This window comes from Dasypus novemcinctus, chromosome 20, assembly GCF_030445035.2.
Source record: "Dasypus novemcinctus isolate mDasNov1 chromosome 20, mDasNov1.1.hap2, whole genome shotgun sequence".
Lineage (NCBI taxonomy): Eukaryota > Metazoa > Chordata > Mammalia > Cingulata > Dasypodidae > Dasypus > Dasypus novemcinctus.
In genome coordinates this window covers 31,330,917-31,469,766 of record NC_080692.1, presented here as the reverse complement: position 1 = coordinate 31,469,766, position 138,850 = coordinate 31,330,917, and the positions used below count along the sequence as shown (strand labels likewise).

Here is a 138,850-nt window from a genome sequence, read left to right as displayed (position 1 = left end):
AAGATACAAAGAGAACACAAATTGATGACTACTAATTTTGAGTCTTGTCGGCATGTATTGTAGTCAATCTATATTTCATCTATACCCTTAATATACTACTTATATTGTAATTACTTTAAACTTGTGTGCATAACTCTCAATAAAATGTAAAATCCTAGAATTAAAAAAAAATCACAAGTACCTGTCACATTCCTGACATTAAAAGAAAAGTTTTGCAATAATATTGAATAACTTCCAGATCCCATTTCTGAGTAAGTTTGAGTCAATTTCCAGGTGGCTGATGCATTGTCAAAATAAATAGTCTGGTTCTGTTCTTTGGTTTCCATAGATTTTAGTGGGGATCTTTTTATTGGGGATTGGGATGGAATATTATTTGGCTCTTGTTTAGTATCCCAGGTGTTTGTTCTCCTAAAACAACAGTGAGCCAACCTTACTCACCAGAAACATACACTAGAGGGCCAGATCTTAGCCCAGTGGCAGGTGGAAGAAGCTTCCCAGATGTCACAGAAGGAACTCAAGGAAATGAGAGAAATCCTTGTCCAGAAATTGGAGGTGAACTCCGAGAAGCTAATGGAGCTTCATCACCAGAAAATGAATCTCCAAGAAACTCTAAAGAAAGTAGCAAACTTTACAGGTACAGCAGGAAAGTAGTAGAAATGTCAAATGTTCAAAGGTCAAAACTGGCCTATTGCTATCCATAGTACTATTCATTCAACACATTCTACACAGGAAGGGTTCAATCTCTGCCTTCCCCACTCCACCCCACCCTACTCCAAATATGTTTTAATTAAGTACACTTTTTGGTGGATGTTATTAGAGTTTCTTTTTCAACTAGCATCTTTCTTTTCCAAATTCTAGTTTTAAGATTTCCTTGAAGAACTGTCCTACCCCACCTTTGATCACAGGCCCTTATCTCTTTCTGGTCTAATATTTCTTTTTTTTTCAATTTTAATATTTATTTTTTTAAATTTCTCCCCTACTCATTTGCATTTGCTGTCTGCTCTCTGTGTCGGTTCATTGTTCGCTGTCTCTGTCTCCTTGTTTTCTTTTTAGAAGGGACCAGGAACCAAACCCAGGACCCCTCATGTGGGAGGGAGGCATCCAATCACTTGAACCATCTCTGCTCCCCACTTGTTGTGTCCCTTGTGATTCTTCATTGTGTCTCCTTGTTGCATCGTCTTGTATTGTCAGTTTGCCACACCAGTCCATTACATCAACTCACTGCCTTTCTTGTATTCCCTAGGAGGCACCAGGAACCAAACCCAAACCTCCCACATGGTAGGTGGGCACTCAACTCCTCGAGCCACATCCACTTCCCTGGTCCAATATACCTTAATCCTTGGATTTATTGTCCTAAGGATTCTCTTATGTCTTTGGGACTATACCTCTACTGCAGCCTTTTTGCTTTTTTCTATGAAACTATTTCCTATAGTGTGATCCTATATCAATTTAAATCAAGTCAATGGAAATTGGCTGGCTTGAACAATAGGATGGTCCAGGGCATCAGTTTATATGAGAAGAAATGAGTTGATCTCAGCTGTGCAAGTGGACCCAGAATCTAAGAGGCAGAATATATAAGAAGGAGATGATAATGGAAACTCTGATATTATAACAAAATCTTTGTTATTTGGTCTTATTTAAAGTGAGTATTTGATTCAGGTATATGCTTTTAGCCCTAGGCAGGGCTAGAGGATGTGAAACAGAGCTACATCCCACAATTCACTTTCAGAGGAAGCTTGCGTTCCTTGGAAGTGCATGGGTGAATGTCCAGCTCTCAGCATTAGTCACTGCCATTAAAAAACAGAAGTTTCTCTGGCTTCTTGCTTGTACGGTTCACTTAATCTCAACCATTTAATCTCTTTCAATAAAGATAATACTACACAGATCCCCATCCCTTCATTTTTCATTTTATAGATGAAAAACTTGAGACCATGTTATATCAAATAGTGATATTAACTATAAGTGGTTTTGTATAAAGTTTTACAGTTTATAAACCTTCAATATTTATAGTTATTTAAATTTACAAAATAATCAGAACATTTTAGACAAATTGATTTTAGCAACAGTCAAACATATATTTAATCTCTTTAAGGATGGCTCTAGAAAGGAACTAAAAGAATACACTAATTTGAAGAAGGCTTAAAGGAAGGAGATTTACATTCCCAAGATCAGGAATGTTTGTATAAGCAGACACGGCTACATATCCAACAGTAGTTTATTTCACAGGCAGAGCTGTAAAACAATTTTGTCCTTATTGATTGTATGGGATTAAATGTACATCATGACCAATTCAGAGCTATCTTCTAGAGATGCCAGGTGTAGACAACTCATCAAAAATCATAAAAAATGTGTGTTGCTGACACATGTACTAGGCAACCCTGACAGTATCAGATAGAGTCCAATTGGCAGAGATAATAAGTAACGTGCTGTTTTTCACCTAGCATGTTTGAGAAGAGTCTCAAAAAAAATCCAATAATACTAAAATGGCATACAGACAATATATGCCAGTTTTCTTAAGTTTGAGACTAATTTTGTTTTTCTTTCTGCTGTCCTCGACATATAGACAAGGAGGAAGGGTTTGCTGAGCTCCTTGGATCTGTTGGTTTATAGTTTTAATAAACTGGAAATTTGGGGTACATTATATTATTTTTCTACCCCTCCCCCCAGCACTTTTCAGGGGCTTCAATTACACGCATATTAAGCCACTTAAAGTTATCTTAAAATCCCAGATGCTCCTTCCTTCCTTCCTTCCTTCCTTCCTTCCTTCCTTCCTTCCTTCCTTCCTTCCTTCCTTCCTTCCTTCCTTCCTTCCTTCCTTCCTTCCTTCCTTCCTTCCTTTTTTCTCTTCTCCTCCCTCCTTCTCTCCTTCCCAACCACCCTCCCTCCCTCCCTCTCTTTCTTTCTCTCTTTCTCTCTTTCTCTCTCTCTCTCTCTCTCTCTCTTTCTTTCTTTCTTTCTTTCTTTCTTTCTTCCTCTTTCTCTACTAGTCTCATTCTCTCTCTAATCCCTCCTTCCCTCCCTCTCTCCTTTAAGCAAATTCCAAGAGAAGTGTTTTGTAATTATGTTCTCAAGTCTCTTTTTCTTTGGAACTACTGATATCAGTGAACAGAGAAATGGTAAGCTAAAAGGATTATTGGAAAAAATCCTGTCCAAGACTGAAAGTTGAATTTCTTGCCTCTTTGTCTGGCATTCCATTAATTTCAAGGCTGCGGACGGAACTACTTCTTTAGCCTGCTAGCAGTGCTTGTCAGTTTCTGGTTTCCTTTCCAATCCTTACAGACTTTGGTGTGTATTTTCTAAACCTTAAATGTAGTGACTATTACCCTATTCAGGTCTCTCCTTGGTAAATATTTATTTGTTCACATACGCTGCTAGTGCTCCCAACCACATAAATCCTCCTGTACTTGTCATAATTTAAATCAGGGATTTAACTACAGTTCTTGGCTTACAGTCTGCTCTGCTTTCCTTTCCCCTACAAAACAGTTTTATACATTTACAACAGGTTATTAAAAAATACGTGCTGCAGAGACCATATGTATCCTGCAAAGTGTAAAATATTTACTCACTTGTCCTTTACCAAAAATTTTACTGACTCCTCATGTAAATAATTCACTGTTTCAACACACATTTCTTTAATGAGAAATAAGCGTGGTTTAGCTCGAGTAAATGGATGATGTGAGCGAATTCCATTCTGCCATTGAGTATCTCTGCTATCTAAGGCGAATTACTCAACTTCTCCATGTCTTGATTCCTTTAGGTGTAATAAAGGAATAGCAGATATTTGATAGTTTATATAGTACTTCACATAGTACTTTAAACTTTGGTACGAGTTCAGTAAATGTTAACTATCAATAATAGATCATTTTTCTATCTTTATAATGCCCTAGAAGTGTCTCTGTTTTAGAGAGTAAGTTTATAAGTTCTTCCAGCATATTGATCAAATGACCTAAAGATTTTCTTAACTAAGTTCAACTGTGCTTGCAAACACGGCTTAAAATTCTTTCTACATTGAAGTAGTGTGCTAAAGAACATATCCTGGCCTGCTCCTGATTGACCTATCTATAAAATGTAAAGCATTCAACATTTTTTTTCCAATTCTTCTTTAACCTAAGGGCCTTCTAACTAAACTTAGGTTTAATTGTGTTTGCAAACCTGCTGAGAATTCTTTTACTATTGAAATAGTCTCGTGTGGAACATACCCTAAACTGGCCTTTATTTCTCTAACCATAAAAAGCAACCATTTCAGCATTTCTTCGGCTTGCTCTGTGTAAACATATTTTGAAGTTTACCAGGGCTTCGCAAGACTTTTAGGTCAGTGTGGTGTATGAGTGAATGTTACTTAAAATATTTGATTACCTTAGAATGTTTTATACCTCAGGCTGTTCTGGTTTGGCAACTGAGCAAAATGTTTATGTTTTTCTGAATCTATTATTCAAGTTTCTAAAGTTTAACAAGTAAATTGAGAAAATTTATGATATCCAATTTTTATATATGCATATCTCCGAATATTCTACCTTTGCACCTGCAACTGCTGCCCAAATCCTCTCTTCTCTGCCCCTCTGCAGTCTCCTCATCCTGTGGTAGGCAGGGTATTAACCTGAAACAGATACCATGAACCAGAAAATTGATGACTTCTTGTTTCTTGGGAGCACATGAAAAATGAAGGAGTAAGTAGTTCTGAGTTTATACACAGTTGCATGCCAGAGTCTAAGCAAGAGTGTTATCCATCTAACTTGTACCTGGACTACAAGAAAATCTGAGGGCTCTGAAAATCATTAAATTGGCCTTGGTTAGGATCCATTTAAACTTACCAGTCTGTGACCAGCAAATGGTCACATGCCTCAGCTTTTCCTCAGTTCTTTTACCAGGTTTGACTAGAATTCATAATTCAACCCTCAGAGAATTAAGTGTTTTAATAGGAACATAAATACCTGGGGTAAAAATATATAAGACTGACAGTAGTAATCCACTTCAATAAATTTGTAAAGATGTCAAATCATTTGCTTTTGCTGGTTTCTGAGCTATGCTTACATGGTACTAAGTTTTTATTCATTTGCAAAAAAAAATTTCTACAATTGTTAAAAAAAGAAATATTAAAATGACAAACTATTAAAATGTTGTAAACTCATTTTATTAAGCATGCATGTTATAATTTGAAAATAATATAATATTCCTAATATGTAACTAAAAAGTCTGGTTGCATACTTTAGCAACTTAGTTGCCCAAATAATAGTCTTGGATATTTTTTCTCCAAAGAAATACATCAGAAATTTTTTCTAATTACTTTTTTGGTCCATTCATTCATTCATATTCATTCATTCATCTAACACCATCTGGTCAATGCTTTCTGCCTTTATTGCTAGCAGGGTAGACAGTAATAACTATACAGAGAGGCAGTTCTCATGGTGCTTACTATATGTTGTGGAGGAAGAAAATAAAAATAAACACTTAAAATAGCTACATCTAAATAATTTTATTCATTCATTTAACACAGTAAACGCACTAGACTAGGTGCTGGGAATTAGTAGTGAAAAAGATGATGAAATTCCCTGCTTTCCTGGAACTTAAGTTCTGGGGGCAGAAATGAAAACTGAAACGCAGATGGTGATTAGATTGTTTTAAGTATTATGAAGGAAGAACAAATGCTCATATAAGAGAATAACTCCTAATAAGTGTCATTACTTAAGAATGAAGAAATAAAAATGCCTTAAAGAAGGGAGAGAAGTCACGTTTTTAATATCAGTCAGGTGCAGCCTGCAGAAATTCTTCAACCTGACTCCTGGGTGTAAGAAATAGATCGACTTCCTGAAACATCCTCAAACTTGCTCAAATTCCTCAACTTCCTCAAACTTGTGTTGAAATTCCTAAAACAAAGCAGCAGATGGCAGCAGCTTCTCATTCACTCCGCCCAATTTTGCCAAACTGTTTAGATTAATGCAAACCAGTTTAGCTCAGATCCCACACTGCGGGGAGTTATTTTCATTTATCTTCATCCTGCACCACCCTTATTTACCATAAAAGGATCCCAACAGAGATTTTACTGATAAGGACACAAGCACAGAATATGTGTGCTCTTTTCATAGTTACTCCATGAAGAATTTCTTCCTATTTTTTTTTTTCAAATGAGGCAATTGAGTCTCTGAAAGTTTAAATTATTTTCTGAGGTCACAAGGCAAAGTGACAAAGTGGTCCATTCACCCAATTGTCTCTGACACACCAAAACTAATGATTTGTTTGTTTTCGTTTTCCATAATACAACAAAGGTGAATATCAAGCAGAGAGAGCTCCTTCACCATCTTGGAAGGTTTTGTGGAGCTAATGGAATTTCAGAAGCTGTTGTTCATGAAATTCATTCCAAATGTTTGTGTTTTAAGTCAGACTTTTCCTTTATCTATTGAAAAGGTGATTATTGAGTCATTCATAGGCACTTCAAACTCCACATAGTCAAAGCTGAATTTTGCTTCTTACGTCAATATTTTCTTGACAGCTCCCCTAGATTGTACAAGTCCTTCCGAGGCAGTGAGTGGGACTCTAACGATTTTGAATTTAAGCTTTTGTACTATTTTTCCTAAGAAGACTCCAAAATTACATATGTTTCAGACCTTCCAAATTATGTGAGCTTCCAGACCTCCCGAATCTGGGACTGTTCTATTGCAACACTGTGTAAACATCCCATTTTTGACACCTGTCTCGCTGTATTTCATTATTTGTTAATGTGTCCTTCACAGAAAGACAACCTTCTCAAAGACCCACACCCTATTTATACTTGTATACTTTAAGGAAGACTTACTGAATTTCATCTGCTGAGCCCCTTCTCCATGTGAAATGTGAGGGCCAAGGTCAAATCTGTAGGAAATGGAAAACATTGCCTTTTCTCTGATGAACTAAAACTGTAGTCTAACTTTGTTTACATGGAAACACCTTCCAGTTATCACCAAGCCTCAAAGGTCCATCAGGTAAGGAAATAACATATGTTGGGATTTTACCAAAATCCCAGGTTCTGATTTCCAGGTTAGCAAACTTTTCTCTCTTTCTCCATTCCTTGTGATCCCAGAGACTCTGTCTGATTTTTGCTTCACCATCAAGCAGCCATGCACCTTCAGCCTTTTCTCTTTCTAATTTCCAAGGGTCATTAACACAGTAAACAAATGTTGATGGAGTACCTATAATTGTTTCAGAAACTGTGATCGTGCAGACAACTGTTTACCCCATATTTTCCTTCTTTGCTTCTGTGGGCTTCTTGCTTTTAAAGGTTTTATTTCTACTCACTATAGAAACCTCCGTTCTGGCTGCATGTCAGCACACCATCAATTGTTAATCTGAGTCAACTACCCACATTTTAAAAAGACCCAATTTTTTTTCACCCACAATGTAATCATTAAACAGCTGAGGTACGATCAGTGGAGTCCTTAGATGAATAAAACACTCTCATTCTTTCTTTCATTTAACACCTGTTTATTAATGAGCTACTCTGTTTCAGTCAACATGTTAAATGAGTCGAGTACAGTAATGAATAAGACAGAGTCCATGCTGTTAAGGACAGTGGCCCAAATGAGGCAGCAAGAAATAAAGAGAATTGTCTGTAGAGAATTTAAAAAAAAAAAAAAAACTGACTAAAAATCAGTCTGGGGGGGGGGCTTCCAGGAAGATGAAGGATTAGAGAGGATGAGGGATCACTTCTCTCCCAGAAAAAAATAGCTGGAGGATAGGTAGAGACTGTCTGGAGGGCTGCTCTGGGGCTCAGGACACCAGGGGAATGCCAGACACCACCCAGAAGAGAGAGGGGTGAAGAAAGGAGTCTCAGCTGACTGAAAAATCCAAATGAGTAGAGCTGCAAAAGCAGCAGCAGGCATCCTTTGTCCACCTGAGGAGCAAATAGCCTTCTGCCCCTCAGTGGCTGTGGACTGTAGTGACTACGCCTTAGGGGGCCCAGGGCTCCTCTTCTCCAAGAAAGGGAGAGGGAGGGTCACAGTCTACAGCAAATTCAGATTTTGGCCAGTGAACCTGGTCTGCTGCATTGGAGGGGTCCCACAATTTCAGGCTGAGTGCATCCCAACATCCTTTGCCCTGAGAGCCATCAGGGAGCTAAAGATAATTTGTCTTCTTAAACACCCTCCCTGCTGGCCCAGGCTGGTTGCTGAAGAAGCAGAGGGAAGGAGGGTGTGGCCAGCCAATGGTGGAGAACAGACTGAGAAAGTTTGTTGGTGAGGCTTGGCCATCTCTGAGGACATTGCTTCTGCTCTGCCCACCTGCCTGAGGAGTCACATTGAATGATTCCTCCGTATCACTTGGGGCCTGAGCTGAGAGGTGTACCAAAGAGTGCCATCTGCTGGTGAGATCAAAAAAGTGCATGAAAAAGGAAAAATAAATAAAAGAGGCAAGCAGGTACCTTTATTGCCACCATCTGCAAGGCCCTTGGAAACTGGCCTTCACCTCATTACTGGGTTCTTAGCCCTGGTTTGAGCTGTTTAACAAAGACAATCCTTAATATCCAGAACAAGTTGAACCAAGAGTCAAAGAAAAATGGTAACACACAGCTACTTAACAGTAAATCCCTAGGCAAGAGAAAGAAACTGAACATCAGAGTAAGCTCAGATTCAGAATCAAACATCTAGACATCAGCAAAAAAAAAAAAAAATTACAAGCCATTCAAAAGAAAAGGAAGATATGGCTCAGGCAATGGAACAAATCAAACTCCAGATGAGACACAGGATTTGAAACAACTAATCAATGAGGTCCATACAAATCTCCTAAATCAAATCATAGAGTTGAAAGACAACATGGCTAAAGAAATAAAAGACATTAAGATGACACTGAGTGAACAGACAGAAAAATTTGAAATCTTGCATAGAAAAATAACAAAGCTCATGGGAACAAAAGTCCCAATAAGTGTGATTAAAAATACAATAGAGGGAAACGGACTTGGCCCAGTGGTTAGGGAGTTCATCTACCACATGGGAAGTCCATGGTTCAAACCCCGGGCCTCCTTGACCCGTGTGCAGCTGTCCCAAGCACAGTGCTGATGCACGCAAGGAGTGCCATGCCACGCAGGGGTGTTGCCTATGTAGGGGAGCCCCATACACAAGAAATGTGCCCTATAAGGAGAGCTGCCCAGCATGAAAAAAAGTGCAGCCTGCCCAGGAATGGTACCGCCAACACAGAGAGCTGACACAACAAAATGATGCAACAAAAAGAGACACAGATTCCCGTGCTGCTGACAACAACAGAAGCAAACAAAGAAACAAGACGCAGCAAATGGACACAGAGAACAGACAACTGGGGTGGGGGGAGGAGAGAAATAAATAAATCTTAAAAAAATACAATAGAGGCACACAATAGTGTGTTTGAAATCATGAAAGAAAGAATCAGTGATGTACAGGAAATAACAACTGAAATTGAAGAGAAAGAGGAATGGAGAGAAAAAAGAATGGAAAAAAATTGAACAGGGGCTCAGGGAGTTGAGTGATAACACAAAGTGCACTAACATATTCCTAGGGGCATTCCAGAAAAAAGACAAGAAAGGAAAAGGGGCAGAAAGAGTATTTGAGGAAATAAGGGCTGAAAATGCCACAACTCTCATGAAAGACATGAGTATATGTCCAGGAAGCACAGCTTGCTTCATTTAGAATAAATTCACATAGGACAAATTGAGACACATAATATGCAGAATGCCAAATGCCAAAGATAAAGAGAAAATTCTGAAAGCAGCAAGGGAAAAGTGAAACATTACATAAAAGGGATATCCAACAAGGTTTAGTGTGTATTTCTCCTCAGAAACCGTGGAGGCAGAAGGCAATGGTATAATATAGTCAAAGCACTGAAAGAAAATAACTGCCAGCCAAGAATTCATTATCTGGCAATACTGTCCTTCAGATATGATGGTGAGCTTAATATCTTCACAGATATGCAGAAACTAAATGAGTTTATAAATAAGAATATAGCTCTGCAGGAAACACTAAAGGAAGTTCTGAAGCCAGAAAAGAAAAGACAAAAGAGAGAGGCTAGGAGGAGAGTGTAGAAGTGAAGACAATCAGAAAGGGTAACAAAAAAGATAAAAAGATGGACAAAAAAAGGGTATGCCATATGAAAACCAAAGGATAAAATGGCTGAAGTAAGTAATGCCTTCGCAGTATTAACATTGAATGCTAATGCATTAAGGTCCCCAATCAAAAGACATAGCCTGGGGAGCAAATGTGGCTCTAGGAGCTGAGTGCCTGCCTCCCACATGGGAAGTCCTGGGTTCAGTTCTCAGTGCCTCCTAAAGTAGACAAGCTGACACAATGAGCTGACAAATGAGTAGATAAAACAAGCATACACAACAAGGAGGAAGCAGATGTGGCTCAAGCAGTTGGGCACCTGCCTCTCACATGGGAGGTCCCAGGTTCAGTTCCTGGTGCTTCCTAAAGAAGATGAATGGACACAACAAACAGAGGCAATGAGCAGAGACAACAAGCAGACACAATGAGCAGAGATTGTGAGCAAACAGTGAGCAGACAGACAAGGGAACCATCTGGGGAAGACATGGGCTGACAGAATGGAAAAAAAAAATATGAGCCATTCATATGTTGTCTGCAGGAGACTCACCTTATACCAAAGGATGCAAATAGACTGAAAGTGAAAGGTTGGAAAAAGATATTTCATGCAAATAGTAGCCAAAAGAGAGCAGGGGTATTTATCCTGGTGTTAGACAAAACAGATTTTAAATGGAAAAAAGTTATAAGAGATGCAGAAGGTCATTATATATTATTAGGAGAAACAACCCACCAGGAAGGAGTAACATTTATATGCACCTAATCAGTGTGCCCCAAAGTATATGATGCAAACTCTGGCAAAACTTAAAGGAGAAATGGATGTTTCCATGATAATAGTTGGAGACTTCAACATGCCACTCACATGAATAGAAAGACTAGACAAAAAATTTACAGGGAAACAGAGAACTTGAACAGTATGATAAATGAACTGAACCTGACAGACATATACAGAACATGCACCTCAAATCAGCAGGTCATACATTCTTCTCAAGTCCTTATGGATCTTTCTTGAGGATAGACCACATGTTGGACCACAATAAATTCAAGAAGATTGAAATTATGCAAAGCAACTTCTCTGATCCGAATGGAATGAGCTTCTTTCAATAATAGGCAGGGGAGGGGAAAATTTGCAAATACATAGAGGCTGAACAACACACTCAAACAATGGGTCAAAGAAGAAATTACAAGAGAAATTAGTAGATATCTTGAGATGAATGAAAACAAGAACACAATATATTGAAACATATGGGATACAGTTCAGGTAGTGCTGAGAGGTAAATTTATAGCCTTAAATGCCTATAATGAAAAAGAAGAAAAAGCTAAAATCAAAGAACAAACTGAACAACTGGAGAAACTAGAAAAAGAACAGCAAACCAATCTCAAAGCAAACAGAAAGAAATAACAAATATTAGAGCAGAAATACATGAAATTGAGAATAAACATACAATAGAGAAAAATTTTAAAAAGGTGGTTCTTTGAGAAAATCAATAAAATTGACAAACCCCTAGCTAGACTAACAAAGAGTAAAAGAGGAAAAAAAAGCAAATAAATACAGTCAGAAATGAAAGAAGGAATGCTACAACTGACTCCACAGAAATAAAAAAGATCATAAAAGGATATTGTGAGAAACTATAGGCCAACAAATTAGATAACCTAGATGAAATGGCCAAATTCCTAGAAATGCACAAACAACCTACATTGGCTATAAAAGAAATATAGAAACTCAACAACCCAATGACAAGGAAAGAGATTGAATAAGCCCTCAAAAATCTTCCAACAAAGAAAAGTCCATGACCAGATGGTTTCAGTGGTGAAATCTACCAAACATTTCAAGAATTAGTAGTAATCATGTTTAACTCTTACAAAAATTGAAAGGAGGGTAAGTTTCCAACACATTTTATGAAGCCAACATCCTTAGAAAAGCCAGACAAAGATACTACAAGAAAAGAAAATTACAGACCAATCTCCCTAAGGTACAGAGATGTAAAAATTCTCAACAAAATACTTGCAAATCAAATCCAACAATGTATAAAACAATTATACATCATGTTCAACTGTGTCTGATTCTTGGTACTCAAGGGTGGTTCAATATAAGAAAATCAATTAATATAATACACCACATTAACAAATCATAGGAAAAAAATAAAATGATCACGTAGATTGATACAGAAAAGTCATTTGACAAAATCCTGCATTCTTTCTTAATAAAAATGTTTCAAAAGACAGGAGTAGTATTTGTCTTTCAGTGCCTGGCTTACTTTATTCATCATAAGTTTATGCACACCAATGTTCAAAATGGCATTATCCTCTATTGCCAAAAGTTGGGAGGAACCCACATGTCCATCAACAGAAGAATGGATAGGCAAATTGTGGTATATACATACAATGGAATATTACTCATGTCAGTATTGACATGTGGGATAACATACATGAATCTTGAAGACCTTATGTTGAGTAAAGTAAGAGTCACTGAAAGACAAATATTATGTGACCTCACTGATATGGATTAAGCAAATTGGGCATACTCACAGAGCTAGAGTCTGGAAGATAGGTTTATAGGAGATAGAAAGGGAGTACAGGGTTGTGAGCCAATGCCCACATGGGCAAAATCTATAGTAAGGTGGAAGGGTACAGTTGTGCAGTGGAGGGACATGACACTTGTCACAGTGTGTTATATTAGTGGGTGGAGACCCAAAAATAAACAGGAAAGTATTGAGCTCCCATCCTAGGGAGTCATGCTATGTTCTCAAATAGAGGGTCAAAAGTCTCTTGAGAATATAGGCAGTGCCTAATAAAGGAAAACAGATCAATATGTCAAACCCTCAATATTATTGCAAGAAACTATGAATCTTATTCCTCAAAAAGTGAAACATAATGGTTACCATAGTTCCCGAGGGGAGGGGAAGGGAAGAAGAGAATAGATGGAACATAAGGCACTTTTGGGGTATTGGATTTGTCTGCATGATCTTGCAATAATAGATACAGACTATTTTAAATTTTGTCAAAATTCAAAAAAGTGTATGGTCCAAAATGTAAATCATAATGTAAACCATTGACCATGGTTAGTAGCAATGCATCAGTATTTGTACATCAGTTGTAACAAATGTACCATCTGCATGTAAAATGTTATTAATAGGGGAGAAGGGAATAGGAATATTGAGTATATGGGACTCCCCTATATTCTCTACATGGCTTTTCTGTAACCTAAAGCTTCTTTGAAGATAAAAAGAAAAAAAAATAAGATACTGGGGGAATATATAGAAGAAAATATCACTGTAAATACAAGACAACAGATCTTACAGAGATAAAAGACATAGCATTTAAAAATTGTTTATTAGTTAAATGTTTAAAATTTATTTGGTATTTTATATGTTATTTTTTAAATGCTCACTATTATTTTATTTTTTTATTATTTTTATTTGGCTATTTTCTTGGCTTCATCTTTGGAGAGGTTTTCGATGACAGAAGGGTCACAATTGTGTCAGGGGAGGAACATTGGTGTGGGGTGTTGTTGATGGGGAGATGCATGGTAGGAGGTTCATCTGGGACATACCTATAAAGCATATGAAAGAGTTCAAGTATTCATGGGCCATTGCCACAGTGGGTGGAGACTCACACAATAACCAAAAGAATATTGAATTCTCATCCTGAGGAGTCCTGCTACATTCTCTAATGGAATAGCAAGAATCCCCTAAGTACAGAGGTGGTGCCTAGTGAAGGAGGATGGACCATTGTGATGGGTCCTTGACATTGATACTTGTACTTATGAACCTTTACTTATGAAATTGAAACTTAGCCTAGTATTATAAGTTGCCTAAGAGTTACCTCCTCAGTGCCTCCTTGTTGCTCAAATATGGCCTTTCTATAAGCCAAACTTAGCATATAAATACTCTACCTTTCCTCCAGCATGGAACATGCATCCCAGGAATGAGCCTCCCTGGCACTGAGAGTTATTACTAAGCACTAACTAACAATGCATCTGGCAAAAGACCTTGACCATAAGGGGTAAATGATAAATACAAATGAGTTTTTATGGCTAAGAGATTTCAATGTGAGTTGGGAGGTCATTCCAGAGGTTACACTTAGGCATGTCTCAGAAGAATCTCACTGACTGCCATAGTAAACAGTGCCTCTAATAGTGGTGCTCCTGAGAGCTCTAGAGACATCCAGAAATTATAAGCAAAGCAGACAGCTCAGGAGTTTCGTACCCTGTCAGAGGGTCTTATCTTGGAATTTATGTTCCTCAGTGTGATACTGTTGGATTGATTTGTGGTTTCCTTACACGACTCTTCTGATCCTTCTGTTTGAACCTATAGTTAGTACTAGTACTATACTCAATAGGTTTATGTCCAAGAGATTTAAATCTTTGGTCTATCCATATGTCCATTAGGCCCTGAATCTCAGCAGAATTGCAACACCTACTCTGTAGTTCATTAGACTCACCCAGGATAACTAACAAGGTGAAGATGATGGACAGTGCTCATCCCAAGGAATAGAGGCATTCTGCACTGCAAGCAAGATAGTTCAATCCAACTGCCCCACAGGATATAAGCCGCCTCTCAATTAGAGCTTGAGTTGGCTCCACCATCCCCAAATTCTCAGGATTGTAGAATGAACAATGGACTAAAGTAGATTTACTGCTATTCTACTATAGACTTATTGTTTTTCTAGCAATGGAAGAACTTTTATGATTGATGTGGAGGCAGTGGCCACTGGAAGTTCTGATGGCAGGGAGAGAGAAAAGTAGGTGTAATAGGGGGTGCATTTTCAGGACATTGGAATTGTCCTGTATGACATTGTAATGATGGATACAGACCATTATATATTTTGTCATAACTTACAAAACTACTTGGGACAGAGTATAAGCTATAATATAAACTATAATCCATGGTTAGAAGCAATGTTTCAATATGTGTTCATCAATTGTAACAAATGTACCACACTAATGAAGGATGTTGTTAATATGGGAAAGTGTGGGAAGAGGATGGAGTGGGGCATGTGGTAATCCCCTATCATTTTTTTTAAAGGTTTCATTTTATTTACTTTCTCCCTACCCCCTTGATGTTTGCATTTGCTGTGTCTGTGTGTGCTTGTCTTCTTTTTTTAGGAGACACCGGGAACCAAACCTGTGACCTCCCATGTGGGAGAGTTGCCTAATCACTTGAGCCACCTCAGGTCCCTGTTTTGTTGTGTCTCTTATTATGTTTTTCCTCCATGTGTCTCTTGTTGTGCCATCTGGTTGTATCAGCTCACCATGCCAGTCCGTAGCATCAGCCCACTGTCCCACTCATTCCCCACAGGAGGCACTGGGAGCCATTCCTGGACCTCCCATGTGATAGGTAGGAGCTCAGTTGCTTGAGCCACATCTACTTCCCATCTCCTATATTTTTTATGTAATATTTGTATAATCTAAAGTTTCTTTAAAATAAATAAATAAATTTTTAAAAAAGATAGGTGTAGAAAGAAAGTTCTATGTAATAAAGGGCATATATGAAAATCCCACAGCCAACGTCATATTCAATGGGGAGGGGTTGAAAGCTTTCCCTCTAAGGTCAGTAATAAGAAAAGGATGCTCACTCTCACCACTGTTATTCAACATTGTGCTAGAAGTTCTAGCTAGAGCAATTAGGCAAGAAAAAGAAATAAAAGACATCCATATTGGAAAAAAGAAAGTAAAACTCTCATTATTCACAGATGACATGATCCTATATTTAGAAAATCCAGAGACTTCTACAACAAAGCTACTTGAGCTAATTAAGCTTGGTAAAATGGCAGGATACAAGATCAACAGCAAAAAATCAATGTTTCTATACACTAGTAAGCTGAGTAGGAAATCAAGAAAAAATTCTATTTACCATAACAACAGAAAGACTCAGATATTTAGGAATTTGTTTAACAAGGAATGTAAAGAATCTGTATTCAGAAAACTATAGAACACTGCTAAAAGAAATCAAAGAAGACCTAAACAAATGGAAGGACATTCCATGTTCAAAGACTGGAAGACTAAACTTTGTAAAGATGTCAATTCTACTTAAATTGATTTATAAATACAATGCAATATCAATCAAAATTCCAACAGCCTACTTTATAGAAATAGAAAAGTCATTTTTCAAATTTATTTGGAATGGAAAGGGCCCAAATAGCCAAATACATCCTAAAAAAGAAGAATGGATTTAGAGGACTCATGCTCCCTGAACTTGAAGTGTATTATAAAGCTACAGTGGTCAAAACAGCATGGTATTTTCATACAGATAATTTGGTCAAATGGTCAACTTTTTTTTCACTAAACCTACCAAGTCCACTTTTCTGGGACAGAACAGTCTATTCAATAAATGGTGCTGGGAGAACTGCATATCCATAATGTTGGATAACTGTTGTATCTTGTAACTCCCTGTACAAGGATTAATGCAAAATGGATCAAAGACCTAAACATAAAAGCCAGGATCATAAAACTCTTAGAAGATAACATAGGGAAACATCTAAAAGTCCTTGTACTAATAAGGGGTCTCTTAAACCTTATACCTAAAGCACAAGCAACAACAACAAAATAGATAAGTGGGGCCTCTTCAAAATTACCATAGATTTGCCATATGACCCAACAATTCCACTGCTGGGTATATACCCAGCAGAACTGAAAACAAGGACACAAACCGATATATGCACACCAATGTTCATAGCAGCATTGTTCACTATCAAAAGTTGGAATCAACCCAAATGTCCATCAACAGATGAGTGGATCAATAAAATGTGGTATATACATACAATGGAATACTACTCAGCTTTAAGAACAAATACACTACAAACACACGTGATAACATGGATGAATCTTGAGAACCTTATGTTGAGTGAAGCAACCCAGGCATTGAAGGACAAATACTACATGACCTCAATGATATAAAATAAGTAAACCAAGCTGCCTCAGAGAGCTAGAGACTGGATGATAGGCTTACAGGAAATTGGGGGGTAGAGGAAGGATATAAGCTGACATCTACATGGGTGAAATCTGTGATAAGCTGGAGGTAAGTATGTGTACAAGGAAGGGATAAAATGGGGGCATAGGGTTACCTTTGGGTGGGTCTCTGCGGGATTGAGGGGGGCTAGGGATGGGAGGATGGGTAATATTGCCAAAGAAACTGGGGGGAGGGTGGGGCAACATATGAACATAGGAGATTGTCAGGTATTTCATTGAGAGTACAATGCTGAGAAAACCTTTTCAAAAATATAATAAGGAAAGTTACCTGTTTAAGACACTTAAAGGGGATAATCTGATGCAGGACAGACTCCTAGGGAATATGTGAATGCTCATTTTGCCAGAGTGGGTTATATCATTGGGTAGAGACCCATATAATGAGAGTGAAGGTATACCCACATCCTGGAGAAGACTGAGGCCATCAAATAGAGGGAACTGTATCTCTCAAGAGAAATGGTGGCTCCCACTGCATTAGGGCAGTTGAGCAAGTCAAGCCCTCAACACTGTTGCAAGTATCTCTGAACATGGCTCTTCAAGAAATGAAGATTGACTGTCACTGTGGGCCCTAAGGGGAGGGGGAAATAGGTATTGAATAGATGGAACCAATGTAACTATGTGGGCAGTAGAAGTGTTTCACAAGAGTACGCAAGGATGGATATAAGACATGTAAAATTACACCAAAAATATATAGGGGCCGATAGGCTAAAATGTAAATCATAATGTAAAACATAAGATAACTAAAAATTTAGAAAATTGTATAGTCTAAAATACAAACCACAATGTAAACACAAATGTTACCTTGTTTGAAAGCTATTGCCTCAATATCTGTACATCAGTTTCAGTAAATATGGTATTAATATGTTAAAAGATTATTGCTGTGGAAGGGAAAAGGTTTTATGTCGGATATGTGGGAGTACTGTATAGTGTATATATGAATTACTGTGATCTAAAACTCTTGTGAAGATAAGCTTAATAATTCAAAAAAAGAAAATGATAAGATGTAGAATTTTTCCAAATTAATATGTATTCTATATCTAACCTTTAAACTCATTGCTACATTCCATTTTACTATTAAGGGAACCTGGCAATATATTGGGCTTCACTTTTCAGGAAGTTTTGGATCACAGAGTGGTTCAACAATGGCAGCAGAGGAATACTGGTGTAGGATGTTATTGACAGGGGATACATGGTTGGTAGGGATTTCTACAGGGCATATATCCAGGGTACATAAAAATGTTTGAATATTTTCACAATGGAAATAATTAAAAACAACAACTGAGGGAGTGCTGAGTTCCTAGCCAGGGGAGCTCTATCACAGTCCCTAAAGGAACAGCCACAATCCCCAAGAACAACGGCAAAGACCAAAAAAGAATGAAGATCCAACAATGAGCCCCTGATACAGGCTTGTGAGCCTGTGCACCTGAAATAAGAACATGGCCTAGAGCAGCAGTGTGCCTAAGAGCCTCCATGTTGCTCAAATGTGACCAGTCTCGAAGCCAAACTCAGCATGTAAATTCGTTGCCTTCCCCCCAGCGTGGGACATGACTCCCGGGGATGAGCCTCCCTGGTGCCGAGGGATCACTACCAAGTACCAGCTGATGACATAACTAGAAAATGACCTTGAATAAAAGGTTCAACTCAGACCAGCAGAATATCTCTGTCTACATATAATAACAGGAGTTAAAAATGCTTTTTGACTTAAATCAAGGGGGAAATGGAAAGGACAAATGAGTTTATATGGCTATGAGTCTCTAAAAAAGAGCCAGGAGTTTATCAGAGGGGTTGTCCTTATGCACACCTGAGCAGAGTCCCAGAGACAGATAAAGTAGATACAACCCCAGGTATTGGTTCTTCTGAGGGCTACAGAGACCCACAGGTTTTATGGTCATGGCAGATGGAGTTCACTGCCATGTCAGTTGGCCCTTCTTTGGAGTTGGTGTTTCTGTGTGATGGAGCTGGACTCAGATGTGATCTCTTTTCACAAGCCTTTCCTGTTACTTTACCAGAATTGTAGTTGGTGCTGGGGTTTAATATATACCCAGGTGATCTGAATCTCTGGACTGACCATATGATAGCCAGGCCCTGAGCCTCAACAGAGTTCAGCTCCTACACTCTGGTTTAATGGACTTACCCCACTCAGCTAACATGGAGTTGAAGAAGGTCAACCACCACACCAGGGAGCCAAGAGTGCCTACAACTGAAAGCAGGAGGATTGCATCCAGCATCCATGTGGAATCTAAGCCCCCTCTTGACATAGGTGTGGAGTGGACACAACCAATCCAAGGTCCACAGGATGGAGGAATAGAATATGGACTAGAGTGGACTTACTGATATTCTATTCATGAACTATTGTGATTAGTAATCGAAGAAAATGTGCATTGGTGTGGAGAAAGTGGCCATGGTGGTTCCTGGGTGTGGGGAATGGAAGGAAGAGATGAGATGTGGAGGCGTTTTCAGGACTTGGAGTTGTCCTGGGTGGTGCTGCAAGGACAATTACTGGACATTGTAGGTCCTCCCATGGCCCACTGGATGGAACGTGGGAGAGTGTGGGCTATGATGTGGATCATTCACCATGAGGTACAGCGATGCTCAGAGATGTATTCACCAAATGCAATGAATGTCTCATGATGACGGAGGAGAATGTTGCTATAGGGGGAGTAATGGGGTGAGGGGAGTGGGGGGTATATGGGGACCTCATATTTTTTTAATGTAAAATTAAAAAATGAATAAAGACAAAAATAAAAAAAAATAAAAAAACACTTCTCTAACTGAAAGGACTTTTTGAAGACGGTAAAAAAGCTGTCTACTCAATGGGAGAAAATATTTGGAGATCACACATCTGACAAGTGTCAAATACCCATGATATATAGAGATACTACAACTCAACCATAAAAAGGCAAATGACCCAATTAATAAATGGACGAAAGGCCTGAACAGACATTTGTCTAAAGAAGAAATACAAATAGTGTTAAAACACATGAAATAATACTCAGCATCACTGGTTGTTAGGGGAATACAAATCTAAGCTACAATGAGATATCATTTCACACGTACTAGAAAAGCCACTGTAACAAAACAGAAAACCGTTAAGTGTTGGAGAGGATGTGGAGAGATAGGAACGCTTATTCACTGTTGGTGGGAATGTAGAATGGTACAGCTACTCTGGAAGTCTGTTTGGAGGTTCTTAAGGAAATTAGATATAGATCTACCCTGTGACCTGGAAGCACAGCTAATAGTATATACCCAGAAGAACTGAGGGCAGTGACATGAACAGACATCTGCACACCAATGCTCCTAGCAACATTATTTGCAACCACCAAAAGATGGAAACAACCCAGGTGTACTTCATCTGATGAATGGATAAGCAAATGTGATATATAAACATGATGGAATATTATGACAATGTGGAAGAACCTGGAGGACATTATGTTAAGTAAAGCAAACCAGGCACAAAAGGACAAATATTGTATAACTTCCCTATTATGAACTGTATATAATAAGCAAACACATGGAGTTAATAGCTAAAATATCAGTCACCACAGAAAAGAATGTGGTTAGAGGAAGGAAAGCTGAGGTTTAATCTATGCAGAATTGGTATAAAGTTGTTTGTAAATGAATAGAAACTGTGAAAGCACAACATAGGATTTGCAATTAGTAGCACTAACATATGGGTGTGATAGGTTTTTTTTTGAGTAATGAAAATGCTCTAATATCGATTGAAGTGCTGAATGATTTGATTACCCAAAAAGCCACTGATTGTATACTTTAGATAAAAATGTATGGTTTATGAACAACAAAAATAATGTGGGACATTGGGGGAAAATACATCCAATGTAAGAAATGTACTATAGTCCATAGTAGTAATACTTTGATAATGCTCTTTCCTAATTTGTTACAAATGTTTCACACTTGTGCAAGGTATTTGTGGTGGGGTGATGTATGTGAGCCCTGTATGATGTTATTTTGTTTTGTTAGTTTACAACGTTTACTATACATGTATTGTTTACACATGTTCACGTATGAATATTTCAATATATTGTGTTTTTCTCAAAGGAGCTACAGGCATTTGAATCCAGGACCTCATACATGGGAAGCACATGCTAAAGCACTGAGCTCCACCTGCTCCACAATGAACTGTTTTAAAATGAAAAAAAAATCAGTCTTTCTTTTTTTTGTTATAACCATGTACCAACAGTTTTAAATAATGTCAGTGATAAAATAATAGCATTTGTTGTCCAAATTCCTAAGCAATAATTGCAGTTACTGTTGAGTCATAATATAACAACATAGTATAATGATGATATGTTTCAAATAAGCACAGTTATGTTACTTATCCATTAGCAAATATTGTATTTTACATGGAAGTTAATTAACAGAAACACCTAGTTACACAAACAGGTGTGAATCCACCTACATGTGCTCTTTTGGAATCAATTCCAATGGATTAGAATTGCTCAGGTTCACTCAGAGGACCTCTTACTCCATTTGCATAATTTGTAACTATCTCTTAAGGAGCTATGTATTTAGGTGTTTAGACGGTAGCTTTGAAATAAACAACCATAGCAAGGCAAAGTGATCTTATAAAGACAAAGAAAACATGGGCTACTTCAATTGTCATCCTATGTGACTACTTGGAATTTGTATTTGTGTTGTATAAAGTTTTTCAACTTGTAGAGATATGCGAAACACTGTAGAATTGATAGTAAGGAAACAAAACCATTGTAATATCACAATGGAATATCTGTGAATTTGGATTTTTATAAATCAATATCACATGTATACTTATGTATCTTTTTCATATATTTATAACTGTTGCATTAGTGAAAAAACTTTTCAAAATTAGAATTAATACAAAATGTTCTTGGTCAGTTATGAGTAATCATAAATGCATATAGATATGTTTCTATACTGCCTACTCAACATGAATATGTGAAAAAATTTATTTTGATGAAATCTGACAAATTAAGATGATAAGCGTCCAAAACAGAATTGATAGTGTTACTGTATATTGCTGTGATGTACCAATATATAGGCATAAATGATTTCTCCTTTTCCAAAAGTACATCAATATAATTCAAAAGATTTTATCCATGTAATTAAAAGTATTTTTTGCAATAATATTTATTTTAATATTGCTATTGATATGTACTTATTTGTTTTTGCTGTCATGATTTTATATACAATTTAGACATTTTCACTGTCTACATTGTTTTCTGGCCATTATTATTCATTCCAGTTTATGAGTATTACTGAAAATAAATAATTTTGCTATAAAAAGGAAATGAGATGCTGCAGATGTTAAATATAACAGTAATTCCAGGACCAGTGACAAAGGAGAGTTCCAAGCAGCTAAGAAAAAGAAAATGCCACACAAGCACCATCTCTTCCTGGAGAGCATGGGAAGGTTCAACACAAGTGCTGTTTGAGTGAGCTGTACATTAACTACCACGATGTAAATGGAAGAAAAGGGGCTGAAGGCAGGAAGGGTCTTCCAGAGTGTGAGAAAAATGTACCAAACTGAAATAAATGGAACTGTTGGGTGACAGAAACATAAACAGTCAGAAAGAGGAGGTGAATGAGATAGATGGTGAAGAGCACATTTCAACTATGAGGGTTTATTGATTTTTTATAGACTTTACTTATTAATTTTCTTATTAGAGAATTTTAGATTTACAGAAAAATCACACATAAAGTACAGAATGCCTACACCCCTTTCACTCTCATTTTTCCCAGTTATTAATGCTTTGCATTATAGTGGTACTTAGTTACAATTCTTGAAACAGAATTATAATAGTTATACTGTTAACTCTAGTCCATTGTTTACAGTGGGGTTCACTGTGTTGCACAGTTCTATGATTTTTGAAATTTTTATACTGGTACATCCTAAAATTTTCCATATTAACCACTTTTCAATTATATAATTCAGTGGTGTTAACTATATTCACAATGATGTCATACTGTCCACTACCAACCTTTTTCCATCACCTCAAACAGAAGCGCTGAACCAAATAAGCCTTACCTCCCCATTCCCTACCTTCACCCCAGCACCTTGTAACCTGTACTCTAATTTCTGCCAGTAGATTTTGTTTTTCAGAGTACCTTTAGTCTTATGGAAAAACTTGCCAAAATTACAGTTAATTCCAATAGACTTATTGATTTTATTATAAAAATAGCTTTTGATTTTTATCTTTTAGGCACTCTAAGAAAGGGTCCCATGCCAATTACTTCATTTGTAAAATTAAACATTGGCAACACTGATGTGAATAAAGCTAAGAAAATTTTGTGATCTGCACAAACCAGGTGTTATTTAAGTAATTTAAGTAATTTTCACATGTCTTTCTCTGCCTACTGTGATATGAGCCCAATTGCAATGGGGATTATGCCTCATCCTTCTTTGTACCTAGGCTTTTGAGAATACTATATATGTTCAATAGATGTTTAATTGCTTGATGGATAAATGGAGGGAGGAATGAAGGAAAGAAGAAACAAAGGAAGAAAGAAATGAAGAAAGGAAGGAATGAGACCCTAATGTTAGCTTTCTAATTTGAGGTGATGTTTGATTAGTTCTGGAAATTTGTGAGCATGTGTGGGGAAGGTAATTTTGAATATTGCTATTTTTTAAGGACCCCCCCCCCCGCCCCTTTTCTTTTCAGACAGTGGTCAAGTGAATGCTTAGTTTGTTTGCTTCCGATTTTTTTGTTTCCTATTTAATCCATCGAACTGTTTATTTCTGTCTATTAAGATATTCATTTATTTCTATTTTACATGTTTTAATAAAAAATTTCCAAAAAGTCACATTGAACTCAGGCTTACTTATGATGCCTTTTCCTGACATAACACTCATTTTAGTAAACCTACAAATCAATATTTGTTTACTTTGATATTAGTTTTGAGATTTATTTCTGGGAGCAACACAACTGTTCATAGCACCTTGACATACATAGAAGAGAGTGAGGGACCAGGCAGATTCTGGATGCAATTGGCTCAGTTCTTCTGTTGATGTGATATTCATTTTCATTCTAAATTCAGTTAACTGTATTTTCAGTCTATAAAATGTGTTATATACCTCTAAGTACTCATTTCTCTCCTCTGATGGCTCCTTCATTTGGACAATCATTCTTGCTTAAAGGATGCAATTTTTAAGTGAATTCCACTGTGGGGATGAATTAGGTAATGCTTTTCCTTATTTGGTTTGTTTGTTTTTCCTCTTCTTTCTTATATTCATGTTTTACCAGGTAATGCAGAGGGATTTTTCCTCCCATGTTTTCGAGTTGGTAGTCATAATCAATTTTCATTTGTTTTATTTATTTTGGTCCCAGGCAAAAGAAGACTAAAGCTTTTTTATTATTCTTTTAAATGTTCTTCTTTTTTTATTTTTAAAAGCAATTTTATTAAGACATATTCACATACCATACAATCCATCTCAAGTGTGCACTCAATGGATTTATTATAATCAGTTATGCATTCATTACCACAATCAATAATAGAGCATTTTCATTCTCCAAAAAGAAGAGAGCATTACCCCTTAGCAGTCACCAGGCAGAGTTAATGCTCTCACAAAAAAAACTAAAGTGTCGAAAGCTCTCTGAGGCACCTGCTTTGGGAGTCAGCAGACCAGGACAGTGCTACACAACTTCCAGGAGGATGAGGGACAGAGAGACAAAGAAGCAGAAAGGACAAATGTGAGTTTGGGCAGGAAATGTTCCCCTCCCCCACCCCTAAGTTATTAAGCTGGAGTAAAACTCCTGGCTCACTGCAGCTCACTGTGAGGGGAACAGACACCTTCCTCCCTGTCAGCTATTTCAAGGGAAAAGGGAGAGGAGGTCTGGGTGCTTTTCTTCAGTGAATTTGGCCATTAGAGACCACTTTGAATCTCTGATCTGAAGATTCAACACAGGAACCCAGGAAAGCCGAGACTGAAACATTTCCCTGGAAAGGTGTGCTGACTAGAGTCATCTGCTGGTTGGTCTTGAAATTGCATGGACAAAAATTGTCCCCACTCTGTACCCAACCCTTGGAGAAAATCTGCAACCCACTAGTAAGCTCCTATCCTAATTTTGAAAACTTAAGCAGGGCAATTTTAAAGACTGTGAATAAGTGGAACCAAATATCAAAGAAAAGCTGTGGAAAAAAAATAGTCAAGAGAGTAAAATTAGCCATCAGAGCAAATTCATCTACATATTTAGATGTCTAGACAACAGCAAAAAAATTACAAGCCATACTAGGAACCAGTAAGAGTTGGCCCATCTAAAAGGAAAAATCAAATATCCTGAAGAGCTACAGGATTTAATATAATTAATCAGTGATAATCACACAACTCTCCTAAATCTCTTTAAAGAATTTAAAGAAAATATGACTAAAGAAATAAAGAATATTATGAAGAAACTGAGGAGAGCATAAATAACAATTTGAAAGACTGAAAAGAAAAGTAACAGACCTTATGGGAATGAAAGACATGATAGATGAAATTAAAAATATATTAAAGGCACATAAGAGTAGAGCTGAATTGCTTGAAGACAGAATTAATGATTTCAAAGGCAGAATATCTGAACTGGAAAAGACAGGAGAACAGACAGAGAAGAGAATGGAAAAAATGGAATAGACTATCAGGAAACTGAATGCCAAAATGAAACACAAATGTTCATATTCTTGGTGTCCCAGAAGTAGAAGATAATTAAAAAGGGGCAGAAAGAATATTTGAGGCAGTAATGAAAGAAAACTTCCCAATCTTAATGTAGGGCATAAATATCTATTTCCAAGAAGGACAATACACCCCCAATAGAATACATGTTCTTTTTTTAAAATATTTATTGAAGACTTATTTACACCTTAGCCAATAATTTTTGTGAAATTGTGATGAAACAGAAGAAGAGAGTCATAGAGAACAAAAGTCATTACATACACAAAGACTCTTCCATTGGGTGTCTGAATTGAAAATATAAAGTCGTCTTTACCAATTTATTTTCCTGGGAGGTGTGCATTGCTCTCTGTCTCTATTTAGTAAGTTGTTTCTTCTTCCTTGAGCCAATTTAATTACTCTGTGAAATATACTATGGTATTCCCTGTTTTCCAAGAGCTTTATCATAGAACTGGTAAGATGAAAAATATTGAGATAAGTTCTGTACTAACAATATGCAACATATCTACAAAATGTTAGCACCACTTTTGTGGCAGAGTAAGGAGGAGCAAGCCACATATAAACTCTCCAGTGAACTCTCTTCCATTTTGATTTGTGTTAGTCAAATGTTTCTGCAGTCTGTTCTCTTCAAAGTTTGGCAAATGGGTTGAGCACCACTCTAGTTTCCAGCAGCGACAAATGTTTTCCATGTATCATTGATTTGGTCATTACTATGAAAACTTGAAGAGAGGAAAAAAGTCACATATTTAGTATAATAAACTCTCCATCAGCTGTTAATTGCAACATAAATGAACAGACTGGTAAAGGAGGCAGTATGGAAATACAGAAAAGAGCATGAGTTTTGCAGGAAAAGTAAACCTTGGTTTGATTCCTTATTCCACTTATTTTCTTTTCTTTTGTTAAGGTACTGGGGCTGGGGAATGATCCGGGGGAATTCTATGTGGGAAGCCAGTGCACAACAACTGAACTACATTGGCTTCCCTGGGCTGGGTTCCTTTGTTTGTTTGCTTTCTTGTTGTTTGTTTTTGTTTTTAGGAGGCATGGGGAACCAAACCCAGTACCTCCCATGTGAGAAACAGACACTTAACCCTTTGAACCACATCTCCCCATTTGCTATACTTTTTAATTAGATTTTAAACCTGAGCAAGAGATTAAAATTTCTATGCCTCATTTTCTGCAGTTGAAAATAAGAATAATATCTATGCACATGGGCTTATTGGAAAACTGAAATTAAATGAGAAAATATGTGCAATGTGCAGTATGTTGGACATACTGATTGTTCAATAAATAATAACTACTTTGAATTTATTATTTCCTGACAAACCCTGATGATATTTGATTCCCATCTATTGTTGCAACAGTAAATTTCCTTATGAGATCCTTCCCATACCTACCTGTGGGTTTCCCCGATTAGGCAATGAGTTGCTTTACAAGTATCATTTATTCTTTTATTCCCAACACCAACCATTTGAAAAGGTGACTATTCAATAAATGTTTACTGAACGAATGAATACCCAAATAAATGAATGAATTTATAGTTATAAAGAAGCAATGGGGAACTCAAGGTACCAAATTTGCTTAATAGTTGACATATACCAAGTATTTAATTATGTCAAATTCAACTGTGAAGTCATGGGAAAAGCATAGGGCATTAAACTATATATTTTTCTTAAAATTGGTCTGAAAAAAGTTCTAACTACTATGCTGCCTTATAATTTTCTTAGAGTTAAAAGTCTCAGAAACGGGATCTCAAAATACAAATGGGAAATTACCACAGCATAGTTTTCATTTCCTGCTTTTGGGTATCTTGTTGGACTACATACACTCAACAGGTTGAACCTCAGCCAATGGCTATGCCACATGATTCGACTCATAAATCCTCTCTTGTCCACAGACTGTAGTCTTAGAAGATCAGAAGGAGAAAGGAAAGAACTGTCACATGCTGTGTCTGTCCAAGGACTCAGCAGAACAATGGAATACCATCCTGGTTTAGGAAATTTGGATGAAGATGGATATACACAATTAGATTTCAACTCTAGAGGCATCACCAGGAAACCTGTGGCCTCAGAGAAAGGTAATTTTCTTTATGCCTTGAACACTCTTATTGTCATCATCTAAATTACTTAATAGGAGAAAATTTTAGAAATTCATGATTCATCAGGCTTTTATTAAGATATATTTAAAGGTCAGATTTTCAAGTGACTGAAGGCAATTTGGATGTGCACTAAGACTTCTTAGCAATGAGTGGCTAATTGTTATTTTTTAAATTAACTGTGTATGATGACAGAAATGCTTCAGCAGTAAAGAAATGGTACTAAGTGAGATCATAGGCAAAGATGAAGGAGTTTCTATAAGAGTGACTAGTAGCTTGTTTATTAGAAAGGTACAGGTTGTAAAATGTGTATAATATTGTAGATGAACAATATCAGGAGATAAGAAAGAAAAGAATGAAAAGATGGAAAATAGGTGAGGGAAGGAACTGAAGGCAAAAGAACTTGTAATTTATGGCTGAAAGCCACAGATGAGTCAGAAGTCATAGGTTTTAGAATCCTTAGTTTGATATAATTATTGTCATGAGAAGATGATTTGGTTATCTACCTCTCCATCCATCTGTTCATCCATCCATCCATCCATCCATCCATCCATCCATCCATCCATCCGTCTGTCCACCCACCCACTCACCCACCCTTCCATCCATCCATCCATCCTGGAGCCCACTAGATTAAATGCAATCCTCTCATACCTACTACTCCTTCTGACCCTATCCTTCTCTTTGGTCCCAGCCCAGCTCTAATTAGCTGAGTCCCTAGGAATGGGCTGTCCCTCAACCAGAAGGGGGTAGAAGAACCGCAGGTAAAGACAGGCCTCCCACCCCAAACCCTGCTGTAAAAACAGGAAAAATAAAATCTCTCTCTCTCTCTCTCTCTCTCTCTCTCTCTATCTATCTATCTATCTATATTTAATAAAAAGGAGTTCTTGGGATACCAGTGAAAATACAGAAAATGATCCCTGTCCCAATTGCAGGTCATGGGTCTTAAAAAAAGTCTATGGAGAAGGACATTAATAAAAATCTGTCACTTCATAGAAAGAGTGATTCGGTCCTCTCAATGAGCCTCCTATTTGACAATTCTTTGAAATGTTCTTACTACACATTCTCAGTAAAAGGCAGAGATGTGTTCTTGTTGTGGTGATATTAATACAAAATTGGTTCCCTGTTATCACCTAGAGAGAGTATTCACAGGTTTGACTTCAGAATTTTCTCTCTTCTGCTTTCTGCTTATTCACATTGCATAATTATTTCCCTCTCACCACTTGTGCAATTCTTTTCTTGGGTAACTGGTGGTGAAGAGTGGAAAACTGGGTGAGGCAAGAGGGAGGGAGGCCTGCGTGTTTATGCTTATGTGTGGACAACCCTGAAGTATTTAAAATGTGTGAGTAGTCCCTGAAGTAGATGCTTTTACATACTCACCTTTAAGGTGAGTATCATTATTCAGTTTTAAGCACAGAAAAATGACAAAATAGAGGAAGTACATTACTCAAAATCATACAACAAATACATGAAAAGGGAATACTCCATATTTTAATTTTGCCTCCCTTAGTTGCCAGTGCTCTTTCCTCTCCATTAAGCTGCATCCTCCAAGAATGACTAGGTTTTAGGGTTCCTGGAAGTGTCAGGACCTCAAGACATCAAATGTGGGAATTGAAATTTAGAGTGTATAGAGATCATGACACTGCTCAAATTAAAGTTCCAGGAAAAAACTCAAACTAATCCTCCTTGTGTGAGTTTTTTTGGCAGCAGCAATTAATGATGAAATATAGAATTAAAGAATACCATGATGCATCCTGTTTCTTATTAATTTCTGCCCCCTCTGGCTCCTCAGGAATTTGTTCTTTATCGCCTTGTTGGCATGCTATTGCTGTGACCTTGGGAATCCTATGCTTGGTGATACTGGGAATAGCTGTGGTCCTTGGCACTTTGGGTGAGTGTCTGTGGGAATGCTTAACAACAAACAACATTTAATGAGTGTTTATTATGTGTCAGGTGCTCTTTTAAGGGTTTTACATGCATAATCCCATTTGATCCTTACAATCTTTTAATCTTTACTTTAATGCTATTGAAGTGGTGCTCATAATTTCCATTTTACTTAGAAGTTAGAGATAGGGACGTTATTTTACTTTTCCAGGGTCATAAGCTAGTTATTGGTGTAGGCATGAATAAAAAATTAAGCAGACTGTCTAAAACACTAATTTGTATCCATATTCCTCTCTCATCTCCCTTGAACTGTTTGTTTCAAAGGTGTGGAAATCCCAGGATAGTTTAATAGAAGGAAACCAGTGGAATTGAATAAGGAAGTACAAGGTAGTACTATTTCCATAATGATAGAAATTCATTAAAAGGACTACAAGATATTTTTATAAGTCTTATGATTTAAGAAAATTGTTTTACACCTTATTTTAGCCTAAAATTCTCTAAATATACCAGCAAGTGCCTGCAGCATTTACGAAGATCTAAGATATTTTGTGATGGATGAAAATTCCCTAAGATTTTATGTCTCATGCATTCTGTTGTTAATAAAGGACTATTGTGCCTTCACAGAGTTTTCCCTAGATTCCTTAATAAGTCAAACATTTACTGAGTACATTCTATGTTATAGGCCCTGGGTAGGTTTTCCAGGAGCTTGCACTTCTAGCAAGCAAAAGGCAGACAGAATTGATACTCTTTCACATCTATCATGGTTCCCATTGACTTATTTCATTTGCCTGCTGTTGCCTCCATGATTATTCCCCTCCCTCCTCCTCCTTCTTTTCCTCTTCCTCCTTTTTTCTTGCTTCATTTTTTCTCCCTTCTCACTATACCTTATTTATGGACATTATTTAGCCTTTCCATCTATTGAATAGAATCTGTCATTTATCCATCAATCAATAATATCTATCTATCTACCTATCTATCTATTTATCTATCATGTTTACCTTTCCACCATCTCTTCATCATTAATCACTCTTGAATCCCTTTATATCTCAGCAAAAATGTGCATGTGGGGATTTTAATTTTCAGAGTGGAATGTCTTTTTTTCCCCCTGTCACTATTATTGCTGATGGTATGAAGTTACTTGGAGATCTAATTCAGAGAGTAAATCATTGGGAAAGGGCAACTTTACATCAAGAAATAAAGGGAAGCATAGCGCAACCACATAATCATCTTTAGAAGAGAGTCTGACTCCTACCAAGTCTCCAACAACCCCAGATAAGAGCAGAGTTAAGGAATTATGGAATCCTTGATTCCAGGAGGTTCATTTTTGGCACTAATGTCTTGGGGGTGGGGGCAGGGGAGAACATGAGGAGAGTTCACTTACATCCTATGACTGTACATTTGATTAAGGCATAATTCCAGCATTATCTCTGTATTATGTGGTCCTGTCATAACTACCATTAAGTGATATCATATATACCCCATGAACTTGTCTGAACAGTTCTAACTAAATTAGATTTCACTGGATACATGCATAGACTTATAGGAGATTTATAATTTGATGCAAAGGAAAGGGAGATGCCTTCCTTCCTTGGGGAACTGATGTCTTAATATGGTACCAGTAGAAATGTTGGGAATGATGAAAGGGAGGGAAGGAGGAAAGAAGGGAAACTATGGCATAAAAATAAGAGGTTAAATTAAAAACAAATAAAACAGTGAAACCTAATAGATACATTCCTGAAAGCATGGGTTAAATTTTTTACAGAGTCATACAGTTTCATAGATTTGCCTTATAATTTTCTATACACTTGACCTTTATTTCTAATTGCTTCATAATTGATTGTGACAACATTTTAACTTTATTTCCATCCTAGGATCCATACCTCCACACTATTTTTATCAAGTAGATAATAATGCCTAATGGGTTTACTCTGTAATGTGAATTATTGTCCTTATACTTTTATAATTTAGAAAGTGATGTTCTAAAATGGGTCTTACACCTGTAAAATACATTAGGTAACATAAAAGTGCTTTGTTTGCCTCAATGACTGAATTCAAGCAGATTGATTTGAGGGAGTTATATAGACAGAGAATTCTGGGCTGAATTTGATAGAGTGGAAGACAAGGTAAGGCGAAGAGCAGGGCTGACTGTCTAAAACACTGTAGTTTCTCAATTCGTATTTACACTTTCACTTTAATATTTGGGAAGTGATTGAATGTGGTATTTCTTTAAAAATAGTATCCTTATAGTCTGAAGTAAAAAAGGAAACACATTAATAGCAATCTGGTGATGGTTTATTAAGCGTTCTCAGGATGAATAGTGCTTACGCTGAAAGTGAATTAGTATGAAATGAACCTCACGGCACTATCTTTTATCTCCAGGAGTTTTTTCCAGCCCTTGTCCCTCTAACTGGATCATGCATAAGAAGAGCTGTTATCTATTTGGGACATCAGAACAGTCCTGGAACAACAGTAAGACACAGTGCTCTCAAGAGGGTTCTACTCTCCTGAAGATAGACAGCTCAAAAGAACTGGTAAATGTGACTTCAATTATATTTATCCATGGTCCACACTGAGCAAAAAATAGAGGGAAAATGCAGGTAAAGATCATTTTTCCTAAGACAAAGTCATTTTTAGCATTTCCCATAATTATAATAATAGCATGCATTAAGTATGCAAAGTGTGAAATACATGACTGTTTTTAGTTAATTAATTTTAAGAACAAGCACACTTCACCTTAAAACATTGTTTTTAAAACAATCCACATTTACATGTCTAGAATAATTAGGCAACTACTCATTTTTGTGGGTTTGAATTTCAATTTTTAAGTTTGGTGGAGTAAAACAGAAAATTTTTCTCCTTTATAAAGACAAATAGCAAGAATGACAACACACATTTATATATCATTTATTCATTGAAAGTTAAGCTTGCTATTGCAATGCTTATATAATTTGTAAGAGAAATAGAACTATCCAACAGATGTCCAGAGCTAAGTATATGGTACTGGCTAAAATTGCTTCAGGAGTTCAAAGACAGGTCCTTGTGGACGTAAGAGATTTTACAGAATTGCAAAGGATGGATAGAACTTTGATGAGACCTGGAAGGGGCTAATAGGAAACATTCCACACAATAAATCCAAACTAATCTATAACCTCTAATTTTATCACCCTTATGTTTTGTTTGTTTCTGGCTTATTTTACCCAACAGTTGTAGTTCATATTACAGTGAATGAAAGGAGATATTTGGCAAAGAGAGAACATTGGACAAGAATTCTGTTGCACTTTTAGACCAATCTGTAATTGCCGTTATATCATCCAAGATTTGTCAATAATTCAAATATCATAATTTAACCCAATGTTACTTATTCGTAAAACAGGAAATGGGGCTAAACTATTTTTAAGTTGTCATACAACTCAGAGAAAAGTATCTTAACTAAGGTAGTAGAAATTTATATTTTCAATTTGAGGGCGAAATAATGGTCTGTCATCCATGAAAATTGCCTAGAGGGTTTGTTATCTTTGGATTTTGCCAGTAAGGTTGAATGGAGGCAGCACAATATTGACAGCCTGCATTTATTCTTTCTTGGAAAATTCAACTATAATGAATTTGATGAAATGAAACATGCTTTTGAGATACTCAATGATGTTCAAGAATTGACACCTCTCAAGGCTGATCCCAGTTTACAATGTTTATGAGAGTTTCTCTCTTTCTCTGTCTCTCTCTCTGTCTCTTTCTCTCTGTCTTTCTCCTTTACGGTTTGTGTTTGTGTTTCCCTGCAGGAATTCATAGAAAGGCAAATGTCTTCCCAGCCTCATAATTCATTTTGGATAGGGCTTTCTCGGGCTTCGGCTGAAGGTCCATGGCTCTGGGAGGATGGCTCCACATTCTCTTCTAACTTGTAAGTATCTGGAAAGATAAAGCTTCGTCCCTTTTCTTAGAGCAGTGAAAGCCTGTCAAACAGTTAAGAACCTGATTTGTTGGCCACATATGAGAAAAGAAAGAAAGAGGGGTTGAGAGAGAGAAAAACTAGTGCAGTAGTAATGAGGTGGAGGTGGGCTTCACAGTCAAAAGGAGCTGAGGTGTCTAGTGCTATCAGCACAGGTGTTCCCTCAGCTGCGTCACCAGCAGGGCATCTGGCCTCTGGTTGAAGTTATCTGGTCAAGAAGCAATCATTATTGCTCAATGTAGCACTGTGGTTCAGAGCATGGGCTTTGAAGACAAGGCCTAAATTTGAGAGAAGGATTGGCCCATTCAGGAATTGGGTGGCTCTGGTTAAATCACTTAACTTCTCTGTGCCTCATTTGAAAAGGAGCTATAAAGAATACCCACTATAGAAATGTGAGATATGGGAGATAAAAGTAAAACCACTTAGCACAGTTCCTTGCACATAAGTGCCTGATACATGCTAGAATCATTAATTTTACAAGCAGCAGCATCTCACCTGTTATAAAGCTCTTTTAAACATATTTCACATTTGCGTGATGATAAATTTTTCCTTATAGCATGCCCACGTATGGCAAGGAACTGTGTAAAGCAACAGCTTTCTGCCGAACTGATAGAAACAAAAAAGACTCATGGATTTCAGACTTTTTAAAAATTAAAGTATATAAGGCTCACGTTTAGTGTATTTTCATTGCTGTCCGTTTCAAAATACTTTCTAATTTCCATTGTAACTTGTTCTTTGGCCCATGGATTGCTTAGAAATGTATTTCTCTGTGTACAAACATATGGATATTCTAATTTCTTTTAGTTTTTAGACGTAATTCCATTGTTGTCAAGAGCATAATTTGTATGATTGCAATTCTTTTATTTTTGCCTGCTTTTTTCTTCCTTTCCCTAGAAAATTGTATTAAAATCTGTCACTTTGTGTATGGATTTTTCTATTTCTCCCTATAGTTCTGTAAATGTTTTTTCTAAATATTTTGAAGGCATGTTATTAGGCCTATATAGAAGTAGAATTGTCATACCTTTTTGGTATATGACCCCTTAAATATTACTTTCTTCCCCCTTCCTTTTCTTCTTTTGGACTGATTTAGCACTTCTTATTATTCCATATTTTCTTCTGCTTGGAACTGACTTTTACTATTTTTTAGGTAGTCAGTCTTGAGGTTACAACAAGTATTCATCACTCATCAAAGTCTAATATTAATTGGCATGTTTATCTTTTTCCAGGAAAATATAAAACCTTATAACACTTTTGTACCGTTTACAGTCCCCTCATGCTTTAGTGTTATAATTGTTGTGTATTTTAAATATAAGACACCAGATTTTTCATTTTAATATCTCCAAAACCAAGATATGCCTTCCAATTGATGGCCTGTTAAAATCACTGTAGTTGAGTTCTGTCAAGAAGGATAAGTATTTGTTTCTACCAGTCAACTAGGAGCATGGCCAACCAGAGACTACTTGGAATTAGGTATTCCACTGGAGGGTCTTTGGACTGCACGGTTCATATGAATTAAGTATCAGAACTGCATGTATACTGCTTGTGGTTCAAATTCTCATGGACACGTATATATTTTTTCCTCTTTCCCTCCACCTGGTGGCAAGATTGAGTCATGAACATTTCTTGTTATTTTCTTTTTGGCACCTTTATCCTCCATTTACTCTTACAACAAAATAGCCCTTCATCTTACTTGGTTCCCTGTTAAATTCTTCATCTTGGGTGAATTTGTTTCATAGGACAAATAAACTAAATAATAGTATGTCTTACAATTAATGGTATCTTGGCTTCAATAAAAATATATGACTAGAAGAAATTAGATTTATGGCTTTGTACAGTCAGTATTCATCTAGAATTACCCATGTATTTAGGTTTTTTTTTGTTTCCTATTCTATTATGTCTCTCCACCCTTTAATTTGGATCAATTGCCTTTTGTCTGAAAAATACTGATTTGTATTTCTTTTATATTGGTTCTACTGGGCTTGAATTCCCACAGTATTTGTCTAAAATGAGTGTGCATTATAACTTTTCTGAATGCCATTTTTACTGAGTATAGAATTAAAGATTTGTAGTTCTTTTTCTCTTACCCTTCAGTGATATGATTCTACTGTTTTCCCTTTTTTATTGTTGTTGAGAAATGAGCTGTTTGAGGCAATTTGTCTTCTTTTTCTTCAGTTTTGAGAACTTAGCCACGATTGCTTCAATCATTGCTTCTTTCCTTTCTTTCTTCTTTTCTCCTTGGATTCCTGGTGCATGCATGATAGGCTTTTTCATATTATGCTATGTGTCTCTTATGATCTCTGTATTTTTATTCTTTTTTCTCTCCTTGATTTATACTAGATATTTACTTCTCACACATTTTCCAGCTCACCATTTTTTTCCTCCTCTGTGGCTTATCTGCTCTCTTTTAAAAAAAAAGATACATATATTTTTTTATTTATCCCCCCTTCCCTGTTGTGTTTTTGCACTTGCTGTCTGCTCTGTGTCCATTTGCCATACAGTCTCTGTGTCTACTTCTCTTCTCTTCTCATCTTCTCTTTAGGACACACTGGGAACTGATCTTGGGACTTTTGATGTGGGAGAGGCACCTAATCACTTGAGCTATCTCAGCTCCCCTGGTTAGGGGCATCTCCCATTGTCCCTCCTCTATGTCTCCTTTGTTCCTTATCTTGTTACTCCAGCTCTCTGTCCTTAAAATCCGTCCACTAAGTTCCTGATTTGGAATATTGCAGTTTTCAGTGATATTTTTATTTGTTTTTTTTTTTCTTTCAAATCTACCATGTCAGTTTTTATGATTTCTCTGTTTTCCAAAATTGTTAATATTGTCTTTTAATTAGAACACACTAAGCAGAGATGTTTTAACATCTTTGTTTGATCATTTCAATGTCTTGTACTCATACATATCTGTTTCTATTTCATTCTTGCTGATTGTTTTCCATCATATGTCCTGTTCTTTTTGATAGTGTACTTGGCATTGTGCATAAAAATGTTTGTAAAATTAATTTGAACTTTAGAGATCTGCTTTTTATTTGCTTTTGGCAGGCATCATTGAGTGTGAGTACATAAACTGCTGAGTATAATTACATTTTGATTTTAACATCACTTAGTTATTTTACTTCCATTGGCGCAAAGGTCATGAATTTATTAATAAACAAACTTGAAAAAATATCCTCCTTTTCTATAGCACTTGTTTTGTCTTAAATTTTATTTTACTATTACTACTTTAAACATTCTGCTAGGAGACTCTAAACTCACAAGTTGCTACTCCTTGATTTGCTAGCTGGTACAAACAATCTGCCTCTATCCATACTCACAAAACACTTGACTGTAAAGGAAAATTGGGGGAAAAAGTGCCTTCTATAGTTTTGGTCTGGATCAAAAGTAGTTTCATGTAGTAAGCACACGGGAGAAGAACACAGAGAAATAGAGATGGCTCCTTAGACATGGCAGAAGCCCTGGGGAGAGAGACAGAGCTGTTTGCCTGATAGTCTATAGCTAGCCTTGTGGAGAGAGCACAGAACCTGAGCCTGAAGAGAAACAGAACTCCAGGAAGAGAGGAACCCAAGAAGCCTGAATTCTTGGCAGACATCCGCAGTCATCTTGCGCCAACACATGGCAATAGACTTTGATGAGGGAAGTAACTTATGCTTTATGGCCTGGTAATTGTAAGCTTCTACCCCAAATAAATGCCCTTTATTAAAAAAAAGTAGTTTCATGTAATTAGCCTAGGTATATCTACAGCAGAATTCTCTCAATTCTCTGAGATCAAAATCAGGAAGAAGAGACAGCTATCCAATACAAAAAATAGCAGAGGAAACCCTCTGTACTGAAGATCACAGATGTCATTTAGTACTGCTCCTTCAGGGGTATAAAATGAAGAATGAATAGAAGAGAGCCCAGCCTCCACTTGTCCAAGATAATTATCATTACCTTCAATCATCATGTTCTCTAATTCTGCCTTCAGTATGTGTTACAATATATAGAATTGCTTGCTCTTCCTTTAAGTGGCTTTGGCATAAATGATTCTTCATTTAGTTCTGGAGTCCATTTTAGTATTTAACTCCTACCACTTGGTCAAGTCATTAAATAAATACAAATTTTGCTAGTTTTTGCTTGTTTTTATTAATAAACATTAAGGCTAGAGGTTATAAAATAAATAAACTTCTATTGAAGTGCCAATGGTTTTTCTTCTTTGTCAGAGCATTATTTACTTCATCTAACTAGTAGTATTTCTTTAAAAATATTAATTATTTCTTCTGCTTTATTATTGGAGACTATTCTCTTAGCACTAGAGAACCAATACAACATAAATTCAAGGTTCCTTTTCAATAACGTTGACACTTCGTAAGTTCTTTTCTGAGGTCAAGCTCCTTACCTACTATTACTTATATTTGTTCCAGTTACCCTGTTGTATTTTATTTTAACAGATTTCAGATCAGAAGCACAGATACCCAAGGAAGGTCATCTCACAATTGTGTGTGGATTCATGTGTCAATCATTTACGATCAACTCTGTAGTGTGCCATCATACAGTATTTGTGAGAAGCAGTTGTCAATATAACAAGAATGTAGGAGGGCTGGGAGATGTGTGAGGAAGAAGGGAAGGCAGAAAACTGAAAACTGTGATATTTGAAGTAGAAAAAGGCTGAAAATGTTAATAGACACCAACAAATTGATCTTTCCTGAGAAACAGAATGATGAGGCTGTGATTTCTGTACTTAACAGCACAATAGACAGATCAGTTTTATGTTTGAGCTAACAGAGCCCTCAATGGGATTTGGGGAATCTAAGTCAGAATTTTCACCGTACCATTGTTTTGGTATTTTCCTGGAATAAGCTACGATTTCTTTGCCTTTCAAGAGGATCTTAATTTCTAACTCTACCAGAGTAAAATCCTATGTTTTCATCAATTCTTGTCCTCAAAAACTATTACTGGAGTAAACATTATGTGTTTACATGATTTGTTCCTCAACTTCTAGCAGTATCTCATGTATAGGTGGCATGCAAAATGTATTTCTGAATGCTAAATGAAGAAATGTGAAAAAATCTTCACTAAAGTAAGAGGAGTTTTATCATTTTTTTTCATCATTATGATCATCATCCAAAAGCAGCATCCTTATCTGATTTTTCTCGAATTAAATATCCCAAAGAGCATGTGTGCCACATCTTTGACTAATAGGATTCTATGTAATATGAAATTGTAGGGCAACTGCCCTTCTAGGACAGCATTTTCCTTTTAAAAGTATGACATTAAAAATAAATTTAATGGTAATGAATAAGTAACTATTCCTCCTAACATTTTGCATTAACAATTTAGAATTCCAAACACTTTTAACCAATAATTTTTATATGGTAACAATTTTTTAACTTTTCTCCAGTTCCCCAGTAGTTACTTTAGAAATGTATTATTGCACTATAATTATATTTCCTCATGTGATGATTTGCCTCTGTCATTTAAAAAAATTTCTTGCTGTTACTATTCGTATTTCCATTGGGGATTTCCATAAATTTTAGGGTGGTATTTGCATCCTTCCCATGTTGATTAATATGCGTCCAAAAATTGTGTCCATTAAAGATACTTTTCAAAGAAAACTTTGACAATCAAATTATGTGCCTGTGTGTAATAATATCACAAATTGCCCTCTCTACAAATGTGATGATAAATTTGGTACTGGACAATTGTATGTTGAAAAATAAATTTGGGATCTTAAACACTTAAAAAAATCTAATAAGAGGACAAAGATTTTTGGTAAAGTTTACTGTATTAGTCTTCCAAGGGGTGCTGATGCAAAGTACTAAAAATGTGTTGGCTTTTATGAAGGGTATTTATTTGGGGTAAAAGCTTACACTTAAAAGACCCTACAGAGTCCAGCTCAAGGTTGCTTTCTCAACAAAGGCAGTTGGTACTTGTTGAAGCAAGAAGGTTGCCAGTTTCTGTGAGGGTTCAGCCTTCCTCTGTCTCTGCTATCAGCTGGCATAGGCTTGTCTCTCAGAGCTTCCTCTCCTGTTCCTGGCATAGGGCTCATTTCTTTCTGGGTATTCTATATTGTCTCCTCCCAAGGTTAGCTGTCAGCTATCAGGCAAATGGCTCATCTTTCCCCGGATCTTTAGCAGTTTGAGCCTTTTCTTTTCTGTCACATGGTAGGATCAAAAATGAAAAGTTCTTTCTCTTTCCATGTGTCTTCCTGAGTGAGTGTCCCTTAATATTGTCCCACCAAGGGGTGGGTGCTCAACCTGAGTCACACCTTACTGATGTGGTTGAATCAAAGCCCTAATCTTAATAGGTAATTTAATCAAGGACCCTTCAACTGAATCCAATATAGTCAAAGGGAATCACACCCAGATTAGATTAGTTTATATATATAATCTTTCTTTTTTGGGATTCGTAAGTAATCTCAAACTGCCACATTTACTATTGCCTCTTACTATATAAACTTGTGTTGTGGCTATCTGAAAAAAATGTGAAAAGGGCAGAGAATTCAGACTAGGATTAAAAGTATGCTTAACTAGTTTAAGTAGTTAATTTAAGACACAGTGTGAGATTTTGAAGAGATGAGAGTTGTTGTGTATTTTAATTTTGTTATTAGTTTGGTGAATTCCTTCTGGGTGTCCAGAATTGGGAGATGAGTCCAAGAAATGATATCCAGGGAAAATAATTATGGATACTGAATAGCAATGCTGTATTAAACAAGGTCTGGCAACAATAATCTATGGGTTAAAGGTAAAGTCATGACTAGGACAAAGGTGATGGGATAAATAAAGCAAGATTGCTCTAGGTTGTCCCAGGCATATTACATCCGAAAACATGCTGACACATGTTTTTACCACAGGTTACCTGGAAATGCACATGGGAACAAAGAGGAAAATTCATACTTTTCCAAGAGACAGAAGTGAATATATAGCTGCTAGCTTGAAACACTAATGTCTAAAGGGTGAATTCAAGATGAGTAATGACCCTAGGAGACAAAACACGTATCCATTCATGGACCATCATCTTCTTTTGACTGGGTGATTGAAATAATTTTCAAAATCATCTCCCAGCTTCCACCTTTTTCCTTCTATTATCCATTTTCAAACATAAGAATCAGAGTGATTCTGTCAAAACTTCAATCAAGTCACTCTCTTCCAACTCCCAATTTATTTCAGAGCAAATATATGTGCATTTATTTACAGTGGTCTATAAAACCAACAAGCTCTTACCTTCTTTACATTTTTGAGCTCATCTATGTCTCTCCTTGCTCATTCCACTCAGAACCTATATTCTCTATTGTACCTCAACCATACCAGGTATCGTACCTCAGGGCCTTTGTGCTTCCTGTTTCCTCTACCTGGAAAAACCTTATCCTGGGTACTTACAAGGTCAACTCTCTCACCTTCTTCAAGTCTTTGCACAAATGTAACCTTTTTCATGAGGCCTACTCTGACTACCTTATTTAAAATTACCAGTCCTCCTTCCCAACATTCTCAGTCTTTCCTATCCTGCTCTATTTTTGTCATAGCATTTGCTAGAGTATAATATACTCTACTATTCACTTTCTTATTTTTTTTCTTGCATGTCACCTGCCTTCTTCCATAGAATGTAGGCTCTAAAATCTCAAATTTACATCTTACACTAATGTATCCCACAATCTGAGAACAGTATCTGCCACAGTAGGTGCTCAAAAAAAAAAAAAAAGGTTTTTGTTGGAGAGGTGAGGAATTTTCTTGTTTTTGTTTGTTTTTTGCTTATTACTGTTATTGAAATAATGAAAATGCTGTAATAAGGATTTAAGAGCTGAATGCACAACTATGTGATTATACCAAATACCACTGATTGTAGATTTTGGATAAATTATATGCTTTATTAATATGTATTAATAAAATTGATTTGTTTAAAAATGTTTTGTTGTTAAGAGTATTTAAGAATAAATCATGTAAATGTTAATGTAGATTGTTGGACAAAAATTATTGAGGATCTACTTGAATAACTGAAGTTGGGTATATTGTTTTGATTGCTATTTCACTGGAATCCTACTTAGCAAATCCTCCCAGAGGCATTTCTTTGGGCCTCAGTAGTGACCATTTCTAATATTCTATCTTTCTGCTTCATCCACATATGTGCTTCACTTATCTCCAGCTTCAAAATTTTTGCTGTTCTCTCTCCAATAACAGTCTCTATTATCTCAACCCAATTTGAATGACCAAACAGTTTTGATTTCCTACTTTTACAGGGTGTTATGGAAGAGGAATGTCTCTTTATGTTTATTTTATTCAGAATCTGCTGATGAACAAAACATGGTTTGGTACACCAAATGAATGCACAATATATACTTCTTGATAGATCCTCATGGGATTTGGCTGCCCAACCCAAGCATCTTCCACACTTCTTAAAATTTAGAATGATTTCTTTTTATTTATTATCTTTTTTTTTTTTGTCTTTATTAGCATGATTTCTTAATCCCAACTGTCACCACACATCCAGAAAAGTGTTAGGAGAGAAATATAGTTCTCTTGTGCTGATTCAGGAAGGGTTTTTGGAAATTATCTAAAATAAGCATCTCATTTCCTTTTGAGTTTAGGATATTTAGATACAAAAAAGTAACTGATTCACCCAAAGAATCAGTTAGTCTATCTATTTTTAATAAAAATTTAAATCAAGTCCAGATAGTGTCAGAAGAAAGATCATTGAATTGACAACAGGAGAGACTTGGAAAACTAATTCTGTACTTAACCGACTATGTGCTTTGGTCCAATCATTTCACTTAGCTGGTCATGCATCTCTCTGTTTTATAAAATGAAAGAGTAGAATCAGTTAAATACCCTCAAAGGGCTCTTTTGTGCTTTTTTACATGTCTATGATGCTTTACACTTGGCCTTTGGAGGAAGGGAGAGGCTAGGTCCTATGGTCTCCTCTTTTCTCAAAGGCACAAAGAGGTTAACCTTAATCTAAGTGATTCCGTCGCTGTGATGCTAAGCACCTGGGTGATATGTGTCCCTCATGTGAATTGCCACTCCTCAGTCTGGAACCACTTTGTTTTTGTAAAATCTTGTCTTCTTTACCCTGTAGTTAGACAGGAAGAACAAACAGAAGAACTCTGAGAAGTGCAACCCCTTCAGTAATTGTTCAGGCAGAGAACGCCCAAACAGAAAACGCTTGCTACTTCCCCTCAGCCTGACCGATCTGGCATTCAGAAAACACACGCACGGGGAGGGGCTGGGCCTCTCCAGGCAGGAATTGGAGCCAGATGTTTCCCAGCTACTTGAACATTGGCAATGCCTTGCAGAGCCTCGGTTCCTGGACTGTCTGAGGGTATCCAGGGGGCTCGGGGCAATCCCAGCACCCTGCTGCCTCACACCTACAGGCATGTGGCTTCACGCCAAGGACAGCAGCACCAGGGACATGCTGGATGAGGATGAGGACACCAGGATGAGCCTGCGTTCTCTAGCCTCTATTACAACTGGGCGGCCAGAGCCCCAGCGCGCAGGTACTCTGTCCAAGTCCAAGGAGACCAGAGGCCTGAGCAAGGAAGGGAGGGCGGGCTGTCCTTCTAGGAATGATCACTTTAGAAGGGAATGGGGAAGGTTTTCATGATTTACAGTGCCTATCTAACTGTGCACTCTCCATAACCTGTGGGCCACATATATTGAGATTTATTGGGGCATTTTTGGGCTGTGGCGTTTTCCTGAATGATATTGCAGGGACAGATGCAAGACATTATATATCCTGCCATAATCCAATGAATGGACTGGGAGAGAGTGTAAACTACAACATAAACTATAATCCATGCTGTGTAGCAGTGCTCCACAATGTACTCATCAAATGCAATGAATGTACTACACTAAGGAAAGAAATTGTTGATGTGGGAGGAGTGGGGTTGTGGGGATTGGGGCATATGGGAACCTCTTATATTTTTTATTGTAACACTATGTGTGATTTATGTATCTTTAAAAAAATAATTTAAAAAAAAGGTAAACTCAGTAGCTACACAGACATTTGCCTTTTTGAGATTCTATTGTTGGTGTAGTGGTTTATAGTTGGTGGTGTGTTGCTTTTTCCATGTAGGAAGAGCTTATGGAGTTGAGAGTGCACTCTTAAAGCAGAGTATGCCCCTTTCCACCTTCCAATTAAGACCAAATCCAAGCTTGTTTGTATTTATCATTTATGATCTGATCTGAAAATTGAGATTTCCAAAAGCAACCTTTTGGGAACTTATGGTTTTAGAAGGAAACTTCCAAATAGACACCATAACACTGATACTTTGTTTTAACAGATCTGTGTCTGGAAGTTGCAAGATTTTGGGAAATTCATGTCAGCAATGGGTATTCAGTTTTATCATCTGTGAAATGAGGAAGGATTAAAGTAAATGTTTTCTCAAGTCCTCTCAGCTCTGGAATTCTGTGATTTCATAACCTAATAGTGGCCTTAGATACAATTACAGTCTGTCTTCACACCCTTTGCCCTGTTGGCCCCTAGAATACTATCGAGATGTGGCATCAGTTATGAAAATATTTAATTTTAGTTACATTTAAGTGTCATATTATAATTTTATTTCCAATTATATACCCTATGACATAATAATGAAAAAAATATTCAGATCCATAAAAGAGATAATTGGCACACAAAGAGAAGGATTTTCATTCCCAGGTAACTCAGTTCGTATAAGGTAGAAGGTGACTTGACCTGGTGAAAAAATCTTTTACTATAATGCAGAAAGGACTAAGTTTCAATAAGAGGCATGCCACTTACCAACTGTATGATATTGGGTTAGTTATTTAAAACTTCTGGGGTCTCAGTTTCTTTGTTTATAAAATATTAATGATAGCAAATATCTCTATAGTACTTAATGTGTGCCTGGAATTGTTTTGAGCACTTTATACATATTAATTCATATTGTCTTTAATATACAATAGAAGTAACAAACCCTCCCTGATAAGGAGCTATAAGACCTAAGGGTATAAGCTATGTAAAGCATTCGCACATAATAGACCTTCTTAAATGACAGTTTCCTTTTATAGTATTCCATTCCTCAAGAGTTCTAGTTTTTCATTCAAAATTATTCTGTCAGCCAACATCAGAGAGATACTCATTCAGTGTCTGTATCTTGACATGTTCTTTCCCTTTCCACCACCTTTAGGTTTCCTTCACCTCTGTAAATTTAGACCCATACTTTTTTACTGTTTTCCTCTTATTTTCTTTTGTCCAATAATGTTTATTTTTTCTTCCTTTCCTCTACTAAGCCTTTCCACCCCACTTGCTATTTATTTTATGACATTCCTCAGGAGGCCAACGGACATGCTTTCTCTTAGTAAGCTACCCATTAAGCTGTTAGGGGACCCTTGGGATTTCCAGCTGCCTTGAAGGGAAGCCGAGGGACAAATGCAGGGATGGCAGTTTCTGTGACCACAGGCTATGTGCAGTAGGATGCGGTATGTTTTTCTTGAATAAATATTACCCAGAGTCAGCTCTTAGGGGTGTGGTTTTCAGTGGCTTGTGTATTACTTCACTTTTCACCTCGACAGGAGTCAAGAATTCTCACAAGGATTGGCGACCAGCATATTCAGGGAACAGCGTGTACGAGTACAGTCTGCTGAGGCTGAGGGTGGGCAGGGAGGTGAAGCAAGGCAGCACCCTCTCATCTGGCAACCTCTTCATAAGCAACGGAAACTAAAATGGTAGGAGTGGAGGTTACAAAAAATGTCTTGGGAGCAAACATCTGGAAATAGTTACCTTTCTTTATACGGAAAGGATATTTCATCTTCTTGTGCTAATAAAACTATTTAGGGAAATGACTTCACAGAAGTGTAATTATTTGTTAGGTAAATAGATTTGATATAACTCTGCTGCTAAAAATAATGGAGGTATAGATATGATCTGGGATTTCTTTGGCAATGTGGAGAATTCAGAATCAATATGTGACACAGTGATGACTGTAATATTTTAATTTTTACTTCAGAATTAATAAAAATAAATCATATATCTTCATTTATTTATTTTCTAGATTTTAAATGTTAATATAATAGTTATTCCCACGTTAAAAAATGCCAAACAATTCAGAAGATAGAAAGTAAAATTGAAAGACAAGACCCTGAAACCTTTATCCATAAACTTGGGTTCATGTTATGTTATGCCAGACATGTTGCAAAGTACTGAAGATTGAATGCCAAGCTTGATATGATAATGTTTAAGAGGAAAGTTCAAATCAAACATAATTCTCAACTAAGCAACAAGTCTCCTAAGGTGCTGTGAGAGCAGCATGAGCCTGGCACCATGGACAGCTTGGTGGCCTCTCCCTGGTTGGGTACAGGTGGTTAAGAAAGGTGTTGCAGAGGGAAAGCTACCTGAATTGAGTAGATTTTAAGGTGCTCCTCAGAATATGGAAGCAGGAATCTAAGGGATTGAGGGGGATAGGGGCACTATAGGCCTAAGGAGACTAGAGAAGCAATCCTTTGAGGTTTTTAGTAACTTGCGCTTTTGGAGAACAACTAGTACCTCACTATAGTGTGTGTGTGTGTGTGTGTGTGTGTGTGGATGGGTGTTGTGAGGTTTGGCAAGAGATAATTCTGGAAAGATAAGGAATGTCTTTAATACCTTATGGAGGTATTTTGATTCTATCTGGAAGATAAAATAAAGTCATGGGGAGATTTAAACAGGCATCAATCCATTTTGTGTTTTTGGAAGACCATCTAGGCTGCAACAAGGGGGATGGATTGAAGGATTATGAAGCAGGATGTGTGGATACACAGTTTTTCTGCACTAGTTAAGGCATGCAATTAGAAGAACCTGGACTGAGGTAGCATGGTGGAGAGGAGGAGAAACTGATATGTAAGCTATGGGGGTGGCCAAGTCTAAAGTGCAATTAGTTACACATGGGAAGACAAGGTAAGGGAGACCACAGGCTGACCAGGTTCTGTCTGGAGGTATGTTGAAGCTGCTACATTAACTGAGATAGAAACTACAGGTGGAACAGCAGAAGCACTCTGACTGTGTTTGAGGGGTCTACTGGAGGAGAGACATGAGAGGGAGCTGTCCAAAGACTTGTGAATATACTACAGTCTGTGAGCTACATATATGTGTGAATTATCACCATCTAGGTAGTGATTACAATTTATGGGATTCAGTGAGATCACCAAGGGGGAGAATGTAAAATGAAAAGACAAAAAAATCTTTTGTAAGTGAAAGAGTCAGAAAAGAAGAATGCAAATCTTGGCAAACCCCAACAACTGAAGAGCTGTTAAGAGGAAACAGCAGAGGGTAGTAGAATGAGGAACAGGAGCAAAAGGCGTCTAGAAAGTCAGGCAATAATAATTTCAAGAATAATGGAGAAGTCAATGAGAATGGCTAATGCAACTTAAAATTAATAAATAATAGATATTGCAGAGAGTTTAAGTAAGAGAAATATTAAAAATAATGTATTATTTGGCAATAAGGAGGAAAGTAGATTATTGGTGATTTTTAAAAAAAATTTCTCTCCCTCTGCCGCCCCCCCACAGTTGTCTGCGCTCTGTGTCCATTCACTGTGTTTTCTTCTGTGACCGCTTCTATCCTTATCAGTGGGACTGGGAATTTGTGTTTCTTTTTGTTGCGTCATCTTGTTGTGTCAGCTCTCTGTGTGTGCGGCGCCATTCTTGGGCAGGCTGCACTTTCTTTCGCATTGGGCGGTTCTCCTTACGGGGTGCACTCCTTGTGCGTGGGGCTCCCCTACACGGGGGACACCCTTGCATGGCAGGCCATTCCTTATGTGCATCAGCACTGCTCATGGGCCAGGTCCACACAGGTCAGGAGACCTGGGGTTTGAACCGCAGACCTCCCATGTGGTAGGCGGTCTCCCTATCCATTGGGCCAAGTCCGCTTCCCTATTGGTGATTTTTTAAAGCAGCAGTTTGAAAAAGGAACTAATGACTAAGTAGTAAAATAGGCAATTTAAATCACATTATTTATTATTTCTCTTTGAGGAGCTTGATTATAAAGAAAAGAGATAAGGAGTTATTGCTGAGGCATTACAGGGTTGAGTGAGGGCTCTTTATTAAGTTGTGGGAGATTCACATTCAATTGTAGCTTGACAAAGTGTACAGGCAGAGCACTTCACATTAAAAATATAATGGAGAGAAGGAAAATGAATCAACAAATGGACCAGAATTTCTGTCGGAGACTAGTTGTGATCCTATTAAAAGATCATGAACTTATTATGGTTAAAAATACTTTTATGAGTGATTTTCCTTCACTCATATTAAGTACCAATATTTTCAAGTCTTTCCAGATATCTAGCTTCACTTACTCAACTAGAATATTAACCCCCTCACTGCAGAGTCATGGCATAGCATGTCTATTTGATTCAAGAAATCTTTAGAATTTACCCACTAAGTACCAAGCATATGGTAAACACTGGGGGAGACCCTGTTTTTGAGGTGCTTACAGAAGTGGAAGGAATAATATAAAAGGTTATAATAAAATGTTATTTTCTTTAGTGCTATTGAAGATATGTAGGGGAGCCATTAGCCTAGGAAAGAGTCAGTTACTGACTGTGGCTAGTCATGTGGAGGTGACATTTGATCCGGATCTTCAAGGCTAAGTTCAAGTTGTCTAGACAGAAATATAAGGATGTCTGGGTTTCCTTTCTAGAGTGAGGATGACATGTGTGAAGATAAAAGCAAATGATGCACATGGAAAGGGGGCAGTGTTTTAAGGGGTAAAATGAAGTAAAAGAGTTAAGAGGGAAAGAATGAAATACTAATTTTGTATTGAATTTTAGATCTGCCTAAGATGATTTTGGGTATCATCTGCTGGGAGCGCCTTTGGACTGAGGAATGGAATTCATCAATGAGAGGATGTCTGAATTGGTATTTAGGCAGATGAGGCTAAAAATGTAGGATGTGCAGGGCCTTACACAGCACCCTAAAAAGCTTTAGCTTAACCCTGAAGGGACTTGGAAGCTCTTTTCTTAAAGAAAATGAAGGAATGACTAAATTTATACTTCTGAAATTTGACCTGGTGGTGGAATAGAGAATGGCTTAAGGTGGCTCTTACTGAGATGTTTCACTATGGAGGAGCTAAAACACTAGATCTTTCTAAAATTTATTTTAGAGGTTTCCAACTGAGACCGCAATAAAGGGGCAAAAAATCATGTGAGATTTGTTGGGAGGATAATCAAATGATTAGGAACTTTAGCTCTGGGAACAGAGTACTTATGGCATTTCTGGCTCCATCACTTACTATCTGTGCAAGTCTAAGCAAGATAATTACTACTTGATACTTTGGTTTTCTTATCCAAATAAAGATTAAAATTAGTTCCCCACTTGAGTGATTTTTAGGAGATTCAGATGGAAAAAAACCCCCACAACTATTAAAAGTACAGTGATCTAAAGGACCAAATAAACATTTTTAAAAATTTATGCCTTACAACAAGTTTAGCTGCCATTTTTCTGTGAATTCCTGGCATAAGGAAATTTACAAATTGAGGTGTTAAATGCAAAAATAGAAGCATGACCATCTAATCCTGGCTCTAGTTTGTGACATGGCAGTGTGCACACACTTAAATTTTTCTGTGCCTTTTGCGGCTTTTAAGAGCTTTTTAATTTCAGAGGCACACTGACAGACTCTATTTTGTAGCATCTGTTTCATTTGTTGTAGACCCTGGGCATGGAAGAGGGCAAACCATTCCCTCACTGGTGCCTGATGTAGTGTAACTGGTCAAGCATGAGAACTCTCTTCTGCACAAAGTTTCATATAACTACAAAAGTATGTTCAAAATTGGACCATGGCACTGTAGCCTTTTATGGTATGGTTACAATAAGCAATACAGGAAGAGGAGGTGTTTCCCTGTAGATATCTTATTGTTTCTAAGGATGTTCATAACACTCACCTCTTTGCTAAACATGCCTTGGGCAACTGCAGATGGGCTCTCTCCCAACAAACCAAACCATGATAAAGCCAAGCCAAACTAGCACCTCCCAGGCTATTTATTTTGTGAAATATCTTTTTTCTTCTTGGGTGGGAGTGGTCTCTCTCGAGAGACTCCTTATGACTTGGGGAACTTTGGAAAAAAACTCAGAAACATTAGACCCACTGTTAGAAAACAAAACCAAACAAAACACCTAGAGGGAAAAAAGCGTCAAGGAAAAAAAAGGGGAACTCTCAGCATCATAGTCCTTCTTCTCACAGATGTCTGCCATAGAAACTACTTGGAGTAATTTTCTCAGGTCTTTAGGTGAAACAAAGTGGGAGGAGGTAATCATGATTATTATGGAGAGTGGTGACAGAGAGAGACAGAGACAGAGAAGGGGAGAGAGGGAGAGAGAGAGGGAGGGAGAGAGAGAGAGAGAGAGAGATTTATGAGCCAGGGTAGAAAAATCTCTAAATGTAAAATTTAGTTCAGGGAAAAATGACTCCTTGCAAAGGAATTTGAAAACACTTGATCCCTTTGTTGTGGCAGAGAGAAGTCGGGTTATCACAGTATTGAAGGCCAGGACGCGAGAATCTGAGAAGGAAGATTTATTAACAGCTGACCAGGTTCAGCAGAGTTATGTCTTAATAAAAAACGAGCCCTGAATAGGATTTCTGGGCCCCTTTTATATAGAGGATGTAGGAGTGGGGAGTCAAATGGTGCTTTTATGCACAAGGACTATCTTTGTTAGTTTCTTAGAGTTTTAAGTGTTTGTCTGAATATCAGACAGGTCTTGAATTGACACATATCCCCCACATCCTAGGTAAGCTTGAATTAACACATTTAGTCTGCATCCTCCCTGAATATGCAAAGCCTATAGAGCCTCTATCACTTAATTGGCTTTCCAGGAACTAGGCATACTTGGATATAGAATAGGTTTGAATTCATGCACAGGCCATATTACTTTAGCGGAAGACTCAGTACACTTGTTTATTTTTCTATACTAGTAGCAACCTGAGGAAGGCCCATATATTGATTCTTTTTATAGATAAAATTATTATTGAATAATAGTTTAATTCTTCATAGTTCAGGTCCTCACTTCACAGTAAGGATTTAAGTTTACTTATTTTGATATTTTAGACAAAAATCAGCACCTCTTCTGATTATGCTAGGGAAAGCAGATTTTTTTTAGGGATAAATCATTTGTTTGAATTCCATGGTTCTTCTCTTTTACCTTATTATATCAAATTTTGGTCAGGAATATATTAATAATAAAAAGGGATAGAATTCATTTTATTTTGCTATTGAGATATGTATTAATGTAAATAGGCATGTGGAAGGATAGACATATAACACAGATATATGATCAACAGGCTCATTCACTCATTTAACATTGATTGGACTCCTATCATGTTTCAACTGAAGTTCTAGGTACTGGACTACAGTAGTGATGAAAAAGACAATCTTTTCTGTGAAGGAGCTTACTTTTATCGGGGAAAGACAATAACAAACCAAAAATAATAAGTAAGATTTAGAATATATTTAATGGTAATAAAAGCTATGGAGGAAAGTAAAGCCACTGATTAATAAAAGCACTTGTACCTCTAGAATCCAGAGATTTCCAGGTGGTTAAATTTCGAGGGCTATAAAGAAGTTTAAAAGTATTAGGGTTTTGAAGAAGATGCTTATCCTAAGTTACATTATGCCTCTGATCTTGTTTTTTTAAGTTCTCCTGACTCAAGAAACACTTAGGGGCAATGCCATGAGTCATAATCCATTTCCAGGAATATTTAGACCAAACTATATAATTAATTGAAGGACACAGGAAAAAACAAATCTCTCTCAGATTAGTTCCTGGTACAAATTGCACACAAGTAAGTGTATAGAAACCAGTAATTCTAGGAGATATATTTCACTGGGGCTGACAGAAATGTTGCTGAAAAGTCAAAAGATTTTTTTTAAATCAACCTGTAAGATTTCATTTTATGTAATCTTCAGTGTATCATTAAAACTTTCATAGTTTAGGTAATATTAATCTTTCATAATCCCATTATGCATTCTTTTGCTCACTCAAATATTTATTCAGTCCTATGCGTCAGGCACTATTTTCAGTCCAGGAAATGCACAAGTAAGCAACACTGACAAAGTCACTGCATTAATGGAATGTATATTCAAGGGCGAGAAGGTAGAAAAAAAAACAAAAAAAGAAACAAAAAAACCCTCCCCAAACCCCCAACCCTGCGAACACAACAACCAAACAAACAAAAGCTAAGAAAATGTCACCTAATAATCTTATTTAAAAGCACATTGATGACAGGGTGAGGTGCTAGAGATGACTTGAGCCTCTTGTAATGACATGTCATTTAAGCTGAGTAACAGAAGTAGCCTGCCAATAATCTAAGAATCAATTGACAAAGAGACAGATGCAAAGTCAATTCAAAGGTAACTAGACAGTGTCCCGGGCTAGTAAGATAGGGAAATAGACGGATCTGGAACCTGGCAGAGAGTCCATGCGGACCTCAGTATCCCCCAAGATGGCTACTGGAACCCCCACCCCCAAGATTCTGCCATCCAGAACTAAGACTTTTTCTGGATGCAAAGAAAAGCCCCAGATGTTCCCTAGGGACTTTTATCATTGGGTCCTCACTGGGGAATTGATGGGTAGGGTAATCAATCAAAACAGCAACAGCTGGAACCCCGCCCCTGCCGTAAGCAAAGGGGTGAAATAGTTAATAGTCTATAAAGCAGATCGCGAGGCCTGAGAGCACTCTTGTCCCGCTCTCTTGCCTCTGGACTTGTTCCTGCCCTCTCTGCACTGCTCTCACTATTTTTCCTCTGCCATGTGGCCAGGCAAGTAAACCTGGACATTTATAATCTACACTGGGGAATTGGAGCTTGTAAATCAGCCCTCTTTATCCCTTTTCACCCTCTTCCTCTCTACCTGGGACCCCTGATCTGTTCTTTTCTCCCATTTCTCATCCCTCCCTACCTGAATAAATTACTGACCTAACTCCCCAGGAGTGCCCTTGAAATTCATTTCTGCAGCATAGCCAAGAACCTAGATAAAATCCAGTAACAACAGGAAGAAGCTTATTTAGGACAATGATAAAACAGAGGGCCACAGTGAGGAGAGCCTTTGTGTGAGGGGGAAATGGTTCAGAAAGGGATAACAGCTAGTCAAGGTTGGCATAAAGAAAGAGTGCTGTAGGATTTTATTCTCAGTGCAATAAAGCTAGTGGAGGTTTTGTAAATGGGAAGGGCCATGATAAAGTTTCCAGTTTTTAAAATGAGCACTTGGGGTTTTTGCGATAAGAGGATTTGAATTGTATTTTAAATGTAGTAGAAGGCATTGGGAGTTTTTATGAAGGAGATGGTTATGAAGAGATCACGAGAGTCACATTTTACAACATATTAATAATAGAGCTACTCTGCAATTTTTACTTATTTTCTCTACTAGATTATAAATCCCAGAGTACAGTGATTTTATTTTATATTTAATATTACCCTTGCTACTTGTTCTCCATTTAGAAGTAATATTTCATCAAAATCTCTGTAACCAGACTGCACTGAGGAGAGGTAGACAATTCATCTCTTGACTCTGTTTTGGAAACTGATTTGAAACCTGACTTCAGGTCATTGAAGTGAACTCACAGGTGACCCAGGGAACAGAATTGGTTGAAGGTTGTTTCCTTTTAATCACAGTTCTAGATGGTCCCTGTGCCCGATTGGCAGAAGTTCACTTGAATCTCAGTGGAATCTCTGCAAGCACCACCATGATACCCCGTAGGGATGTGGGAGAAGAAAGAATGCAGCTTTTTTAGTATATGATTATGCAAATATTGGGATAGCTTAAATACATCTTTGAAAAATTGATGACCACATTTCTTTATAGTCTGTTTTTGGATATATATAAATCAAATGAATAAAGAAAACCCTTACAAAAGAAGGGCTTTTAACAATGAAACCTCAAAGAGAAGAGTAACATGATCTTTTCCCATTACTCAAGGGCAGTTTTCCTTTGAAAAGAAACGGATATAAATCTTAGGAGGTTTTCACGAAACCAACTGCACTCGCACATTTATTCTCTCTTCTCCGAAAATATGAAAAATTGTTCCTGTGGTTGGGTTCAGGGAATCTTAGGGCAGGTTCTGGGCATTTCAGTGAGAGCCTTTAATATGCTAATTTTGACAAAAGGGAGGTTATGTGAAGAATTCTATAAAGTTCATGGTAATGCATAACTTGATTACTGCAATGTAGGACTTGGGGAGCACTGAGAAGGGATGGGGCTCATGAAAGAATCTAGCTCTAATAAGTGGGGCTTGGCGTTCTGCCTTGGACAGAAGGAAAGTCAGCTTTCCCTTGCTCACCATCCTCCCGCACAATCATTTCCTGTCCAGAACCAACACATCTGACTTGCTTCCTGTTCAGAGTAGGGAAGAAAAAGCCAAACCCTGATTTCTCTTTTGTTCCCTGCAGCCCACCGTGCTCCTTGCTCAGCCTGGCGCCCAGTGGCCCTGGCCCTGCTGACATTGTGCCTGATACTGCTGACCGGCCTGGCAGCCCTGGGGCTTGTGTGTAAGTGTGCACTCTTCCTTGGGGGAGGAGCCTGGCCCCAAAGTTTGTCTAGGATAAGAAACCCTTGCTGTGGACTCTCTTACTTTAATTCTGGGGTCTGTGGATAATTCAGTGTACCATATTCTAAGGACATCTATTTGAAGGATTAGTCATGGAAGATGCATTAAACGACTGCAGTCGCTCGTCAAATGGAATTATGAATTGTGTTTCAATATAAGAAGGTTTTTGTTTATTTTTAAGCGAACATTTAAAATCAGCGATTTTCAGAATGAAGTCATGTTTCAGCCTTCTTGCATTCCACAAAAAAAGGAGAGAAATAGTGGCTTTTACGTTCAATATGAATGGCTCAGAAGGCTAGTGCAGAGGGAAGATATTTCATTTATATCGTTTTTTTCTCTTTTTTATTATTTAAATTTTTAATTCATTTTTTAAAAATATTACATTAAAAAAATATGAGGTCTTATTCAACCCCACTGCTCCCACCCCACCACTCCCCCCACAGCAACACTCTCTCCCATCATCATGTCATATCCATTGCATTTGGTAAGTATATCTCTGGGCATTGTTGCACCTCATGGTCAATGGTCCACATCATAGCCCACACAATATAAAAAGAATTAGACCAGATCCTTAATCACTAAGACATTTTTTCAAGAAGTTCAGGAAGTTAAGGAGTTATTTTGGAGACATTCGTGAATTTCAAATAGGAAAGAATATAAGAGTTAAAGTAATTGAATTTCTCTAAATTTCAAACTAGTAAGGACAAGTTCAAAAATTTAAAATGGAAGTTGATTATCTGTCTTGTTAGAAAGAGACCCTAGAGCAAATTTTCTTGAACAATCAAATAAAGAGATTCAAGGATAAAGATCGCAAGGATAAAGAGCAAGTTTTAATGTCAAAAATAGATTTTTATAGGAAAAATTAGAATTATTGTTGGTAATCTTAAATTGTAAAATTAGAAATATATAAATATATATACATACACACAGACATATGTACATATACTTATGCATATATCATTCATATATGTATTTCTTATTGTTTTTCCCTGACCCTAAATTTTTTACTTAATTTGATATAACTTCTCTTTTGCAGTCACCATCCTTACTAGGGATGTAAAGAAAGTATCATGCTTCAAGAGAGATTTCTAAATCTAAGTAGAGATTCTGAGGTTCAAAACTGTGTTGAAATTTTCTAGTCAAGTGTTATTAAGAAAGTTACTTGTTCTCACTGAACCTAATTACAAACCTTTAAACATAGAGAAATGATTTTAATGACTAATTAAGGACCACATGATGTAACAATATCTGGTACATCCTCAGTGCTCAATATAATGATCAATGGATGCAAGGATTTTTTGGTTTTAGGCTAAGCAATGGTTTGAGAATGCACACGAATATATTTATTGAGCAGTAAATATGGTCTGGGAATTTATTCTTAAAGATACTGTTACAGCACCACATTTACAGATGAAGAAACAGTTTTAGAGAAATTAATTTGCCCAAGGCCATACAATTTATCATGTACTAGAGCCCAAATCTGAATATAGGTATTATGAGACCTCAGAGTCTAAGATCATAAACAATACGCTGTATAGTATTCCCTTTATGTAGAAAGCAAAAATAGAAAAGAAGAAACAAGCTGTTCATTCTGACTTGGTGACTCGGGATAGTTTTTCAGTTCTACCAGCTCTCCAATGCTCAACAAGACAGCATCTCTGAAAAGGAAGAAAGACTGGGGAACCTTTCCAGGGAGCTGCACTCTCTCCAGGTCCAGAAGGGGAAGCTTGAAGACACTCTGCAGCTGGTGGCTGAAAAACTCTGTCGTGAACTCTATGACAAAACTGGAGGTAGGTCCTGATCACTGAAGTCCCCTCAGCTTCAGGATATCTGTCCAGGGAGGAGGGCTGAAATCCCACACCTGGGAACCCCAGGGTATTTAACCAGTTGCCTGGCAAACTCAATAAAGAGCTTGGGCATCAGTAACATTTATAGATAATAATTATTGAGGGCTTACTAAGTGCTGGGTATCGCTGTGTACTCTACATATATGTTCTTATAAACTTTAAATTCTACCTCAGAACATAATCAGTCAATACATGCAAAGAGTTCAGAAGAAGCCTGCACATGGGAAGCATTTAATGCAAGACAAAGGGTTGACCAGAGAGAAGGGAGGTAGCTTGGCCAATTAGGCAGACTTTCTTATTATCTATGCTGTTTGGAGTTGTTACAGTGAGATGTATTAATATCGTCTTTATGCATTAAAATACATTTGAGCATTTTAAAAAAGAGTTTGGGCAACACAACCATCACCAGGTACAGGGCTCATGTAGATCAGATTTCTCTGTGTTATAATATGGAAAGAGATTCTTCAAATTCGGGCATTTGAAAGAGCAAAAACAATGAACTAAGAAGAACCAGAAGAACAGTTCAAGTAAATAAAATACAGGATTATTTTTCATTAAACCTGGTCACACAGAGCTCTAAAAATAGTACACATTTCATAATGTGGTTACAAATCCTTCTCTACAAGAAAGCTAATGAACTCATAGCTATCATTCTCAAATTTTAGGATTCAGATGTAACAAGCACACAACATTAATGTATGGTGTTAAAAATAGGAGGTGTATATGTGACCTCTATTTTCTGCATAACTTTTCTGCAAACTTATTATAATTTCACTGTTGGCTCATAACTTATTTTTTTCTAAAATTATTATTTGCATTTAGATAGGAAAATGGACCCTAATATATTGTTCTATATTGAATTTTTTAAAAATGTTTTGCTATTCTATAAGAAGGTTTTAAGGGAAGCAAAAAACTGAACCTTCACTTGTTTCTTAACTGCCATGCATAATCTCCAAATATATATCTTGCATGTTCATACTGAGCTTATGAACATGCAAAAGCTTTTATTGGAATGGAATATCATCTGTGCTGAATTACCTAAGCCAGGAACAAATAAATTCCTGTTATTCATTATTGAACCCCAAACTCCATGTAAGCAGGTGGTATCGGTTTTACCTTCTGCTTTGTACTCAGCACCAATTACAAATCCAGGCATATAGTGGGTACTCAGTAAATATTTATAGTTAATATTGTCTGGGCAATTAAATGCTAAAAAGAAAAGGGTATCAGTTATTTCTTGGGTCATCACATACTATTTAATTTCAAGAAAAGAGGAATTCCAGACTCAGGTAGAGAAAAACTTATTAAATGTGGTTTCTTTCAAAGAACACAGGTGCAGCCCTTGCCCAGAAAAATGGAAGTGGCATGGGGACAAATGCTACCAGTTCTACAGAGAGAGCAAAAGTTGGCAGGATTGTGGATATTTCTGCATTGCTGAGAACTCTACCATGCTGAAAATAAACACACAAGAAGTGCTGGTAAGGTTCTGAGGCTCTGCCAATATTTGATGAATTCTCATTTGTAAAACCCTTATAAGAGCTGGATAAGAGACTCTAAGGTGACTTGGATATTAATCTTCAGATCCCCCCACTTACTATTGTTAAGGCCTAAATCTTATTCTCATCATTTCAAAGTATCCCCTGAAGCATCTTGAGAAAACTTCTCTTCTTCATAAATACCCTTAGATCCATGAGGAATAGCTCTTGAATCTCCCCATTAGTCAGGGATCACATGAAATATGTCTTAATTTCTTATCTCTTGATTTATGTAAGAAGGGAACTATAATGATATCAAGCCAGAAAGATGAAAAAGCACTTCATGCTCTTCTGTTATAAAAATGACAGAGCATTTAATTGAAATGTTATATTAACTGAACCATTACTATAATCTCCAAATATATATTTTGATTTCTAAAATTTTAACCAAAGTAGATGAGTCAAGGCAGATATGAGAATGAAATATTGAGTAAGTGAATGCATGTATATGTCATACTAGATTTTATAACTATTACAATCATATTCATTATTGCTTTTAGATTTAATTCCACAAACAGTATGACCATTACGTATTTATCACTGTATCCCTAAACTTAACAGAGAGCCTAGCATAGCATAGATCATCAGTGAAGGTTATATAATTTAATTAAATGTCTATCTCACTACAAAAGCTCTAAATATTCTTTTATTTTTTTCTTAAAGATTTATTTTTATTTATTTCTCTCCCTCCCTCCCCCCGTTGTCTGCTCTCTGTGTCCTTTTGCTGTGTGTTCTTCTGTGTCTGCTTACATTCTTGTTAGCAGCACCGGGAATCTGTGTCTCTTTTTTGTTGAATCATTTTGCTGTGTCAGCTCTCCATGTGTGCAGCACCACTCCTGGGCAGATGGCGCCTTTTTTTTTTGTGCAGGGTGGCTCTCCTTGTGGGGCGCACTCCTTGCGTGTGGGGTTTCCCTATGCTGGGGACACCCCTGTGTGGCACGGCACTCCTTACATGCATCAGCACTGTATGTGCGCCAGCTCACCACATGGGTCAGGAGGCCCTGGGCTTGAACCCTGGACCTCCCATGTGGTAGGTGGATGCTCTATCAGTTGAGCCAATTCTGCTTCCCTAAACATTCTTTTATTTACAGTTTAATTTCTATCTACTTCTTGGAATCTGTGATGAATGAATCTCTGTAGCCTGTCTCATCTACTAAAATAATCTATTTCCTTCTTTCTTGATGGCTTAATTTATGCATAAAAGGAGGCAATTTCTTTGCTTACAACAATATGCCCTGGCACAAGTGCTCTTAATTTTTCTTATACTCTTTGTTTCATCTGCTTCCATCACATACTGAGGACTCAGCTCTATAAATGAATTTACTACACACAGTAGTAAGAAATTTGATTTTGAAAGCCAAAGGGTTATTTTTTCTCATGTACATCATATCTTTGCCTATATTTAAATAATCACTTTCATATGATATTTCTATGCTTTTAATTTGAAGGAGCATCCATTCAATTGGAAACAATATTTTCAACTACCATTCTTTGGCTATTCCTACTCTATTAGAATTGTTTAGTAATAGTTTCGTATATAATCCAATAACCTCATTGAATTAATGTGTCATTTGTTATCTGGCAGACTGAGGATACAAAAATAAATAAAATTAAGTGCATGTCCTTAAAGAACTCACTGTATGGTATAACGAGTAGACAAAGGGATAATTAAAATAAAGTTGGGTAACTTTATGTTAGTGATATTAGGTGATTAGAATGAAGCTACACGGAAGGGAGTAACTGTAAAAATTTTGATATATATATTAGAAAAGGAATCATCCTTTATATGACTGTATAAATAACACATGTATATATATTCACATATAAAGAAATATTTTCACAGTTCTTTTATTCCTCTCCTAGTCTGAAATATAAATCATCCTACCAAATCCCTTTTTTTCTTTTCTCAGGTATAAAGGTTACCTCCCTATTCCTGCATTTTCCCTGCCATATTCTTTCATTTTTAAGAATCATTCCAATTCTACTTGTAAATCTTCCTCCCTCATTTAAAAAAAAAAAATTCTTAGTGTTTAGTCTTGAGCCTTGAATGTGTACAATGTGTAAACTCTGGTTTATGTGATGCCTGGTTGCAGAATATAAATATATATTCCATGCTTACTAAGACAAAAAATTTTTTTCTTTAACTTGGACACATGTCTAACTGACCTTAGCACAGATGCTTTTTCTCTGAAATGTATGCAAGTGAACTTGACATTTGAGGCAGGGTCCATCTATTTATTCTCATATAAAAAGAGCTGTCTAGCCTCTCACATCTTTGTATAGCTATGTCATAACATCTCTAGAGCTAAAGATTTTCTTGTGTGCTTTTCACAGGAGTTTGCCATGCCTCAGAGCTACTCTGAGTTTTTCTACTCTTATTGGACAGGGCTCTCTCGCAATGGCAGTACCATGGCCTGGCTGTGGATGGATGGGACCCCTTACTCCTCTGAACTGTAAGCCATCAGAACAATCTATGGGACAGAAATTTAGTAGGGAGATTTGCTTGAATGATGGTAGTGTCAACAGTTTGGTTCAGCAAGTGTTAATCAAATATCTGCTTTGCCTTAGATACTGTGCTTGTGGGAGAATGTTCAAAGATGTATGAAACATGCTGTTTACTCTTGAGTGTTTTATAAACCAGTGAGGGAGACAGATACAAAATGTTAGTAAAATAGCAGGGATGATTGATTCCCTGGCTGTTTTCAGAGCTGTGCATATCAGGACGTTAAGTCAAGAAGAACATACTGAGGAGAGTGGGATTCCCCTTGAATGGGAGATATCTAATAAATAGAGGAGAGAGAGAGAGAATTGGGGGCGAGGGGGGATGGAGGTAAGGGAGCAAAAAAGAATTCTTTTACAGATGAGAAAACTGAAGACGAGTTTTAAAACTGTCTTATCTAATTCATGCAACCTGTCAATATCAGAGATAATATTTGACCTTGGATTTCTTGCTTTTCTGTGCAAAGGGAAACTATTATTTGTACATGCAATCTCTGAGAATAGATATACCGACAATATAAAGAGTATTAAAATTAAAATTAGTTTTATTTAGGAAGTTAGCATTAAATAGGAATGTGCATGGGTATCCTTTTAAATGGATAAAAGTAATTTCTTACTAAAATAGGCTACAATTTAAGGCCATGTTAAAACAGGTACCTTTCTTTCCTCTGAACCACACAGCATTTGTTCTGGCAGGACACAGGAAATATTTAATCTAATAATTCTTATTTTAAACTTGAGCAAACTGAAATCCAGAGATGTTAGATAACCTTCCAAATGCCAGTAAAATCATATGATGAGTTACAACTTATACCTTAGTTTTAGTTAGAAACCGTCTTTGTTTCTTTAGGTGACCTGCTGTTTTAAGAAAGGGAATGGAAGTTGAGGGGTTGAAAAGTTTTGAGATTCTCTATTTACAGTAAACTCCTTCTGGGTATCTAGTCTATAATAGTATTAGCCTTGGAAGACTCCCCAAGTATGTTCTGGGTATTCAGTATTTCATTTCCTTTTTTAAGGTTTGAGATTGTGATAGACTTCACCAGCCTCAGGAGCAGGGACTGTGTGACCATCCTCAACGGGAAGGCTCTCTCCAAGGACTGCAAAGAGCTGAGGCGGTGCGCGTGCCAAAGCCCCGCGGCGAGGGTGAGGCCAGAGTGCCTCCGTTAGCGCCCTTCGGCCAAGACAAGGAAGCGATCAAATCTACAGCTACCCACAAAAGAGTTGACCAAGCAACAAGAGGATGGAACAAGAGATATTTGAGACGTTGGGAATGGAAAGCAAACAGGAATGACCAGTCTCTCTGACTAGGGTTGGTTGCCCAGAAACCTCTTCAGGATTCCCGACTCTCTGAGCTTGGGTTCCTGCATATTTATTTACCAGTCCTGAAGAAGTTCTGTTTCTGTACTTCCAGACATACCCAGAAACCAATAAGATGCAATATATCGTCTTGACTTAGAGCCATCTTTTTATTTTTCTTCTTTCTCAGCATCTAAATCATCTCCCTCTTCCCATGTCTTCCTTAATAGAGAAAGGAGAAACTTCCTGAAGTGAAGGAAACAACCTGAAGTAACATCCTTTGCCCCAAAAGTCAATGAGAAATCAGCAGTCATTCCTCAGTCTGTTCTTTCAAATACACATCTAATGCTTTTTGTTTGTTTCAGTCCATACTTTGCCCTTCACCTTCACTCATAAAACCTCGTCTGCTTTGTCTATGGCTTGCTTCCCAGCTGGGATACCTCTACTTAACTTCTTACCACCTCCCCTTGTCCATTTAAGTCTCCAATAAGCATCTCCTTTATCTTGGAAGATCCCCCAGGAAACACATATTCTCCATTTCATTCCATATCAGAAGAACTGCTTCCTATGCTTCTCTCAGAAACTTTGAAGAGCAGAACAAACAAAAGGCAACCTGTTATGTGAACCTGTAATGGTTTACTTTCAGGTTCCTCCTTTCTTCCATTTGATATATGTTTATGCCTTTCAGGTACTGGACGTTTAAAAATAATAAAAAATTCATATTATGCAAAGTGTGTGCGATTGGAGAATGGTTTGTGATTTGATAGAAAATTCAGTTTATGAATAGTCTTCAGAATATGATAGCAACTAGTGTTTTTCTTCTGTGTGCCTTCCTGAGGGTTTGTGGGGACTCCACAGGAATATTGATTTCTTGGATTATATGGGTGAAAAAAGAAGTTCTTACATGAAGACAGTCTTCAAGAGAATGGTTTTAACACTGTCCTGAAAATGAAATTCTTTGAGTCAAGCTCATGGCTTCAATGCAAGGCTCAAGAAAAGAAAATTGACCTGCAATAAGGAAAATTACTTCCCATCAAGCTCAAGCATAGTGAATGAGAGACTTTGACTTCTGAATAGCCATCTTCTTGACCAGGCATTTCTTCTTCAAGAAGACAACAATCACATTCATGACGGGTCATTGCAAGTGGCTCTATCAAAAGTACTGTGTTTGGTGATTTATAGGTAAATCAATTTTAGTTTAGTACTAGAAAGGATTATCTATCACAAATCTTTATTTTTCAAGGTGGGAATTGGGGAGCTTCAGGTTTACTTTCAGTAAACATCTTTCTCATGGTGATATGACATAAGAACCACTAATGATAAAGAGAATACTTTTGGGTTCATATTTGTAAGCCTGAATCTTGTATCAGAAACTACTTGCAGGGTTCACCCTTGAGATCTTTCCTTTCAATTTTCTATTGATTAACTCAGAAATTTCTTCATTGTTGAACAAATCTTTTGCTGATTATGCGGTGGAAAGAGAAATGCATTTGTCACTGAAAATGAGAGTTTTCAAACTCTATTTCTGATTTACCTACTGGGCAAATACTTTTATTAATGCTTCACTGAGCTTATTTCATTGCACATAAATTGTAAATGTTTCTAATTTCTTTACAGTGTTACTATTAGCTGAAATGAGGCAAATGTAAAATTATTTTCATAATTTATAATGTAATATAGAATGTAAGGGATATTAAGACAGTGATTCGTTTTTAAATGTAGGGGAGTACTAACACATGCAGAAACCACCCTCTTTTGAGACCTGTGCTCAGAAGCAAACCATGGAATGGCACCTCTATTGGGGAACTGTGGATGCTACCAGATATTTTCTATGAGTGTAGCTATTCAATGTATGCAATGAGAATGTATGTATTCTCATGAGAATGTATTTAATGTATGTAATGAGAAATGAGGATTAAATCTTTAATAAAAGAGCAAGTATTATTGAAGCCTTGTAGCATGCAGAAAGAAACTATGGTTAATATGGGAAAGCCAAATGGCTTGGGGAATAGGCTATATAATAGGAATATAGCACTCGTTTAAGTGTGACCACCAGCATGCTATGGGAGTGCAGGCTAGTTCAGGGATGGATGATAAAGTGTTCCTTTACATGCTAACTGCTTTGAAGAATCAGCTGCTTGGAGAATGGCTATTGAATAGTGTTCTGTCTCCAGCTCCATCAATTAAGAGTAAGTGCCACTTTAAATGAAGAAAAAGGAAAAAAATCTCATTCATTTGACATATTGCTCATTCTTGAGCTTATTCTTCCCCATCTTTGCCTTCAGTTTCCTCATCTGTATATCCAAACTCAGAATATTGATTACAATATGAGCACATTTATCAGAAGAGCTGAAAGGGAGTACTGCCCTACCTTCTTTCCTCAGACATTTTATTATTGTTATTATAAGAACAGTAAATAATCATAGAAAGAACTTGGAAATATAAATTGTTGAGTACAATTTTCAATTGACTCTCAGAAAGAGCAACATCACATGAAATGGTTTTATAGGATGGGAAGAGTTTTTCTTTTCTAGGCTTATGTGTATAGTAGGTAATTCTGAAGAACTGGCAGGAATAGTCAAAGGAGTAGCTCAGCCTTTCCTGGTAGGGCTGAGTTCCCCAGGCGACGCAGTGAGCTATTTCTTTTCCTGAGGAAATTGAACCAACTCTCAGGACTTATCGTCAGGAAGCAGATCATGGGCCCAGCAATGGCAGGAAATGTGAGAAGGGTGATGGAGAGCTTTTACTCTGGGAATAGAAGCAGATACTGAACTGAGGAGAGAAGTCAGGTTGATTGTCTCAGGGTGGCCTCGATGTTTGGGAGTCAAATGCTCTGTAGAGGAATCCTTGTCGTTTTGGTAGAATGCACAGGAATGCAATATGATTTAAGGTGAACACAACTCATTTCACAAAGTTCAATGTGTGAACAGGTGTTTAGAATCTGAAAATATTTACTACGAGTACTCTATTTAATCTAATGTTTTTTCTTTTACACATTTCAAGCACTTTAACCCTACCATGTAACACAATTTACCACTACCTTGAAAAAGGCCTTGGTGTGCAGGGCCAAAAGCAATATGCAGGGAAAAATCTCCCATCCAGAACATCTGTTTGAAAAGCAGCATTTCCACTGAGGAAATTTGTAGGAGCTTATGCCAGCTGGGCTGTAGATAAAATTCTGATTTGTAAATACTGCATCACATTCAGGGGGCATGACATCAGCTGAAGGATGTTTGCCTTTTGCTTCATTGTACTTTTTCTAAGAAGAATTATAAACACTTCCTATCCTTTTTCTAAACATAGCTCCATGACGACATAAAGAATCTTGAAGACAAATGTTCTTTACTACCCAAATGGCCATTGTTTCTCTTTTATCCCAGGTTATTATATTCAGCTGCCAGCTGCCAGCTGTGGGAACTGAGCACAGGAGACAACTTATACTCTATTTTCTTTACTCTTCTCCTTTTCCATCTTCAGCAAAAGCTGGACAAAGTCCCTTTTATTTTAGCTCCCACTGTTTAAACTCCAGGTGATGATTAAATAAGAAACAGACACAAAATCCACCTTTTCTTGTCCTTAAAGGACCCTACAGAGGAATAGATGACTTTTTACAAAAGACTTTTCAGTTCATTTAAGTGATTCCCACCACCTTTATGCATTAGGTATTATTTTGCTTTATTTATTTAAGTGGTGACGTTATTGCAGGGAAGGAACATGAGAATCTAAGGAACATTTGCTGTTGAACAAACTCTGTGAAGTCAGCTAGGCTATATGTAAGGCTTTAATTCTTTTAGAGCTGGATTAACCATTGGTGAAGTAGCTTTTCATTTCAGTTCACCTCTTTGTTGTATCTGACAACCAAAGTTTCCCCTATATCTGCCAATTGAGCTTAATTATCTTGCAGTGAGCAGGAATTGTGCATATGATTTAATGCATTAAATTATTTGTTGTTTAAATCTTGTAAACACTTCAATTTGTAGCATTTTACATCCATCTATCTTTGATTATGGTATTATCAGGGGAAGGTACAGTAATTTATCTCTGTTCACTAGGACTAACAGGGTGCTTGAGACAGAGAGGGTATTCAGTAAATGACTGTTGGATGATGGCTGCTCCTAATTTAATCTACTTGTGGTTAAAAGTTCTAGAGTGGTAAGCCTATGTTTTGTGTTATAAAAAAGTTGCCAAATAGTGGCGGACTTGACCCAGTGCTTAGGGAGTCTGTCTACAACATGGGAGGTCCGCGGTTCAAACCTCCTTGACCCGGGCCTCCTTGACCCGTGTGGAGCTGGCCCACGCACAGTGCTGATGAGCGCAAGGAGTGCCCTGCCACGCAGGGGTGTCCCCCGTGTAGGGGAGCCCCACGCACAAGTAGTGCGCCCCATAAGGAGAGGGTGAAAGAAAGTGCAGCCTGCCCAGGAATGGTGCCCCACACATGGAAAGCTGACACAGCAAGATGACTCAACAAAGAGAAACACAGATTCCCGTGCCGCTGACAACAACAGAAGCAGACAAAAGAAGATGCAGCAAATAGACACAGAGAACAAGACAACTGGGGTGGGGGGGAAGGGAAGAGAAATAAATAAATAAATAAAATCTTAAAAAAAAATAGTTGCCAAATTGTCTTCCAAAGTGGCTGCACCATTTTACATTCCTATGAGCATCCTGTTGCTCCGCATCCTCACCAGCATTTGGCATTGTTGGTGTTTGGAACTTTAGCCATTCCAATACGTGTGCAATGGTATCTCATTGTTTTAATTTGCAATTCTTTAATAAATATGATTTTGAGCATTTTTAGAATGCCTGTTTACCATGTGTGTATCTTTTTTGGTGAGGTACATGTTCACTTTTTTTTTTTTAAATTGGGTCTTTTGTTTTCTTATCATTAAGTTCGGGTTCTTTTTATGTGCATCCCAAATATGTCTTTCTCCAGTTACATGTTTCGTAACATTTTGCAAATGTTTTCTCCAAGTCTGTGGCTTGCGTTTTAATTCTGTTAACTGTGTCCCTTGCAGAGGAGACTTTTTTTTTTTTTAATGATGTCCAACTTGTCAATTTTTTCTTACATGTTTTTGGGACATTATATCTAACACATCAATGCCAAACCTAAGGTAACCTGGATTTTCTATTATGTTGTCTTCTACAAGATTTACGGTTTTACTTTTCATATTTAGCTCTATGTTCCATTTTGAGTTGATTTTTTTGAGAGCTGTAAAGTCTAAGTTGAAGGGTATAGGATCCAGCAATTGTGCTCCTAGGCACTTACATAAAGGAGTTGAAAAGTTATGTCCACACAAACTTGCATATGATGTTTGTAGCAGCTTTATTCATAATTACTTCAAATTGGAAGCAACCAAAATCCCCTCCCACAGCAGAATGAATAAACAAACTGTGACATACCCATGAAAATGGAATATTATTTAGTGATAAAAAGAAGTGAGTTATCAAGGTGCAAAAAGACATGGATGGCACATTGCTAAATGAAAGAAGCCAGTCTGAAAAGGGCATGCACTGTATGATTCCAGCTTTATAACATTGTGTAAAAGACAAAACTATAGAGACAGTAAAAAGATGAGGGTTTCCAGGGGGAAAAGGGAAGGGAAAGGTTTTGAGTTCCGGGTGGCTAATTTTCTAGTCCATGCAGTTTACTTCTACAGTCGCTCTTCGGCTTTTTGTGGCAGGTTTATCCATCAATGACCTCTTCCAAATACTAATGTAATAGAGAAGTCATTTTGAGCATAATTTCTTTTTTAGACAAGAGATCTTAAAGCATACTTCTCACAGATAAAGTATTTCCAGTTACTGCAGTTAGCTTGAAAAAGCTCCTTGTCTTTGAGGTATCCACAGACGTTGTTAGTTGACTGGGTCTTCTGAAATGACCACCTGTAGAAGTCAGTGTTAATCAGCGGTTAGATATGGGGCTTACATGATGTCACCATGGGTAACTTGTAAGAGGTGCATAGTTTTATGTTTTGGTTTGTTTTGTTTTAATCTGGCACCTTCCTGTGGTGGTTTCATGCTCCTCCTTCAACAATGTGGCTCCTTTCTCTTAAAGAGAATGTGAATGTATTTTCAAGGAAAAGCATAAACAAAACACAGACATGCAATGATAGGAACTAATTTAGTCTCTTTCCTGACTCTTAATCCTCAAAATATGAAGACACCTGACTCTGTTCACCAATCCCTGTGTTCCCTTCTGAAGAGCTTTGTATGGCGATTGCTTAAAAATTACTTCAGTCTCTTTCCCTTAGAGCTCACTCCCTAGCGATAAAGTGAAATAAAGGGAATCTACTTACTTTTATTAATTCAGTGTTCAGTCACATTTACATTTTGGTGTGAATTTGCTAGAAGATGATGATTAGATGTGGGGCTAAGAAGGGACAAAATTTAGAAACCATGAAGCTACAGTTAAGCAACTTGATTTTGATTCAGTTAGGAGACTGTGGAATTATCATAGGTTATCTTGGAGGAATCCTAAGGTATAAAATAAAATAAGCCATTTGAATTCCCTCGTTTTCCATTCTCTTATAACATTTAACCAAAGACTTACAGGTCAGGAGAAGGAGAAGAGCCATCTTGCCAAAGCCAAGGTCCATTGAGTCCATTCTGAGATAGTCCCACCCAATAGCTATTGTCCCTTTTGATCTTCTTCAATGTGCCAGTGATAAAATCCTATAAGAAACAAGGCCAGATCCATGTCCTAAGAAAACATATCTACAGTTAAATATGAAATGTGACATTTTGCCTAGACAGAAATTAACGGGAACTTGAGAGCTGGAGAGAGGCTTGAAAACTTTCTCCCTGAAGACTCAACCCTTAATGGAAGGGATGCATTTTGCAGACTCTTGTCTGCAGATGGCAGTAAGGACTAGGAAAAAATAGGCAACTGGTGTAAAAATAGGTTTTTCCAATGCAGAATCCTGCAGACAGTATATGTCAATAAAGGTAAATGTTTTATTGAACCCTCATTATGAGGAGAAGTAAAGATGTCTTTGATATCATAAACCACATGGATTGTCTTCCCCAATACACATCAGTGTGAGAAGTAGTTTAGGAGAGTCTATAAGCAACTTAACTATAAGTATATTTTGCTGAAAGAAATCTTTCTAACACCTACGTGTACTTATTAGTTAATACCACTTTGCCACCAAATTTGCAGAGAACAATGAGCAAGAACTCATAATTATAATTAAGTTTGTTCAAGTTGCCTTGGTTTACTACATATTCTTAATGAACTTTTCCCTCGCTATTCTTTCAGACATTAACTTAATCCAATTACTGAAAATAGCAGTTATTCAGTCATACATTTCTTATAAGGTCGTAAATGTGTATCTGTGCTTTCTTTCTATTTCACACGTATTTATGGATAGAATAATGATTTCAGGTAGACATCTTTTGTTTGCTTGTTAAGTGATAGTAAATGCAGTGGATTTAATGTCAAATGAACATTTTATTTAGCAAATGCTTATTTTTATAGACCTAGCCATTTCATGACATTATCTCACTTTTTATGCCCCTGTTTTTTTCTGATAATTACAAGGTTAATATAGATTATTATTCTTCCTTAAAGTGTGGAAAGGACTAAATTATAAATAGTTACATTTAGAATGTATGTAGATTGTGGAGTAGATTAGCATGATACAAGATGTTATTCTATCCTCCTGACTCCCATTTTTTTTTAACTAGCAAAGTACAGGGAAATAATATATTCTTCTTTCTTTCTATACAAGTACCCTACTTTTTTGTTTCTCCATTTAAAAGGAAACATCATACTAATTCCAACTTCTTCACATTGAAATCTTTAAAAATAGAATACTGATATAGAATATTAATAAAACTTTTTCTTATGAGAATCACTGCTTTCTTTAAAAACATGCAACATAGTTTCAGAATGATGAGACTGAACGGGGTTTACCATTTCTTCTTTGCTGTCTATTTGTAAAAGCCTGGAGCTCTCTTTCCAACAATCCTCTTTACTGGAGTTCCAAATTTTCCAGTTTTCAAAAACACGGTAGCAACTTCCTCTATGCTGAATCCAGTTTGTTGGACAAGGGCTGCAGTTATGGGCTTTGAATATAAACAATTTACTTTGTTATTGTTATTATTATAAAATAGTAGTAGCATACCTCCTCAAAATGACCCCTTGCATCACCCCAATGCATCTGCACACTCCAAATGAATTGTTCACCTGAATCACCACTTACCAATTCCAGCTTCTCTGAAGCTGAATCCAGTAAAATTTGTGCACTTGTTTTCAATTTCAACAAGTCTCTAAGAATTAGTTTTATAAAATTAATTTGGAATTAACTTTTATTAATGTATAATGGCCTTCTGTATCTTCTACAAATTTTTTTGCATTTGAAGTCTGTTCCGTCCACTATTAGTATAGGTTAGCCTGCTTGTTTTTGGTTGTTATATGCATGGAGTATCTTTTTCCAAACTTTCAATTTCAGCCAGTTTGTATACCTGGGTCTAAGGTGAGAGTCTCTTGTAAGCCAGGTATGGATGGCTCATGTTTTTTTTTTTTTTTAATCCATTCTGTAAGCTTATATCTTTTGATTGGGGAGTTTAATCCATTCACATTTAATGATATTACTGTAAAGGCATTATTCCACCATTTTATCCTTTGGTTTTCATATGCATATCTAGTTTTCATATGTCTTTTCACTCTTTTTGTTATCTTTCTGCTATTCTTTCTTCTATCCTCCCCTCCAAGCCTCTCTCTCCTGTTCTTTTCTTTCAGGCTCTAAGGCTCCCTTTAATATTTCCTGCAAAGTTGTATTCTTTTTTATGAACTCTCTTAGTTTCTGTTTATTTGTGAATACTTTATACTCACCTTCATATTTGAAGGACAGTTTTGCTGGATAAAGAATTCTTGGCAGGCATGTTTCTCTTTTAGTATCCTATAGTATCATACCACTGTCTTCTTACATCCATGGTTTCTAATGAGAAATCTAAGTCATACTGGGCAGCCCTTATATGTGATGGCTTGCTTTTCCCTTGCTGCTCTTGGAATTTTCTCTTTATCTTTGATATTTGGCATTCTGAGTAGTATGTGTCTTGGAGTGGGTCTCTTCAGATTTATTCTGACTGGGGTGCCCTGCTGTTCTCAAACATGTAAGTTCATTTCTTTTGCGAGAATTGACACATTTTCAGCTATTATTTCCTCAAATATTCTTTCTGCCCCTTTTCCCTTCTCTTTTTCTTCAGGAATCCCATGACACATATGTTGTTGTGTTTCATGTTGTCATTCAACTTCCTGAGCTCCCATTCAATTTTTTCCTTTCTTTTCTTTCTTCAATTTCAGCTGTTCTGTCTTCAGTATCACTTATTCTTTTCAACTGTCATTTCAAGTCTACTGTTGTATGCCTCTTATGTATTTTTTATCTCACCTGTCATGCATCTTAGTCCCATGAGCTTGGTTACTTTTCTATTCAGGTTTTCAAATTCTTATTTGTGCTTGCTTAATGTCTTCTTGATACCATTTATCTCTTTTGCTATATTGTCTTTAACTCATTAATTTGATTTTGGAAATTTGTGTGTTTATCATTATATAGTTGTTTCAAATCCTGCATCTCTTCTGGGGCTTTGATATATATTTCTCTTCTTGGGCCATGTCTTCCATTTTCTTAGTATGGCCTGTTACTTTTTGCTGAAGTCTAGGAACATCTGATTAGGATGGTGAGTTTACTCAGATGTTCAATTTCTCTCTCATAGGGATTTAGTGGTGAGAGGCTGTGTGTTACCACTGTTCTTTGAATCTTGGTTCAACCTGGGTCTTTAGATTTGTCCTTGTTAGTTGCTCAAAACTGGGTTCTGGACCCAGTAATGGGTTGCAGACCCACTTCCTAGGGCTTTGGGGAGGGAAGGTATAAAGGCCAGAAAAAAAGCCTCTTATTTATTTATTTTTAATTTCCTCACATGCCCTTCCTTGTTCCACCAGCAGATGATGTGCTTTCACAGCCCTCTCAGTTCAAGGCCTGGTGGAAGTGTGTTTGCTGCGACATGGACCAGATCAACATGATAGAGGTTCCTGTCTGGAGGCTAAGAGCCTTGTAATTCAAACTTTCTCAGAGACTGTTTTCCAATCTTTGCTGGTGGCCTCCTCCCTTTTCCTGGGTAGGAAATAATTCCACTCCCTTCTGCATCCTCAACAATCAGTCCTGGTTGGTAGAGGAGATTGAGTGGGTAGAATTTCTTTAGTCCTGGATCTCCATAGTCTCAAGCTGGCTTCCAAGGCAAATAATGGCACAGCCCTACCCAGACTGGAAGGGCTCCTGGGCCACAGCAGACCAAATTTGTGGGTCAAAATTTGAGTCAGCCTTAGGTTGTGTCCTACTCTCTCCCCTTTCCTGAGGAGGTGCATCCTCAACAATCAGTCCCAGTTAGTAGAGAGGGAGATTGAGAAGGTCAGATCTTTTTAGATGGGTGCTAGCTCCTAGGGCACATGATGGCATGGCCCCACCAAGCCTGGAAGGGATGGTAGGACACAGCAGACCGAATTTGTGGGTCAAAAGCAGAGTCAGCTTTAGGCTTTGTCCCTCCCTTTCCCCTTTCCTGAGGTGGGGGGAGGTGTGGATCCCTGGGGTTTCCTTTTTCTGTAGTTGTTGGCCCAGAGGCCTGATTATTCAAAAGAGTCTTTAGTGTGGAGGAGGGTGCTGGCAGTAGCAGCTGCCGCCTTTAACTCAGTTTTGTGGACTCAGTTCTTTTCCTTTGTCCCTCTCTCTTCTAGGTGCTGTCCAGCTTTCCCCTGGTGTCCTAAACCCTAGAAGATTTTTTTTTTCCCCAGGCCATTTCTGCTGTCCTCTAGCTATTTTTCTGGGAGAGAAGAAAATCCCATGTCTTTCTAGTCTGCCAACTTCTTGGGAGACCTCCAATTTGGGAGAGCCTTAACCCAAATCTTTTCTTTCTGTATAAAATGATCTGATTATCTCAGTTTTATCAATCATTTCTTTCTTTGAGTTTACCTCATTTAGAGTTTTCATTTTCTTACTCATTTTTCAGATCTGTGAATCTTACTGTACAATTTAGCTGGAAATTTATTAGACTAATAAATGGGTTGAGAAAGAAGCCTCAAATTGATGCTTAAATTCTTTTAAACAGGCTAAGATTTCCATATGCAGTAGAGGGCGCATACAATAAACATTAAGAAGTGATGTGAAAATATGTGGGTGAGAAATAAAATATAACTAAGAAGTAAGCTGTAATGTTTAATCAGTTTTTGTGAAACCTATCTTAGGAAAGAAGGTATTCACAAAAGAATGTTCACAAAGTGTATAAAAGAGGGACAAATAGCAAGAATTTCACCATCAGTGTCTGGCATATTCTTACAGAAGGAAAGACACTGCAACATTTGGAAATCTGATTTCTAGAAGCCCTCTTTTAGGGTCAGAAATAATTCATTCACAGTTTCCATGGCCCAGATGTCATTTGTTAAGCCTCTTTAGTGTCTCTGGTATGGAATCTATGCTGACTAGTCAGTATCCTGAACGTTGTTAAAGTTGTAGCATATATAGGATTGGCAATGACAGGTTGACAGATTGGATGTGTATGTCTACAAAATAAAATATTGTCACTGTATTCATGGCTAATGACTTGATGTTAGGCCTAACTCATCCTTTCAATAGCCCTTTCTCTCTATATATTCACTGTGCCTCTAATGATTAACAATTTTTTTGACTAAATTTCAGTAAGAAGGAGCTATGGTGGTTTTTGATCTCTGTAATTGAAGATAACTTAAATGGAATACACTATAGGAAAGTTCATTCTCTAAACTGTATCTATAAGAATTATTTGATGTTAACTAAGTAATCATACCATACTTTGACAAACCATAGAATAAGTAAAATATTTTGGATTGAAAATGCTCATAAGGGATTAGAGATAAAACTAAATTAACTTTATATGATTTTTTAAAAATATCTGAATTTTGCATTTCATTATAATGGAAAATATTTTAATTTTCAAAATGAATTTTCTGCTCAAAGATCTATCTAAATTTGAATCTAAAGCAATGTCTAAACTAGACATACTGAGAAATTTGGAGCCAGAATTAAAGATACACTTATAAACTGGGATGATTGGATTAAAACACAGAATGTTGTTTTTTAACATTTTAACTTACTAATCACACCTATTTCAGTTTGGCATTTGATGGTATATTTTCTTCCTCCATTTCTTGGTACCTCAGCATTTTCAACATGGTTATTAGGAGATATGAATTGAGGAGTGCATCCAAATTATCACTCTCCTGCTAGAAAATCCTGAGTTTGCAAAGAGTAAAAGACTTGAGTCACTGTTTCTTGTAAGGAATTGTTGCATTACTTTGCATCTGCACAATGGAAACTGATTTTACATCAATTACCTGAAACAGAGTTTTGCATCAAGGTCTGAAGCTCTTTCTCCTGAAGGTCATGGCCCCTCCTGCATTGTGTAAAGTTTAACAATGCTGTGTCCTGTTGGATGAGTTTTTCTTGCTGCTGCTTTACAATAGCAGATACCTGGAACACTTCCAATAGTAACAATCATTCCTAATAAAATACTGATGTATAGGGGAGAAAAAAGCACCAAATCTTTCAACACAGACAAAAGACAACTACAAATTACTGATTATTCTTGTCACTTGAGTTTGCATTAGTTTACGTTTTTTTCAAAAATCAAAAGCTATAAAGAATATACAGCAGAAAGCCTCCATGACCTCCAAACTCTTGTTTCCTTATTCACCCTATTGTACTGTTGAGGGAATCCCCTGCACCTCCCGTCTATCCCGCTATGCAATGCTGGTACAGGCTGCCTTCTGATAATGCAGCCCTTGTGTGTGTGTGTGTGCTGTGAGCTGCAGGGTGCACACCTGTAAGAGCTTGATTGTTTGAGCCAGCAGCCTAATCTGGACTAGAGCTGTTGCCTCAGACTGTGTCCATTTATTGCAAGATAACCAGCAAAATTTGCTTCTGTACTCCCGCCAACTTCCCACCAGCCTCCCTATATAAACCTCTGAAAACTGTAGCGGGGGGCCCCAGAATTTGGAGATTGAACTCTCCTCTGGGTCCACGCACACAGTAAAACTTCATTTCTCCATCTCTCCGAATGTCGCTGGGGTTTCTCGGCAAAACCTGAACCCCTTTTGCAACACTACTCCCTCAAAGTAGCGAGGTTTATCAATTTCTTTTCTGTCCTTTCAGAGGTATTTTGAATTTTACAAACAAATTAATATAAAATATCTTCCATCCCACTTATACAAATGGTAATAATCTATAAACATTTCTGTTTTATTTTATCACTAAAATGTATTTTGGATATAGTTCCAATTCAGCACATAAAGAATTTTCTCTTGCTTTTACATTGAGTCATGTGATTCTATTGTATGGCTGGATCATGCTTTATCTTATCAGTCCTCCATTGACATTTGGACTATTTCCAATCTTTTAGTATTATAAAAATAAATGCTCTAATAAAGAACTTAGATCACACAATTTCACACATGTGTAAGTATGTTTGTAAGACAAGTTGCTAGGTCAAAGTTTATGTGTACTTAAACTGTGTTAGATTATCCCAAATTACCCTCTCTATAATGCTGTTGCAAATGGTATGTTGATATAATTTTCATTTGCATTTCTCTTTCTATGATTGAAGTTGAATATCTTTATATACATATAAATAATTGTTCTACTTCCTTTTCTATGACGTATATGATTATATTCTTTGTAATTTTCTAGTTAGGTATCTAGTTTTTCCTTATTGATTTAAAGGAGTTCCTTATTGTGCTATAAGCATTAATTCCAACAGACCTGGAATTAGCCTGAGAAGTTTTGCTAATGTTCCAGCTGGTGCTGACCCCAGGTTGAAGCTTGAAACATACTAATTACAAATGAAGCTTTGTAATCATGGGTCTGAGGATTTTCAGAGCAGATTGTACCAGCCAGTCAATATTGTTTGTTGATAGCAGTGGGACTGATGATTTGTTCCTAGCTAGGATATGCTTGTGTGACCAGTAAAATGAAATCCCCAGCCAAGACTCCATTTTGTGGCTCCCAGATCCAAGGTATTGTTTGTCCATGTCAGTGGTTCTGATTCAAGACAAAAATTTGTCCTGATAGGGCACTTACAGAGGAAGGAAAGGGTGCCTGGACTCTGCCTTTCCAGACTCCTTTCTGAGAGACAGGCTTTAGCTATGATGCCTATCCTTAGAGGTGTAGTTAAAATATATCCTTTTTCTGTAATAAATGGTAGGTTTGTAAGCATCATCTTTTGGGTCCACTGAGAGTCTTTAGCTACCAGCTCTGTTTATTAGACACTGACATATTGGTAAAGAAAGTTCTTTGTATCATATGAGTTACAGTGCTTTTTTTCAGTTTGTCTTTTGACTTTGTTTAATGGTAGTTTATCCCACACCAATCGGATATTTACTTAGAGTCATTTTTAGTAAAAGAGTTTTATACTTGAGATTATAGAAAAGTTTTTCCATGGTTTCTTCCAATACTCTTTAAGATAGATATTTACAATATATAATTTGATGTAGCTGGCATTTATTTTGCTTTTTATGTAGCTGAATTTATTTTGTTGTAAATGATGAGACATGACTTCAACATTTTCCCAGCCCATGAGCAAATAAATTCCCATTGTTTAGCCTGTTCATTTCATGGTATTTGCTTAAGCAGCCTAGGAAAATAAAATCAGATTTTGAACCAAGAGTGAGGTGCTGTTATTACAAATACCAAAAATATGGAAGCAGCTTTGAAATTAGCTAGAGGAATTGTGAGGGGCTTGATAGAAAATGCATAGAGTGCTTTGAAATTGTTGGTAGAAATATGATGCTAGTGGTATTTCCAATGAGGCTTTAAAAGGAAATGATGAATGTGTTTCTGGAAACTGGAGGAAAGGCAACCCTTGTTTTAAAGGGGCAGAGAACTTGGCAAAATTGAGGTCTGATGTTATATGGAAGGCAGAACTTGAGAGTGATGAGCTTGGATATTTAGCTGAGGAGATTTCTAAGCTAAGTATAAAAGGTATAGACTGGTTTCTCTTTGCAGCTTATAGTAAACTGTGAAAGGAAAGGGATAAACTGAGAATCGAACTCCTGGGTACAATGAAACCAGAAACTGATGGTTTGGGAAATTCTGAGCTTCTGGAAAGAGAGTCCCAGAGAACAATGCTCCATGTGAGGGTTTAACTAAGCATGGGAACAGCCAGTCATTTCAGTGGAACTCAGGACTGGACGTGTGGCAATCCAGGAAGGAACTGTGTAAGGTACTCCTGCCTGATGGTTTGGACCCCTGTGTACTACATGTAAAACCAACAAGGTTCTTGCATAATTTGTATGAACAGAACCACTGCCAACCCGTACTACAAGGGACAGAGAAAGGACAAATTGAAAGAAAAATCGTTTCAAGTGCAGAACCATGGAAGCTGAGGTCTGGACCAAAGATATCTTCTTGGGCCAAGAGAGAAGGCCCACCCATGTGTGTGGAAAGCATGAATCTCCCCTGGCCTTCTGCCTCATTGTTCAAGAAGAGTGGTGTGACCCCTATGCTCAGAGAGGGTGGGGCCTGAGCCCTGGGGACTGCAAGGAGTCCAGCCAACACTTCAGTGCTCTGAGAGGGTGGAGACTCTGCCCAAGCATGTGTGGAAAGCTTTGCCACTATCTGGATGCTTGGAGAGGGTGGAACCTTCACCCCAGTGTTCCAGGAGAGCATGGCTGCTGGGCAAGCACTTGGAATGGGTGGGATTGCTGCTTTATCAGGCCTGAAGGATTGAACATTATTCCATAGATGACTCTCAGACCATGAAACTTAATGGAGCATACACTGCTGGGTTTTGGAATTGTTTGGAACTGTAACACTTGTTTTCCTTCCAATTTCTTCCTATGGGATTGGGAATGTTTATCCTGTGCCTGTCCCTCCATTGCATATATGAAGTAGATAACTTGTTCTCTAGGTTTCACAGTTCCACAGACAGATGAGAATTGTGCCCCAGGACAGATCATACCTTAATGGATTTTGGTGAGACTTGAACTAAACATTGTTTCTGAAATGACTTAAGGGTTTGGGGATATTGTGATGGAATGAATGTATTTTGCATGTAGAAAGAACATGTCTCTTTGGGGTGGAGTGCGGTGGATTGAACCAGTATGTACCCCAGAAAAGCATGTTCTTAAATTCAATCCATCTATATGGGTGTGAACCCATTGTAAACAGAACCTTTTGATGAGATTACTTAAGTTAAGGTATTACCTGTCTCAAGTAGGATAGGTCTTAATCCTATTACTAGAATCCTATAAAGCAGAATGAAATTCAGACTGAAGGAGAGAAAGCCACAGGAAGCAAGAAGGTGAAACAGAATCCAGGAGAGAAGGAAGAGACCAAGAAATACTGCTATGTTCTTTGCCATGTGATCAGAGAACCAAGGATCCTGGGAGCCAGCCCCAGAATGCTACAGTTTTATAGTTTTACATTTAAATCTGTAATCCCTTTGTGGTTAATTTTTTAAATAAGATGGGAGATTTAGGAATTTTTTCTATGATTGGCCAATTTCTCTAGCACAATTTGTTGAAAACACTATCCTCTATTGACCTGATTATGTACCTATGTCATTTGTATGGGTCTATTTCTGCATACTCTATTCTGTTATTGATGTATATGTCCATTCTTTCACCAAAACCACACAGTTTTGGTTAATGCAGGCATATAATAAGTTTTGAAATCATGCACATTTGATTAATTTTTGCATGATATATAATTTTTTCCAAACTTTTACTTTCAACATTCCTATAATATCTTTTAAGTAAGTTTCTTGTAGGCAGCATGTAGTTTGGTCAGGCTTTTAAATGACTCTGCCAATCTCTGTTTTTAAATTCATGCACTTAGTCCATTAACATTTCACTTCATTTATGATAGGTTAGGGCTTAAGTCTGCTCTTTTAATTTTTTTGTTTCATTTGTTCAATTTTCCACATCTCTGTTTTCTTCTCCCTGCCTTCTAGTGTTTACTTGAACATTTTTTAGAATTCCATTTTGATTTAATGATGGTATTTTTTGAGTGTATCTTTTTATATTGCTTTTTTAGTGGTTACTATAGATAACAGTAACGTAATTGGGCCTTGGATATAGGTGATTTATATGCAAGAACTTTCAAAGATGATCATACGATTTTTAAAAACAGCATGGGTTGGAATAGAAAAATCCTATGTTATTTTAAATCTAAGGGATAAAGGGGGAGGGGTGTGTGTGCCAAGATAATGCTTGCTTTTCTGTTCCTTTCTTGTCTTAAGCAAAGAAGAGAGATATATTTAAGGGAAAAGATTTGAATGCCTTATGGCACACAATGAAGGCTAAGGGACTATGCCAACTGCATTTACAGTGCAGAAGGAGTTTAATAGAGAGCTACATACTTGGATAAAATCAAGTTTATGGTGTATTAATAATCAGTAGGTTGCAGTTATTAAATAGACATGTTGTCATAAAAGAGGAGATAAAGGCACCAAGGAACTCAATTAGTGATTTAAAAAGAAAAAAAAATAAAAACTGCTTATGTCAACCAGATGTTAAGGAATAAGAGCAGACCTTTTAGAAAAAAGTAGAAAATAGAGAATAAAAAGACAGAACTGTAAAATGATTTTCATTTTTAACCACAAGAGGGCAGTAACCAAGATCACAAAAGATGTGTTAACTTCCTTTATAATAACTGCACTAGTCAAAATCCACTCCTTGCACGTTGTCACTTCAAAGTATAGATTATTTTAAAAGTGCAAATGAGCATATTAACCAAGGTTGTTCTCCATGACATTGAGTTAGCGCTCCCTCAAAGAGAGCATTGGGTACAATCTGGTTCTGCTCCCAATGAAGAATATTGCCATGAAGGGGAGGAATGTAATTTTATGTAAAAAGAACAGTATGTATCTGCCTGTTGTTTGTCTTCCTGTTAACTGGACGTGTCAATTTACATGATAAAACATTTAATTACTTATCTACATATTCTGACCTACTTTATTCATCAACAATGCCAGAAATCAAAAGATATGGACTGCAAAGAGCTAATGTTCATGCTCTGTTCCTCTCTCTATGGTTCAAGCAACCTAGGCTGCCAGCTGTTTATATATTTCCCTCTTCTTAGCTAGGTTGAAGCTACCCAGAGTGGTGATGTGTGATTTTATCCTATTAAGGATCTGGAATATTTAGAAGCTGAAAAATTAGAATTTTATTTTACCAATTTGAAGTAGAACTCTGAAATTTCAAAGTTTGATGAATTTTTTCTATATTAGATATGTTTTAGAGTACATTGTTTCTTTGTTTATATGCTATCTAAAGAAGTAAAATTAAACTGGAGAAAGTGAAATGAGACTTGCTGTTAGAGTTTCTTCCTAAATAGGAAAAAAAAAGTGCTGCATTTTTATTGTCTTATGTTGCAATCAATGTGTAAAATGGGGAATACAGATTTAAAAATGTAATTACCTGGAGAATTTAAGGCAGAACATTTTAAAGCCCAAGAAAATACAAGTATTTAGTATAGATGCTATACCTAATTGATGAATTAGCAAGATTAAAAAGAACAATAAATAAAAAAGAAGTAAATCTGATTTCTTAAAAAAAGATTTTGCAACCTTAAAGTTGTTTTTAATAGAAAAGCAGTTAGCATAAGAAATCTGGTTAAAAAATAAGCACAGCACCACAAATTACTTCTGCTTACATTTAAAACCATCACTCAAGTAACTATTGTTAACATTTTTGTACATATCTATTGAGACTTTATATAGAGAAATAAATAAATATATGTTTGCATAGCTTATATATTTTAAATAAAATATAAATGTTATAAAACTGGGTTTTTCTATAAATGACAGATCTTAATTTGCTTCTTTCATAGGAAAATATTATATAACCATATTTCTATGTCAATAACAATAATTCTAAAAGACTCCTCTAAATTACTACATTGCATTATTTTATAAAAATGTAGTGTGATTAATTTTATCAGTTCTGTTGTCAGATATGCATATTAAACTTACTTTTAGTGATCTATAAGAATAATTTATAAGTAGCACATTTGTAAGTTTCGTGTAATGATACTTTTAAATATGAAGATATTGTTTTACATTAACTGCTGTTTGTCAGAAATAGGTCCCTGTTCTTAAAAATAAAAGGCATTTGAAGTGTAAACATTGACATTTCTCTTACAAAGTTTTCACGAAGAGAATTGGATTTTCATTATTGATTAAAATAGATCATTTTTAAAAATCAAACATGTTAAAAATCAAACATGATTTTTATGACTCAGATCTTATTGACTACTAGGTGATCTGGAACTAATGATCAGTTTTTTAGTATAAAGTTTAAAGGGAGAAGCCGCTTCCTATTCAACAAAACTTTGGACTTTGTTAAAAAAGCAATAAGTGATAAGAATGTGTTTTCACTGGGCATCTAGTTATTCTCAAAAGATTACTCTAAGAACTATCAGGAAAATAAAACTCATAGCATTACATGAACAAGATCAAGCATTCTGTATTTGGTGGAAGCAAATTTGAACACTTCTCTTCCTCATTCTCAGACCTCATAAGTTTTTTCCAACCTCCTAAATAGAAAAGTGATTTTCCAAGGCATAAAAAAAAGGGAAATCACCTGGACAATAACCTTCCTCTCTATCTTTCTAAGTGTACTGCTTCATGCTAGCATGTGTAATAATAGAGGTTCAACGTCCTTTTCCTGGAACCTGTAGCTTTGTAATGGTTATTTTCATATAAAATTTTCATTTGTCAGATATGGAAACATGTCTCCATTTTGAACTTAAGGTAATAAAGAAATAGAGTTAAATATGGTCCAAATAAAGTTCTCAGGCTTTCATTAAGTATTTTAAATTGTACTTTGTGTAATATTAAAAGAAACACTCATTAAATAATCTGCATAAATCAAATTCAGAATAAAATATATTAATAATTTGTTTCTAGGGAAACGGACTTTGGCCCAGTGGTTAGGGCGTCCGTCTACCACATGGGAGGTCCGCGGTTCAAGCCCCGGGCCTCCTTGACCCGTGTGGAGCTGGCCCAAGCGCAGTGCTGATGCGCAAGGAGTGCCATGCTACATAGGGGTGTCCCCCGCGTAAGGGAGCCCCACGCGCAAGGAGTGCACCCATAAGGAGAGCCGCCCAGCGCAAAGGAGGGAGCAGCCTGCCGAGGAATGGCGCCGCCCACACTTCCCATGCCGCTGAAGACAACAGAAGTGGACAAAGAAACAAGACGCAGCAAAAAGACACAGAAAACAGACAACCGGGGGAGGGGAGGGGAATTAAATAAAATAAAAAATAAATCTTTAAAATAATAATAATAATAATAATAATAATAATAATAATTTGTTTCTAATATATATTTCTAATTGTGTTTCTAACATATTAGAAATGAAAGACCATATTCTGAAATATTTCAAAATGCTTGCTTTGGCATGCTATCATGACCCATACATTGAATTAGAATGTAAGTAATTATCTGCATTGTTTCTCCCAAACAGACTTGCGGTATTGGACATGATTTCTATTATACAACACGCATTGAGAGGTATCAGCAGCATTGACATTTAAATCAAATAAGTGTCCTATAATTTAAATTAGGAGGCCATTATTTTATATCATTTATAGGCATCCAGATATTTCTTAGTTGATTTATTCATCCATTTTTAAATAACAAAACTTTATCTATAATGACACAGGCATATATTCAATTACATATGAAGTTATGCATAGTATATAATACATAATGTATGTATATATTTTTCACAGTATCTTGCTGTACTTACACTTGATGCCCAAGAAAATGGAGGATGCAAATGAGCCAATGCAGAATATACATGAAATCACCACCACAAGACACCACGTTCCTACACATGGAACAGGGACAATGAAGTTGAGTTAGAGAAAGTAGGTGGAAGGGATAGAGAGAGTAAGATAAGACTGAGTAAAAGAAGGAATGCAATATTAAGCACTTCTAATCAGAGAATTGTTGAGGCCTGAAATTTGTAACTGCAAGAGGGAAAATGGGAACCTTTGTTTAAAGTCTTTGAATTTCAAATTATATCTTGTAATACCTTTGATTTGGAAAAATGCCAGAATGAACATGTTTAATTACGCTACTCTTCTTATCTCATCTTTACATATGATGCCAAATTCTAACTAATTAGTTACATGTGTTCTTTCCCAAAATTTCTTTTAGGTACTATTACAAGCCAAGTAACAAGCTTTCATATTTGAGAGCAAGAACGCTAACTTTTACAAAAATAAGGATGTGTGATTATTATATTCTTAACACTAATCAGAGATAGACTGGATTTATCCTTGGATATTATAGTAAGTTGAATAATGCCTACCCCAAATGTGATGTCCTAATATCCAGAACCTGTAAATATTACCTCATGTGTCAAAGGGACTTTTCAAATGTAACTGAGTTAAGGATTTTGGAATGAGGGATTATCCGACCCTGATAAGACAGAGGCAGAAGATGAGAGGGACAGAAGGTGATGTGAGGCTAGAAGCAGAGAGAAATCTGAAGATGCTGCACTGTTGGCTTTGAAAACTGAGAAAGGGACATGAGCCAAGGAAAGCAAGGAATTCAGCTGTAAAATGTGGAAAAGACAAGGAAAGTGTTTCTCTTCTAGAGGCTTCCGAGTGAATGCAGCTTTGCCAAAACATTGTTTTCAGCCTAGTGAAGTCAGTTTTGACTTCTGACCTCCAGTTTGTAAAATAATAAATTTGTGTTATTTGTAGACCCTAAATTTATGGTAATTTGTTACATCAGCAATGGGAAACTAATTTAAATATTAAATAATAAAGATAGAACTGATCAGTACAGCAGGCAGCTCCAGGCCAATGAGATTTTGCTAGTTTTTCAGCTTTCTATCTCTGTTTATTTCTTAGGGTTTATCAGAACTCTCTAAGGTCTTTTATGCAAGTACTGTATTTGAGTTAAACAATTTTTAAAATAGTAAAAATACATGATTTTGTTCTCTTTTTCTGAAAACTCAGGAATTCATTGTCTTTTCCAGAAAACAGAAATAAGTAGTATCAAATATTTTTCAAGTCCATTGCTCTTTCCCTTTTTCCTCTCCATGGATTCCTCTTCTCATTCTTCTATACACTACCATGCATTATTATAATACCCTTAATGGATTATCCCACAATAGAAAAACCATCTTGGGCCCATCATTGAATCGGGAAACAAAACATAACCTGCAATGTCTTAGACTAAATCATCAGAATTGATTACCTGAACATTTGGTGGAAGGCAGGATTTTCTCATAATGATTTGGTGTTGGGTTATCCCACTGCAAAGAGGTATATGTTTCTTCCTCCTGCATGTCTGAGATGCTGTAATATATAAGGCCAACAGCAGAGATTGAAGCAAATAATTTCTCTTGAGGTTGGGAGTAAGTTGGTGGAAGAACTGAAATTGGCTACTTTTTCACACTAGTGGGAAAATGTGTTTTGATTTAAGGAGTATAGATGCCTCTTCATCCAGAAAGTGGAAGTTTATAAAGTTTAAGCTAAATCACAGTTTGGTAAAGGAGGAAATGAGAAAAAAAGTGATGTCAAAACGATCAATAATAAAACATGCTATTGCTCTATTTTTCAAAATGTAGCAGGTGTTGAAGGTAATAGTACTGGATTTCAGTTAAGAATAAAGGGATAGAAACACAAAGAGTGACCTTGTGGTTGGTATAGACATGCAACATGAGGTTAAACTAGATAATGAAGTGGTGAGGATAGGGCACGTTGGGCAACCAGTGTGTAACGACTTGGAAATCACTGTAGTCTTAAACAAGAAAGCAAGAGGGAATGCATCCCTTAAATAAATTTATATATTCTTTGTTAGTTAGGGTACCGCTAGTTCCTGTGACAAGTAAGCCTCAAAATAACAGTCATTTAGCATGATAAAAGTTCATTATTTTCTTTCATAGCATTTTAACTCTAATAATCCCAGTCACTGTGTAGATTTCTTTCAAGTAGGGCCCTGCCTCCTTCCATCTTGTAAGATATTAGAGTTCTCTGCTTCTAGCCAATGAAGGGGAAAAGAGAAGGTGGAGGATCCACATGTGCTTCTTCAAGGCCATAGCCTAGAAGTGGCACATATCACATCTAGGTCCAAACCAAGGCTCATATTTGGATATAAAGATTGGGCCCACAAAATTTAATCTCTGCCTTGGAAGCAAGTGCTCAATGACAGCTTTACTCTAGAAAGGAAATGTGAATTATTTAGTGGACAGATGGTCATTGCTACCCCACTCTGTGACTACAGCTTCCATATTGAGAAATCTGATACTTTAATCACATTTGTATTTTGCCATATGTCCTTATGGCCAAAGGTCATGTTTCAGTAATGTATAGTTTGCAAATCACAGTAATCGGCAAAATTGCAATATTCTCTTTGGTTTCATTCTCACTATAGCAATCGTTGTTGTCTTTAACAGTCAAGATCCCAGAAGGAAACAAATAGCCCACTCAAAGGGTAATCTAAGGTCATTGTGGAAGTTTGATATTATTTATGAATTCCAAAAAAGATATGTGATTATGTTTGTAAACTAGTCTGTTCCTCTGGGCATTCCTTTGATTGTATTAAATTCAGAGTTTTCACTTTTACTTTATTAAATTAAGATTAGGGCTTTGATTTGGCTATGTCAGTAGGATATTTAGTCTCTGCCCCCTTAGTGGGCAGACACTCACACAGAAAATGACTCCACAGAGGAGAAAGTTTAGTTTAGATGCTGGAACCAGAGAGAGAGAGCTGAGCCATTCACCTGATAGTTTGCAGCTGGCCTGATGGAGAGAGCAGAGCAGCTGAGCCTGGAAAGAGTCTATTCATGGGAAGAGAAACAAGCCTTATCTCAACCTCTAGCTGAAATTCAAAGAAGCTGGGACCATGGAACCCTAAGAGGAAGAAGAAGGCTGAACCCTTGCAGAGACCAGCAGTCATCTGACTCCAACATGTAAAAATAGACTTTGGTGAGGGAAGTAATTATTCTTTAGGGCCTTGTGACTGCAAACCTCTACCCCAAATAAATATCCTTTATAAAAGTCAACAGAGTTCTCGTTCTTTTCATCAGCACCTCTTTGGTCAACTACTCAGGCATTTAATAAAGGGTTTCTAAGTTTGGGGGAAGGGTTAAGGGAATCAATATAGGATGGTGAAATGTGCATCAGGAAGCTCTCATCATCTCTAAGCCTGAAAGATCAAGAGGTGTTTGGTGGTTGGAATGTCACTATATTTGTAGCCACGATGGAGGACAGGGATTGTGGCATAAGATACAGAAAATGTAGCTTTTGCCAAACTGAGGCATGGTGGGGGAAAGAGCCAGGAGAATAAATACCCTGAGCCCTCTTTCCTCCCACTCTCTGATCTCCTGCTAGAGCCTCCCATTGACTGAATTAACTGAAATCCATAAACTAATTTTGCCCAGGTAATGACATCCATTTGAGTTTAGCTGCCCAAGGCACAAGATAGAGCTAAGAGGGTCTACAAGGCGAAAGGAGAAGACCAACACGTTCTTCAAATATTGCCTGTGATTTTCATGTGACCTAAGATTCTATTAACAGTCCAAGCAATAATACAACTTAACCCTCCTGAACTTTTAAAATGGGAAAATTTCTGTCTTGAGAATTCAAAGAGGAAGTATCCATAATCATACTGAATGTGTACTGATGCTAGAGCACATGGAACAGAGGTTCTAGAAATTACAGTTTCTTGCTGCTCTCTAATTTTATCAGCACTGAAAATTAGACTCAGAAAGATCAGATTTTCTCAAATACAGTATACACTCTAATACTTTTCTTTGGGACAAACATTGGGTTTTCCCAATAAAAGTGAATATATTGTTACTTGTATAATTTTTGCTATTTTTAATTATAGTACCTAATATCTACCCTTCATTAATTGCCAGGTACTATTTCAAACGAGTTTATATAAATTGTTTTAATTCTCACAACAGGTCTATGATGTGGATAATATTATTAGCTTAGTAGGACTCAATCGTAAATCAAAGAACAGAGAAGTCAAATTATTTACTGAAGTATATGTACATAGAAGTAGCAGAGTTAGTGTTTGAAAGTTAGGCTGTCTGATTCTAGAAATTGTGCTATTAACTTCTGTGCCATTCTCATATCATGTAGAATATGTTTTAGATATACAGAAAATATATCAGAGATCAGATATCAGAAAAGAATTTTTGCGGGCACAGTTGTATTGGTTTATGATTTTGCTTTTTAAATTGAGTGTGGTATCATAAGTGATATGCTTTTCCATTTTTGGAAAGATGACATGCTAAAGTCCAGAGATATGACTGATTTTGGACAGTTTTCTGAATTATTAGTTCCTATTTGGTTTCACTAAATGAATACGTAAAAAGAAGGAAGTAAGATAGCATACCCGAAAGTTGAAGATTTTTAGTCATTTGAAGTGGTAAGCAGTATCTGAGGTATTTTATTATTTTTCCTTTACTCCCAAAACCTGATGGCTTCCTGATTGTCTAAAATAATATATTCTTTCAGGTGACCTTGCATATTAGTGCACAAAGCTATGAAAGTAATACGTATTTATTGATTATTCATTACATGCTTTTTACTCTTCTCAATGCTTTCTGTAATTACTTTAAATGAGCTTTACGATAACATTGTATTAGAATAATAATATTAAACCCATTTTTTAATGAGGAACCTGAGTTTTAAAGCTGCTGAATTACTTACCCAAAGTCACATAAGGATTAAGTTCTAAAGTAGTGTTTCTCATAATAGGGGGTGCTTATTAAAAACACAGATTTCTGGGTTTCTTCGTACTTTAGATTAAATACCATCAGTATTTGTGTTTGAAGATCTGCTTGTTTTAACAAACACCTCAACCTTGGTTGAAATGATTGAGAATCGTGTCATTAAATTTGATTCCTCCTAGAGTAAAAGGGAAAGAGCACTTTCAGGGAAGTTGCTGGAAAGAAATGCAATTGTTTGCCTGTTATCTTTTTGAAGGGTGCTTCTCCACATATTCTATAAATACACTGAGTTACTCAGCAAAAACCAAGTATAGAACTGTTTGGAAAATTACTAGATAGAGCATTTTTATTTGCTGTTCTGTCTACTGGCCCACAGGCCTTGTTCAGAAGCATTCACTCATTTTACAAACCCCATCAGGTTTCTTGCAAACTATTTTTGCTTTCTTTTGCACAGAAAATTACTGCTGTTGAATCTGACCAAAGATGGATTTGGAATAGTAATTATATATTTGTACAGTGTTTTGTTGATTGGAGCATCTTCTAATGAATTATCTCATTCAATAAGAAGGAAATATTTTTATGGGGTTGTGTTGCTGCTGGACATAGAATAGTGAATTGGACAATCATGATTCGATTAATCATACCATCAGTTTTAAGTTTTACTTTAAGTTGTAGAACTATGAGGTATAGAACATGGCCTTTGCCCTATTTTATATATGAAAAAATGGAAGTTAAAGAGACTATATGACTAGAAATGGCCATGCTTTAGTTAAGTGATGATACCATCTAAAATATTCTCTTACTCCAGGCATAGTGTTCTTTCCACTACCTTATACTCTTTTTCAAACTTAGATATTTTGTACCATTTTCAAACATAGATATTTTCTACATTTTAAGTCAGTTAATCCCTAGCCTTTCTTGTCCAGATTTTAACTGTATAGGTTCATGTCTGAAGATATATTAAACCTTACTATATCTAGATAATCAGGAATGGAAGACAAGAAGAAAGGAATCAATGGAAAGCAGAACAACTGGGAAGCAAAAGATCAAATCAGAGCTGGCTTCTGTATATGTAAAGAAAGAACTAGGTAAATGATTGTGATGGTTTGAAGCTGTATGTACCCCAGAAAATTATGTTCTTAAAGTTAATCCATTCCTGTAGGTATGGACCCATTGTAAGTGGGATTCTTTGGTGAGTAGGATCTTAAGTTAAAGTGTGACTAGAGAGGATCTTAATCTCTTTCTGGAGTCCTTTGTAAGAGAATGAAATTCAGAAAAAGAGAGAGAAAGGCATAGAAGCAAAAAGCTGGAAGCAACAAAAACCAGAACAGAAGGGAGATACCAGCAGATGCTGCCATGTGCCTTGCAATGTGACAGAGGAGTCCAGGATCACTACCAGCTAGTCTTCAGGGAGAAAGCATCATCTGGTGATGCCATAATTTGGGCATTTTTCTCAGCCTCAAAAATGTAAGCTTGTAAGCCAATAAATTCCCACTGTTAAAAGCTGTGGTCATTTGAGGTTGTTATGGACCCCAGATTCATGTCCTCTGGGTTAATCCATTCCTGTGGGTGTAAACCCATTGTAGGTGGGAACTTTTGATTAGATCACTTCAATAGTGTGTGACCCAGGGTCAGTCTTAATCCTCTTACTGGAGTCCTTTACAAACTGGATGAATTTGGAGAGAGAGACAGAGAAACCCATAAAACCAGACAAAAAAAACCCTTGAGAGTAAGAGCTGAAATCAGTGGGAGCCAGGAGAGAGGAAACCAGAAGTTGAGACAACAAAACCCAGAAGAGAAAGGAGAGACCAGCAGATGCCTTCCTATGCCAGTCTCCAGGGAGAAAGCATTGCCTGATGATGACTTGATTTGGACACTTTCATGGCCTCAGAACTGTAAGCTTGCAACCCAATAAATCTCCATTGTGAAAGCCAATCCATTTCTGGTATATTGCGTTCATCAACTTTTAGCAAGCTAAAATGAAAACCAACCCAGTTTATGGAATCTGCTTTGAGCAGCTTAGCAAACTAAAAGAGTGGTATTGGTAGTGAGATTTTATCTGATGCGTCCAAGGAGAAGAAATGGAGAAATAAACAAGTTTATGACTAGTGATTCCTTCATCCAGATCTTTTATTGTTCATTCCAGCACTTGTCTGTGATATCCTGTCCACTCATCTGCATTAAAGTAGTTTATTTTGTCCTGCCAGGCATCTGCTCACACATAAGATAAAGTTTGTTATTACAGAAAGAAGGATGGATTTTCCCATTATGAAAATAAGCACAATTCATATTTTCTTTTCCACTTCCAGAAAGATCAATCCTGTAAATCAAAAAGATAGAATGAGTTCCTTGGAAATCTAAATGGACAATCGACAATCATACTCTGTGTGTAGTATTTCATTTCTTCCTTTGGGGAAAAAGCACAAAACAAAATTTAGTCCCTTGATAAACTTCTAATCTAGTTTGGAGTACAAAGTATATACATTTAAAAAGCTCGATAGCAATTTAATATAGCATGTAATTAAATAGCAAATGAACAACATTAGGCATAACAGGAGCCCAGAGGAAGAAATGGATAAGGGTCTGAAATGGTGAAGAAAGGTTTTATTTGGAAGATCAGACTTGAGTTTTGTCTTGAAACGAGGGTAAGATTTTGATATGAGAAGAGGAGATGGGAGAGTCCTGCAGGGCAAATTGCACAAGGTGGGGATGAAATCAAGGAAGAGAGAAGTGACTAAATATTTTGAACTGAGGATTTATGTTAAAGCATCGTATACATAAGATAGTGCATTGTCTTGTAACTGCCTGTTAACTTGTTTATATTCCTGACTAGATTGCTTATGATGAGAAGACAATGAACATTTATTTATGTATTCATTTATGCGATAGCCATGGTACACCTACCATGTGTTAAAGACAATGCCTTTTCTATTGGGAGCCTGACAGAAGCCAACAAGAAAACAGTTGAGATAACTTCAGAGATTGGAAAAAGTTATGAAGAAGCAAAGCAGTGTGATATGATAGAACTTGGCTGGATCATGTAGGAGGGAGGCTAATATAGTTTGGTGATTAGAGTTGGTCCCACCGAGAAAGTGATGTTTAAAAAGAAGCTTGAGTCACAGGGGTAGCCAGTCATGGAGTGCTGGAAGCCAGGCATTCTAGACAGAAAGAATAGCAAGTACAAAAGCTCGAGACAAAATGATTTTAATTTGTTGAATGAACAGTGGGAAGACCAGTTTGCCTAGAATATTGTAAATGAGGCAGCAAGTAATAGGAAGTAAAGCCCAAGAGGCTTGTCTGTAATCATAGTATCGTAGGATCCTACCCATAGTAAATATGTAATAAATATATGTTGATTAAATTAATGGTTTATGTCATTGCAGTTTGTTTAAGTTTTGGAATCAGTTTATATTTGAATTGGAGAGGCATTAGAATTTTGAGACTGGAGAATGGAAAGTCATTTTAAGCAACTCAATGCAACTGGCCCCGTTGTCTAAATTCCCTGCAGCAGGATAGAGGCTCATGAAGTGAATATTAAAACCTCCTTGTGAACTACAATATACCTGATTCTTAGAGACCCTCGAGATAGAAGAGGAGACAAAAAGATACTGAAAAGTTAAAGGGGCCCTCAAGGCAATAATTTTCAAGCATAAGATAATGAAAATGACAATTTTATTTAAAAAATAGTGGAGAGAATCGGAGCAAGGGGAAAAAACCAGTATGTTCCTATGGCAAAGTTGAGGGCAAAAATGGTTGGGAGAAAATATGGGGATAAAAGTGGATTGTCACTTAGATAATGAGAAGAATGGGTGAGAGAAAAAAGTAGAATTGCCTCATTATCTGTGCTGTCTTGTTAGGAGCAGGGTGTGAGGGACGCAACTGCTGCTTACATAGCCCAAAGTAAATTCTAGAGCCCCTCTCAACTTCTAAGAAACTACTTTTCAAGTGGAAACAGAATCAAAGAAATAAAAAATGCTTGTAGTGCTTTGTGTTCTAAATATTCAGATACTTACGGAGTTTTACAGAACACTGAGCCGTCTTCCCACATCCAGATCCCACTAGACTTTTGGCGAGATAATCCAACCCAACGAGTTAAACTAGTCCTGCTTTTGATAAACTCCTATTGTAAACACAAATAAATAAAATGGTCAGAATGTCTCCACAGTCTTAGTGATGACATAAAGAAAAAAGTTTATGCCAGACCCTCAGGAAAAATAAAACTGTGGGATTATATGTCTATTTTAATATTAATGGATTATATAAAATGGATTAAACAAACAAAAAAAACCCCACTTACTTCTAGGAAACAGGAAAAAAATATGATAAAATATCTGGTGCTTTAATATTTCAGTGTGTTTATACAATTATATCTTCCATCAATTAAAGATTTTATCTTCCACCCATTGAGTACTTAATTGATTCTTAATTGGGATAAACTGAAATCAGCCAGAGAAAGAAAGTGAAAAGAAATACATACTTTACCTTCCCCAGAATTAAGCTCTACATGCATTTGGTTTTATTGCTTAGCTAGCCTATAAGATCTTACATATAGACTTATTAATTTGCTTGGTTGATGGGCAAAAATAGAAGTATATGAAGTCTTTCTCAAAAGAAAGTATAAATAACTTTATATATCTACATTTCTTGATTTACTTTTGTCTACTTAGCAATTATCACCGTTACACTATATTCTATAAGTATTTATTTTATTTATTGTCTTTTGCTCCAACTATAAGATAAATTCCATGATGTTAGGGGTTTATTTACTATATGGCACCAGGTTCAGGAAGAGTTCTAGCACAAATTTGTTGAACTAATGGATAAATCAATTGATCAATCTATGGGAAGCAAAATTTAAAAGAAGTCATACATCTGTATATTCCCATACCTTTTTACCTTCCTGATAATAAGTAGGTGAGAATGTATTCTAGGCAAATAAAAATGTGACATAGCTTTCTTCACATACATGTGAAACACAGACTGACACTCCACAAGAAATATGACGTGAAGGTCACTTTTGACTGCTTATTTCTTAAAGCTTGAGCCACTCTTCTCTTCCTGTTAATTCCTGCTATTTTCTTTAAAATACATTCTCATTCTATACGTCACTCTTAGACCAGAACTATTCTTTATTTCTAAAATTTTGTTTCACTTTCACTTTTCATTGTAAATCTCCAAGGTGGAATCAGATTATAGTAATAAGATTAGAGACGTGATTATATGTCTCCATTGCATCTCTTTGTAACAGAGTTGATATTTGACTCCTATTTCACCTGATTGAAAAGAATTGCTAGTTTATTTAGCTATCTTCGTTAGGAGTCCAAGTCCACAAAAAGAGAAGGTTGATGGCACAGTAATTTCGAATAACAGGGTACTAAAATGATCATGAACATCCTGGGCTGACCTCCTCCTCATCTCTGCCTTCTTTGTACTTGAGCTCTCAGAAAGGTATGAGCTGCTAGCTAACTGCAGCAATTCCACAGATCCTGAATGGCCTGCTTATTTGAGATCTGTTGAATATCTCTCTTCATATAGATCAAATCCTGATCTATTCCAATTGCATTTGCTTTCATATTTTACTGTGCAAAACTGTGAAAAGTTACTTTCTTAGAAACTGTAGAGTAAAGCTTTAGAGAATTTCTGACTTTATTTTTAAAAGATGCTGTGACAAATTTGTTATTAGGTAGAAGGGAGACTTCAGGACTTAGTTTTTGGCTTGTTCCCACATTTCACAAAGAGAGAAGCTACATTAAGTAATAAAGGGTGAATGCATTAGTGGATCAGGACATACTTTGCTTCATCAGAGAGAAGAAAAAGGCTTTGTTAGAAACTGTCGAAGAGAGAAACGTGGAAGGGAGATTGGCTTAATAGAAAGTTTTCAACTGAAATCTTGTGTGTTTTGCCTATGAGATTGCTCCCAAATTAATTATATGCTTGCGAATGCCTGTGAAAAGATAGATTCTGCATCAAGATCTGCACAAGTTTTCAACAATTCAGCAGGAACTGGGAAGGCATTTAATATTGGGATAATGCTGTTATTTATAGGTAACAATCATATTGGCTTTTTATTCTTTCACTTCTCCATTCTGTTGTGAATAAGTAAATAGAGTTGAGGAAGCTGAGAGAGGTGAAATGCCTTGTGGCAGAGATAACATCAAAACTCAATGTCTCAGAAAAAAATTAAAAAAAATAAAAACAAAGAAACAAAAAACCCCTAAAAAAAAAACAAAACCTCCACGTCTCTTTTGTCCTAGTTCAACACTTTCTATCTTGAAAGTTATAATTTTTACTGAGCTTGATGCAGTTCTTATATCTGTGCATACTGGAAGACATAAAAAAAGGTAAAAGCGTCAAAGGGTACAACTGAGGGACTATAACTCAGGAAACCCCTGGGGTGGCTGATGGACTGTGGTTAACAGTGCAAACATGAGAATGTGCTCCCATGAGCTATAACAAATGTGCAATACTAATATGTGGTGTTAATATTAGGGTGGCTTATGGAAAGTTACACCAGATGTAAGCTATGGACTATAAATAGCAGTAATATTTTGGTGATGTTCTTTCATCATTTGTAACAAATGTCTCACAAAAGTGTAAGGTGCTGTTGGGGGCGTGATGTATGGAAGCCCTGTATGCTTTGCATGCTTGTTTTGTAAGGTCCCAACTTTTCCAATTAAACCCAAAAAAGTAAATAAATAAATAAATATATAAATGGGTTGAAGTGATTGACAGCAAAAAAGAAGTTACCATTGAAATTTTCTCCTTACGACTCCAAAATATTTGACATAGGAAGCTCCTTACCAGAATGTTCTGGTTGGCAATCTTCAGAAGACTAGCATTCCTATCAGTACAGTACTGCTTACTCTCTTCCCATGTTAAATTTTGCTTGAAGAATCCATAGCATCTATTTCCATAAGGTCTCCAGTTTGTATCACAGGAAATGTTTTTGTGGCCTTAAGAAGAAACCAAGCTTAGGAAACTTTTCATTCTAAATCCAGCTTAAATTTTTCCCACATTCAATGTTTCCTGCAGATCTCAAGATTTCTTAGAGATACCGTTGAAGAAATATTCTGGGGGTTAGGGAGATCAAGAAGATATCAACTGATACTTACTGAAACTGCCCTCATCTTCTTGTTTTCTTAAGTATTGGCAGAAGTGCTTTACCAACTGTTGCTGAGTTCTTAAAACATTTTCATTCTGACGTAGGCGATTTTGCTGGGTGACAGCTAGATACAAAATTTAGATAATTTATAAACAAGATCATAAGAGTGATACGAAGGCCTTTAAATGAGCTTTCATTTCAGTACAACTACCATTCTACAAAAAGTTTACTAGCTGCATATGAGTAAATAAGTTCTAAAAAAGGGTAACAGCAAAGGGAGATATAAGGTACAAATGAACAAATATTCAAAACTGACAGGAGTTATTCAATAAATGAGTGGACTGTATTTGAAGGAAACAATCACAAAGAAAACTCATGGTCATTTTGTGTGATCTATGTATCTTTGAAAAATAAATGAAAAATATATTTTTAAAAAACCCCGTCATCAGGAGTGGCTGTGGCTCAAGCAATTGAGCTCCTGCCTCCCATATGAGAGGAGCCAGGTTCATTCTGATGCCTCCTAAAGAAAAAACAAAACAGACAATGAGCAGTCAATAAGCAAATTGAAGAGGGGGGAATCTTATGATCAAAAATAACATGTCCAAAAATACTGTTTTTATATTTCCTAAGCAGAGTTAAAGGAAGGTGAATGGTTTCTGTTATTTTCTGCTCTTCATTTAATACCAGAATATTTATTCATTTAAAAAATACACACAGACTGCTCATTATGCTCAAAGCACAATGAGATTCTGGCAAATGAAAATGGTGAATGAAATATTTTTAAATACTTTTATGAAAAAATTAACTAGTATACCAGCAAGCAACAACTACATAGATTATAATATGACACTAGAGGTCTATTAAAATTACAGGAAGAAAAAGCAATATTTATGAAATAGTGGGATATAAATTGTCTGCTAGTGGAAGTAAATAAATTCAGTAAACAAAACGTAAAGGAGGACATTTTTGGAAGATGGGACAGAAAGAGCAAAATTTCAGACTAGGGATTACAGAGAATATTTTTGAAGTTGAGGAGACTCTGACTTTGCTATATCTTAAGATATTCAAGGGAAAAAAAAATGTTTCAAAAGATAGTTTGGATTCATACTGAGGGGGATTTTGCAGGCCAGGTTAAAATTCTTGAAAATAAATTTTACTAATTAATCAATAAATTTATTAAAAAGTGATTTTGTTCAGGAGAAAGGAAAAGTCAGAGCTCTTCTTCATTGAGAATTTCTCAGGACATATATATAAGATGATTACCGTAGTGACCAATAGGACAATGAAGAAACTTAGTGTGATACAGCAAGACCCTTAAGTATTGTGCTCTGCAGACCAAACCGTTGGCAATGAGCTAATACTCACACACAATCCCCAGAGTCACCAGCCCAATAACCATCCCCACGCACAAGATCAGCAGAATCAAAGCCATCATACGCCACAAAGATGAGGAAGCAGGGTCAGCTGTGGGAATACAAAAAATGTGTCAGTGAGCAGGTAAATAGCACAGCTAAAGGGCACCAACCCCCATACCAATGACCTCTCAGAATTGTCAGATGATAAAAACAGTTTTGTTGGCACGTCTTGGCTGTGTTCCTTGTGGCGACCATCCACAGTAAGCTCAACCGGCTCCCACATCACACATCTATCCCCCTCTCCACTGGGCTACCCTTCTCAGAGCCAAATATTACCAGCTCTTAAGACCTCGTGTGTTTGTCTTTGTTTTGTGCTCACCTTTTTAAATAATTGTTTTAATAATCAGCTAATGGAGACTCACACCCATTTACTGATATCTTAGAAAACACTGGTTTTCAGACATACCGCTGACCTCCCACCCTCCTCTTCCTCACAAGCCTTAATGTAATGTTTCCCACTTGCCTTTTGTTTTTATTTGAAATAAGTCTGCCTGGGAGCCTATGAAGATACCACAGAAATGCTGTAGAGAAAGAACGCCATTCAGGAAAAAAGAACAAACAATTTTTGCTATCACTAGGAGATGGAGGGAAGGCAGGGTTGACCCATTTCACTGATTAATTTCCAATAGCTGGGTGTGGACATTCTTACCTGAAAGTCCTGAGCTGAGAGTTGGTTTCCGAGTTTCAATGTTTAAGGCGATATATCCATCTTCATCCTGCATAGCTTCACTTGAATTCTGAGTGAGTTCAGGGCACAATGACATTGCAAAATGACCACTTACAATTTCAATGTCTGTCCATCTGTGATCCACCCCTTGCTGGTAGGGAGGAGCCCTATGAGTTGGGATACATGTGGTGGTATTTTTTTCTTTTTCCCAGGAAGTGCTTTCATAGCTGCTTAGAGATACAGGGCCCCTGAAAATTGAAAATGTAATAATAATAACTTGTGGTAATGGAGTAGATACGGCATTTGTTTCCTGTTTCCTTATCTTCACCTCCAAATGAAGGGGTATTCCATCATGTGTATCCTTTCAAAGAATAAATTTTTTTATGAAGTTCATAGTTCACCTTAACCCTAGTGTAATCTAAATCAGATTGTTTTAAATAAACTGACTGCTAATGAAAATTCATGAACTTAAATACTGGCGGATAGAGTCCCTCCTCTTGTGAGGAGTAGGTCTAACATAATTTGATCTAATACTGGCCAAACTAGTTGATTCATCGGCTTGTGTTAAAAGGGATCATTTGCATTTAGGACTTAGATTTCACCAAATTCTTGCATCTTTCTTAAGTCAATATAATATACAACACTGTAATATGTGTTTCACATATTTAATGTTATAAAACGAGTTTTGAATTATTATTTCAGCTTATATTGGAAGTTAATTAAAAGAAACAGCCACAGAAAGTTAGCTGCTGTGCTTATTGTAAGAATATCGTCTATTTTGTCGTTAGGGTAGCTCATATATTGCTTTATAGAAGATCTTTTTTTTTCAAAAATCCATGGTTAGAAAAGCTAAACAATGAGTAGGCATTTATCTTTTTAAATTGTATTTTATTTTATTTTTTTAAGGATTTTTTCTTTATTTTTGAAGAAGATTTCGATTACATAGATGTTACACCGAAAACATAGGGGATTCCCATATACTCCCTCCCTTCCCCCTCCCAGACATTTATCTTTAACTCAACCTTTTGTCCATACTTCTTCCTCCCAGTTATCCTTCTTCTCCCTGAAATATTTTTATAATTTAAAAATAATTAAATAATTTCATTTTAAAATTTCCTTTGCTACACACTTCAAATTATTTTGAGAATGAACTGAACAAATTAGTGGGAAATGCATTGCTTGAATTTGAAATCCCAAATTTCTGTGTGATTCAAATATTTTCACAACAATTAATCCTTAATCAAAAATTCCACTTATGTCAAATAAACACCAAGTTTAATAAATGTAATAAAGATCAAATCATCAAATCTCTTAAATTCCCAAAACTGATTTGTCACTGAGTTTCATGGTTAAAATATTCAGTGGTTCTCAAGCATAAGAAGAGTAAATTCAGGCCATTATTTTATTGTTCATCTACCAATGCTTCTGATTTTCTTTCACCTTGACACTCTCTTTATGTTCCTCCTGTCACTGCTTTAATGTAGTAGTTTTTTTCTAAAATAGACAGAAATATTAAAAAATAACTGGAACTAAGTGACCAACAAAAGAAAATAAGTCTGGAGGAGATAATTCAAATGGTACTTTTTCAATAAGCCTGTACTCTCTTCTCCTAGGAACCAAATAGGTAACTTTGAAAATGTAATCAGTTAAATTGAATCTCATATATACATGCAAGGACCATGATCATTTTGGAAATCTCTCTTATGATTCTAAAAATTTTCTTGTTTAATTAGCAGAAACTATAAGAGGATATTATATATGACAATTAGCTTACTTTGTTGAGTTTTCTGTAGTCTCTTGGCTTTGGGAAATTGGTTTAATTATCTTAAAAGTCCCATTTATTCTTCTTATAATTCTCCAGGAATATGCCAGGATTACTTATTGATCCATTAATTCTTAGAACTCTACATTTGTCCCCAGAAATAGATAGGCTGAAATGAGTAACATTAAGCTTCAGAGGATAGTCATTTCCTGTATCTCAGGATCTGCTTTTCTTCTTTTTGATTGCATATTTGGGTCTTTGATAACCCCAGTCATGGAATGAGGGACTTAATTCCAGATCTACTTTCCATAAAAAATGTATTCAACCTTTATTTTTATTCCTCACAACATGGTGCTGGTATCTTAGATATGTGCTTGGTGAGTACAGAGATTGACAGGGTTGAAAGAGTCCCTGATAACATTTAGTCTTATTTCTGCTCTTTTCCTATACATATTCTATGAATATATGCTGTGTTACTCAGCAAAAATTAGGCAGAGAACAGAATGAAAAAGAGACAGTTATAGAAACTCTTTTTTTCCCTTTTTCCAAAATTCAGAGATTCAGCTACTTGTCTTTGAGTCCTCCTACAAGGCTCATATCATTATTGACATATTTTCTTCCCTTTGTATATTTTATTTTCCCTTCCTTTTTTTTTTTTGGCTCAGGAAACCACAGCTAAAAAATGTCTGGATTTGGAATAAAAATCCTTATTTGTTTAATATTTTAGAGATTGTTACTTTTTCATAAAATCTCTTTTATTTTAAACCAAAATTTTTTGAGTGTTAATTATGTTTCAGATCCTGTTATTTTTGCTGAGAATTCATGAAAGAGCTCATGGTGCTTGTCCTAATGTACAGATTATTCATTTTTAGCTTTCTAAGCTTAATTTTTAATATTTAGAAAAACTCTTCTCACTGTCTCCCACCACATAACAATCTACATTTCCATCCCTCCTCCTTGCTTTAATTTTTTCCATAACACTTATTAGAATCTGGCATACAGAGAGTCTTCTGATAGTTTAAATTTTTGTTTTTATTCCCACAAGAATGTATTCCATGGCTCCAAAACAGTGACTGACATACAGTTACCACCAAATAAATATTTGTCAAAAGAATGAATAAATAAATATATGTACAATGGAGATTATCATTTAATCTTATACATAGAGAAAGAGAAGTTTAAGGTATTTGTGGGGCTTTTATATGATCATACTTCTGATATGTAGAGGGACCATTTATCCTGTTTCCCAGCTCAGTGTTCTTTTTTTTTTCCTTTTCTTTTTAATAACTAAATTTTTAAATGCTGGTAAAATTTAAATATATCATCAAATAGCCATTTTTAACTATTTTTGAGTGTACAATTCAGTGGCATTGATTGCTGATTACATTACAATGCTGTGCTGCTCTTGCCACCGTCCATTATCAAAACTTTTCATCACTCTGAACAGATACTCTATACCTATAAACCCTATCTCCCCCAGCCTCTAATCTTTAATCTAATTTCCAGCTCTATGAATTTGCTTATTCTAGATATTGCATATATGTGGAATCATACGATACTTGTTCTATGTGTCTAGCTTATTTCATTCAGCACAATGTTTTCAAGGTTCATCCATGTTACAAATGTACAGCAGAACCCCATTCCTTTCCACAGGTGAATAATATCCCATTGTATGGACATACCACATTTTGTTTATCCATTCATCTATTGATGGACGTGGATTCTTTCCACCTTTTGGCTATTGTGAGTAATGCAGCTATGAACATTGGTATAAAAGTATCTTCTTGTGTTTCTGTTTTCAATTCCTTTATATATTTATATATATATACCTAGGAGGGAAATTGCTGGGCCATATGACAATTCTCTGTTTAGCTTTCTGTAGAATAGCCAAAATATTTTCCATGGTGGTTATACCATTTTACATTCCTTTAACAAAGAACAAGTGTTCCAATTGTGGGAGGAGGGGCACCCGGCTTGCCTCAGTGGCAAACAGTGCGGCAAGAGGTGACACCACCTCTGCCCACTGGGCCTAGACAAGATGACCACGCCTGACTAGGCCTTTGCTGCTAACGGCTAGCCGGCACCGCCCTCCCCCTTCCTATCTCCGGCCTAGCCCAGCTCTCACTTCCCCTCCCTCCTCCCTTAAACCTAATCTCTTAGTACGCTGTTTGCCCAGCAACAGCTTACAACCACCTATCAGCTTAGTAACAGTGTCAGCCTATCAAGAGTTAGCACATACTCTACTGGCCAATCACTAGCCCAATGCCAGAACATTGCCTTATATGGAAACAGCATTTGCCCTAGCCAATCAGAACCCGCCACACCACTCCCCAATCCTATAAATCTGCATGCCCTTCCGCAATAAACCAGACTTGTGCCATCAGCCTGTCTCCGTGACTCCTTCCTGGGTCGTGCGCCCTCCACGCCTTCGGAGCCCCCGAGGGAAGCCTCAGCGGCCGTACGAGGCTTTCTTCCCCACGCCAGGGACCCCTCTCGTCCCACAACGGGACCCCACTCGTCCCGCAACAGGGACCCCGCTAGTCCCATAACAGGGACCCTGTTTCGTCCCTCATCAATGTCTCTACATCCTCAACAACACTGTTTATTTCCAGTTTTTGTTTTTGTTTTTGTTTTCATAATAGCCATCTTTGTGGGTTGAAGTGTTATCTAATTGTGGTTTTGATCAGCATTTTCCTAGTAACTACTGATATTGAGATTTTTTTCATGTGCATTTTAGCATTGTTGAAGAAATTATTCTTTCCCCATTGAATGAAACAGTCTTTTCAAAAATAAATTGTCTATAGTTAGTCAGTTTGTTTCTGAACTCAATTCTATTCTAGTATCTATGTATTTATCCTTTTGCCAGTGCTACACTCTTTTGATTACTGTAGCCTTGTAGTAAATTTTGAAACTGTGAGTCCTCTATCTATATTATTCCTCAAAATCATTTTTGCTATTCAGGACCCCTTGAAATTTCATATGAATTTGAAGTTTGGCTTCTCCATTTCTGTAAAGCAGGATGCTAAAATTTTGATAGGGATTGCATTGATCTGTAAATTGTTTTGGGTAATATTGCCACCTTAATAATACCAGGTCTTCCAACTGAGGTAGCAAAAAGCTTGCACACTGAACACTACAAAGCACTATTGATAGAAATTACTGAAGACCTACATAAATGGAAAGACCACCCATTTTCATGGATTAGAAAACTTAAATTTTCCCCAATTTTACTAATAAGAAAATAAAGCATTATGAGGTTAGATAACTTGCCCAAAGTCAGGGTAGAAAAAAGTGTCGATCTGGGATTTGAATCAATCAGTCTCTCTTCATAGCCCTTGACTTTAATCAGGATATTTTACTATCCTGATTAAGTGAATCTACATTTCCAAATAATTCCATCCCATATCTTATCTTCTGGCTCCTCCTTGTGGCCGGTTTAATTTTTCTGATTTTAATTTATCTTTGTTTTGTTTTACTTTGTTTTTTTGTTTTTTTTTTTTTTTTGGATCTTTGATTCCTCCAGATTTTATCTTTATTTTCGTGCATTACTTTTTGTAAACAATTTTGAATTAAATTAACTCCCATTCTGGAATTCTCTGGGTACTATACAATGTAGGGCTCTCTTTAAAACTGTTCTCTGAAGTAGATATACTGTGTGGGAATAGAACAAACATCAGAGAACAGAGAATGCAAATTCCCGTAGTGTAAACTTGGCGTCTTTTTTAATGTATGTGAAATCAGCAATACTTCCATTTTTAATAACTCTGTTCCCCAATTTCTGTAGTAAACTGGATTTGCTGATGGATTTAATTCATATGAGATCAGGAAGAGCAGTTAAAGATTATTCCAAGTTTTTGACTCTATTGTATGGAGTTGCCATTTAATGAGATAAGGAAGTCTAAAATAGAACATGTTGATAAGAGTTGCTCATTTATGAATACGCTAAGTTGGAAACTCTTGTAGCTTATCTAAGTAAATATAACGAGTCATCAGTCAAATATACTGGCCTGGACATCAAGCCCTGGGACTAGGGAGATAAATCTGTAGGTCATTAGTGTGTGGTTGTTACTTCAAGTCACGAGGCTTGAAGAGCTCATACAAAGATGAGTATAAACAGAACAAAAAGGACAAAGAACTGAATTTGAATACACCAACATTCAAAATCAAGAGGATAAGGAGCAATCAGCAAAACTTATGTAGGGTGGGACAGTGAAGTAATAGGAAAACCAACAGAGAATGTTAGAGGATAAAATATTTTGAAGGATGAATTAGCCATGTTGAATGCTGCTTATAGGTTGAGTGAGGTGAAGCTTGAGAAAGAGCTACAGGACTGTTCATGTGGAGGCTAATGGTGACTATGACAGAAGGATTTTTGTTTCAATAGTGAGGGTAAATGCCTTATTAGAGTGCATTCAGAAAAGCAAGAGAAGACAGTAGGCAGAAAGACTGCTTTTTGAGCACTTTTGCTGGTAATAGAATTAGGGAAATGTGTGATAGAGTATGTGTGGATAAAGGTAGTTTTTTATTTGCTCCTCCCCCCTCCCCAAGATGACTCCCTTGTCTGTTCATGTTTCTGCTCATTGTCTGTTCTCTGTGTCTGCTCATTGTATATGCTCCTTTTTCTCTAGGAAGCAGCCAGAACCAAACCCAGGACCTCCCATGTGGGAGGTGGGTGCACAGCTGCTTGAGCCACATCTGCTCCCTGCTTGTTGTGTCAGCTTATTGTGTCTGCTTGTTGCATTAGCTCATTGCATTTGCTTTTTGAGTCTGCTCATAGTAGCTGCTTGGTTTCTTTTGGAGGCACTGGGAATAGAGCATGGGACCTCCCATGTGGGAGGTAAGTGCCCAACTGCTTGAGCCATATCTGCTCCTTTTTTGTTTGATTTTAAATCAGAGATACCATATCTTGTTTGTAGGTTAACATGAATGAACCTGTACAGATGGGGAGGCAGTAAGAAATTGATGATACCAGAGACAGAGAAACAGAGAAAGTTGCAAAGTCAAAATTTTTGATTGGATAGATGAGATTGATTTCAGTGTATGGATGGGTATTGGCCGTATATAAGAGATTTATTTTATCATTGTCGAAAATGATTATCACATTACATATAGATGTAGATGTTTTGTGTATTTGGTGAATGAGACAGAGGAAATCCTCTTCTGATTGTTTTAATTTCTCAAGATAATAGGAAACCAATTATAGGTTAAGTCTGAAGAGGAGAAAGGAGACATTTCTGAGTTGAGAAAGAAGTCGGAAATAATCAGATTAGTAGACTGGATGATTAGTAAAAGTGTTGAGAAGTTAGAATTCAAAAATATTAAATGAGACCTGCTAATATGCTCATATTCAGTTCCTTATATGCAAGTATGGAGTAGGTAGAGCTGGATTTCACCCAGCTGCATTTTCTAGACCTTTATGATAAATTAAGGGGTAGTCAAGGAAATTGTAGTTGTATGTAAAGAAATAATTATTATGTCTAACTCTAGTAAATGGTCTAAGCTAGGTGAAATAGGAAATGTGTCATGAAGAATTGAAAAACATGAAATGGTAGCATGAATTAGATATCATAGTGAGCATCAGAGTATACTATTGGGAGTAGAATCCTTGTACAGAGGTCACTGGAAAGAGAAGCTGGAGATCAGAGAATGGAATGCTTGGACCTGAGAAAAAGGAGAAGATGCTCATATTGGTAATGACATAGAGCACCATCCAATTGGCCCTTCTGTGTTGATTGAAATATTACATATCTGTGCTATCCAATACAGTAGCCAATAGTCACATATGGCTATTGAACACTGAAGTCTGACTAGAGTGACTGATGAACTGAATTTTTAATTTCATTTAAATTTAAATAGCCATATGTGACCAATGATTACTTGGTTAGACAGCATAGCTCTAAAGTATTATGACCATAGTAAGTAGTTGATTTGGGAGTGGGAATAGGCAAGGTTATTGGAGGTAAATCCAGGAACTGATAGCCCAGGGCACTGGAAGTCTACCCTACAAGGATATTAAAGTCACTGAGAATCATGGCAGAAGTAGAGGTGGACAAGGAGACATTAAAACAATTGAAAGAACAGTTAAAGGATGAAGAGGACTGTCCCAGGATGTGGTAGATGGCTGTGACAAGGTAAGATTTGATAGCGTAATGTGTTACAATGAGCTACAGAGATGCTGGAAGATTTTAAAGGAGAAAGATACAGGGGTTGCAGTGAGGATTAAGCAGGGCACTTAAGTGACCAGCAGTGCCAGTAGAACAAGGTGTGCGAAGATGTGTGGGAGAAAAGGTGGTCACTACTTAAGAGGACTGCAGGTAAAACCAGGGCGTTAGCAAAACAAAACAAAAGAAAACCAAAAAACAACTTAATTACAGAAAAAAGATGAAGGAGGTTTAGAGAGAAGAAACTGTGATAAATACAGTGAACTTTGCCAGTGACGACCTGTGAGACCACATGGCACAATGAAAGGGTTTGAGAGACAGAGAGGGGTGTGGGGGTGTGGGGTAGGGCCAGATCAGGGGCTACACGGAGCCACATGGGAAAGAGGGTCCAGGTGAGAAGAAATGACCTGGAAATCTTGGTGACTGAAGTTAATGGGGGAGGGTAAAAGGAATTAGATTGGGACGTCCCTTCCTCCATTTCAGTCACACTGAATGACACTTCAGTTCGGAGGCTGAAGGAAGACGCTGGCTCCAGGAACAGCTTAGCTGTGAGGAAATCCTTGGGCAGTGTCTACACTGGCAGCATCCAGAGCTGTGGGGACACTGGGGGGACGAGACAGTTAACAAATTGACCTGTTTTCATGCTTAATAAAATACCCATATCTTTAATTATCTTTCCTGCTTGCCAGTCCTAATATTACTTTTTGGTGTTTTCTTATTTTTTGAAGAGTAGAATTGCAAATTTTCTATTTTAATCTCTTTTTATTTTCTGTCAAAAACTGTAACTTAAATTTATTTTCTCCATTAAATATTATTCCTGCTTTTATCATTATTATTTTTCACCCTATTTTCTTCATTAGTTTTACTACATAGTATATTTTAACTTCTTGACTTGAATTCTTGTCTTGTTTATTTTTATTTTCTTAATAGAATGAGCATTTATTGCTGAGAATTTGAGTTGATTTTCAATAAACAGTCCTCACATTACTTCATTTTGGTCATGAATTATTTTGAATAAAACTTTAAAAGTTACAAATATTGTACACAATGTATGCTTGGCAAATTTGAGGCTTAATATGTGAGTGATTTTTCCAATGTTTTATATGTACCTGAAGTAAAAGTTATATTTTTTATAACTTCCCAAATTACCAGTTTCTGTATTTTGGAAAACCCAGAATGGCCAGGCAGATTATGTAAACGAGTGAGGTAGGCTAAATGCAAATACAAGAAAATGTATCATGATGATAATAATGATAATTGACACTTAATTAGTGCCAGGAAGAAAACAGGATGTAGTGAGGCCTTAGACTATGAGAGAAACTCCTACACCTGTGTACAGGACGCAGAGTCAATAGTTTTCTGATAGTAAAGAAGTTGTGATTAATTTATGAAATATCAAGTTCTGTGGCGAATGTACTGGCACTTAATAATTTCAGCTCGGTTTTACCATTAGATTTGGAGACAAAGAGATGGCTTGTCCCAGATCAGAGATACCTGTAAGGGCAGAAAGGAGGTAAACAGTTGGGTCATGGACAAGCTGGAGCTTTTTAATTAGAAAGATGACAAACAGTGAAGTAATGGGGATACATTCTGGGGAAATTTCTAGATTAGGGTCTAAATGAATTTTCCTTAGGGACTAAATGTTTAACTTGTACTGTATATTAAAATAAAAAGGTGCCCCCAAAGTCTTGGAGTCACTCGTTTTGCATATGTTAGAAAGGAACAAACAACACAAGCTTCAACTGCTTTGCTATTCATTTTAGGCATCCCTCCCACCCACCTTTCCCAATCACTTCCTGCCTTGTTCCTAAAAGACATAAACATTTGTTAAGTGTAAAATCAGATAGCAAATGCAAGTGTGATGAATGAGTTTAATTTCTATTAACATGCTGCCAGTTCTGTCATCCTACCTAATGAGATTGTATCAATTTATTTGGTTTTGGTGCCCTAAAATCTAAAAGAAGGAAAATAGTATTCAATCAAAGAATTTTAAAAGCATAGGCTTAGCTTTAGCTCCAACAAATATCATCTGCTTCATGTGTGGTATCAGGGAAAAATACAATTAATCTTAGTCAGTTGTATGTTACTCCTGTTCATAAAACTCTAACATTCTTATGCTTGATCTAAATTCCTCTAAAAACATAAGGTATGGATACTGTTTTATAAAGTCATTGCCATTTAATGTAAAGGAAAAGATGGCATTTTGGAATATTCTATTTCTTTTGATATGATGCAATTAACATCTTGGAATTAAAGATGGGTCTTGGGTTCTGTATTAGTTTCCTATTGCTGCTCTAATACATGTGGTTATGGTTGTCCCCAAATTCAGGTTTTAGACCTGAAAGACTGTTTTCTACTGGAGTTTCTCAGCCCTGCAGCCAACTCTGACTGCAGGCAGTCCTTAAGTGAAAAACCAAACCAAACCAACAAACACCTTACCACGTGCTAGTCTTATTCTTTCCAGAAACTGTCTGCTTTTTTTTTTTTCCTGAGTTCCAGAAACTTCAGAGAATTATATTTAAATTCTTGTCCTGGATATTTTAGTTATCTTCAGGAGGAATACTCTGTTAGGAACTTGTTCAGTCATGCCAGAAGGGGAATTCAACTCACACACGAGTTTAATGTCTATTCATTTCTTCTTCATACCTCATTGCCAACACCACTCCATAAGTGCATGCGAACACATTCACACGCACAAATAAGATTTCTTACAGCAGCGGCCACGTGTGTGTGACCTTTAGTTACACAGCTGTTTTTGTCTTAGTATGTGTGTCATGGCTCAGTATCTGATATGGGTGAGAATAAACCAATGTGGTGTCTCCGTACAGGGTTAGCTGGCCTTTGCCACCTGTCAAGAAGATAACCTCACTCTGTTGAAATATTCAGAGCAGTCTTTATCCTGAGATCATGGGAATTCCCCATGATACCAACATGGCTGCTCCACCTCCAAGCACACTTTCTTTACTTCACATCGAGTAACAATGCTGTAACAGCAGCTATTTTAGATCTGTATATTCTGATTTCTAAGGAAAATATTTGACTTCTTTCACTTCCTCTGCAATGAAACGGACTGCCATGCTGTTCTTACAGAGCGTCAGTGGGATGTGTCTTAGGTCAGTTGATTGTCTACATAAGAGCTCTCAGCCTTGAAAAGAACACCCTGTTCCCAGGCCTGATATTGAAACATTAATTGCATAATTTATAGTAGTGCTCTCTTCTACAATGTCTGAAGAGGTGACCTACGCTACACTCACATTTCAGGATTCTGCAGTAGCCGGAAATAACCGGAATGGAAATAACTTAAGAAAAAGAGGTAGGAGTTCAGAGAACGCAGGATGTGCTTTGGGGAATGCTCAGATGTTAAAGGCTTTGAGGTGCTTGTTTAATGCTGAGGCTAAAGGGAGCCAGGAGAGGTGTGCTGTGGAATCTGCAAAATGGAGACAAATCACTGTGGACCATATTAGTAGAGTGAGTGTTCCCAATATGGAGGAGATGTTATGTGGCTTTCAGAATCTCTTTAAAACTGTGTGATATCACAATGTTGTATGAAGTTCTATGTTACAGTTAAAAATTGTGATTGGACATGCCAGAGATTCAGGTTGGTAATTTTATTTAGAATTTTTTTTTTTAAGTGTAATCCCTTCTATGTACACCTTGTGAGAGATTTTAGGGGAATTTTCTTTCGTAAACCAGAATGCAGGCTTATACAATTGAGAAGGCAGAGGTATTTTTTTTTCTTTTAGATGAAAGAAATGGGCAGATCAGAAATGGATTTTCTAAATATTTAAAAACTTTTTTTAGTGCAGTTGAAATATCCAAGTTAATTTGCCATTTGGAATCAATAATAACAACCAGCAGTTGTATAGTAGTTTATGTATATCACACATTATTATCAAAATATTATTGAGGTACATGGAATAATGGTATTTTGCCACTGTACAGATGAGAGAACTGAGGCTGAAAGTGATTGAATGGCTCACCCAAGTTATTACAATTGATATATTGTGGAGCCTAGACTCAGTTCCAGTCGTCAGCTCATTCACTTATACCCAATTGGAAGAGGAGCAGTGTCCATGGTCAGGAATCTGTTTTAATATAGCATATTACACCCTAACCTACAGGAGACCCATCGACAGTTCAGAATTGTCCTGAATCATTTGAAAAGTGTGGTTTTGGAGGGAGAGTATTAAAAAAAAAAGGATGGGAATAGATCTTACATGTGTTTGTATAAGCATTCTATATTCTAACTCTAACTCCTGAGGAAAAGAGAGGTATAGATGTGGTGGATTGACAGTGCACCTGAAGACTGTATTAATCTGTCTAAAACTCTGGCCTGGATGCCATTGGGAACTAAATCCAGGGACAAGGAGGGAACAGAAGTATAAGAACCATTTGTGTATAAGAGGTAGGTTGCTAAATTTTGAATAGTCATCCACTGGGTTTCTGGTCTATTCTGTTGTTTTCTGATCAGACTGTATATTCTTTCATCCTTTCCTTCAGTATTCATTCATTATCTACCCAGTGCTAAATAGGAGATAATACACAAAAGTAGAATCTGCCTCAACCCCATGTCCAATGTAAGTATATAATCTCAAAAAATTGAGGCATCTCCTATTGCCAGAGTCATCCAGAGAAGAGTTTTCGCATCTCATCCAGGGAACTTGAAGACAGAAGGTGGTGGGTGATGTGCATTAAAATCCTCAACATTAGGAGAAGCTTTTTCTTGAAGCAGACAGTGATGGATGAATGGAGAAGAATGGATGGATAAAGGGTTTAGTTATGCATAATTTTAAGTATTTTCTAAGCTGGAACATAGAAGAGATAAGAGAGAAATTTTAATACCTGGGACTTCTTAAGAAGGAGAAATAAACAACCAAAGTGTACCAATCACAATGCAGTTCTGGTTGCTAATCCCTCTGTTGGCTTTCTTCAGGGTATCCAGCTCCATCTCCCATTTGGCGTCAGGCTGCCCTTTGTCTACTAATACTTTGCTTGATGCTGCTGATTGGATTGGTGACTTTGGGGATTATGTGTAAGTATATTTGAATCAAACCAACAAGAGGTGATTGGAAACATACTTGAAAACGCTTTTAATTCAAGTTAAAATATGAGATAGGTGCATTCTGAATTCTCTAATACTCTCTGCCACCTCATATTCTCCCCATTCTCCAAGTCTTCAATGTAAATGTAGGTCAGAACCTACAAGAAGCACACTTTATTATGAGGATTTTGCCTCAGATCCATTGTTTACTCTTGATGAACTAGGCTGGATTGTGGATAAGACTCTTAGTTTTCTAGCTATTGGTTGGCATAAGAATCCGCTTTTCTGCCTAGACATACATCCACTTTTAATTCCAATGGTGAGAAACAGGGAGGCATGTTCAAGGAAGGACATGCTATTTCATTTATCTCAAAGGCACAAGATTGGTTCAGTCTGCTCACCTAAGACCTTCCAAGTGTAGAAAACATCCTTCACAGAAGCAACAGTTGGATGCAATGGATGGGAAAGGGATACAAACATAGAAATATGATATTCTAGCATCAGTGACAAAAATTCCACAGCCAGCTCTGAGGATTAGAAATTGACTACAATGATGTATTTTTTTAAATTAATAAACAAGAGATGGGTTATGTTCACTAGTCTACCTTTGAAAGGTAATTCTCAAGCTTTCTTTTCCTATAGTGCAGCACTTTTAATGAAATGGTTCTCAAATTCGTTACATTCATGAATCGCCTAAGTGCTTGTTAAAAATGCAGGTTTTATGGACCCAGACCCCCAAACGATTGTATGTGCCATTAAGACCTGTTTTCTGTATCCTAGTGATTCTAATCCAGGTGGTTTGTAGACCATAATTTGAGAAACCCAGTGTTCCAATGGATTATTTTCTGTTAAAATGACGTTACATCAATCTTTTTCAAAAATTGAAAAAGCATTTCACCAAAAAAATAACAATAATGACACCACTTAAATGAAGTGTCAGGCATATATAATTATTAGTTAATAAGTATTAACTAAAATATTAATAAAATTTAAAGGCGAGCTCTAAACAATCTGGAGTAGAAAGCTATGATACCTCAATTATTAGGAACTCCAAATAAATATTAAATGATCTAAGAAATATTTCTATGTCAAAGGAATTATGTATGGTTTTCATGAGACTGGAATGATATATGAACTTGTCTACTGTTGCACCTTGGAGTTTTGCAGACATCTAATGAAATTAACTCAGATTCAGAGAAACTGAGTCAACTTCAGAAAATCATCCATCAACAGCAGGTCAACTCATCCCAGCAGCTGGATAACTATAAGAACTTTCCCATGGAGGAGAAATTTCTCAAATCACAGATAGCCGATCTATTGAAGAGACAAGGACAAATGTCCATCAAACTCTGCCAAGAGCTAATCATTCGCATTTCAGGTAATCAGACTTGCCAATCAGTCAGACCCAATTTGTTGCTCTAGTTTGAGATGACTGTGCATACTACCTCGGAGTACGATAGAGTTATGGTAGCTGATGACCTTTTTGGCTTTAGGGCCAGAAGACTGAGCCCTAAAAAGTGAAGGTGTATTTTCATTGCCCCAATCCAAAGCATCACCAGAGATGACTTCCTTTCCAGTGACTTCTAAAGTAGTGCTGTCTCGCAGATCCCACTGTCTAGCTAAATTATTTAGTTTCCAAAACCTTGTCTAGTCACTCTAGAGTTACTGAGGTAGACTAACAGATATAATGTATTTTTCAGACCACAAATGCAATCCTTGTCCTAGGACATGGCATTGGTACCAAAACAGCTGCTATTATTTTACAACTAATGAGGAGAAAACCTGGATTAATAGTAGAAAGGATTGCAAGGACAAAAACTCTACCCTGGTAAAGATAGACAACTTGGAGGAAAAGGTATGGATGAATCCCCTTCCACATTTATAGAAATTATCCATATACTGAAAGATACATAAATGGAATTTCTGATTTATATTTTAAGGATTCAGTTACAATTTGAATTCTTTAATAAACAAATGTAATGGATGTTCCAGTTTATCTTGTCTATGCAAATGGGTATCAATGGAGCTCATAAATACAATTTTTCCTCTTTTTATCCCTCAGGATTTTCTTAAGTCACAGCCATTACCCAAGTTTTCTTTCTTTTGGCTGGGATTATCATGGGACCCATCTGCTAGAAGTTGGTTATGGGAGGATGGCTCAATTCCCTCTCCATCCTTGTAAGTCTCTAAATATTGGGGAACATCAAGTTTTTCTTGGGATCCTGAGAAAATGAATGTTAATTATAAGAATTATAAATATGGATATAAAAATATCAATATACAGGAAAAGAGAGCTTCTGCAATAAATACTAAAAGGAAGGAAACAAATTCATCTGTGTGTCAAACTCATAGCAAGGCTTTGGACTTTATCTATTAGATTTAATTTATTTCTTTATTTAATAAACACATACAATGCTTACTATATTGGAAGTCCTTTACAAATAGTAACCCTATGAGGCTTCATTTTACACATGAGAAAATTGAATCAGAGAGAAAAAATAACTTGCCCAAGCTCACTCAGTTGTTAAGTGGAAAAGTCATTACTGAATGCCTTAGGGACCATGTTCTGGATCTCCAGAAATGAGTTATAATAAGAACATACATTAATGAGTTTATTTAAATAGAAAAATTAAACCAGTCATTTCCTAAGAGAAAGTAAATCTGAGTGGACTTTAATGAGTTTCAAGATAAGAATTTGTTACTTAGGTTATATGGCAGGCATTCATTATGGATTAGCATGAACTAAATATGCCACTCCCAGATTTTGATGAAAGTAATGAAAGGTCATATAGAATATATAATACTCTGAAGATTACACTTCTTTTTAAGATTTATTTATTTATTTCTCTCCCCTTCCCACTTCCCCCACCCCTGTTGTCTGTTCTCTGTGTCTATTTGCTGCGTCTTCTCCTTTGTCCGCTTCTGTTGTTGTCAGCGGCACAGGAATCTGTATTTCTTTTTGTTGCGTCATCTTGTTGTGTCAGCTCTCCATGTGTGTAGCACCATTCTTGGGCAGGCTGTACTTTCTTTCGCACTGGGTGGTTCTCTTTACGGGGCACACTCCTTGCGCATGGGTCTCCCCTATGTGGGGGACACTCCTGTGTGGCACGGCACTCCTTGCACGCATCAGCACTGTGCATGGGCCAGCTCCACACGGGTCAAGGAGGCCTGGGGTTTGAACCGCGGACTTCCCATGTGGTGGACGGACGCCCTAACCACTGGGCCAAGTCCGCCACCAAGATTACACTTTTTGAAACAAGTTAAAGTCATGGAAAAATAGATGTCAAGTTAAAATTATGCATTTGGGCACATAGTTTTGCAAAATTATTTTAAGGAGTTAAAAAAGCAACAAATTTGGGAAACACTGCTGTTTACTCCCACCCCTTATCACAATAATATTAAAATAATACAACTATATTCATATATTTTATTATTAAACCATATAGTGTTTACATATTAGATGAAATTTAAGAATACTGGCATTTTTGGGTATAGTAGGTTTTTCTCGGCTCCTCCTCCCCCATAAAAAGGAATTCATCCATTCAGAGTACTTCTTTTCACTCTTTGATGCATTTTTTCAAAGTTTTTAAAAACAAATCAAATTTATTTACACCTATTAATAAAATATACATTTTATCCAAAGTGTACAATCAATAGTATTTGGTATAATCACATAGTTGTGCATAAAAATATAAAACAGACAAAAACGAAAATTCCTTACCTCTCAATCCCTGTTTCCTTTGCTGTAAATAGCTGCTATTTCTGGCTCTTCTTGCAAAATTATTTATTTGTTTATTAAGCAATTTTATTGAAATACATTCACATACCATATGATCTATCCAAAATGTATAATCAATGGCTTTTCATATAATCACAATGTTGTACATTTATCATCTAAAAAATTTTAGAACAATTTCATTACTCCAAAAAAAAAGACTCCACACCCCTTAGCATTCCTTCCTCAGCCCTACACAACTGCTTCTCTAATTTCACCTTTATAAATTGATTTATATTTACATTTTTTATAAATGGACTCACAATATGCAGTATACTGTGTCTATTCTACTTCACTTAGGATGATGTGCTTTTTTGTCTGATATTAACATTTTGTAGTCTTGACCTACATTTGTTCAGTTTCAAAGAAAAATAGTCTAATATATTCAATTTTATCCCATTCATATTTCACATAATGTATTTATATTTCTCATAATATATTTAGTTCCTAATAGAGCAACATCAGTATTTCTCCTTTTGTGTCTGGCTTGCTTCACTCAACATAATGTCCTCCAAGTATTTCCACGTTGTAATTTGTTTCATGACTTCGTTTCTTCTTATTACCACATATTGTTTTGTCCTGTGTATACCCCACAATTCGTTTATCCATTCATTGGTTGATATATACCTGGATTGTTTCCAAGTTTTTACTTTCACGGATAATGCTACTATGAAAATCAGTGTGCAGATGTCTATTCGTGTCACTGCTCTCAGTACTTCTGGGTATATATCTAGCAATGGAATTGTCAGGTCCCTTGGCTAGTCTATATCCAACTTCCTTAGGAACTGCCAAATAGTCCTCCACAGTGGGCAGTACCAGTCTATATTCTCACCAAAAGTGAATAAGCAATCCTATTTCTCCACATCCTTTCCAACATTAACAGTTCCCTGACTTTTTAATAGCAACCAATCTAATAGGTGTGAAATGATATCTCAATATACTTTTGATTTGCATTTCCCTAACCACTAGTGATGGTGAACATTTTATCATATGTTGCTACACCATTTGTATTTCTTCTTTGGACAGTTGACTTTTCAAGTCTTTTGCCCATTTTTTGATAGGGTAGTTTGTCTTTTTATTGTTGACTTATATAATCTCCTTATAGGTCATAAATATTAAACCCTATCAGAAATGTGATTGCCAAATATTTTCTCCTCTTGAGTCGGCTGCCTTTTCACCCTTTGAGGTACAATGGTGTTGAATTTTGAAGAGGCCCATTTATCTATTTTTTCTTTGTTGCTTGTGCTTTTGGTGTAAGGTTTAAAAAACTACCACCTACCACAAAATCTTGAAGATGTTTTCCTAGATTTTCTTCTAGGAGTTTTATGGTTGTTGTTTTTATATTTAGGTCCTTGATCCATTTCGAGTTAGTTTTTGTATTAGGTGTGAGATAGGGGTCTTCTTTCTTTCTTTTGGATGTGGCTATCCAGTTCTCCCATGACCATTTGTTGAATAGACGGTTCTGGACCAGCTGGGTGGGATTAACAGCCTTGTCAAAAATCATGACTGTAAATGTGAAGGTCAATTTCTGAGTTCTCAATTTGGTTCCATCAGTCAATCTCTCTGTCCTTATATCAGTACCATGCTATTTTTACCACTGTAACTAGGTAATATGCTTTAAAGTCAGGTAGTGAGAGTCCTCTGATGTCATTCTTCTTTTTAAAGACATTTTTGGCTGTTAGCTAGTGTGTCTTCTTTCTTTTTTTCTTTGTCAGTCTAGCTAACATTTTGTTCATTTGTTGATCTCAAAGAACCAACTTTTGGTTTTGTTGATTCTCTCTATTTTTTTTGTTGTTATTGTTCTCAATTTCATTTATTTCTGTTCTGATTATACTATATCTTTCCTTTGGCTTGGTTTGGGATTAGTTTGCTATTTTTCTATTTCCTCCAGATGTGCAGCTAGGTTTCAATTTTAGCTCTTTCTTCTTTTTCAATGTAAGCATTGAGGGCTACAAATTTCCCTTTCAGCACTGTCTTTGCCATGTCCCATAGATTTTGATATACTGTGTTCACATTTTCATTCATCTCAAGGTATTTGCTAAATTATCTTGTACTTTTACTTTGACCTACTGATTATTCAAGACTGCTCTGTTTAATCTCCATATATTTAAGAGCTTTCTCTTTTCCATTATTGATTTCTAGCTTTATTCTGTTATGATCAGAGAAAGTGTTTTATGTAATTTTAATCTTTTCAAATTTATTGAGGTCTGTCTTGGGACCCAATATGTGGTCTATCTTGGAGAATGATCCATGGACTCTTGAAAAGAATGTATATACTGCTGGTTTTGGGCACAATGCTCTATAGATGTCTGTTAGTTCATTTATCATATTATTCATGCTCTCTGTTTCTTTCTTTATCCTCTGTCAAGATGTTCTATCCACCACTGAGAGTGCTATATTGAAGTCTCCAATTATTGCTGTAGAAACATCTATTTCTCCCTTCAGCTTTGCCAATGTGTGCCTCATATATCTTGGGGCACTGAGGTTAGGTGCATAAATATTTAGTAGAGTTATTTCTTCTTGCTGAATTGCCCCTTTTATTAATATATAATGACCTTTATCTTCCCTTACAACAGTTTTGCATTTAAAATCTATTTTATCTGATATTAGTATTGCTACTCCAGCTCTTTTATGGTTACTATTTGCATGGAATATCTTTTTCCACCCTTTCACTTTTAACCTGGTTGTGTCCTTAAGTATGAGGTGAGTTGCTTATAGACAGCATATAGATGGCTCATATTTTTTTATCCATTCTATCAGCCTATGTCTTTTGATTGGTAAGTTCAAGCCATTAATATTCAATGTTATCACTGTAAAAGCATTAGTTACTTCATCCATTTTGACTTTGGTTTTCTGTTGTCATATTATACTATTGTCTTTCTTTTTACCCTTTAATTTACACTCTTTGCCAAGTCTTCTGTTCTTGTTTTTTCCTTTTGGGCTGCAGCACTTCTTTAATATCTCCTGTAATTCTGGTCTTTTGGGAACATATTCTATCAGTTTGTTTGTTTTTTTCTGTGAAGGCTTTGAACTCCCCTTCAGTTTTGAAGGACAGCTTTGCTAGATATAGAATTCTTTGATAGCAGTTTTTCTCTTTCAGTACCTTAAATAAATCATACCACTTTCTTCTTACTTCCATGGTTTTTGATGCGAGGTCAGCATTTAATCTTATTGAGTTCCCTTGTATGTGATGCTTTTCTTTTCTCTTGCTACTTTCAAAATCTTCTCCTTATGTCTGATATTTATCATTCTGAATAGCAGGTGTCTTGGGGTGGGCCTATTTGGATTTATTCTGTTTGGGGTGCATTATCCTTCTTGTATATTGATATTTATGTCTTTCATAAGGTTAGGGAAGTTTTCAGTCATTATTTCCACAAATATTCTCTCTGCCCCTTTTCCATTTTCTTCTCCTTCTGGGACACTAACAATGCATATGTTTTTGCATTCTGTATTGTCATCTAATTCCCTGAGACCCTATTCCATTTCTTCTATTCTCTTTCTGTTCTCTTTTCTTTTCCAGTTCAGATATTCCGTCTTTGAAACCAATATTTTTGTCTTCAAGCAATTAAAATCTGCTCTTATGTGCCTAATGTATATTTAATCTCATCCATCCTGTCTTTCATTCTCATAAGGTCTGTTACTTTTCTTTGTAGGCTTTAAAATTGTTCTTTATGCTTCCCAATGTCTTCTTAATATCCTTTATCTTTAGTCATATTTTCTTTCAATTCTTTAAATTGAAAGAGTTGTGTGATTTTCATTCATTAATTATCTTAAATCCTGTATCTCTTCAGGATATTTGGTTTTTTCCTTTGGCTGGGCCATCTCTTCTTATTTTCTAGTATGCTTGTAATTTTTTGTAGATGTCTATTCACCTGAATATGTTGGTGAATTTACTCTGATAACCAACTTGTCTCTTTTCTCTTGTTATTATTTTTTCACAGCTCTTCTTTGATATTTGATTCAACTTATTTTAAGTCTTTAAAATTGCTCAGCTTAAGTTATCAAAATTGTGCCATGGACTCACTAGTTGGGTGCAGATTTTCTCCCAGAAGTTAGAAACAGAGACACTGAAGTGCAGTTTTTCTGTGCAATTTCCATATTGGCCAGCAGATGGTGCTCATTGGTGCACTTTTCCATGGAGGTGTATCTTCCAGTTTTCCTTTCATTTTTGGTCTGGCTGGAGCTGAGATTCCAATCAGACTCCATTGGCCAAATTCACTGGAGAAAAGCCCCCTGACTCCCCTTCCTTTATCCCTTGTAACCGCTAATAGGGAGGAAAACATCTGCTTCCTTCTCAGTCAGCAGCAGTGAGCCAGGGATTCTCTCTCCATTTAATATTTTGGGGGTAGGAAAGGGAATCCCTTCCGGCAGCCAGGAGGTTTAGTAACCCACAGTTTGTTGTTTCAGGTTCTTGGTCTTTCTATCCCTCACCCTCCTGAGATTTGTGTAGCAGTGTCCTGGTCTGCTGACTCCCAAAGCAGGTCTCTCAGGCAACTTTTGACTCTTACTCCATTCTTTTTGTGAGTGAGCTCAGCCTTGTCTGCCTTATCTGATGCCATCTTCTCACAATCCTCCTCAAAGTTTTATTACACAAATTTATAATCTCTTATATTCTGTCAAAGATACAGGACTCCAGCTGTGACCATCCAAATTTTTTGAATGATAAACATGGATATGTCTTTACTTCTCTCCCCACACACACTTTATGTTCATCCATTTCCCAAGGTTTTATCATGGTTATTTCTGTTTAAACACTGATCTCATTCCCAAATCACCCACTACTAATCGTATTAAATCGACCAGTCTGTTTTCACACACATAATAATAGCAAAAAGCACATTCAGCATAATAAATAGCAAGAAAAAAGATAGTCCTTTGCAACTGGTGTAATACTAGGTCTAAAATGATTAAAAATTAATCTGCAGTATTGCTGCTAGACTGAGGGGTTAATTTACATGACAAAAAATAAATGCACTTATGTTTTCATTTTGGAATCTAAGATGTGAGCCTCCTCCACAAGGGGATTTTCATAGATCCTGGCCCTTTCAGCCATACCTAATGAAATATGGAGAGGGGGCCTGCAGTGCAGGATTGATGGCAGATGCTGAAGCCCTGAGACACTACAGCTGCCAGATACATGGCAGAGGCCTGCTTAGGTTAGCAAGATGGGACTTCAGGATTGGACTGCCACTTCTTTGGCTACTGAGTCAAAGCTTTATTGAGCAAATACGTACATGAAGAATAAAATTTATTTAGCCCCGTCCTGAAGCAGGGAAAATAATTGCACTGCAATGCAGATAATTGGGATTGACAGTAATGTTGGACAAAGAAGGATTTAGACCTGACCTGCATAATTTTCCAGTGGTATTGTTTAAGGGTTATCACCAATTCCAGAGAAAAAGAACTGGGGGCTGATATTAGAAACACCCCTAAATATGCAGGCATTCATTTCTCTTTCTCTCATTATCTCTTACTTTTACTTTGCCCCCACATGTGAATAAATAGATACAAAATTATAATTGTCCATAGTAAAATGTAAAAGTGTTTTTTAATAAAATATGAGTTAATGATTCTGTTTTTCTTCATAAAGTTCCAAATTAATGAAATTCTAGGAATTCTAAAATAATCTGCATTTGTTAGAGTCTACCATATTAACAGGGAGAATGTGAATTCTGAAAACAGATTTAAGTATCCTTAAAAAATTCTACCTGTGATCATGATTAATTTGAAATAAATAACTCAACTATGCCAACTTTTGGAGTTTTGGTGCGTTATGGAAGTTGAAGACTCTTAATATTCAGATACATGATTCTTGACTGATAAGGCCACTGAAAACCTGAATGGTTACTGAATATAAAATATGAAATTTATATTAATTTTAATTGATTACTTTTCAGATTTAATACTAAAGAACATGCCCAGATCAATGGATCCAAAAAATGTGCTTATTTGCAAAGAGGAAATATTTATATTTCTCGCTGCAGTGCTGAAATTTTTTGGATTTGTGAGAAGACAGCTGCATTAGTGAAGATTGAAGATTTGGATTAATTTGCTCCTTCCAAATTCATCAAGAAGTTATTAAGTCTATGAGAGGAATGAGAAAACTGCTGTTTTAGGGCCCCAAACAGATTAAAAACTGACTCTGACAACTAATATCCAAACAAAACCTGCACACCTATGTTTATGGCAGCTTTATTCATATTTGTCCAAAACTGGAAGCAATCAGAATGCCCTTCCACGGGTGAATGGATAAACGCTCTGTGGTACATGTATCCAATAGTATATTATTCAGCAATAAAAGAAATGGGTTATCAAATCACAAAAAGACATGCATATTACCAAGCAAAAGAAGCCAATCTGAAAAGACTGTGTACTATATTACTCCAACTATATGGCATTCTGGAAAATGCAAAACTATAGAGGCAATGAAAAGATCAGTGGTTGCCAGAAATCTGGGAGGTGAGGGGACAGGGCAAAGGATGAATACGTGGAGCACAGGGTGTTTTTAGGACAGTCGATCTATTCTGAATGATGCTGTAATGGTGGATACAGGACATGATATATTTGTCAAAGCACACAGAACTCTGTACAACATAATGAATGAACCTTAATATAAGCTATGGGCTTGAGTTGATAACAATGCATCAATATTAGTTTATCAATTATGAGAAACATACCACACTAATGCAAAATGTTAAGAATAGGGGAAATTATGGGATTGGGTTTAGAGGAACTCTGTATTTTCTGCACAATTTTTCTATAAGCCTAAAACTGCTTCAAAATAAGTTGAAAAAATGTCTATTTTTAAAAAACAGCTCTGTATCTAAGCAAATGAATTTGTTTCACAGAAGATTCTCTACTCAGGGTTTGCTGTCTTCTGATCTGCTATTTTTATTCAGCTTTATTATCCCAGGGGAACTGGGGAACACCTGTAGTATGACCTTATTTTTCTGTGCCAGAATTATTTCTCTGAATTTCTTCTCTCCAAAATAAAAGACTCTTTTCTTGGTTTGTCATTACTTATACACATGTCCATAGGAGTGATATTTAAACGTTTATCAGCCAGCACAGGCACAGGCTAAAGGCTGCAGTGAGGTCCAGAAGACTCCTCTTATGATAGTTGCTGGGTCACAAGGAGGTTTGGAGGATGTGGGGGTGGGGGCATGGTGGCCGGGCCAGGAGGGCTGGCCCTGCAGCACTGTATCTAAAATTTGGAAATGTTTAATTACTAGAGCAAACTATTTGACTGTACCATACCAGCTAAGTTATTGCCTGCAGGTAGAAAATAACTCTTTCTCCTCTACCTCCCCGTGAAAACACATTGTTAAGTAATTTTAAAAACTTAGATCATTTGTAATCTACTTGAGGTAGACCAAGCAGCTGGCATTTATATTTCCATCATTCATTTAAATTAGTGTTATAGTTTTATATTTGGTCATTGTTATTAGAAAAGCTTATTCCCTGCCAAATTATATTTTATTTTCTTCAGAAAAACCCTAATAAATTATTTGAAGACGTTAAGATATCAGAACCAGTACCTTTTGTTTTTTGAACTTTCCTTAAACATAGTTTGTCAATGTTCCAGCACACTAGGTACAAATCATTATAAATCAAGAGTTGAAGAGTTTTTCTAGACAAAATTGCTGATTTCAGAACATCAATAAAAGTCACACTTTGCATTTTCTCCTCACCTAACGGAATCACGTCCCCACCAAGGACATATTCAGACCTTACTCTGGGTTCCTGTGGGTTTGAACCCACTTGTAAAGAGGGCCCTGGAAGATATTACTAGCAAAGGTGACCTCATCTGTGAACAGGATCGTCAAAGTTCTCTTCAGATGAGGCTGGTCTGAATCAGGGGGTCTTAGTCCCTGTGACTGGAGACTTATAAGCAGAGGAAATTCAGCGACAGAAGAGGCCCAAAGTGAGCGGAAAACAGAGGAACAGACACAAGGAAAGACATGGCCATGAGACAGAGGCAGAGGTGTCAACCAAGGAGCCCCAAAATGACTGCAAGCCAGCGCCGGCACACCAGACTCTGGAGGAAGCCAGTGGAGACCTTGACCCTGGGCTTTTGGACTCCAATACCGTGAGCCGGTAAATCCCTGGGGATTGAGCCAACCAGTTCTGTAGCGTTTGTTATAATATCCCTAGTATCTAACCAGAAATGTAAAGGCTGAAAGAAGATGTTAAACAAAACAAAACCAGTAAAACTAGAACAAAAATGTCATGATTCTCGTTTTACTTTCCTGGGAAAACTCATATGATCTGAGTTCAAGGCCAATTAGATTACAGAATACTTGGACAGGTCTGTGAAATAATATTCTCATAATACCGCACCATCTGCAGTCTGTTAGACTCTTAAGATTTAAAATTGTGAACTAATCAATATTTAATATATAACAACAGAAACATGAGAACAAAGGAATAAAGTCCAGTGTGAAAATTTAGCAAGAATTGCAAACATAATATATTTAAGCAAAAATGGTTAAATATGGATAATTATTTTATCATAGATCAAGTGGAAAGGGGTTACCGGTTTTCATACAAAGACTGAAAACCAAGTAACATATAAATGGATTATAAAAGTAACTTTGTTCCTTCATTTCTCCTTATCATTCACTGTCATTGTCGTTCTCACAAAGATACAGTTATTCACTAAAAGTCAAAACTCTGTACTTCTCTCCCACACAGTTGAATTTCACTTTATTCCCTTAGTAATGATGATTTCTTCTTTTATTCCTCTATTTCTAACCAAAGAATGATCTGCTATTAGTAATGCAAATGTCCTTGCTGGTTATTTTATTCCTATGGAAAGGTCACAGTTTTTGTTTTCTCTGGTGTCTTGGAGCTTTTAATTTTTATCTCATTTGCACTCTGCCACACTTCTTAAAAGAGGAACTTTCTGTTTCTGAACTTGAGTCACTCTGGATTTTGATCAGCTTCGGTTGCTCATAGGTCTCTCTCTGCTGCCATTATTGCATTATCTTATGTAGCATCTACAGTGGATAAGTAAATCCAAAGGTCTTCTTAGACATGGATTAGCCTCTTAGGTCAGAGTCTTTTATCTAATAACTTGCCCCATGTGACATGGCATTTCCTTGGGAATTTCAAAACTTTAGTCTCTCTCTTTGTCAAAATTTGTGGATATATGTATTTTGTAAAAATTCTTGGGAACAGGCTACATCTTCTGTTTATTTTGTGCAACTTGTCTTCCCTCATTGAGTAGCTATGTGGTTTCCAAATCTGGCTTCACATCAGATTTACATGGACTTTCTGCTAAAAGTACAGATTCTTGGGCCATATCTTAGAGCAAAAGAGTGAGAATGAATGCAGGGCATGGCTGGAGACCCACATCAATTCATCCTTGGTGTTCGGGGCCTTGTTTGGACGAATTACCTCAATAGCAACTTCCTGAGCAAATAGACAGAAGCAAATTCCTCGAACCACCTCAAGTTGAATGTCTTTTTCCACAATGTTGCCATAATTTGTTTGGTTTGCACGGGCAAGGCCATGCAGGGAGGATCAGAATTGGGACAAAACTAATTGCAATTTTTAGTTATTTCATTGCTATAACTTGGCCAACACTCCCTTTCTAAGGAGATTATTGGAATGATCAGGATAGGCAGGTGAAAAGCAGTTTGGTCGATCAGGCTATGGAAATGGTTTTCAATTTGGCTACACATTGAAATCATCCTGGGGAGCTTAAAAGAAACACTGAGGCCGGAGACTGTCCACATTTTGAGATTCTGATTTAATTGATCAAAGGCATAACCTGGTTATTGAAATTTTTAAAAGTCCCCAGGTGATTCCACTGTGCAGTTGCGAACTGCTGCACTGAGGTCAGCCAAATGGCCCTCACATTGAAGCAGGGGAAGCATCTCTATAAAAAAGCCAGCACGCCATTACATGGTACGAGAACAGCTAAACTGGTTACATCAGTGAGGATCCCATGTGGGCCTAACAACTACTGGGTGCTGTGTCTCTCACCTGCAGCTAGGTTTGAGGATATATTCGAGGCCACACCCTGACCAATAACTTATGTGTAATCATGCTTGTATATGTTTAAATGTGCATGGAGAAAGATGTGAAGGGTATCTTATTGTGTGTCTCTGGGCAGGTATGATTGAAGTAAAACTGCATTGGAAGAAGGAGATGATTTGTTTAAAACTGATAATCCACTGTGAAGCTGAGGACCTAAAATGATTGCCATATTCTCAACAGTTGGACAAAATTAACAAGTTGGTCTTAAAGCAGCTGTAACTTTTCATTCCTCAGGCCTGTTAGTTTTACTGTAAGTAATAACATTATGTCTTTTTCCCTCTTCTTCAGAGTAGGTAATAAGGTATGTCTCTCCTTAGTGCTCTCAAAATATGTGTCAGCTTTCAAGTCTACAGAAGTGTTCCAGCTTCCTATGAGGAAATAATATAATTTGGTGCTTAAGACAGTGAGTTTTTGAAGTCAGATAGTCAAGGGTTCTTGTTCTTATTTTCCACTTAGGAAATGTAAAATCTTATCCAAGATTCATATCCTCCCCAAGGCTGTTTCTTCAACTGTAGAAGGTGACAAAATAGTGCCTATTCCCTGGGATTTATAAAATGAGCACTCGGTGCAATGGGCACATTAAAATTAGCCGTTGTTTCTATTACTGCCCACACTTCCATGTGAACAATGGATTCCTACGGCCCTTCCCTCCCGGGGCGCACAGCTGCAGGGGTGTTCTCCTTGACTCACACCAGCGCTGCTGTCCTTACATGCGGATGCTGCACCTCTGCTTCCACACCTGCAATATGTCCTTTAGGAAAATTATTCTAGGGGGAACAGAAAGACAACGTTTTTCATTTGAATATAATGAAAGCTGGTGCATGTGACTAAGTATCAGCTTTTCAGGGAGAAAAAGAGCAGGCTGCAGCAGGGCAAATAGTTGATGTAAGGTAGTCTAGGCAGTTACCCAAGACAAGTCCTATTGCTCGTGAATTGTTTTGTGCTTTCTGTGTCCTTTGTCATGTGGAAGCCAGAAATGGGAGGGTCCATTTCCTTTAATCTTTTAAATTACTTAGCCAACAGCACTGGCAATTGTAAGAAAGAGCACTTTTTATTGTTACAGTTACCTAATGAAAAAGTCTTCACTCTCAGTTCTCCAGTCTTTGTTTCTGGACTGGATTTGTTTCAGAGTAAAATTACTTCCTATGGGGTGGAGTTGATGTTGGAGAATCCTCTCAACTTGTAGGTTTTGATTCAATTTCTCGGTCTACTTATTTCCTCCTAAATACAGGTGAACATAACTTAATTAAGCCTGCCCTTCTCTTCTTAGCAGAGTCTAAAGTATAAATAGGGTAATTGCATAACATAATTTTAGGGTGATACTACAAAAAACTGTGCTATCACAGTAGTTCATGTGTGTATAAGTAGATAAGTAAAACGTCCATCTTCCTTATATATGTCCCTTTCTTTCTGTCCTAAAACTCAAATCGTAAATCACCAGACACCGTGAATGTATGTATGTATAATATGTATGTGTTTGTATACATATATATGTATATATATTTGAGTATAGATGTATATATGTGATTATATCTCTTTCTATAGATTCAGAAACAGGTGTATTATCTTCAGTGGGTCGCTCTATTTCTTTAATTTGGAACTTTATAAAGAAAAACAAAAATTAAATCACATTATGTTTAAGAAATGTTACATTTTACTCTGCACAAACATAATTTTGCATATATTTATACACCTGCAGCAGGAAAAAAAAAGAACAAGAGAGCCACTGAGATGGAGAAAATGAATGATTACATCCATAGCAGTATTTCTAATAATAGTCTAGCACTGCAATTGGCTATAACCCTTAAATAATGCCATCAGCTTTCAAGCAGAATTTATTTGATCTAGTTATTTAAACAACAGCTTTGTCTTCAAGAAAAAAAATAGAAAAACTTTAGGCTTTATTCATGTATATAGAGGTAATAAATAAGAGTTATAAAGTTAGGCACAAAATATGGATTTGAAAGTCACAGCAAGACTTTTCTGGAGGCACGAGCTAGATACTCAAGACAGGGGTACTCTCATGCAATGGAAAGAAAACTGAATTGTTATTGCAAGTAATAGCTTTGTTTCCATTTCTGCCAAAAAGTACCTTTGTGGTACATACGAATCATCCTATTCCCGGAAAACTTATTGGGTGGGATGCTCTCTGAGGCTCATGACTCTCATACTGGAATTCTATGTATGAGATAGGCTTAGTGAAGTATACCAAAATGTGAAGGCATAGAAGGAAACACCTGACATGAGGGAAAGATGATAGAGAGTGGAAAGGCAGTTCCTCATGTTGTAGCAAGTGCTTTCTTTTTGTAAAGTTAGAATTTATTACACCAGTGACAAAGCAGAAGCCTTGAAAATAGCAAGACCACTCTCGCTTTTCCCAGTCTTCACTTCCTTTCTTTTTCACTCTGCCCACCTCTTTCTTGCTGTGTTTTCTTTGGTGAATTCACCTCATTTTCCCATCTTAATATGAATCTACCTTCTAAAAATATTTTTAGAATTATAACCAAATGGTAAAATATATTTTTTATCTCAGATATGTAAGTGCATGTTTTTTAAGCATATAAGAATATATTTTTAGACTATGTTTTTCAAAAAAGAGTTTAATACTTATTTTTAATTAAAATGCTTATTTTTTATTAAGTAGTTTTATTGAAATATATTCATACACCATACAATCTATCTAGCATGTACAATCAATGACTCTCCGTATAATCACAAAGTTGTGCATTTATCACCATAAACTATTTCAGAATATATTCATTATCCTCAAAAGAAAAACCCCATAGCCCTTATACCTCCCTATTATTGACATTTAACATTGGAATGGTAACTTTGTTATAATTAATGAAAGAATATTCAAATATTACTTTTAACTACAGTCCACAGTTTGCATTAGTTGTTTTTTCCCATACACTACCCTGTTATTAACACCCTTAAGTTGTGATGTACTGTTGTCCTAGTTCATGAAAGAACATTCTTATATTTGTACTATTACCAGAGTAACCGTCCACAACAGTGTTCTCTGTGTTACACAGCTTGGATGCCCTAGTTGTATGCTTCCCACCATCCTATGCTTCCCTTTACTTTAAGATCATCAAATTTGTAATTCTTTGGATAACTCTTCACTTCCTCTACACTGAAAAGCTTAAAGAAGGCATGGGCCATCTTGGTTTTGTTGAGATCTAGATATCTAGTATTTGCCAGCAAGCCTGACACTCAATAAGATTTTGTTGACTATAGTGTATTTGTGTGTGTACGTGTGCAGTGAGGGGTGGGAGAGAAAAGAGAAAAAATTAATCTAATTTGAGGCTTAGAAGCAGCAGAATACAAATAAACAGTGCAGAAAATGTAGTTGTCAGCTAAGGAGAGAAAAATTGAAGGAGAGTAGAGTGGATTAAAAAGAAGATATCCCAGTTCAGGCAGATAGAGATTTTGGAGATGGTTTTGAGGAAGCTGAAGCCACTATAAAAGCTTGGGTATCTATTCAGAGGGTAATTCAACCTGGGGGACAGCAAAGTAAATTATCGTTTTTACTAAATATGACTTAAAGTTCATTTTACAATTATACAATCTTTATAACTGAAATAATACGGCTAAATACATTTCATTTGGTATGTGGGAATTTTTCTTTTACAGATATATTTTCTTTCCCTAGTAAAAAAACTAAAGCCACCGGTTAGAACTGAAGTAGTATAGTTTTATGATAAAAGATTTTGAAACAAAAATAGCATTTGTATTGTTCAGCGACACCTTTTTTTTATATACCTACACTTGATTCTGAGGTGTCCCAAAGTATTACAACAGTAAGTATTTCTCTCCCATTTTTATGTGTCTGATAACTGTACTTCTGAAATGTTGAATGTTACTTTCCAGGTTCTTACAGAATATATGGCATTGCTGGTCTGGTGTTACAATGGAATATGAGGGAAAAAATCTGTTGTTATAATGATCTTAAGAGAGAGGAATCAATTGGTTCTCATGCAATGGACAAAAGTATATTACGATTGATAAAATTTCTCAACCCTGTGGTTCTACTGAGATAGCTAAAAGTTTTCTTATAGCCATCCCATTATAACAATACCCAGAGACTCTCACAGGAATAGAAATAGACGGATTCCCGCACAGAGGAGGCCTTGCCATTTCATCTGTAGGACATACCACCGCATATGCTGGAATCTCTCAGTCTGTGAGAGACTTCTACTCTGAGACTAAAGATGGGGGATTGGGATTGAAATTAAGTAAGCAATATATCACTCCTTGGAACTATGTGAGGAAGCTGGGAAAAATTCAAATAATTCTATACATTAGGGAAATAAAAATCTGGCCCGCCCCACCCCCCGTAATCTATTATACAAAATTCAGAATTAAAAGTGAACTACTTTGGAGTTTAGCAATGCTGGTTTATATGTTAAATCAATGTTTTGGCTGTGTGATAATTTTTCATTTTATTCTCTGGAAACGATCTGTGATCTCAATTTTTAGACAGAATTCTCTTTTTTTTTTTTAACTGGCTCCTGGTCCCCAGCAATCCTAAAACCCTACATATAGTATCTACTGAACTCCTGAAGGGAAGTTTCAGCCTCACTGCTGCCTGTGAAGTTAATCTTGTTTCTGGTGAGGAGGAGGAATTTTCTACTACATGATCAATTCACCTTGGTGTTCATAAATATCACAAATAAATAAATAATTTAATTTGGATTTTTTTCTAAAGAGTTTTGATGTCAGTATATAGGCATACTAAACAAGCAAGGTGTTTGTTTGTTTGTGTGTGTGTGTTTTTTTTAAGATTTCTTTCTTTATTTTTCTTCCCCGTCATCTTGGCTTGCCAGGTCTCTGCGTGGGCCAACTTGCCTTCAACAAGAGGCCCCAGGAATCGAACCCTGGGCCTCCCATATAGTATACAAGGAGCCCAATCTCTTAAGCCACATCCGCTTCCCTGTTTATTTGCTTCTAAATACATAGTGATTTAAATAAAATTTCTATTTTTATTTAAAATTTTTAAAAAGACAGACTAAAATTTCCTTTTTTTAAAATTTCACAAAACATAATAGTAAACTGGAGGATTATATTATGTGAGTGTATGTCCTCCCTTTCTGGTAGTGGTTAAACCAAATTGTTCTGCTTGTACAGCTATTGTAGCATCATTTTTACGCTGGGAATTCCAGGTCATGAAGGACTTTAGAAGACTTCTCCGGCATCACCAGTAGGAGGCAGTAGCCAGTCAGAGTGTCTGCTCTACCTTTAATGAACTGCCTTATAATCAAACAAAGGGAAGGGACTGGGATATTTTCTCTCAACATAAAGGAAGAATATAACAAAAAACACTAATCACTGGATCATTAGACAAAAATTCAAGGAGAAAAATAAAACTGCAGGTAGTACTTACAGTTTTAATCCAAGCCCTTAAAATTTCCCACTAGATATGTATTTGTATAGTAAAGAAAATATCCAAGTTTGTATTGGATATATTTGATAATAATGACAAGGTCATGTATTTCTGTTCTATTTCCTGGATTTCTCAAGTTTCCTAGAATTGTTTTTTATATAGAAATAATATTCCAAGTTTGATTTTTTCCAAATTAATTTGTTCTATCATAATATCAAATAATTTACAATGGATTAATCAAAATTATCCATGCATTCTAAATCATATATTTTTAGAAATATAAAAATTATAGTGACTGCAGGCGACACTATTAACTTCATAATTATTATAAAATGATTATGATGTTACTCTTTTAATGCCCATTTTCCAGATAAAAGAATTGTTATCCAATGGCTAAGGGCCTATTCTGAGTACTTTATAGAGTCAATTGCTGTGAGGAAGAGGACCTCATTGCCTTAACTGCCCCATTTGCCCTTTATTACTCTCTGTAAAATGAACCATCCCTCCCATCTAGACTCCCATTTATGGCATATTTGAAATTTGGATTTATCATAGTACAGGCAAAGAAAATTTGGACATTTTGCCTGGGTATGTTTACATGACTATGATACAGAATTAAGATGTATCTGGTCCTCTGTTTCTTACTCTGTTGGATGGCAATGGGATAAGAATTCACATGGTAGAAATCCAGCATACTGTAGACCCTAAGTCTGTGTCCTAAAGTTGAGGACTTGGGTGGCAGGTGAAGTGTAAGGACAGCTCTTCTTCTGGCTCTTTGTGCTAGAAAAGGAAGCAGCCCTTAATAGATAACTGTAGATTAGAGTGGCCAAGGCACTGAATGTGTAATCATGAAAAGAATGAAAAATATCACAAAGATGTCTTCTGAGTGATATGTAGGCATTCTTGTCACAAGAATCCTCACAGCACAAAATTCATCTCTGAAAAGCTTTCTAGGGATTCATTTTTTCCCAGTATTTAAAATTACATAGATCTCTTTTAATAACAGAGCAAAACTTTATAAACTGTCTTAAGCTATTCGTAAGGAGAGATGTAAACTAGTGTCATAACTGATTATAATCATGGCCAAAATAATCTTATTGCATTCCAATTATTTTCAGAATAGATTACTTAGAATCTTAAATAGCACACCAGTTTCATGGCAACAAACCATAGTGGTTAAGAGCACTGACTCTGGATCCAAACTGCCTGGGTTCAAATCCCTGCTCAACCAGTTACTAGGTGTCAGATTTTGGGCAAGTTACTTAATCTCTTTTTGACTAATTTTTCCCCTTTATAATGGGAAAAATATACTCTTATCTTGTAAGGTTGTTGTTAGAATGAAATGAATTTCGGTAAGTTGAATTTTTAGAAAATTGTCTAGTGTATAGCAAGCAGTACTGAGCAATAGCTATGATTACCACTGGACATTTTGTGGACGAATGAGATTTTGTTGAGAGAACAAAGTCAGGTTTTCCAACCAATATAAATCCTGGCATTTCACATTATATATCTACTTTACCACAGCTTTCAAAAGATTTTAAATATTTTCTGTTTTAATTTAATGACATGCAATTGGGCATTCTTGAAATAAAATGATATATTTTCTATAAACTCATATTTTGACATAATTTAACAAGCAGGATATGTTTCAAAGATGTAGGATAGTCATTTATAAAATGTATACTTCAAGAAACTGATAGTATAAAACTCTAGTACTTTGACCAAAGAGTTTGGTGAGTAGTGTATATTTCCTACCCAGTTTCAGTTTTGTCTTTTAGGAAATACGCTGCTGAGAGATGTCACTCACACACACATACACACACACACACTTGAAAACAGTACTTGTGTACCTAACTTCCATCTACCTTGCAAAATAATTTGTATATAACTGTTGTCACTCAAAGAAGAGTGCTTAAGAGAGTCTTTCCTGAGTATGGAGTTTCCCAAGAATATTTAAAGTTCCTTTAAAATATTTCAGTTTATTTTAAAAGGGCTTGTGTGTATGTTTGAAAAGATCAATAAATAAATCAAAAGACAAAGTTCACTAAAGAAAAGAGCAGCTCAGCATTCTTACCTCAGAACTTGATACTCACACACCAGGGGAGAGTTGTGCCAGTCCCCTCTCCCCAACTCCAGACACCTATGGAAGTACCCATGTGATAAATCTCGCCAGAAGGGAGATGAGAGTGAGAGTATAACATCCTGTAGAAGACAAATGCAGAATGGAAATGAAGTCCCCCACCGTGCTTTTTTCCTGGAGCTGGTCATAACTGATTTGTAACGATTTATGATGATTACGAATCAAAAATTCTTGATGTATGGCCCACCCAAAGCCTCTGTGTGAGCACTGGAAAGAAAAACCTGAGTTAGAAATGTATTTTCTTACACTGCACCTGCTCCTGCCCCTGCCCCCTGCCTCTATCAAATCCAGTTAAATGAAAATCCCACCAAGTGTTTACACAGAATCAGTCACATGATTGTAATCTTTTACCCAGACTGAAAGTGCGATTTCTCCCATGAACACCCTGTCCTAGAATTTCCCAATGTTGCATTTAATTATCAGTTTTCTAAGAAGGAAAATAAGTTGGTATATAAACAATCTTATACACATCTATCCATTTTAAAGCAAAAACAATTATAAATTCAAAATAAAATGTCTTTTTACAGTTATTAATTTCTTCATCTGTTTTATATTTGCCATTCATCTTACACATTGTCATTACCATAGATTTTCTTCTTCAAAATGATATATTAGAACTTGGAATTTAATAATGTAAAAAGGAAAGGAGATTTTAAATGAAGAGGTACATAATTTCTCTGTGTCTTTTATTTGTTCTCTTATTCAAGATTTAAAACAAGACTGTGTGACTAAGTCAAGCTTTCTATCTTTCCCTTTTAATTTAAAAACTTTCTCATTCTTAAGTCTAAATTAGTGAGATATTTCCTCAGAAATCTTCCAAATAGCTTAAAAAGGGAATTTAAAAGCTATTAACTTAAAAAAAAAACTCTGTTAAATAAGTTATTGATAATTCTTTACCCTACCACTGAATATAAATCAAGACACTACCAGCAACAAAATGAAATTCAATCCCTGACAAAGAGACTTTTTCCAGTTCAAGGTCCCTTGAAGGTTTTATCCTCTTCCTTTCTCTCTCCAACCAGGTCCAAAATGGGTTATTGCTGAGTGGGTGTGGCACAGTGAAAATGCAGCATGAGGTGCATTTTGTTCTCAGGCAAGGTTCTCTATTGGACATGTAGACTGCTTCAGGCAGGGGGACAGCAGAAGTTCCAGGTCCTGTACCCCCAAGAAAAGGAAACATGCACAGCCATTTCTGTTCAACTTAAGGATCTTGACAAGATGTTGTTTGGCTGTTGCCATTCTTTTTTTTTTGGATGCTTACTTTTGTTGCCTGATGACTGGTAGATGGTAGATTTGATGCAGGTTTCTTGGTGGGGTTAAGGGGTACCGAAAACGAAGTTTCACTCACTGGCCTTTCTGGGCTTAGACTGCCACTACTTATCTGGCATAACCCTGAGATCAAGCCTTCTGAAGGCTTGAACCACTGTTGTCAATTTAATTCCTATTTTGTAGCTTTTTATTTATTTCTGATAAACCTTCCATTTTGATGTCTTTCTGGCCTCTATTTAGATGCTGAGGATTAAAACTGGCAACTGTATCAAACTGTTTAGTGCAGGAAGAATTCCTCAAGTCTGGATCTTCAGTCTTCACTTGGTAGCACATTCCACTGGTTTATCATAGCGCTACAACTGCCTAACCTCGTGGTTACTGCTGTGGTAGCTGCTGGGATCCTGGAGAGAGTTTCTTTCACCGTTGCAGTCTGTGCTTTGATTTTGCCTTTGTAAACATGTGGAATAGTGCAATCCAGCCATAGACAACATGCCCTGAATAGCTTCTTTCTCTTTACTCATCGAATTTCACTTCTAGACGGTGCTGGCTCTTTGAAGGAAGTTTCTCATCACATTAGTTTCCTCCTTAAAGTTTGATGTTATTTCTGGCTTCTTTTCATCACCTGAACTTTCAGGCTCTTCAGTGGTAAAATTAGTTTTCAGTACAACACAATCAGGTCAAGAATCTTCTGAATCAGAACTGTCAGAATATTCTGAAGATCTATGCCTGAGTTCTGATTTCACACTTGTAAAAAACCTGTTAAATGGTTTTTGAGAATCTTCATTCTCTTAATCCCCTCTAATTCTGAACTCTCTTCTTTCTTCATTTTTACCTATATTTGGTCTTCTCTTAGCCTCCTCATTTTCACAATCTACTATGCAAAGACTCTGATCTGTTAAGGGCTACCTCTCATCTTTAATTTTTCTTCCATTTGTCAGCAGTAATTATAGGTCATTATCTTTTGCTTTCCACTCTGATACCATGGAAGATGGCTGAAGATGTTTGTTGAATTTTCCATTGAACAAACAAAGGACATTCATGATGACATTTTCCAATGGGCACATCTCTATTCTCTTAAGGAATTCCCTCGTGTAGAGCTCTAAGATGTCTGGGTTAGACAGGGTTCAGGCATTACAATCTCGAAGTTTCCTCACATTTCATCAGGAATGGTATGGGGAAGTTGCTTTGTTTCAGGATCATGAAACTGGACACACAGGAGGAATTCCTTGAGATTTAACTGGTTTGCCACCTTCCTCATCTTTTTTCGCCCATAATTATAAAGAGTACGCAGTGCTTTCACTCCCTGTACTAGGTATATTTGAGGCTGGTAACCATCTTATCTCAGTTCTTTCAGGGTTTCCAGCAAATTTTTCACTAAGAACATATGGCTTCAAAGCCATATGACTTCAAAGAAAGGGAATGTGAAAAGATCTGGTGTTCTAAATCTTTTCTCCATCTTGTAATACTGAGCTGCAAGCCAGTTGTGCAGTTTCCCCAGAAAGCCATACAGTCCTGAAAAGGGAACACAGCATGAATCCACCCTGTAGGAACAAATAAGGTATGTCCCTGCTTTACCACACAGTTGTAGCATTTATCCACCATATCTCCAAAGAACACCTCACTCTGGGTGACAGATGAACTCCAAAACTCACAGAGTGCCAAAATTTCATGGGTTGGCTTTATCAAATAAATATCTTCTTACCCCAGAGGACATGGTGCCAAATGGAAGCTCCACCAAAGTCAACGTGGAAATCTGGGTAGCTGTCTTGGACTACCATTAAGCAGTATTTCTGAGCAAATGGTTTAGGAAAAGCTCAATCATCTGGCCAATAATTTTCTACCCAGGAAAGTGTTTTGGCTATATCAGGGGCCTCCATCGATTCAGACATCTTTGTATCTGAAAATTCAAGGCTGATCACATTGACCACTTTTGGTCTGCTAGAATTCATGAAGTATTTAACATAATTGCGAAGGGCCAGTTTGCGGCATGCCTGTCTTGCCACATTAATGACATCTATCACTCTGTCACCACCTACATAACGTTCCACATCCATGACAGAAGAAGCAGGTGGAGGGAGCCTGAGCCCTAGATCGTCTAATTTAGAGACCATGATATAGACATCAAATCCATGTTTCTCCAGGTATTTCAGGGTAAATTGGTTGTCATGCATCTTTACAATGACTTCGTCAGCATTTAGAAAGACTCGAGAATGTAATTCCTTAAGAAAAGTTTTAGTTCTAGCTTGTATTGGCTTGAAACAGTCAGCAATTTCTATGTAGCCAGCTCCGTCTCCCCCCGCCCCCCCAAACACACACCCTTTTTTATTCCATTAAGGATGAACCATGTAGAACTGTACAGCTGGGACAGTGATACAGGTCAACATCAATGGTATGATGTTTCTCTATTCTGAAATAGCTTCCGTGGAACCAGTCCTTGCAGATATGACACTCGGTCCTGAAGTGGTTCATGTTCACCATCAACCGCTGTGGGTACCCACAGTCCAGAGTAGGGGGCAGTGGAGATGCCAGGCCTGCTAGGGGCAACACTGACACAGATACTGCTGTGGCCCAAGCTGCTGCTGCGTCTCGGGCTGACCACCATGTGTAAGATACTTTGGGTAGTAGTGATATTTTGAGGATGCTCTTTCATCACCACAATGCAAGATATTAGTGGTAGGGTGAGGTGTGGGAGCCCTGTATGATGTTTTGTATGTTTGTTTTATAAGTTCACAAGTATTACTATACGCTTTTTGTTTATGTATGTTCATGTATGACTGATATTCTTCAATAAATTAAAAACAAACAAACAAAAAAACACAAACGCATTTACTCGTTCGTGGACAGGAGAGAGCACAGCTGCCACCAGTGCGGGTCCCCTGAGCTCACGCAAGGACACTGGCCAAGCTTCTTAGCTTTTCAGCCTAGGTTACATATCTAAAAATTAGGAATGATTTTACAAAACTTGTTGTCTGTAGTAAAAGGGAAGATTAAATGTGCTGTTTTATAGAGTCGCCTGAATGCCTAGTCTTAGTCATTAGGTGCTCAGTAACTGTAATTGCACGCTCTCCTGCTGCTCTATAAATTTTTCTAAAAGAAGTGACATCTGGGCAGGTACCAGTTCTTTCTTTTTCTCCATCTTGAGCAGATTAGAATTCCTAGAGGCACGTTTTCCCTGCTCTCTTTTCATGTTTTGTATTCCTGAATTATTTTCTGGCACCTGTCTTTGTTCCACTGCTACTTCTCAGGACAGGACTTATACCCATGACATGGAAAATCAGCAATTGATTTTATTTGTCTTTTCTTTACACTAAACATGGGTGATTTAAAGTAATATTTGACTTAGTCTGGCAAATATAGTATTTGCTTTCCATAACAACCTTCATGTCCCCATTTAAAATCTAAATGTTCTACCACTACCAAGCTGTTCCTTTCCCACATGTGCCTGAGACCTTTTTCTGAGATCTTAGATGGGTTGTGTATGAATGTTATTCTGTACCCCAAAATTTGAGCCTCAAATTTCCATAAATAATATTAGTATGGATCAACTAGCAGAGTTCCTCCTTCCTCTACCCGATAGACCTGGTTCAGAATATGAAAACTTTTTAAATGCTACATTTTTTTGCATATTTTTGCATGCATTTTTACTGACAAGAAACTACATAAAATTATCCCTGGACTGGACGAGGCTGAAGGCAGGACAAGAAACAGGGTTATGCCTGGGAGACAATGCTCCAGAGTCACAGGAGATGGGGGACAGAGTGTAAGGACTGGTTCTCCAAGTTGGTCGTGGTGGGGCAGACTGCAGAGTATGAAGTGGCAGGATGTTGGAAGGCAGGACTGAAGGACAACCAAGGAGATGAGAATGGGAAATTTAGAGGACAGTCTCCAAGGGTTTCAAATTTAGAGTTCAGTTTTGCTCAGGCTTAGGGAGAACCAATGTCTAACTTACCTTCATCCAGCTGGAAGACACATAATTAAAATTCGACTGATAGTTACTTTACTACAATGCAGCTGTAATGTAGACATTTTTAATTCACTTTATTACAATCCCCTCCAATAGGATCATAATTTAAACAATAAGGCAAAATCAAAAGACAGCAAAACAATTTGCTTTCTTGTTTTCTGGGGAGTACTTAGCAGATTTTGGGGCCTGTTTTGCTACATATTCCTCTGAGCTCTGCTTTATTTGAGAGGAGATATTTTCATCTTTGATAAACGAGTTTATTGATTTCTAGCTGCTGAGATAAGTTTTTCTGCAGACAATTAGTGGTTTGTTAAAGTTGCAGTAAATTTTTCTTCTGTGCAAGCTCTTGACTTTTAGCCCTAGAAAACCCCATCCCAGTGAACCCTAAGTTAAACCATGGACTATAGTTAATAGTCCAAGTATATAAATGCGCTGTCATCAATTGTAACAGGTGTTCCACGCAATGTAAGGTGTTAATAATAGAATATCATATAGAAATCTTGTATTTAATGAATGATTTTTCTGTAAACCTAAACTTCTCTAATGAAATACAAGATACATTCACAGTTTTCAATTTTCTTGGGCCAGGGGTGTCACAGGCAGCTCTGTCTAACTTTTTAGAACTCCCCAAATAAGGCATTTGCTTCCCTGTCATCCTTTCTCAGCCCATTTTTCTTCTGCCTAAAATGTTTGTCTCATGTGACCCAGTTCATCCCTCCTGCCCCAGAGACTTTTCTGACACCACCAGGCTGCCCCATTTTCTATGTTCCCATAGCAACTGCATATGCTTTGGGGAGGGGTGCATATACTTTTTAAAAGAAGTTTATTGTATCATGTTACATGCTTATTTCTTCCATTCTTTTGGTTGCCATTCCTATTTATAAATAAAATTTCATTGAGTAATAGCTAAATCCAATTCCCATCCAAAATGGAGGGCTGGCGCTTACACAGCCTCCCCTAAGCCCATCCGCAGCTTCGTTTACCACACAAAGCGCCAGCAGTCAGAAGAGGCAAATGCCACCGTTAGAAGACATTTCACAGGCAAAAGGAAATCAACAGTGGAGTTAGAAATGACTGCAGAGAGCCTTCTTGATATTCTTATTTGGCCCATTTCCCCCTCTCCACCTCTGCAGGGTGGATGTAGAATAACATTTTCAACTGAGGGTTTAGCATGAGCAAGAGTAAGGATGCTGACATGGTTGGCAGAGGCTCTCTCCTGCCATCAGCCTCAGGCTGATATTCCTGATACTCGTGTCTGGCCACAATTAGGTCCCACTATCATCTCCATTTGCATCTTTCCTCTCCCTGATCTAGCTCGACACGGGCTGCATAGTCCCATAAAGCATTTGTCATTTCCTCAGTACACTGCCTTGCACTTGCATATCATTCAAAATGTGCTTGGAATCTTCCCTACCCTGAAATGACCATTCCCAGTTTCTTGTTTAATCATGACCTTCTTAAGAATTAAGTCTATATGATCTTCCCTATCAAGTCTTCTCTAATGGGATACCATCTACCCCATCCTCTACCCCACTACCTCTTCCACAGATAGTGTCATCCCTTTGAGTGATTTAAGTCTGGGCTGATTTCAGGAACTTCATTGATGTGTAAGACATTGCTAAGCAAATCTAAACTGCCACCACTGCATGATGTGCTGGATTTTATCTCCTGTGGGCTCGAGAGAATATTTTCTGTAGGACAAGGTAGCTCATACAGGTCTTACATACGATACACAAATCACTCAAGTGGGGTCACAACACTACTGGTCTAGCAGAATGGCACTGGTACTTCACCACAGATTGGCCAGATAAAATAAGGTTTTTATTTCTCTTAGAATTAATAACAAAGAAAAACAATTAAAAACCTATCTGCCTTTTTGGTCTGCCTTTGAGTAATTTATCTTCCCTTTACTTAAAATCGCTGAAAATGGCATAACTCATTTATTGGCAAAGAACGTTTTGGATTATTGTCAGGAAGAAGAGCTTTTGAATACAATTCAGTTCAGTAACTACCTATATTATGCACTGGATTATGCTGGATTATGCAGTTTTCACTGGACAAGCACTAAATATTGTTAACAATATCCATGCCCCTTTCCCTCAAACAGTTTAATATTAAATGAAGAACACATGCCAAAATTATTCTTAATGGTAGATAGTCTTATGCTTTCATGTGTTTGATTTATTGACAACCTATACTTTCCAATGTTTTAAACTAAGGGATATATATTTGTCTCTTGTATTCAGAATCTAGAATGGGGCCTCCATTATGAATGATTGGAAACTTCTTGGTTCCTGTTGTCAAGATCTCAGATACGAGAAGTCAAAAAAGAACACCTCTCCACCTAAACACCTGTCCCTGTCGATGTCTTGGACTTGTATTACCAGCATATATTAATTCTTTATGGGATGGAATATTGGTGGTAGGAGAGAATATTGATGTCAAGCTTGAGGCCCATGCCTGCCCCCTCCTCTTTCTTTCTCTTGTTTAATCAAATGGTCTAAAAAGCAGGTTTGTAGTCAGTGAGGAATGTGGCTCTACATTATAACATAAAATTAATTTCTTACTAACTTTGTTCCAGCAAATATTTTGATAACTTTGCATTTATTAACTTATTTGTTTTTCAAAAACCCTTACAAAGAGGAAGCACTGTTGTTTCAATTTTTTTCCTTAAGGTAAATGTAGCACAGAAAATTTAATTAACTTGCCTATACCGATAGTAAATGACAGCCTTATTTCAATACCCAAACTCTTGGTATTTCAAACTCATTTGGGAGGCTCTCACTAGATAGACTCCCAATTGGATAGCACAAAATCTGTCACTCCAGATTTTGGTAAAGGTTTTCCAAAAACTTGTTACCACTTTTGTGTACTTATGTACATCCAGAAGTCTCTCAAATGAGCCATGTTAGTATGCTAATTTTAGTTCAAGGCCACACCATGCATTAGGCCATCCAGTTGCACTGCTCAAATAGGACATTATATATTTAAAAAGCCAAAAAAATGCAAATGCTCTGCTCAAACAGGACATTATATATTTAAAATGCCAAATATGATAATTTAATGTAAACTTCCTTTCTCTATCAAACAAACCCTTAAACCTAGAAAAAAAAAGTAAGCATCCAAAAAGCTACAAAAGTATCTTTCATATTTCCTTTCTTTTTCTTATTCTA

General features: G+C 36.7%; 5 protein-coding genes and 1 pseudogene across 5 annotated transcripts; 3 read left to right on the top strand and 3 right to left on the bottom strand.

The window, feature by feature from the left end:
• Positions 1–27,610: 27,610 nt before the first annotated feature.
• On the top strand, positions 27,611–41,355 carry CLEC7A (C-type lectin domain containing 7A). Its single transcript, XM_071210257.1, has 5 exons — positions 27,611–27,713; positions 29,521–29,619; positions 31,992–32,143; positions 33,389–33,507; positions 37,980–41,355. Exons 1-5 carry the CDS (start codon positions 27,611–27,613, stop codon positions 38,110–38,112), a joined length of 606 nt encoding a protein of 201 aa, XP_071066358.1. The 3' UTR covers positions 38,113–41,355.
• A 1,348-nt stretch (positions 41,356–42,703) lies between these two features.
• On the top strand, positions 42,704–61,953 carry CLEC1A (C-type lectin domain family 1 member A). The gene is made up of 6 exons (XM_004451201.4): positions 42,704–43,015; positions 53,888–53,986; positions 55,659–55,835; positions 57,219–57,370; positions 59,762–59,880; positions 60,943–61,953. The coding sequence occupies exons 1-6, from the start codon at positions 42,895–42,897 to the stop codon at positions 61,091–61,093; spliced, it is 819 nt and encodes a 272-aa protein (XP_004451258.1). The 5' UTR covers positions 42,704–42,894; the 3' UTR covers positions 61,094–61,953.
• Positions 61,954–66,533: 4,580 nt separating this feature from the next.
• On the bottom strand, positions 66,534–83,560 carry CLEC9A (C-type lectin domain containing 9A). Its single transcript, XM_004451200.2, has 6 exons — positions 83,462–83,560; positions 81,999–82,079; positions 73,587–73,730; positions 69,138–69,289; positions 67,773–67,894; positions 66,534–67,105 (listed from the first exon to the last, which is right to left on the bottom strand). Exons 1-6 carry the CDS (start codon positions 83,550–83,552, stop codon positions 66,973–66,975), a joined length of 723 nt encoding a protein of 240 aa, XP_004451257.1. The 5' UTR covers positions 83,553–83,560; the 3' UTR covers positions 66,534–66,972.
• A 5,503-nt stretch (positions 83,561–89,063) lies between these two features.
• On the bottom strand, positions 89,064–96,294 carry CLEC1B (C-type lectin domain family 1 member B). The gene is made up of 6 exons (XM_004451197.3): positions 96,118–96,294; positions 95,419–95,517; positions 94,064–94,177; positions 93,753–93,904; positions 90,965–91,071; positions 89,064–89,271 (listed from the first exon to the last, which is right to left on the bottom strand). The coding sequence occupies exons 1-6, from the start codon at positions 96,230–96,232 to the stop codon at positions 89,142–89,144; spliced, it is 717 nt and encodes a 238-aa protein (XP_004451254.2). The 5' UTR covers positions 96,233–96,294; the 3' UTR covers positions 89,064–89,141.
• A 10,986-nt stretch (positions 96,295–107,280) lies between these two features.
• On the top strand, positions 107,281–120,329 carry LOC101432787 (C-type lectin domain family 12 member B). The gene is made up of 6 exons (XM_058282348.1): positions 107,281–107,371; positions 108,992–109,090; positions 110,259–110,477; positions 110,800–110,954; positions 111,162–111,277; positions 118,772–120,329. Exons 1-6 carry the CDS (start codon positions 107,281–107,283, stop codon positions 118,920–118,922), a joined length of 831 nt encoding a protein of 276 aa, XP_058138331.1. The 3' UTR covers positions 118,923–120,329.
• Positions 120,330–131,533: 11,204 nt separating this feature from the next.
• LOC101432334 (lysine-specific demethylase 7A pseudogene) lies at positions 131,534–134,182 on the bottom strand (annotated as a pseudogene).
• Between the last annotated feature and the right edge of the window lie 4,668 nt (positions 134,183–138,850).

What these genes read in the sequence shown, in the direction of transcription:
- CLEC1A (XM_004451201.4), top strand. Translation starts at nt 42,895, where the DNA reads ATGTGGCTTCACGCCAAGGACAGCAGCACCAGGGACATGCTGGATGAG. An exon ending in TAAACACACAAGAAGTGCTG is followed by an intron (nt 57,371 to 59,761) that starts GTAAGGTTCTGA and finishes TGCTTTTCACAG; the next exon opens with GAGTTTGCCATGCCTCAGAG. An exon ending in ACCCCTTACTCCTCTGAACT is followed by an intron (nt 59,881 to 60,942) that starts GTAAGCCATCAG and finishes TCCTTTTTTAAG; the next exon opens with GTTTGAGATTGTGATAGACT.
- LOC101432787 (XM_058282348.1), top strand. Translation starts at nt 107,281, where the DNA reads ATGTCTGAAGAGGTGACCTACGCTACACTCACATTTCAGGATTCTGCA. An exon ending in AAATAACTTAAGAAAAAGAG is followed by an intron (nt 107,372 to 108,991) that starts GTAGGAGTTCAG and finishes GGCTTTCTTCAG; the next exon opens with GGTATCCAGCTCCATCTCCC. An exon ending in TAGACAACTTGGAGGAAAAG is followed by an intron (nt 110,955 to 111,161) that starts GTATGGATGAAT and finishes TTTATCCCTCAG; the next exon opens with GATTTTCTTAAGTCACAGCC.
- CLEC1B (XM_004451197.3), bottom strand. Translation starts at nt 96,232, where the DNA reads ATGTCATTGTGCCCTGAACTCACTCAGAATTCAAGTGAAGCTATGCAG. An exon ending in TCTCAGCTCAGGACTTTCAG is followed by an intron (nt 95,518 to 96,117) that starts GTAAGAATGTCC and finishes GTATTCCCACAG; the next exon opens with CTGACCCTGCTTCCTCATCT. An exon ending in GGTGACTCTGGGGATTGTGT is followed by an intron (nt 94,178 to 95,418) that starts GTGAGTATTAGC and finishes TTTTGTATCTAG; the next exon opens with CTGTCACCCAGCAAAATCGC.
- CLEC9A (XM_004451200.2), bottom strand. Translation starts at nt 83,552, where the DNA reads ATGCAGGAGGAAGAAACATATACCTCTTTGCAGTGGGATAACCCAACA. An exon ending in GCCTTCCACCAAATGTTCAG is followed by an intron (nt 82,080 to 83,461) that starts GTAATCAATTCT and finishes TTCCATGTGTAG; the next exon opens with GAACGTGGTGTCTTGTGGTG. An exon ending in TCTTCTCCTTCTCCTGACCT is followed by an intron (nt 67,106 to 67,772) that starts GTAAGTCTTTGG and finishes TGACTTCTACAG; the next exon opens with GTGGTCATTTCAGAAGACCC.
- CLEC7A (XM_071210257.1), top strand. Translation starts at nt 27,611, where the DNA reads ATGGAATACCATCCTGGTTTAGGAAATTTGGATGAAGATGGATATACA. An exon ending in TGTGGTCCTTGGCACTTTGG is followed by an intron (nt 29,620 to 31,991) that starts GTGAGTGTCTGT and finishes TTTTATCTCCAG; the next exon opens with GAGTTTTTTCCAGCCCTTGT. An exon ending in TAGACAGCTCAAAAGAACTG is followed by an intron (nt 32,144 to 33,388) that starts GTAAATGTGACT and finishes GTTTCCCTGCAG; the next exon opens with GAATTCATAGAAAGGCAAAT.